Below are 121,896 nucleotides of genomic sequence, written 5' to 3'. Positions count from 1 at the left end.
TACCATTCTGCTGCCTATTGTTGTTTATCTGGCAGTCTGCAATATTCCAGCTACTGTACACTATCCTTACGTAATAAGGAATGATATCACACGTTCTCCTGGCACACTAGAAATAATAGAACAATCACTCCAGTTATTACATCAGTAATGCTCCACAGAGTCTGGACAAGTACATCAAATAATTTACTGACCATCAGCTTATTTGTCCCATACAACCATCAGTTTCTGGTGCACGCTTTTGCCAAACTTTCACCAACCCTCAAAGAATCACACCTTGCCAGGCAGATATCTGTGCAGTCTTCACAACAATGCAACTCTGTTATAAACCTGCTTCCCAGCAATCACACTCTTTTCCTTTGCTTTTTGACGTCAAGACGTGATGACGTTTTGACTACTATGGACATCATTAATGCTGCAGACTTTGAATGTTCATTTAACTCGAACCAAATGATAACACAACACTGGTGATGTTTCAAAAATATTATATACAACTTTTACATACATAGCTGAAAACAACTACATACATTTCTGGGTGACTTAATGTTTATGAAATGCAGAGCTCTCTACATGATGCAGTGAGGTTGTTGAAAGCACTAAAGTAAGTTTTGCTCTGGTGTCAATTGGTTGCTGCCAATGGCTTCTGAAGAGTTGTCCCCCTTGCTTCTGGCGAGTCATCTTTTGAAGGGGAGAAACATGGCACATCTGGTAGGTCGGGAACTGGAAGAAACAAGGTCAGTCAATGAGTGAGTGGGTTACTGAGCGAGTGAAGCAGAGCTGTAACACACTTATCCAAATGGCAGCCGAATATCTGTTGAAAATCTTTTTATACAGGAAAAACCTCGGTGAAATGTTTCAAAACACTAAAATCTAAACCCATCTACTATTATCCATAGTTGCATATGTTCTTTGCAATAGGACTTCATAGGCATTTGAAATTATCATAAATTCATACTTTTTGTGCAACTAACTATCGATAACACCATATATTTCAAGAGCAATGATGAAACAGTGTTAGTTGCAAGAGCAGATCCTGGGCAAAGATTGGAAAGTAATGAAAGGCTTGGGGTGAAAGCAGGATCTTGAGTTGCGAACAGAAAAACAACTATCACATGCATAACTTAAGCTGGCTGAGGTTAAGGAGAAACAATCTCTTATATTGGTGGTTTTGATGTTTCAGATAAATTGTCAAATGTACATATCCAAGAGCTTTCAAACTGTAACAAAAGATGACCATAGCCTAGTGCATGGTGGTAACACATTAAATTTTATTTTAACCTGGTTTTGATTGTCAGAATGATTACTTTCATGTACATTGCCTAAAATATTCAATTCCAGCCACTGAAGGATATATTTAACTTAAATGAAAAAAGACTTGGTTCTAGTGGACAAGTGGGCTATTATAACATTCCATCCCTTAATAGCCTCAAGATGAACAAGAAAAATGGATCCCAGCCAAACTTATCTTTTGATAAAAAAACTCAGACTTCTGAGGCTAATTAGAAGCTCCACAAACAGGTACTGACCGGCAGCAACCCTCCTTAACCAAACACACATGTAGCTTAAAGAATGCCTTTTTTAAACAAGACTGTTTACCTTTTCTAGTGTTTGAAAATGATGATTTTACATAAAATGTGTGTGTACATTTGTTACTCACAAGCAATGCCAACACCCTCTTGTGAAGCCTGAAGTTGCACAACCTTATTAAAACATAGGAGAATGTTCTTTCTAAGGGTTAAGATCTAAGAGAAACAATTTTGAATAATTGATCATTTGGTAGAAGGATGCATGGCCAGCAAGATGGCAGTTGAAACAATTAAAGCATATGGAAGACAGGGGTGTTAATGTGCAAAAGGAAATAAACATTGATAGTGAGTGGGGTTGGTTTTATGCCGCTCGTAGCAATATTCCATGAATGAATTTCATGTGTCTGTGGACACCAGAAATGAGCTTCACACATTGTACCCATGTAGGAAATCAAACCCTGGTCTCTGGTGTGAAAGTTTTAACCACTACAACATAAATTCATTATGACTAAACATCACTGAGAGGGTCATTCTCTAGCCTTGCACAGTTTGCTTCATTCACAAATGTACATGTAAAGCCTATTAATCGTGTTGCATATACACTCTCAAGACAATGCTACTTTGCTGACCAGAAGATCAAAAAGATCAGTCATTAAAACCAGGGAAATTTGGCAGCTATGCAAAAGTGAACCACTGGTGGTGCTTGAAAGAACTGAACAAAATCAAATCTCCAGGAAGGACCAAATGCTACTGAGACAGGAGACAATAAAGCTGATATTCTACTTGGATCATGGATGACTAGTCCTTCCAGTATGGATGCCAGGTTGTCACCTTCCTCTTTCATTGCCTGCTGGTCAGCTACCAGGAGGTCACTCAGCTCCTTCTCAAGGCCATCTTCAGAGATATCACTTGATGACAGATCTCGTGATATCAACTGAGTTATCTCCCCTTGATCTTCCAGGGCCTGTACAAAATGTCAAAGTAAGGACCATTTCAAAGTTTTGGATAAAGGATTTCTACAAAGAAACTAAGCTGACTTCTCAACGTTTCATTTTGTAATAAAATTAGGCAAACATTCTGATCCTAATCTACTTCATGAATTCTATTCCACAAGATTACCTTCATGACAACATTTAAACATTGTAATACAAGGAATTCAACAATCTCTGAGTAAAATTAGAAAGGTCTGTCAGCTAATGAAGTTTTGTATCCTACTCAAACGTTTAAACTGGTCTTTAAGTTAAATACACTGCAAACACCTCACAAAGTTGTCAACATAACTTTGTTTTTTGATCATATTAACATGTTTTAGTTAGAAGCATGAACTGACTTGAATATTCTTGGTATGTTCTAATGTCAACTGTAGTACAATACTACATCCAACTTCATACTGCATACTGAAGACAAATCTGTACGCTCCAAGTGAGATATAATAACTGCAACAGAATACAAATCTCACAGTAAAGACTCATTTACGTGAAAACTGAAACTCTAATAGGATGTGTGGTCTTACATCTTGCAGGTTGTCCACAACACTCTCCACTTTCTCCACAGGTGTCTCCTGGTTAAGTGACTTGATGGCAGACATCCCAGAATTGTAAGCCTTGAGTATCTGCGGAAGGGAGAAAAATGTTGATACTTAGTATAGACTGAGTCAAACACCATTACGCTGGCCACTTCATTAAGATCTTGTGATAGTTACAACTTTGTCTGTTGCTTTAGCTCATTGGTCACGTGCATAAAATCACCAGTATGCCCATACTTCCTTCGCGACACTGATGTATATAGTTCCCTACCATTTCATTGGTAGCAGCATCCTGTATTTTCGTCATCATGTTGTGCAGCTGGTCAATAGACGCCATCTTTTGATTGAGAGTCTGCTCCACCCTCTTCTTCCTGCGTAATGACTGCAGAGCCTGGGAAACAGAAACAACAGTGAACGATTCACCATACAGCACGACAGAGTGAGTGAGACTGGTTCACTATATATAACAGGTTATGTCAGCATCATCTGTTTTAGTCAGCTCAGTGATACAGAGGTCTACCATTCTTGATTCTTCCCACAGCTGCGGGATGTAATTCTGAGTGAGTGAGTGAGTGAGTGAGTGAGTGAGTGAGTGAGTGAGCGAGCAATCCAGCAATATAACAGCTGAAGATGCCAGAAATGGGCTCAATGGAAACAAGGTTTCATCACAATACAACAGAAATTACAAGTACATGATCATATCTCACTCATAAAAGAATATATAGATCTGTTATGGAACAGCTGCTGTCAACCAGTGTCTGAAAGAAATGAACTGGGTGTGCTTGTTTAAGCCATTTGTCAAAGGTTTGTACAGGGTATTTTGACTCTGAGATGATTTATGGAGTTACGTTCCAGTGTATATGTGATGACTTCTTATCATAATAGTCCAAAGTGTCTAGGAATTGTGTCTGTGCTTATAATTTGTGTGGCTGTTTCCTTAAAGCATGTACATAATTCAAAGTTTGGTAGCTCCCAGCTAAGAGAACCAGTCCCATAGAAAGCTGGTATGACTCATCAATCTACTCACCAGGGTCTTCTTGCCTTCCTTGACATGACACTTGGCTTCATTCCTCAGTCTGAAACAGGGGATCACATTGTCTACTCTGAATCAATCTATGCATACAGATCCTGGCATGTTTGAAGATATTGTACAACAGTGCAGTATATCTTAACATTGTTTCTGTTAAGATTCAGTGAGGCAAGTTGTGTGTTGGGTTCTGTCTTTAGACAGAGAGACAAGATTTGACCAAGAGAGTTATGGAAAGTCTAGGAAATTATGTTTCTGTACAAAAGGTACATCCTCTTGCCTCAAGCATCTTACATTACATCTCACATTACAAGGAAACCAGCAGTTGTGTGAAACAGTTGTTTTCACCCTGGACACTGAGCCTTGGCCTATTTTGGAAGCCTGGCCATTGTTGCATTGAAGGGACTGTTACCATCACTGTCCTTGCTGCTATGAGTATTATCACTGCTTTTATATGATATTCTCTGTTGAATCTGTACTGTTTCATACCAAGTTCTTTTACTGACTGATATCCACTCAAGCTACAGCTAACTTGGGAATCAACACGTCACAATACATGTGAGACTTAGCAATGGTTCCAGTCTGTGAGGATCTTTCCATGAGAGGGCAAAAAACGTAAGAAGTTAAATACTCAATATATTGATACATCTACAAACTATAAATATGACTGAGTGATCTGTTTGATTGGGATTTTAGAAGTTGATGGATGATAGAAAAGTAAATACTTTATGGATAACAACTTCTTTATCTCTATGATGCAATAAAGAAATTGCTATCAAATAAAGTATTATACTTTTCTGTGAATGAGTGAATTTAGTTTTATGCTGTACTCAGCAATATTCCAGCTATATCGCGGCGGTCTGTAAATCAGTCGAGTCTGGACCAGACAATCCAGTGATCAACCACATGAGTATCGATCTTAGCAATTGGAAACTGATGACATGTGTCAGTGAGTCTGACCATCCAATCCTGTAAGTCGCCTCTTACGACAAGCACAGTCGCCTTTTATGGCAAGCATGGGTTGCTGAAGGCCTATTCTACCCTGGACTTCACAGGTCCCATAAATATGAGATATACAAAACTGAAACCGAGGATTTGTACATCATGCCCATGATCTGAGGTTTAATAATTAGAGTATTTGTCAGAGTTTAGAAGGTGAAGGGAAACAAGACATTGACTGGCATTGGGGAAACAACTCTTATATAGATGGAAAACATTTCACTGCTGCTTGCCCTTTCATCACATGAAGACAATAGATAAAAGTGATGCAGTTCTCAGTTGTTTACCACCTTGGTGAAACTCACAGGCACTGGTATGGTGCTGACCAACCTACTGGCAAACAAGGACAAGTTAGGCCAGAGCAGAGAATGCGTTTACGAGAAGTGTTTACAAGAAAGGAGAGCAGTGCATATGTAGTGCATGATGATGGATTATATGCATAGCTGCACAAGCCTTGCTCATTAGACTCTCAGTGTTTCAGCCAGGATCTCTCCAAAAAGTGCCAATTGGCACACTGATCTTTGTGTGCCAACACTGAGTAAAAGTGTGCCAACTGTCAAGAAATAGTTACTAATAAATAACTAAGTTATTTATTAATGAATAATTACGGCAATTAACTTTTAAGCTTACCATAAGAATATCCCCCATCTGGACTGAATTTCAACTAATGCTTCGTTTTTCTGTGAAATAACATTATTTGTTGCAACAGTAAAACTCTTTCGCACGTAAAGTTCGTGAAGTGCATTTTGCAATCAACGTGTTGCTTTAATGTTGAAGTGCGAAAACAGTCTGTTCCAACAGTAAACGTGTTTCTCTTTTTTAATTCTGTGCACAATCTGCAATTCATTTTACCAGTGTCCTCATGATAATCAAGCCACGTGTAATCTCTGAGCCACGATATTTGGAAACGATATACGGATTTCTTTCGCTTGAAGTCGGGCACGTGTTCGTCTTCTTCCACCTGACCCAACTTATTGACCTCGTTATTGTCAGTAAATACATCCGATACGAAACATTCACTATTTGTACTATCAGTTGTATGAACCGTGTCAGGAACTTCACTTGCATCGGGCGGCACGCTAACACCACTTTGCTTTGAAAAGAAATCTGTTATACGTCGTTTCATTTTCACAAAGATCGATTAAAGTGGTGATGCACTAATGTCCACTTCCATTTCAATCGGATTGTTTCATTTTGCCAATTCCATATGTGCAGTTTTTTTTTTCCATAATGTCACGTGCCTTACTGACCAATAAATTACGAGTATTTAATTACGTCAGTTTCCGGACAAATCTGTGTTAGTAAAAGCGTAGTAGGACTTCCAAATATGGCACATGTTTCCAAGAAATTACAGTTTTGTCAATTCTAAGAATGCAGAAGTGTTGCTATCCTCTTTGCTTAATACTAGAAACTGATATGTTTGTTTTCCAAGCAAAGTATGATTTCTTTTTAGTTTAACATATTTTTCAAGCATGTTGTGACAGATTATAAATAATAAATGTATGCTTTTAATTTTATTGACTGAAAAGAGTGCCAAGACATACGTGTCAATGTCTATTTTTAGCGCCATTTTCTATGATTTTGTGGGAATGGCGCAAGGGCGCGGCCTGGCTGAAACACTGGACTCTCCCATTGCTTCACCCATCGTACTACACTTGATCGTGGGCAACAAGGGTCGCCTTCGTTCACAATGGCAAGTGCCAGTGGGCTGCACTCATACATGCTAACATGGTTAAATTGTGCTCAGCTTATCCAACTGTAATTGACATAAACAGTAAAATACAGGGGAAGACTGTGGTAGTACTTACTTGTCACACTGCTGAGACAGAACCTCCGTCTGCTTTTCCAGGTTCTTCTGCACCTTCTGGATTCTGCAACAACAACAACAGCAGCATCAACAAATGTAACAACACCACTGCAATGCCATTACCTATGGGAACAACAATTGGACCTTCAACCTAGAGTCTTGCAATAGCTGGTTCAATAACATGTAGTACTATTTCTACACTACTACTGTAGAAGGCAGAAAAATATCAGCTAAATACATTTGGAGTATCTGATAAAATCTCCTTTGGGTGATTGTATAGGAAATACAAATAATCTCACAACAATCATTCTTTGGTGTTTTTGTCATACTTCAATGAAGCATTATGGCAGGTGAATCAACTTTAGTACATCTGTTAGGCTGAAGTCTTCACTATTCACAAGCCTACACATATGTTACCTGAAGACATTGAGCTCCACTTCGCTCGCAGGGCCAACACGCTTATCTCCCGTCTTACAGAACTTCACAACCTGGAAAACAGTGAGTGGTGATGTAAAGATTGGGCTGAGTAAATCACTGCTTTGAACAACATTCAGTCACATCCTGGTTTATCAGTAGGAAGATCAAGGTGAGGCACATCTTAATTAATTACCATGCCATGAAACAAAGATGGAACTGTGCTGACTGACTGACTGGATGGCTGAAAGGATGGAATATGTTTTTCACTGAATCAATTCATCCTTGATAGAACATGTAGAAAATATATAGAACTTTTACATGCTGCCCTTCTCTGTCAGTGTCTGTCACTTTTATAATACTGGTAACAGTGACATTAAAAAACTTCTCCAACTGAGAAAAAGGATAATTTGTTTGTTGCTTACCATAGCATGAATGCAGAAATAAAATCTTTGTATGAATGTTCATGACTATCATGATTAATGATTAACTTGTCCATCTGGATTGCTGAGAGTAAACATTATGCCAGAAACTGATCATTAAGGTCTAATACTCACTGCTGGATACAGACAGTGGAGGGTTGTACACTCTTGAGAAAGACTGAGCGCACACTTCAATTTCACCTGTTTTCATTTAATAAACTTTCAGGACAAAAGGGTGTGTGCATCTCTGCACCCTCTTCTGGATCCACCTATGAATACTGTTCATCAGATTGTCCCAAATTCAGGACTAGCTTTACAATGTTTACCTGAATATTAGAGTAACTAGATTTCTCAATAGTGAACGCATGATATAAGTTATACATACTGTATCTCTCTCCTTGGTTTGTGTGACCACCACCTTCTTGTCTTGTGCCAGCTGTTGTACAACCAAGTCAAACTCCTGGTCAGATAAGCCCAGTGATGCATGCTGAGAACGGAGAGCTCCCAGCTCCACCAGGTTGTCAGTGGACTCGTGCTCCACAGTGTCGTAGTGGTGACACATCAGCTCATCACACTTCTCCTGAACAACATCAGACATACAGTCATATTGTTATCATGTTTGTATTTACACACGCAAGTAAACCATGATTACATGTTGCTTAAAAAGTTTCATGACTATTCAACAACTTCAAAAGCTAAAATATACTCATAGAAAAAATAAGAGGACACATATTTCATAGAGCAATGGGGAATTTCATTTTACTATGGTCACTTGTGTTTTGCCGTTATCATGAAAAACATTGCGCTGAAACTCACCAAACTGGTTTGCTTGCAAGAGCATTATATGTTCCTGAAGTCATTGGCATTTTGGATTAATGAATTACATGCATGTGTGCTGTCAAACATAAAGATGTGGTGAGACTTTGGGAAGCAATCGTCATGGTTAAGAGTGGAACGTCACTGCGACTGCTTCAGAAGTCTATAAGCATGATGTCCAGGCTTTGGAACCTGTATACACAGACTCAATCTCTTCCCACAGAGGTTACTCCTGTCATATCTTCCTACGTAACCTCTGTTCTAATACGGCCCTTTCATGGTGCGAATGTTCAAGACTCGCGATTGGAGGTATTCAGATTTAGTTGTGCAATCAGAGACGTTGTTTCAAGAGTGATCATTCACAAGATCTCGGTAATTTCCGAATGCATCGGGAAAACTTGCCACTACCAGGTTTTGATTCTACAAACACATCCTGGCGATTGATCCCTGCACTCTAACTGCCAGTTTCTGATTTTCAGTTAAACATGAAATACCAAATCTTTCCTTCAAACATTGCTGAACTCCATAGGGGCCGCCATATTGGAGCTAAGTCTATTTAACGCATGTTCTAATTGGATAGTAACAAGGGAGATAATTCCTGTTGCGATTTTTTGCCGCAAGGGGATTTCTCAATGACCAGGAAATATGGCCGTATTAAAACAGAGGAAGATATGACAGGAGTAACCTCTGTGGGAAGAGAATGACAGACTGGGTATGTCAAAATGAGATGTGGTAGAGGACAGAAATCCAAAACTACCCTTCAGGATGACCAGACAAGTCCAAATTTGCTTCCAAAATCAATGCAGAATTCAGGCTAAGGACAAACAGAATTTGTTCTGGTACTGTACAGAATCACCTTAAATCAGCTGGTCTGAAGAGTTGTCATGCTGTGGTTGGATTCAACATGACTGAGCAGCACTAAAGACTGCAGTAGACACACAGCCATGGAGGAAGAACCTTACACCAATGGAAACATACAACGTTTAGTGATGAAAGCAGGTACGCATTAGATCATGATGACGGACAAATCCGCATCTGGAGACGTGCTTGTGAACGTTTCAGCGCCTGCACATTAAACAGCGAGATAGTTATGGACGAGGTTCTGGTATGGGTGGGATCCTCTGACAAGAGAACAGATCTTTTTCTTGATGATAAGATGATGACAGGTGTGCATTATTGAGATGAAATTTTAAATCTGACCCTCATATTGCCAATATTTGTGGGGACAGACTTAAAGCTGCAAACATGCAAGTGTTGCCATGGCTGGCTAGGAGTCCAATGACTAATCAATGTGTTCCCTTATTTTTTTCCATGAGTATATTACAGCTCATATTTGCTTGGCTTATGACAAAAAATCTTGGCTCCTTGATGCAATATTTTGATGAAAAGGTGTTTTAATACCATAAGCAACTGATGCAGGACCCGAGGCTCCGAACTGTCTTCTGACTTCCTCCACACCATCCCGAGACCCCAGGACATGGGCTGCCACACAAATGTGTTGAAGCCCCACCCCAACCAGCTGGAGTTCCTGGATTTTTGATAGTAGGACAGCTTGTGTAACTTGCCACTTCTGAAAATTGTGGTAACAATTACACATTAAACATTATCAAAAAAGCAACGAGAAGACAAAGTCATCAATATCCCCTACACCATTGCCATATTCTTCATGAATATGTCTACAAGGTATGATTATGTCAAATGTTTTGATGTGTATATAGAAAAGTGGATGGAGAGAGTGAAAGGTTTTGAATTCTGTACCAGAAGGGAGCAATGCCATCAAAAAAGTCTGAGTTAAACTTGTTACCATGGAAATTCCAAAACTAGAATACCAAAACTACCAAAAGGCACCAGTACACCACCACAACAATCTATGTGCCAAGTTTGATGAAGAAATAGTGAACAGCTTTTGACTTCTGCTCCAGAAAAGAGCACTACCACCAAATTCAGTCTAAGTAAAATTTGTTGCCATGGAAGTGCAAAAAATATTTTATTTACAAATGCAAAAACTACCAAAAGGCACAGTTCATCACCAGACCTATCTATGCACCAACTCCAACTTTGCTTGTATTATGATCATGATGATGCCTTTCCAACATCAGGTCACATATGATTCAAAAGATGTCCACATTGCAGTCTGGATGATAAGAGAACTCTGGAGAGCTTAAAGTGATATCTGACTTTGTGCACAATTTTATGAACTATGACTAAGCTATGGGTAATAAGATATGATATGCACTAATCACACTGGTAGAGGCTGCATAGCTTCCATCATTTATCACTGCATGCTGAGAGACACAGTGTTCAAACAGTTCTCTATGGCCACAAAACCTATCATACTGCTGTATATTGGCCTTTATATCAGTATATTCACACATCCACACGGTGCACTTCGGCAGTTCTACACAGATGTAAATTTATACTATACAGATCAGTAATATCATCACATTTTTCGCCAAATCATCTGAGGCTTCTATTCATAACAATTGCGATAACAATTTTTTTTCACTCCTTTCTAGAAAGCATGCTCTTACTAGACAAAGTAAGCTTTGACTCTAGCAAGATGCAAAGGTGATGAGGGTCATACCAGTTTCAAAATGTTCTAGAACTTACTGCAAAGATAAATGTTTTAATATTTCTACCAGTACTGAAGACATTCCAATGACATAAATCACTTTTTCAAAGGTGATGAATTGTTTTTTACGTAATCTGCATGTATAAACAGCCGAACCTGGATGTGATGCTTCTGCTTTCCGGATTTTTTCATGTGACGCAAAAAGAGTCCCAGTCTACATGAACCTTGGATGACTTCGAACATGTTGTCCGACAAAAGATCAACTGAGTGATAAAATATTAGACAGAAATAAATAATCAACCATGTTCATCCCTGGTAATCTCTTCAGAGCAAATGATGAAAGCGTGAAATACGAAACTGAGAAACCTGTTTATTCAATACTATCAAGTAACCACCCTTGGCGGTTTTATGGGACACTTTAATTACTCTGTGCCATGTGCGCACCCAATCAAATTGGTTCCATGGTGACTGAATTAATTCCTGTGAAGCGCATCAGTTAGTACTGCACAGCGCATTGTCAATCATCATGAAAACTGTACTATTTTCCACACAAATCATGCAGCTTGTGTAGGTGCTGTTCATTCTGTATTACCAAGGGCTTCAGGCTAAAACGTCCAAAAAAGCAGAACGGCACCTGGCGAAAGCGGCACCATTTGGACATAACGGTACCTCGCCTTGGAATAAACGGCTTCAAATCTTATGGTGAAAATGGCACCAGTGATTGAAATAACGGCCTGCCCAACTGCCCGTGGCCAGTAAATTTTGAGTCAGGCTGCCTGGAAATTCTCTCCACCAGCCTGATTGTCTGGCTGAAATTCTTAAGGTTGACCTACTTTTAGTTTGCTCTCAGGACGATCATTCCATTTTAATTATCATGTCATATTTTGACTTAAGAGAGATGAATGAAAGCTACAAGTATATTCCATAATTATACATGGACAACTCTTCAGCCAGTGAAGATAGCAATAGGACACTAAAACTGGCTGGCTTAGTAAGCTACGCTATGATTGGATATCTGTAGTCACATGGTTCAATAAGAATCAATCAAAGAGAGGGTTACTTACTTGTTTGTACTTGTTACAGAATGGCGGCATTTTTGTAAGTTATTGCAAAAAAGTGAGTTAAAAAAGTGGGCAGGCAACTTTCAAGATGGACAGGCAACATTTATGGGCCACCAGCCCGGCTGTCAGGTTGAGTTGAAAAATTATTTCAATCACTGAACGGAACCAACTAAAATTTCATAGTTTTACTTTTGTGAAATAAAAAAAAATATCTTAGGTAAGTATGAAATTCAAACCTTACCTTAGGTAAGTATGATCAACTAAGCAGACCAGCCGAGACGTAGAAGTGGAGAAGAAGGAGAACGTGGGTCACAGACAAAGTAATTAACAAAACACTCACCAACAAAGATAATCTATACAAACAATTATGAAAAGTTTGTCCTGATAATCGGATTGCAGTATGGTTAGATAATATACGTGTCTACTTTGCTGCAGCGATTGGAAAGTGCACCCTATATTTCCATATGGCTTGCAGTATGTTTAGATAATAAATGCGTCTATTCTGCCGACAGTGATAGAAACCATTTACCCAACTTGAATCACTCAAACTCATTGTCAAAATGAAACTGTATTTAAAATCCAAAAATGGTGTCGTTTTCGCCAAACGATTTTGGTGCCTTTCTGCTGTGGTGCTGTTTCATAAGCTATTACTAATTGCCCATGTCAGAAGAAAATGAAATACTCCATAACTAGGTTCACTGTATCCTAGACATCATGGGTGCCATATCTCTCACGCGACTACCCTGATAGAAACTTAAGTTCATACAATGTATGGTAGGCCATTTTTCAGTTGACTTCATTCAATATCTGGTGGGCGTCCATAAAGTTCCTCCCTCTAGTAAAAAGCTAGCCCCATGTTAACTGTACATAGGGTCATCTCCTATTCTCGTGGGATTTTGTATTTGTCTTTTAGAGAGCAAAGGCTAGGGTAAAGAAACCATATGATAAGGACAATCTTGTAAAAGATACAAGGCTACCAGTACAGGAATGTCAGTCTATAGAGCTTCATGTGTCTATGACGTCCCCAATTCAACTTTGAGGGATCGAACACGATGTAATGTTGCTCTGGACGGGACACCTGGACCTGACAGACTCTTTACAACTGAAAACAGGAATCTCTGGTTAACCATGTGAAATACATGGCAGAAATTGGATATGATTACTTTAAGATCTCAAGTCAGTCAAGAAGCTGTCATGTTAAGGTTACCCAGTCCTTAAGTAACAAGTGGTTTTATGGGTTTTTTTAAATGCTGGCCAGACCTTACATTAGCCAAACCACAGAAACTAAACTTAGCCAGGGCAAAGGGTGCTTCTAAACAAGCAGTAAATAAGTACTTCAGTGAGCTGAAAGCAATTATGACGAGGCATAACTTCTCTGAGAGCATATTTAACATCTACGAAACTGGTGTGAGCACAGAACACAATCCATCAAAGGTTGTGTGTGGAAAAGAATCCAACCCCCAAGCCATCACATCACCTAAATCGGCAAATGTAACAATCATTGCAAGGGCGAAACACGCTCAGCAATTATGTTCCGCCATTTTACGTTTTACCAGGTAAACGTTGGTCAGACAATCTCTTGACATGTGCGCCAGTTGGATCCAACGGGAAGATCTCGCAAACAGGATGGTCGAATTCCCCCATTTTTGAGACCTATGTGATGGATTATCTTGCCAAACATGCTGGAATAGAGGAAGGGGTTGATGTCCCACCTACACTAATCCTTTATGACCGTCACAAATAACATATACCTCTGACGCTAAGTGACTGGGCAAGAAAAAGAAACACTGTTCTTTTTATACTTCCACCACACACAAGCCATTTGACTCAACCTCTTGATGTTGGAGCATTCGGTCTGTTCAAGAATCATTATTACCAGGAATGTCAGACATATCTTCACAACAACCCTGGGGTATCTATCACCAGATATGAAGTTGCCGCTTTGTCAGCTCAGCCATATATTAAAGCCAGCCAACATCTCCAACGCGTTTCATAAGTCGGGAATCAGACAGCACCAACGATTATTTATCCTACTGAAGTCTTGACTGAAATTCCGGACACTACTCATATTACGTCTACTGCAGCTGTTGGAACAGGATCGTCTGTGGTCTTCCCTCTGACTACAGCTGGCACCGGTGATACAAATGGCAATGTGAATGTTCCTCCTGTGACATTGTGCGAATCTCAGTTGACTGATACTTCTGCTCTTGCTGGCGACTTTCTCCAAACTAGGAAAATTAAAGCAGTTGTCGAGAAGAAATCCAGATGAAAGTTCGTTCCACCATTTAAGTCCATCACTGGAAATCTCATGAAAAAAATCAACACTGACTTCTTGAGGAACAGTGCAAAGAAGCAAAAATCAAAACGTATATCTTCATCTGGATTTGAAAAGGAGAAAATAATTCAAAGTGATCACATCATGTCATCACGCAAGAGGGAAGATGTGCGGCCTTCCACATCAGGGTTGTGTGCAAACAATGGTGCCATCCCCATACCTTCGCCGGAAATCAGTGATGACAGTGACAAGTCATCAATTGCAAAGGATGAAAAATGCTGTGTGTGGAACAAATTTCAACCTCAGGAACGTCGTAGATGTCCCCAAATTGTTGTTGTGAAGTGGGGGAAATGCGACTTTTGTCCCCATTGGACTCATCTGGTGTACTTCTCGGAAATTTGAGTGTTGAGACGTCACAGCATATTCCGATGCCCTTACTGTCCATGTGAAGAGTGATTGACTGACTTGACTTTCTTTGTAAATATTTTCACTTTGAGGACTTCTACTTTTGAATTATTCGTTTTCAAGTTATTTAGCATTTATATACCAACTTGGATATGTCACATGTTTCACCCAAGAAATCCGACAGGATTGCGTGTCCATACGCTCCATTATGTGACTTATCTGTTATACTGTGAGAATAGGAGCGTCTCATTCTGTCAATGGCGGACAGAATTGTTTCTCACTGGACTCATCACTGGTAATTCACCTCATGGATCTAGCATTTGACAGACGATGATGTTAGAAGAGAAGACCCATTATTTAAAAAAAAACAAGCATTCATTTGGTAAGAATTGTTTGTGTTATTTTTCAGCTGATATCCGTAGGTATCGCGAGAATAGGAGAGGCCAGTACAGAGAATACCACTGGAAAGGCGAATAAGGAGAGCATTGAGTGTATCCCAGCCTAACCCTAACACAACTAACCCTACCGATTGAAAACTTGCACTGGGTAAACTGCATTCTTACGAATAAGAATATCATCCGAAATCTTTCATTTCACTGATGGTGTTGACTTCAACTTGATTTGTAGACGCACATGAATCCTATCATTTGTTCTTTACCTTTGCATTTCTGCTCCAACAACTTCAAGACAGCCAGGTTTTTTCCCGTTTCTCATAAAACGACTTTGTAGTTCCTTCACATCAACAATTATACGGTTATTCTGTCGACAGTCTTCACTGATGACATGAGTCCAAAATTTCAACTTTCTGTCCCATGACTGTGGGTTGAGAGATCTGTCGCGGAAAGGCGCAAACAACACTGTCATCTTCTGATCGTCCTTCCATTCCGGAGGCAGGAATAACTTGTCAGTTGACATCATCAGGTTTTGTGGTTTATCTAACCATCTAATCGCATTAGGGATGGATTATGACCACAAGAACAGTGAATTATAATCCATCGTTCGAACGACCACATTGCAATGTTGTCATTTGCAATTTTCCCTTTGTACTATTAACCTAAACCAAACACATCTTACAATTTAATGTCGCAGAAATTGAGAGTGAGGCTATAGCAATCAGTTTAAGAATTTCCTTTAAAACTAGAAAAATGTGAAAAACATATATGTATAATAACATTTGGAAGCATGGTGAATTTGTGGTAGTATGTCTAATTACATATTTACAGTCATGTTATATGGTTTAAGGATAGTAGTATGTACGAAAACCGCGGAAGTCACGCGGACAACTGACGTAACGCGTGACGTTAGCGAGAATTTGTGATTTGGTCATATCTTACTAGACATTGTGATGTATGATAACCCCCTGTTTAGAGTTTTTTATTTAGAAAGTTCGTCTTTCTGGACTATACCTTTGTAACTACCATCTTCAGGATGAATTCTCTTCGAAGATGGCTTTACAGACCGAAGGTAAGCAAATGCGTGGCCTCAGTGACCGCTCAGTCTTGTTCTCTTGCGCACCTGTCTGTTTGGAAGTCCATTTTATTTGTTTACAGGAAAGATAATTGTTTGGAACTGATGTTATTTGATATCGTAAAGTCTTGATGCCATTAATAAAATCAGTCTGTGTTATGTTTAAGGGTTTGTTAGCCCTCTATGATGTTTTGATCTCATGATAATAAATAGGATTTCATTGTTTATTTGTTGGTGAAATGGCCTAGTTTTGGGATACTTTGGTTATGGATCAACAACTTTGGGCTTTGATGATTGTAGAGTGAAGCATGACTATGTCGATCGTCTGTACATTGTTAATGTAAGGGTCTGCTCCTTTAGACCACACCCAAATGATCTCAACCAAACTTGTTAGATGATTTAAATAATCAATATCACATATATATGATTTTCACCTCTGTTAATGTTCCAGTGTTAGAATTAGATGGATGGCATGAGGTGTGACTGACAGTGAATCACCATGACTTGTCATTGTTGGTTTTCAAATGTGTGTTAGTTTGTATCTGCTGCACTGGATACCTTCCAATATATTGCTTGTAATTTGTGTCATATACATATTTGTCATAAATTTGAAACTTTGCCATAATCATGACGCTGTTTTACTTGATATATTTCATCCTCACTTTGGAGGTTTTCATGCTGAAAGCTAATACTTTTTGATAGACATGACAAAACATGTTCAGCAGCATTGATCCATGGATAAGAAGGGCAGATTCTGTTAATAGGTATTGAATATCAAACATTATGAATATTTTCATCAGGACAGGTTTTTGACATTATGACAATCCAGTTTATAGTTTTTATGTTTAGTTTTGACCAAATACCTCATACCCATAAATTTGGGTAGGCATGTAGGGATTTTGTGTGTGTTCTTTAGTAATATATGTCTGTAGTTGAGTTAGTGAGTTAGCTTTATGCTGCATCGGCAACATTCTCTCTATATGGCAGCTACCTGCAAATAATCAAGGACCAGACAATTCAAGCAGCGTGTACACTGATCTGCACAGTTGGGATACAATGGCACATATTAACCAAGTCAGCGAGACTGACCACCCCATTTTGTTAGTTGCCTCTTCCGACATGCATTGGGTACTGAAGATCAATTCTAACAATTGATCTTCATGGGTTGTTAACATAACAAAAACTGTAAAACCGAATTCAAATACATGTGTAATTTCATTAAATACTGTAAATCATTAAATTTTTGCGAGCATGATAACTTTTGTGAAAATTGTGAATGACTTGAGCTTGCAAAAATATCATGACACAATTTGCTGGTAGAATGCAATGAATAATCAGCAAACAACTTTCGCTTTATTATTCACCTGTTCATATAATTAACAATAGATCTAGACAATACATATATTAAGCAATGACAACAGCGCGAAGAATGACTAATTACTAGCATTACTCGTACTCACGTGTCACATGTCAAACAATGGATACCTGAACAAAAGTCACTCAATCAGTATGTCCGATAGTCCAGACAGGCGCCAACCACGCAAAACACATTTCTTAGAGACTGTTTGAAAGGCTGAGACCATCCAGTGGCCGTGGATAGGTTTCATGACACTTACCTGGAGATCAACAGCTTCGCAGACACTGACTAAACTGGTCCTTCATCAGTGCCAATTTATTAGAGTCATTCCATTTGATTTAATCCCTTTGAACTGTTTTAGGCTCATCTGGCCTCTGCAGCAAATGGCCACTGATTGCATACATACGGAAGTACTCCACTGAATGGTGTTCAAGATTAGTGGCAAACTTTAATATGTGATTGGATTTACTTCAGATAAAAGTTTCAGATACAAGTAAGCTTTGAAAGTATGTTTTGAGAATAGGCAAGTCGCAAAAATATTGTGACGTAAAACATCTTTTGGTCGCCTCTTGCAAAAATATCATGGCGCAAAAATTTCGTGATTTACAGTACTGAATCTTTGTCGGATGTATGAACTTCTGAAAACAAAAAAATGCATTGAAAGAATGGTGGATGAATATTTTGTGTAATGTCTTCAAGCTTCATATAATAAGTTTGTATTTGCTGGTCATGTAGTCAACATTTCACATGATCAATGATGACCTGCAAGATAGCATAAACATTGCAAGTATGTACACATCCGTCTCTTTTTCTGTAAAGGTTGAAATATAAGGATATGTAAATGCAACAAAACTGATCAACTTGTTTTCTTTTTTCATCAATTCAGTAAGCAAAATCCAGGACCTTCAGACCCAATTTCTTTCTCTGATATACCGTTGTGCGTGAATTGTGTTCTGTGGCCTGTCACTTTTCAAAGTTGCGCCAAGCAGGCCTCTGACAGAAACCCATGTTTGAGTTTTGAAACATGACTGTGTCATATTTTTTCTGCTCTTGTCTCCATGCACGTTTGCTTTTCTCCCAAATGTAACTGACCAAGAATTCAGCACATCCAGCTCAAATCCAAATGTGGCACACCCTTCAATGTGGTCAAACAATTTGCTGTCCCATTGGAAATTTTGTCAGAACAGGATGAGCCTGTGATGGTCGAAAGAAATTGACATGTCACATTTGCTGAGTTTTGTTGATTTATGTTATTGTATCCCAATAGCTTATGATATAAATGATAGCTGATGATATAAATCACTGGATTGTTTGGTTTAGATTAGAATAATTGTAGGCAGCTCACATGTAGTTGGAGTATTAAGCAAAAAAACATAAGAGGTTGATGAATCTGGTGATCAGGCTAGGGGATGTGGATGAATGAGTGTTGTCTTTTGTCATACAGTATGAATGATCATTACTCATAACATAAGTCACTGGTTTGTTAGGTCCAAAATGTCCTATATTTATAGGCATTTACAATCATATTCCTACAGTGTTGCAGGGTGCAGTGTTACACAAACAGTAGGTCAGCCATTTTCTTCAGATGGTTGACTGACAAGCTCTTCTCTTTTGTTCCAGAGGACGGACACCTCTTTGCTGGCCCAGTTCTTCTATTCCGATGAGGATCTGAACATGGTGGCAGCTGAGCTGGACAGTTTTGATGGTCGCAAGGACCCGGAACGTTGCACAGCGCTAGTGAACCAGCTACGTGCCTGCCAGGACAAGGTGCTCACAGCCATACAGAACATCATGGAAGATGCTGTCCCAGGGCAGAGAGCCAGTCGCGACTTCCGTTGTAAATTCCCTGATGATGTTATCCAGGAAAACCTAGCTGGCCAGCTTTGGTTTGGTGCAGAGGTGAGAGATAAAGACATGTTTGTGCCTCCCATTTATCTCCATTTTCCGTTTTGTTGTGATTCCAAAGTAGCCTAAAGAATGAGAGTTAGTCTTGATGTTATTCAGTGAGTGTGTTAGTTTTGATGTTGTTCAATGGAATGTAAAACGTAATTTATCAAACTTTCATGTTGAACATCATCTTTTGGCATTTTAGGTGTTTCACTCATGGCCTCTGGTGTTATCTTTCCACTGGATATGCACAATGGTATCAGTTTTATCAGTCGTTCACCTTTTCATAACTATGGTCTTTCACAGGCATTTCTCCTCTCAGGTCTGTTATTGTCACTGTGTCACACATTGTTGACACCTTTTTATCCTGTTTGTAAAAGGAGCCATTAATCCTAAACATATGCAGGGAACTGGGATGTGCTGAACTCGTGTACCGTGTCTCATGTCTCATGTACTGGTAATTTTTCCATGTATGGCTGTGTATTTTGAAATTTGATTAAAATAATTGTGTCATATACTGTGGATGTTACAGCACTGGCTCAGCGTTTAGAAAAAGAAATGCTTTTGGGTGCAGTTTATCAGTACAAATCTGCTTGTCAATGATGGAAGGCAACTGGTTGGGAACAATGCATTGAGGAGTATGTGCACCTCAACTGCATGTTACTAAAGGCACAATGCATGCACATTTTGGGGAAGTTCTTATTTTCTGAAATTCTGAGGTAATTTGGTGAGGTATTTAGAGCTGTAAAGTAAAACTAAACATTGAGGGTGTGTCCTCTATGGTATATGGTCAGTCGACAGAAATTACCTCTACAAAGTAATATCATGATTTAGTACTAGATGCATGTAAACAGGGAAATTGTCATGTCATGGGGATGTCAGTGGTTATATATTGGTGTCATGCCACATGGATGTCAGTGACTACATATTGGTGTCTTGCCATGTAGATGTTTGCGGTTATATCCTGGTGTCATGTCCATGTAGATATCAGTGGCTCCAGCATGTCTACCTGATGTAGTGGCACAACAGCTTTTCTCTTTGGGGATTGCAGTATTTGCTATTGATTTATGTGATCTTTGTCTTTGCTTATCAGGTGGTGTTTTACTTTCTGTCATTGAGGATGATTAATGCAGCAAAAAGGTCAGCCATGCATTCAAACTGTCTTACTGGTCTTAGTTTCACCGGTGTCATAGGTTATATCTCTCTTACGTCCACTTGATCCATATTCCATGCCACAAGATTGGGTGGCACTTAGTCCTGTCTACTGTCAGCCTTCTAATGCCTCGGAGACTACATTCATTGTATACTCCTCAAGGAGATGAGGACTGATGGTGAATGACCTCAATAATGAGGTCGATCATGGTCTAAGCACACTTTTTTTTTTGTAAACTGGAAACTACACCCTACCTTTGATACAAAGCCATATTATGATTCAGGAATATATGAATTTCTCCTATTTTATGCTCATGGTAAATCTGCGATCACTTAATGGAAGTGGACCCAGAACTTTAGCTTGGATCTCCTAGATCAGCCATCATAGACTTTCCAGCTGTCATATTTCACACAGTCGGTGCATGTTATACTTACATGATATATACTTTACCTTTGAGTCAGAAATGGACCGATGAATTGCAAATTTTATCATTCTAAAAAAGTGTCACATAAATATAAATATAAATATAAATATAAATATAAATATAAATATAAATATAAATATAACTAAATATAGATATAAATATAAATATAAATATAAATATAGATATAAATATAAATATAAATATAAATATAAATAAATAGTACACGTTTATAATCTGCTAATACCCAACAGCTTTCGCATACTTGAAAACCACCAAAAAACATTGTTTAAGAAACTATCATCATTGAAAATGCAAAAGTTGTTATCTGTTGCAGCGGGGTGAAACCGCAGAAACAGAACAGCCACTATCTTGTCGTGCACAGGATGCACATGCCTGATGAAAAATAACGTTGAATGCTGACCTGAAACAGTTGATGGTTAAAGTGTATGATTTTTTCTGTGCTGAAGCCGAAAAGGGCAAACGATTTTATGCCATTAATAAATGCCATAAGCGAGCATCAAAAGCATTAGGAGTATCTGGAACACAAACATCGTGAGGGTGATATGAAGCAGGTATGGGTTATGTCAAAATCACACACATTAAAACATTTGGACAAGTCGCTGAAAATTTTAAAAAGCATTTGAATCAAGAACTGAACCTCAGAGTATCAAAGTACACACTCTGGCGACTCTTACACTCCTTCAGGTGTCGTTATAAGAAAATTTCTGGCGAGAATAGGTCTGTACTCTGTGAACGCCCTGATATTGTTCGCTTGAGAAATATTTTTCTCAAGGTAATAGCGTCAGGAAGGGTTTGAGCCAGTGTACTTGGAAAAGACTGGGGTCAATGCCATGCACACTACCAGCAGTCAGTGGGTACCCGATGGGGGTAATAAGGGGTCATGTAGAAAGCTGCCTTGAGGGAAAGGGAGAGAGATTAATCATTCTCCATGCTGATTGCTCCAGCAGAGGCTTTCTCTCAGGCTTATATATCATGGCTCGACAAATTTCATATCTCACAGCCTTCAAAGGCAACAAAGCCTCAACTATATGAGATCATAAAAACCCACAAAGGTGAATCTCTCTACAAAGCTGACAGTTTCATAAAAAGTAAGGGTCACAATATTCTGTGACTTCCACGATATCACTGTGACCTTAACCCCATTGAAATGATATGGGGTATTGTCAAAGGAGATGTTGCCAGATCAAACACAACTTTTAGATTAACCGGTGTAGAGGTACTGGTTAAGGAATCCCTTCACAAAATGACGACTGAAACTTGGCAAAACTGTGTCAACAAGGTAGCTAACTTCATTGAACAAGGTTACTGGTCTTGGGATGGCTTACAACAGGCAACTGTGGCACCACCTGTCATCTCTTTAAGTTATCACTACGACCCTATGACAAACGAAGAACCAACAGGCCTCCCGGAATAGATTTTGAGATGTCCCGCACCATGACTGGCTGTTTTGTTTCTGTGTTGTCACTCTGCTGCAACAGATAACAACTTTTGCGTTTTCAATGATGATAGTTTCTTAAACAACTTTTTTGGTGGAGTCCGGAAAATGTCCAAATATCAGAAAGCTGTTGCATGTTATGAAATGATAAGCATGTGTACTATTCACATTTATGTGGCTATTATGTACAGTGATACAATTAGCAATTCAACGGACTGTATATGGTATGTATATATATATGCATGGTCACTATCTTGGGGAACCTTAAGCAGATGAATGGCAAGAAGATCATGCTTCAAATTGCTGAAAAGCATGTGCAGATACCCTGCATCAGTGCATGTGAACAGCAGCGTTTTGGTGTAAAGGTTTGTTCAAAATTCGCCAATTTACACTAATTTTTATCATGTATTGAACTCATAACTAAAATCTCTTCAACATTTGAAATTTGTTTTTAATACATCAGTTCATGTGTAAAGTATCCAGTTTGTTGTGGAAGAGATCCTGGTAAGGAGTATCATCAGTTCTGATTTGATTTCTGGTCCGTTGTTAACCTTCCTTCATCACCCTTTCTTAATACCTTGGTCAAACTCTCTTCATCTTGTTATCCTGGCAGGTGCATGTCATTTTTACAAGGACTGTTCGACCCCAAGTCTGTTTACTTTGTCTCGTGAGATGTCCAGGTTGCACTGTGGCACAGCAACTCTGAGGGCAAGCATTATGTAATTAGCAATTGTCACAATGACACATCCAAGTGCACAGACACTTGTGCATGTGGCTTTGTAGGGGAAGTAATCATGGACGTAGCATTTTACCTCACCTCATCCATCTCTGTAACACAGGATGCCTTCTATGTGTATACGCCAAATCCCAATCCTTTTGTATGCATTGATCTGTATCCCAGATTTGACAGTGCTAGACTACTGTTTGTGACTTCAGCCTCTTGTCCGAAGCCTACGTCTAGTCAAGGTCTGTTCAGTTTTGTAAGCAGAGCTGACAATGGTCCATATCTGACATTTAACTTCCTGTAAAATGACGTTATTAGTGATGTTCAGGTCAGGTGACTCTGCAGTCTTTGGCAAAGGTGGTGAACTGTGATGCAAGACTATTGTAATCTGTATTCTTAACTGTAATGTATCCTAACGGTTATAGACTGTGGAGGAAGTTGACAAAATGGAGTGTGGTGCATGCTGGCTGGATGATTGTTGAGGAAATTGACTGCATGGACTGGGGTGGGTTTTGACTAGATGGACTGTGGTGGATGTTGACTAGATGCACTGTGGTTGATGTTGACTAGATGGACTTGGGTGGATGGTGACTGGATGGATAGTGGTGGATGTTGACTAGATGGACTCTGGTTGATGTTGACTAGATGGTCTGTGTTGAATGCAATTGCCAATGTTGAATGTTTCAGTGTCTGGCCGCTGGGTCAAGCATCATGAACCGAGAGGCAGAGAGTGCCAGCATGCGACCTCTGGCACGTGCACTAACCAAGATGCTGGACAGCCTCCGGACGATCCTGAGGGAGCAGTGTCTCAAGAATATACACGAGTACACAGACAGGGTATGTGATTGTTACCTATTCATGTTGAATAGAAGATATTTGGCCAAAAGCAGAAAAGGGTCTGGCCTTTGAGGAAAACAACTGCTGCAGTTTGAATGATAATTTGATGACAACCTAAATAAGATGTGACTGAAAAATGGATGATCCTTCAATATTATTGCATTGTTGTTGTAGAAATCAATGGATTTATGGGTATCACTAGACACTTCCCGTGTTGGAAAGAATTTCATCACCTGCACAACTGTAGTACAGTATTCCATGGATCAGTATTCTACTGTTTAGTCTTTTGATTGCCCTGTGCAGTTATTAATTTATCACCTGTAATGTTTTCTCAGTTATGTACATGTAATGTATTCAGTGACTTCAAACATCACTATGATTTGTTTCCCTACCTTATATTGATGGATCTTTTTTTCAGATCAAAGAGGCACTTATTATATTTGACAAACTGTTTGCAGAATTTGAGCTCAGGTTGGTATGAATTCTTCTTTTGATTGTGACTGAGGGAGTTTAGATTTACCCAGTATTTCTGTACACAGCACTATTCCAGCTATAAATATTTCCAGCAAACTGGAAATATTTGAGTCTGGACCAGACAATCTAGAGATCAACATTGTGAACCTGTTTCTTGGAATCAACTTCAATTTGAAACTTTCATAAGGACATTAACTATCATTCTTAATGACAACAAAAAGAAAACAAGGTAAGACATCACAGGTATTTAGTCAGCACTGAGCAGTTAAGTGGGAAACATTAACCTAAGTATTTATAAACAACAGCCAATAGTATGTACTCAAACTTAAGTATGGGCTTAGTAACTAAGTCATTGTGTCAACAATGATGCAAGCTTCAGTATTTTAGATATTTTTTCTGCATCATTACTGTCAAAATAATCTGTTAACTTATCTTCCTATGATAAATAAAACCCAAAGTCAAGTAAACCACTCCTCTAAAAAACAATTCATTATAATGCAATGCTTGTGATCCTAAATAGTGAATTGGATTCATGAACGTTTGTGAGTGTGATGCACTGAATACACATGTGAATAGTAAAACAATATTTGACACTTGCAGAAAGACACAGATAATGGTATTTCAAGCATAATTTTTCAAAGATATATGTTTTCTCATTAGTGAAAGTAAATCTATAGTGTAACCTGTAGATAAGCTGATTCCATTCTACACCCTGCTTTTATTTTGAACCTTAAATTCTTTCTCAGAAGAAGTCCTCCTTGGGGTACATATATAGTATTAAAATGTCCATTTTAAAATGCCTACGACAGTTGTAACAATATTTCAATAAATATTTTACAAAACAAAAAACCCGTTTTTTTCTTGTGAGATCACCCCTACAGGGCCCCTTCAGCAGGTAACTCTCACTGTGTACCTCGTACCTCACTTTTCATACTGTCATCGATTACAGTTGTCCATTCACAGCTCTCTTCATGAAGCTTACGAATTGAAGTAGAAAATGAGTGAGAAAGCACCCAACTCTGTATACATGGTTCCTTTTGAAAGCATGGGCGCTACCAGGAATTTATAAGTCACTCCTTTTCATTCATGAAATTTTGTAACTTTGCGTGGTGTCTGTTGCTTCCAGCCGTGGCAGTCGGCACGGTCCTCGTGGTTATTTTTTCCAGCCCTGTAAAAGTCTTCTATTTATCCATTGTAGGTATAATAGCTTTAATTATTTAACAGTTAAATACTGCCCATGCCCGTGTACCCCAAGGAGGACTTCTTCTGAAAAAGAATTATACAAACCTGCAGAGGTTATGAATTCTTTCAAGGCACGGCCACCCACCTCCCCACATTCTGTCTGACTAGTTCAGCATGAAAAGTAGGTACGAGGTAGACAGCGAGAGTTACCTGCTCTTGGATGTTGTGGGCCCAGGAAGGGGTCCTGTAGTGGTGGTCTCACAAGACAAAAACAAGTTTTATATTTTGTAAAATATTTATTGCAATCTTGTTACAACTGTCATAGGCATTTTAAAATGGACATTTTAGTGCCATATATGTGCGCCAAGGAGGACATTCTTCAAAGAATTCTTAACCTCTGCAGGTTTGTGTAAATTCAGCTTATCTACAGCAATATGCGATTAACAAACTAAACCAAGGGGAGTTGAGGTATATATACTATATATGCTGAAGGAGAAATCTGAACACAGTGTGAATGAGAAAATGTCAGTAATAATACACTCACCTGTACGCCCTTCATGAATACGGTTTGTTTTTCGTTACACCAGAACCGAATATAAATGAATGTTTACAATTTTTTATCTGAGCGTGTTTCACTTGAGTCCTTATTAAAGTGAGATATGCAAGAATGGAATATGTACTAGCATTGCAGTGGTGCAAGTCAAGTGAGTTTGCAATGGCTGCACATGGTACTGGGCCAGAACTATCACAGTGTCTATTCTAGGACACGCAATTCGCGCTAATAATGATCAAATCGCACCTCATAAAAACAACAGAGCACGAACTGTCGCACATAGTAATTTGCTCCCGAACTACCTTTCAAAAAACATAAGAAAAAAGCTTTATATCGACAAGGATTGACTTTAAATCGCAGTCGGCCTCAGGGTCAAGTTCGAGTGACAACATGTAAACATAACAGAGTAACCTCCTTTGGTTAAAACCACTATCGGCACTGGGGAAACGAAATTCCATTCATATCAGTATGAAAATAGATAACGTTTTTCGATGAAGTTATGTCTTGATTAATTAATTATTTGACAACATTAGACTATGAACGCTAAACATAGTGCTTGTGTACAGCACTTGCAAAACACAGTTTTGTCGATCTTCTTTAGAGCACCAGTTCATTTTCGCTTCTTTTTTTAAATCAGACAATATTATCACTTGAAGTTGCAGACGACAAATGAATATGAAATTCTTATTTACAACAGTTTGTGGTAATTTGGTGTGCATAATGCCACACAAAAGAATGAAAATAACTGACTTTTTTGCACAAAATACCACTGAGAAAGCAACAGTCTCCGCCATGTCTCCCCAGACCGATACGTCTGTTAAGGAGACATGTGAATTGAAAACACCTGAGACTGACCCTGGTCCCTCTGACTCTTAAAAAAACAAAACCAACTGTTTTTCAGAAAAAAATGGTTGCAGGAATGGCCATGGCTCTTTCAAAATGAGCTTGGTGCTATGATATGTGACTATTGTAGCCAAAATAAAATGAGCAATAGTTTCACTGGTGGTTTCTATAAGTTTTGTACATCCACACTATTTTGAAAGACGGTAATACAGGTATTCCCCCTACATTTTCCAAATCCCCCCTCCTTTTTTTGTAAGGGGCGACAAATCCCCAAGATTTTCAGTTCTAGAATAGACACTGCCATCAGTGTATTTGCATACTGAATTTGAGTGTCATGTCAGATCACTAGTTATTTCTAGATTAACAGTAAACATGGAGGTTCCATATTGTGTATGAGCCACTCAACTACAATATTATATTTATGAATAATTGTTACCCAATGTTCATGATACATATCATATTCATCACACAGTGTATTCATTGCAGCCTGAGTCAGTAAGTACTCATCAGTTAAAACATTTATGTGTTCAGACACAAAGATTCAGACAAGAAAGTAAGCAACATATCACTTGCCATGTTATGTTTGATGTGTGTGACGGCCTTCCTGGTGGTGTTTATTTTGAAGGAAGTGACCGTTGTCTCACCAGGAAGTTATGGCTCTCTGGAAGACCATCACACGTCACAGAGTTTGGCCAGAGGACATCCTGTTACATCACAAACTGCCACACAGTACCACTTGTTTATAGGGTCACACTGACCACACACGTCCTCAGGCTTTTCATACTGATAATAGCTTTAACATACCAACTCCATGAAAAACAAGCACTCTGTGTTTCACAGGGTTTTACATCACATAAAAATGTGTGTGCAGTACGCACAAGTGTAAACAGTAGTATCCGAAAATAACACTGGGTCATGAAAGATGCGCAGTATTATTCACTGTAACCAATTCTTTGGAAGAAAAGTAAGATCCATGTAATTAAAATAATTACAAAATTTTAGGTTCAGGTCCAGTACACCATTTCATTCCTTCAAAGAAACATTGTTTGCTCCTTGTCCCTAACCTTGAAATTAGTAATAGTTTGTCCTGTACGCCTCTTGATTTGTACATCACCTTGAATTTTGTTGAAAGTGGGTTCCAGTCTTCCACGCAGGAAGACCCATAATATTAATCTTCCTTTGTTAGCAACATTGGTCCTTGACCCTTATTTTACCGATAACATGTCTGTAATCTGAAGCTATGATACCTGGAACTAACTACTTTTGAAATATCTTTAGTGTGTTAAACATGAAGATGCTTCATAAGTTACAGTTCAAACTAGATGTGAAAATGTAAAATTGTGACTTAGAATGGAAAGATAAAAATAATTTCTGTTGACGTCAAACAAGTCAAGTCTGTATCAAACAATATGTCCAGTTCAAGATATTGTGACATGGTTAAAAATAGTCCTGTGGTGTAGTCAGTGCTTTAGACTGTCATGCACTCCTGACCTGTGAAACGTGCAGGTCAACATGCTCAGGTCAATGAGGTGCTGACAGTGGGTGAGAGTGTGGCCATTCATCATCCCTGTGACACACTGACGTTCAGCTTCTGTGCCTGCCGTATCTTACCACATAGTTGTGTCCACTCCACCACCTGTTGGGGAGAAACAGGTTGTGCTAACCTGTGTCACAGGGTTCAAACTATGAAGGACAAATTTCCAGTTAAAGTGAGAAAAAACATGTCATTCAATTCCTTTAGATCTAATATTATTGTAACACAAAAAACTATTGCTCAATATTTTGCTTTTGGACCGAGAATCACTAATATCATGCATACAGAACTATGTTACACATGTACAAGAAATTTATTGGTGGGTAAAATCAAGATCTTTGTGTTGTTTAAAAAAAATTCCATTCATGAGAATTATGATCTGTTCTGTGCTGGTATAATAGATATGTATTGTGAAATGGATCGTTGACCTTAAAATTGTTAATTTTCATTAGAAATTGACAGATATGTCAAAATTTATTCTGTTACTCGATATCAAAATATATGTTTTTAAAGAAAATTACTAAAGATAGCATATCATAATGTGGATCGAATTGTATCGCATCGTTCCAGTATATCATGGTACATATCGTATCATGAATTTTTTGTATCGTACCTGTACTAATTTAAGCAATGTTACCAGTGTAAATATAAACTCTGAGTTACTAATAACATGGCAGTGCAGAGCTGACTGTTCATATAAATCAGAACATTTTAGAATTGTTCAAACATATACATATGTATTTGGCAATCAAACAGATTTTCTTAATTATTGAAATTGCCCCACTCTTTCCCATCTTTCTGTTCTTGTCTGTCCATCTTGTATAAAGAATATACATAATTTTATGTAAATACAACAGAGAAGGTGTTCTAAGTTGTATCCTTTTCTCATGAACAAACAAAATATGTTTAAAACCGCACAAAGATCTTGATTTGACCCCACCAATAAATTTCTTGTCTAATTGCAAACATTGTTGATATCTTTCTAAAGCCATTTTTAACATAATGTATCAAATGACTATCTAAATCTATTGGTGATGATGATGAATATGACGTTGATGTAATAGTGTCTTCATACATGTGAAACTGAAGTTGTCAACATATTGCCGTAATTATGTACAACAGATGTCAACACATCACTCATGTAGTCTACATAATGTTCACATTGTCAACTTGATACTGGCATCATTGCTGACACTTGCTGTTATACTTACAACATTGTTGGTACCAGGAAATTATCTTATTCATTATTGAATCTTTACACAAGTACAATGTTTGAAGTCCATTTCTGTTGTTTCCCACCATGATATTGCTGGAACATTGCTGGAATATTGCTGGAATATTGCTAAAGACAGCATAAAATGAAACTTAATCACACTTCTTGTACAAGAGAGACAAATGTATCAGTGTTTGAAGACAGTAGCTATCTCAGATGTGTTTCTCTTTGAACAAGCGAGTCTGACCACCCGATCCCGTTAGCGCCTCTTACGACAAGCAGACTCATCTTTTACAGCCAGCATGTTCTGCTGAAGGCCTATTCTACCCTGAACCTTCTTTGGTCAGACTGAGTAGAAGGCCATAGGTTTAGGTGTGTGTGTGGCAGGGGTGGGGGTGTCAGTGTGTGTCCGTCCCTAACAAATGAGTTACATTCATTATTGAATGTTTGGATGTTATTCTGTGAAAACATTCCCAAAGCCAGTACAAAGCCCTTTTCTGTGCGTCAGTTTTAGCATCTACTCTTGAAGATCGGGGCTAGAAGTCGCCCTCAGTAACCAGTTTAGTAATTAACGAGATCATTTGGTTAGGTTTGCTGACTTGGTTGACATGTCATTTTATCCCAGCTGCTTAGGTCGATGCTCATAGTGTTGATCTGTGGATTGTATGGTCCAGACACGATTAGTTACACACCGCGGTCCAGTGTTTGCCTAGACATGAAAATATAGGAGTCATCATGACTCCCTGGTAACATGGAAGGAGACATGGTCATGTTTTAGGGAGCCAACTTTGGTATGGAACTTTCATCAAGACATCAACTGTGATTGTTTAATAATGACAAGAAACAAGGTAAAGCAGGTCGGGTATTTAATCAAGACTGAGCAGTTAACTTGCAATCAATAAATTAAGTAGTTTTAAACAAGAGCAAATTACAGATTTTTCCATATCCTGACTCACGCTCATTATGCTTATCTCATCCCTTTAGACGAAAATACGGGAAACACTTGAAATCCCTTGAAGTTCTCTTCGTTTGAAGTGGACGTACAGTACACTCACCCACAGAAAGCGTCCCTGTTTCCTGCCACATCAATCACATGACTAGCCCTGTTTGTCACTCTCTCCTCTATCGCTCGATGAGACCATTGGAGTCAACTTGACTCCCTATACTGTGTTTATATTTCAGTTCTTACACAAAATTTAGCATCTGTATTAATTATCATAATGATATGAAATAGTTTTTCAATGTTGTTGATCATGTATTTCATCATGTGAGATTGTGTTTTCACTGATGAAATCATGATCCTGGTGAAGGTTACAGCTGTCTGCGGATGATCCATATTATTATATCCTACTTGCATGGTTATTTGTTCTTCCACTGTTCACTGTGAACTTGGTAAGAAATTTGTTTGTATTTCTTTACTCTTCAAATACATGCTGAAAATTATTTACGTAGGCTCTCTCAAGTCATGTCTGGCAATTTGATTCTTATTACGTCTGGTAGCCATGTGCTAACTACTGCTGATATTCCAGTTTATAGTGAATAGCCAGACCGTACCCAAGGGGTAGCCGTAAGGATAGCATGGAAACTAGGTCCTAATCCCAGAAGAGGTCTTCAGAATTGAAGTCATCTCAATCAAAGCAGTTGAAGTCATCTACATCCTCCTAGACTAGTCTTCAGCTACTAGATCACTAGATCACTGAAACAACGGACCAGCTCTTCTTCAAAGGTCCTTCAGGGATGATACCGTCCCTACGACGAATCTGGACACCTGCTACCTGAGGTACAGGGAATGAGCGCAACATGCAGCATCTATTAGACCTTCATCTACTGCTTGTACAACAAAACTGTAACCTTCAGAGAGTGTACTTTCAATGCAGACATCGTCAACATCTACACTCGACACGTCATATGCTTCTGCGAATCTACAGCCACCACAGCATTTGGACATCATCAACAACTACTACAATCACCTTGCGTGACGTGACAGCTGCAGCTGGTGCGTCAGATGGAGAAGATGCATGGGAACACTCCTGTTCACGAAGACCTTCACCATCAGCTCTATCATCTCCATGCAGTTAAAAGGATGAACACTCCTATTCATGAAAATCTTCACCATTAGCTGTATCATCTTGAAGCAGTTTAGAGGATGCACCCTGCATCAACTCAGTGAGTGCATGCACACACGTATCCTGCTACAGCTGAAAAGGATTCACCAACTGAGTGATTATGATGTTCTGATTACGATCAGTGTTTCATTGAGTATGTTATGTTTATTAGTTTTCGACCTAGACTGCAATTCGTCGGTCCGCTTTGAGCCAAACGGATTATAGTCAGTCATTTATACACATGCTCACTTGTGTATTTGCGAGACAAGCCTGAAAGCTAGCGAGGGAATCACTGACTGCACAAGATTTCATGATGATCATTTGGTTGCAACACCAGTGACGTCACATCTGGAATCCAATTGGTCTTTGAAGGACGCCCTGCGCAGAATGCTGTTAGTGTTCTCGTGTCAGGAAGTCGTCTGCAGATGTAAACAATCCTTCCATCATTGGAAAGATGTTAATTTTAACCCAGATAGCAGTGTAAAGCTGCATTTGATTGTCTACACAAGGCAGGAGGTCTTCTAACAGCAGATTCTGAAGGATGGCAGCAACAGATGGCAGTTTTTTGCCAAGACGGCCAGCCATGGATGTGACGCAAGTTCTACATCCTGGGAAGTAGAATCTTTGTAGCGTGATAGTGTTGAGACAAGATTCAAGCCATGATACCGCAAGTTCTACTCTTTCCGTTACCACTACAACAGTAGCAGTGAGGTCTCGGTCTACTCACCACAGCGCTGCGTTTGATCTGAAGGGGAAGACTACAACTACGCCCATTACAACATTGCACAGACACTTTTTTGACAGAGCTGAGCTGCAACAGTCACCTCTACTTAGATGTGTCGTTGCCCACCTGGACAACAAGGTCACTGCAGGAATTTGGGCGAGCAACAAACAGCACTCTACATATCAACCACCTTGAGATGAAAATTGGCAACACAGTACAACACTGGTCGACAGCATTGAGGAACAAACTACTGATGGTCAACACCGACATATCCACAGTAGTGTTCTACGTAAACAAGCAAGGTTCAATATGATCTTGTATGATGATATAGCTAACTTTCAACTCTTCAACATCGTTGACAACTTGAATCTCTACTTAAAAGCATGCAACATCATGGCATTTGGATCACCACAAATAGATCTATTTGCCACCAGGTTCAACAGATACCAACATTTGTATCTCAAGTACCGGATCCATTTGCATGGGCAACAGTCACTCTCAGCATCTCATGGGAAGCAATGAAAGTTTACATGTTCCCGCCTCCAGTCTTACTACCGAAAGTCAATGGAAAGATGAAACAGACGATGATGACTTTGGTCATGCTTACTGGGCAGCGAGAGAATGGTTCCCAGTACTCATCGAGGAACTAGGACAACCATCAATGAGTCTCCAAGGGTGGAAGAACCTACTGGAAGAAACTAGTGTATCTAAAATCTGACACTTTATCCCATGGCTTGAGACCATGAAGCTCTGCAAAGCAAAATGTACTCGTAATGAAGATACTTATACATGAATAAGAGCCATGACTGGGTTTTAGTGGAAATCTTAACATACGGTTGCATTAGACACTAGCAGGACGTTAGCTTATCTATATATCATCATATTCCAATCAGTGAATGCTTTAAGAGAAGACAAGTTTGACGGGATGTACTCCCCCCATCTCACAGATGAATATTGGAAGAACAGGACTGAACTATCACCATTATGGTTCCTGAAAAAGGGGCAAGTACTGGACGTACTTACATGGCAGTCAACAGAGTGTGGCCTGACCCACCGCTGTTTCCGTCAGATTCTGAAAGCATAATAAGCATGAGTCAGCATAAGGAAACATATGTAATTTTCTGAATAAAATTGATATGGTATGCTTATCCTGACTCATGACATCAAGCCCTCCCAACCACCCCTCTTTTGCATGCTGAATTCCCAGTACTTCTTGTGCTGGGCATATGGAGTTATGGAGAGAGTGACAAACAGTGCTGGTCATGTGACCAATTTGGCGGGAACAGGGAGGCTTCCTGTAGGTGAGTGTATTGTACATCCACTTCAAAAGAAGGGAAGAAGGATTTCAAGTGCTCCACTATCTTCACATAAAGGAGATAAGCATAATAAGCATGTGTTAGGTTAAGTATGAAATATCAATTTTATTCAGAAAATTAAATGCTTAGAACTTAAAACCTGTTAGCATTGCATCAATAATGATGCAAGCTTTTATATTCAATCTGTATTTTAGGTAAGATGTGCGTCAAATATACAAGTTTTTTGTGTCAGGGCAAACACTGGGCGTCATATAGCCGGAATATTGCTGAGTCACTAGATTTAAACAACACACTAACCAACTAACATCAAGGTTATTGTGTTTGCATAATGTAACAGACTTAACAATCATCTTAGTGTCAAGGTCACATTGTGAAACGCGGCCCACAATTAACCAATTATATGATAGCAGAAATTATTATAACGTCATGTATATGCGAGCCTACCCAGTAATAAATGTTTTTGTTCCCTATTTATGAGAAACTGTACGTTTTGTGTTGTTTACCACAGCTATGTGAGCGCAATGGTACCAGTCAAGACAATGAAGGAGTATGACACGATACAGGAAATCACAGTGCTCTTCTCTGAAACGGTACACAGGTAGGTTGCCCTCAGCTGACACTGGGATCAGAGGGGTTTGTACCCTATCATCAGAGTTGGGAGCGAATCACGCACATCTACAAGGGAAACTTGAGAATAGCAATTAAACATTAAAATGTAGTTAATAGTTTAGGAATCATTGATTGTATTGATTTTCCCTGTTTTGAAATGTTATAGAAATTAGAATGCCTTGTGGCTTACATTCTGTGTCCTGAGAAGAATACTTATACTACTCAACCTTTGACAAGGATAACATGAAAGAATCAGGTATAATGTTAGTTATATAGTGTTTTGAAAGGGTGTAAGGGGCTGTAAGACCCTTGTAAATTCGGTATTTGCTGAGTCCCCATTCATCCTTTGGCAGAATGAGATGCAAAATGTTTCACCATGATTTTCTAGAAGTCATAAAGGGAGATAACCCAGGCAGGCTTAGTTTATCATAAAAATGATTGAATTTAAGGTTTTGTGAAAGGCCCCCCCAAAAGTAATGCAGAAATATTTATTTGAAAGAAATGTAAATAGATAAATAATTTATTAATGGAAATTTAAATTCGTAACTGTGCTTGTTAATGGCTGTATCCTCAAAGGAGGTTGAAGTACTGTAAAACTATTGTCCTCCTGAGAGGGTATGTAAGTCCACAAACATTCAAAGTGAATTCAAACTTTCCACGTTTTTAATCGTAGAATAAGTGTTTTTTTACTGTACAGCTAGATTTCCCAAATTGCTGACAGGGCTGAAGGGATGATGTAAATCCAGCTAGGGTCCATGCTGGTAGAAAAAGGATTGTAAGTCCCCATGGTCCCTAGTATGGTGATCTACCTGCAGTTGTTAGCAATCCAGAGCCCATTTTTATATTGTATTGTCCTGTATAGATAAACTAGTTTTACATTCTATTCTGTGATATTCTAGTTGTTTTACTGTCCTTTGTCGACAGGTTTTTATAATATACATATATTTCATTTCAGTGTTGTGTTCCCGTCACAATATGGCTGAAATATTGCCGATGTGACATTAAGTATTAACTCAATCACTCATTAATTGTTTAGTTTACCAGACCCAGAAATATACTCTTAAAAAAAAGTAGGGGAACCTGAACTTTGAAGTCTTTGAAGAAAGAACCCCATTTGGGAACGTTACAATGGCATTCATCTTGTGTATGCAGGATCATTTCACGTTATCACTACATGCAAACACAATGCATGGGAAGCATGTGCACAACATGGGAGCCTCCTACACGTGTATGGGGTGTCATTGTGAATCTTGACATTTTTCAGGGAGGACAAGAAATCACTAAGACCATTTTTTCCGATAATTTTCATGCATCTATGCATGGTCACGGTTTTCAAGCTCAAATCACACAACTACTGGCTGAAAACTTTAAACCTCAAATTTTCCTGTCATACTCCAATCACCTAACAAGTGGGATAACTGAACAAACAGCTTTGCTTTGAAAGAAATCCATGTGGTGATGCATCTTCAAAAACATCCATTATTATTGTATTAACCTTGATTCAATCCCATAGATCTCCCAATTGGACAATCGTACATTGAAAGTGCAGTTCCCCTATATTTTTTTTTTAAGAGTATATTTTAATGGTCAATATTCAATATTTACGTGAGAACAGAAACATTGTGTACAAAACTACGTGATGACAGTTTAAAGCTCATGAAACACAATCCAACAAATCACAAATGATGAAGTCCGAATTATGCTAGTTACCTGTTCAGTCCCAGGTTTTTTAATTTACATGTGTTGTTTCAGGGCACTAAAAGTTGGGCTTCTGACCCAGGATATGATTGATGAGTATGACCCCGCGCTCATGTTTACAATCCCTCGTCTTGCTATTGTCAGGTGAGCACAAATGAACGATCTTGTGTAACTAGTGTTAGATGAACTTCCATTGCTGAATATTTTAGTAGAGAATTGTCATGCAGGTAAATGTCATTGTTTTGCTGATATTTTCTGTCATTTTGTTCATAATTCTGTTCATAATGACACTTGAAGATCCAAGTTAACATTTTGCATCAGCAAACCAGGCTGTCATATATGAGGTCATCCTTTGAGTTTGTTTATTGTTGCAGTGGACTGGTTGTGTTCCGAGAAGGACCGCTGAATCCAGACAACGATCCATGGAATATGTCTGACATGTTCCGCCCATTCCAAACCCTCCTTTTCAAGATCAGGTATGTTTCAGAAATTGTTACGAAAAGCCTTGGTTACAACCACAAGTTTTTATTCATGAACCAGCCAACCTGTTCTGTGAATCCTTGCTGTAGTCCAGTGACTTGACAGAGAAACTATCTTGCGGCCAGTCCCCTTACAGTTGGAACCTACAAAGATCCGAGTTCATTGGTATTCATCATCATCCAATGATTGTTGTAACAGGCTACTATGTGATTGGACAGACTTGGTTGGTTGGTTGGTTGTGTTCTAATTATGTTAGTCCATGCTCTTGATGTCAATCACTAGATTTTCTGTCCAGATTTGTTTGTGTACATTCTAGACAACAGTTGAGTTTGGCGGATACACACCGACAAGATTCTGTGAATGATGTCATTCCTGCTAACACTGTTTTCAAGCAAGTGATGGTAGTTCCTCTCATCACTTGCTTGAGTCTTGTGTCAGTACCTACACCGAAATGTCACACTCATTGCAATGAAAAAAAGTTAACATCCATAGAAGTTGATTTACCTTGACCTACACAACTTCTAGAATGCCCCTCAAAGAAGATCTCATTCCCTGACTTTTGTTTTCCAGAGAACTGCTGTATACCTTATCATCTGAGGAGATGGTGACGTTGGAACGCGCACTGTGCTCCGCAGAAGAGCCAACATTCCTAGCCACACTCCAGCCAACCATAGAATCAGTGGAGGGCTTTTCTCAAACAGAATTTGTGAAGCTTCACACTGACAAGAGCCAGGATGCACCGGGTGGACTGCTGTATGAGGACACATTGGGAGGACCGATACTTGTACACACGCCAAATTCTGGTAGTCCTGTCACTCCTGTTGCACAGACTGAGTTTCCTGTTGGGACAATGTCTGCCTCGACGTCATGTGCAACTGTAATTGCTGCATCGCGAGTTAACAGCTTGGATGTTGAGGATCAGCAAGAGCAGGAGTGTTTGTTGAACAAGAGTGAGAGCAACGACTCTGGGCTGCATAGTGAGAATGTCAGCACTTCAGATAGCATTACAACAGTGTCATCTGCAGAATCCCAACCATTACTGAACGATACTCTCACCGCAACCAATTCTGAAGGGGAGAGAACTCTGGCAGAGTTAACAAGGGATGAGAGTTGTGCCTCCCTTGATGATTCTTTGAGTTTGGAAGCAATGGAGACTGGTGAAAGTAATAGGACAGTATCAGTTGCTGATGTATCACATAGTATTAGGCTAATGTGCGCAGATATTGTGAATGATATTGTTGAGACAACTGTAGTTGATGCTGCAAGTCAGTCCATCTGTCTGTCTGTTAGTCCTCCTCTGTCTCCTTCACAGTCTTCTGTGTCTTCCAATCTTTTGAAGCCAGGTGAGGAAAGTAGCTCGGACTCGATCAGCATGTTAAGTGACTCTGTGAATCCGAAACCAAATGAAGAAAGTGGCTCAGATTCTGTCAGCATGTTGAGTGATTGTGTGAACCAGTTAGAGGCTGCCTGTGATCTTGGAGCTCATGACACGGACAATGTTGTGGGTGATAGTGCAATAGTCACCAGTTCCACCTCTCATGAAACACCTCCATGCCAACCTGGCTGTTCTGTGATAGTAGATAGTAACGACAGACTGGACAATTCTGACGAAACCCACAAAATGTCCAAACATGGTCACTCTTCAAGCTCAAACCCATCACTTCAAGCCACTGGGTCTAAGAAATCACAAAGAGACAAGAAAAGCTGCAGAACTTCAAAAAAAGGCAGTAACCAAGGCAACACATTAGATAAACTCAACAGTAAAGTTGGTGCTCCCAGTGGGGAGACAGGGGAAGGAACTCCAGAGCGACTCCCAGTACGGAATGTACAACGACTTCGCTATGCAGAGAGTATTAGTTCAAGCTGCTCAAGTTGCAGAAGCGTTGGTTCCAGTGTCCATGGAGATGGAGAATGGGAGAAGGAGAGGTATGTCAGGCTGGAGTGGTTGGAGTAGTTACATCAGTTCTTAATGGTCACTTCTGATCACTTTGTTTGATGAAGATGTTGAAACTTGTCGTGACTAGCCAGAGCCATATCACTTAACCTTGTGTCCATATATATCCCAACAAGGGTGCAGGCTTTGTCCGAGGAACTTTTCCAACCTTTAAGTTACAAGGCTAATGGCCAGCTTTGCATATGTGTTATATTTAGCTTCCTGATTTGGTCAGGTGTTAGGTTGGGGGTTGGGGGTTGGGGGTTTAATCTGTGGAGATTGAATATTCAGCATTCACTAGAAATTGAATATTGAGCATTCACGAAATATATGTCCAAAACTCTGAAAACTCTCAAACAACTGACCTAATTTCAGTCATATATACTGGACAAAGATAGTTGGGGATATTTGTAAATTATAAAATTATGAATAATGATGTATATTAATCACTGACATACTTGTAAAATATCAGTCATAAAAATACTAATATCCCTAACTTATTTGTCTAGGATATATGTCCTTGAAATGCATGTAAGTATAATGTAAGTTTCCAAAAATTGTTAGCTGTCACAAAATGTCATAAAGGTGAGGTTTAATAATCTGATCCAGACTTGATTATTCATGCACCACTGTTATGTATATAGAGAAATTATGGCAGACAACAGACAAAAAAAAATGAATGTTTTTGAAAATTGACATGTATGATGTGGCTGCTGTCAGCTATAACTGCCCCTTTCTGTCCAGCTGTGCAAGCAGTGAGACCAGCTCCTACAACTCGGAGTGCCATGACGATGAGGAAATAGCCCTGGCAATACAAGCTGCAGAGCTGGCTTCACGAAATGAGGCCCGGTCTCGTTTCCGTAGCAGCAGCGACATGATTCATCGCCTCTTCGTCTGTATATCAGGTAACCCACCAACTAACCGGCTGCCTATGTTTGTTGCCTATGAGTATATAATCCGGAGACCCACATCAGAGACACAGCCCTTAGAGATCTGACATTATAGTATAATGCAGCTGATTGAAGATGATCGTCAGTAACTTAGGTTATTGCAAGATTGTAAGAATGATTGGTTTGCCTTGGCCTGACATAAGTATATACAGATAGACAGACATTTTTTGTTTAGTATTTATCATTAATGGCCACTAGCTCATTCCGTTTATGTAAAAGTATTATAAGGAAGCACAGCAATAATTGTAAATTTCTCTTTACTTGGTGTACTTCCAGCCCCACAGATGCGCCCACACAGCACATCCATGTTCATGTCAGTAATGGACCAATTATACTTTCCCAAGTATACATCCTGCGAGTCACATCACCATGTGCCTACTCACTTCACAAACATACCTTCCCAATCTCAAAACTAACACAACCACCCCCCTCCCTCCCACACTCCCTCACTCACTCGCTCATGATGACATACTCTTCCAGGTGTAGCGGACCAACTTCAGACCAACTTCGCCAGTGATCTTCGAAACATTTTGCGAGCGGTGTTTGACATGAACTGTGCAGAGCCTCTCCTTACTGATGACAATATTGATGTGGATGTAGATGATGAGGAGGCAGCTGCCAGTTCATCCAATGAAAACTCCCCTACAAGGAGCAGGAGTAACGTCGAAAATCGAGAGGATCTGTCTCAAGGTCACAGCAGTGAAACCCAGGAACACACACAACCACCCCAAGGTCAGATTTGAAACTTCATTTATATTAGTCCAATTTTCTCCAAAAGTTTTCTTGTTCATTATGTCAAAATGATGCAAAATGAAGACAAATTGTAATCAGGTTACTACTAATTCCTTAAAATACAAATTAGAACGTGCCAACTGGTGATGCATTATGTTGCAAACTCACATAAAATCTCCAAAGCTTCATATCATTGTATGTTAATCTTGTTCAGTCATTATAATACTACAGGCATCAGAACAATTCTGTATACCTGATTTGGCTGTTTCAGATCCACCCCACTGGGTGCCAGATGAGGTGTCACCATTGTGCATGGCATGTAGAGTACCATTCACCTTTGTGAGGCGACGACACCACTGCAGGAACTGTGGCAAGGTATGCGTCAAATAATGGAAATGAAAAGGGTCTAGATTTTCAAAGTTCTCTTAGCACTGAGAATGTTGTGAGTGCCATACATTACCATTAACTTACGACTATCATAGCGCTAAGAGAGCTGCTAAACAATGGGCCCAGCATTCTAAATGAAGTGGCTAGAAACATTGAGCTGTTTGCGTGAGACCTTCACCACATCGTTGTAATATATTAGACAACCTACAGGGGTACTCACATTGGGTTAGAGTACATAGTGACCTATCAGAATAAAACAAAATGAGTGAGAATATACGACCTGATTGACCAAACAGAATAAAATGATATGAGTGAGAATAAAATAATATGAGTGAGAATAGAACAACCTGACTGACCAAGATGAATAAAATGGTATTGGAGAGAGTAAAACGTGATTGACCAAACAGAATAAAACAAAATGAGTGAGAGTAAAACAACATGGGGGACCAAACAGAATAGAGCGAAATGAGTGAGAATAAAACAACATGAGTGACCAAACAGGATATAATGACATGCGTGATCAAACAGAATATAACAAAATGAGTGAGAACATACGACATGGGTTACCAAACAGAATAAAATGATATGAGTGAGATTAAAACAACCTGACTCACCAAGATGAGGGAGAAAAAAACATGAGTGACAAAACAGAATAAAACGAAATGAGCAAGAATAAAACGACATAAGTGTCCAAACGAAGAAAAATGACATGAGTGATCAAACAGAATAAAACAGTATGAGTGAGAATATATGACCTTAGTGATCTAGCAGAATATTATGACACCAGTGAGAACAATGGGACATATTTACATAAAATGTATCGAAGCATTACGTTGAAGGTTGCAGTAAGACTGCTTTTCTTTTTCCCCTCTAGTGTAGTCTTTAGTAGCTACTGTTAATCTCTAGGCTGCTCCTTATTTTAATTGTTTGAAAGGTAGATTGTGTGTCAAAATCTTTTTGGAAGCATCAGTAGAGTGTATGTGGCATTATCAAGACAGATAAATTGTGATAGCTTTCTATGTACTCTTGCCAACAACAGCCTAGTGGTTAAAGTGTTCGCTCATCAAGCTGAAGACCTAGGTTCGATTCCACACATGGGTACGTGTGAAGCCCATTTTCTGGTGTCACCCGCTGTGATATTGCTAAAAAGTGGCGTAAAACTAAACTCATTCTTGCCTACAAATACAGATACTGATATCTTAGATCATTAACCTTGTCAACAAGGATCAAGTTTGTGATCAGTTTTCAAACCTGATGAATTGTGTGATTAAAAATGCATGTGCTCCTATTTGAAGGCAAATGTGTAAGGAAGTGAACAGTGTTGCAGTTTCATGGGATTATGCAGGGTAGTGGTGGGTTTGTTTTTAAGCTGCTTTTAGCAATATTCCAGCAGTATGCCAGTGGGGGACCAGAAATGGACTTCACACATTGTACCCATGTGGGAAATCGAACCTGTGTATTTGGCATGACGAGCAAACACTCTAACCATTTGGCTAACCCACTACCACCATTTGCAGGAAGCAGCACATGGAATCTGTTATTGTTGCTAATTATTGGTTCATCATGATTTACATGTATTGATGCAAACATTAAGACCAATGAGGATGAACAGTTCAACTTGATAGTGACTTTTCTTTCTCTCTGACAACTTTGTCTTCTGCTTCAGATCTTCTGTGGGCGCTGTTCCTCCAATTCTGTTCCGCTGCCTCACTATGGACACGCAAAGCCTGTCAGGGTGTGCAACCGTTGTTTCATGTTCCAAGTTACACCATTCACCGTCGCTGGAGCGTCCTAGTTGTCCAGCTATATCATCACAGGATTGTCCCTGATCTACTCCTTAGCATGTAGGATGGGCATCTGTGTTGTCATCTTGCAACTTCCCCAAGGGTGTCCTTGGGGTCCAGCTGCATTGTCAATAGATCAATCAGTATAATTTTCCAGTCACACCTTCAGAAAGAAAAGAACTTTTGGTCCATCTGGGACTTCAACACATAGGATCCACAAGGTGTCCTGGTTCCCCAGCTACGTCATCTCCAGAGTGTCCAAGTGTCAAAGGTACATCATGACTGGATGGTCCTAATCACCTATCTACTCCTTCATCTGGGACCACCTTTTTCTTCATCTCTATATTCAACAAGTAGCGTCCTTCCACTGTAGGAGATGTCTGTGTTATGGCATTATACCATTCCTCCATGAATTGAAGTGTATCCGCCATAGCAATAACTTTCCATGGATGAAGATGCTATGTCGTTAAACCATTCCTCATTGCACGGACGTCAGAAGTCCTCACTGGGTCACACCTAACTAAATGGCTTCATCATTCCTTGTGGCAACTCATTAACAGCGCTACGTCATTCTTGCAATACATAACCAGCTGTAGCAGCCACTCATCTTAATGTCCTATGCTTTAACACGTGTATTCCTCATGTACCAACCAATAACCTCCATGTTGATAAGAGAGTTATCCAGGCAGTATGAACAAGCTTATACAGTCATACTTTATCCATGATATACCACCTGATTGGTTTCCTACTTAGCAATATTGTCACATGGCACATTATGACTGAACTACAGTGAGGAGCCTGCAGCACCAGTGTCGAATCAATGGCTCCATTGCCATGAATTACACAGAGCCTTTTGCTCTCAGTTATTGCACCTTATGGCCAGGGTCAGGGTCGCAGCTGTTGCAGCTTCAGGGGATCACCTGCCAATCAAAATGAACCTGTTTATACTCACACCTATCCAAGATATTTTACAAAGAAGTGATTGATGTAATTATGAAATGAGGACTACTTTGATGGAACTTCCTCTTTCATTTGTACTTCTGTTGAGTGCATGGCATGCTAGATGTATCCTTTTGTATTTATTTCTATAGGACGTTTTGATTTACTTCATGGTGTTAAGTGGGCCTGAGGCATATGTGGCCCAGTGGTGTAAGTCACTTCGGTTTGCTCACAGTTCACTAGTCGTGAAATGATTCACTGAGACTTTGTCTGCATCAATCCTGTGCTCATGGCTTTCACCTACCTGGTAACTTGTTAACGTGTGGCAAGACATTGATGAACTCTGGTCCAGTTTCATTTTAACCAAGCATAATCATATAAAGTCAACCATAACCTTTTGAAATTGATGATAGAAATTTTAAACCTGTAGATGAGCTATGAAGACGTGGTATGATGGAGAATGTCTGATGACTTATGGCACCTTGTTTATCATGTGCTTATGCCCCACAGTCACACTCCACAAAAACAACTCTCACAATTGAGGTTTAGGAAAGTGAAACAATGGTATCAAATATGGCACTGTCCGCTGTGTTTGTTTTAAAATTCTGACAAGTAAAATACATTGACGATTGCAGAAGTTGAGGGTCCATGTATTGTTAAGCAGATTTCACACGTAGCTTCTTGCAATACCAAAATACTGAAAAATAACGTAAATGTCTCACTAGAACTCTTCTTGCAGTCAGCTTTTGAAGGAATTCCGAAACCATGTGATACTAAAAAATACCATGCTGATGTAAGTCTCTTAGCACTAGTGTGTTGGCTGCATGTTGTGGGGGTCTAGCTTGTATGCTGAAGCCATTGCACAACACTGTACAACACTGTACTGACAGTATGCACGTGAGAGACTAGGTTGTTGCCCTCATCCACTTCATTTATTACATCTTATTTAGAAGACCAAAATGGAATGTATTCTGTTGAATAGAACAAAAAGGGAAATGTTCTTTTTTAGTAGAACAAAACAGGAAATGTCCTTCAGTATACTTCATTTGGATCTGTTCTTGCTTAATATTATGCTTTACAATGTTTGGACGCATTTTTCTTCAGTAGACCAAAAGAAGGAACATAGTCTTTTAGTAGGCTAGAAGTGGGAACCATACCTGTTTTCAGTAGGCGTTTAGAGGACGTTTTCTTTTGAGTGGGCTGAAATAGATCTTTTTCTGAGCTGAACTGGAATTTTAGACTAAAATCGAAAATGTTCTTGTTTCCAAAACTAGAATTAGAAGTGTAGATAACATGCATGAGAAGTGTATGTTTGTTGAAGAATGGGAAGAATTCTTGTTTAAGAAGAATACAATTGTGTGTACCTCTGCCTTGTTGGTTCTAAAGGCAGAGGGTAATAACGTTTGAAGTTAATTTCGTATTCTCATGCCTGACAAACAGGAGTGGGACAGAAATGTTAAGATGCTGGATGGGGAATTGTTAGTGGATCAGAGGAACAGTTAAGGGTGGGGGCAGGGCAGCTATTATGTGCAAGGGGTACAGTTGTTGTAGAAGAGGAGGTTACGCTTGGTTACGTTTTTGTAGATCATACGTAACTGGGAGTGTTTCTTTGATATGACACTGCTACTGTGTCGACACTGTCTTTCTAACACTGCTGTGGTGGGTGAGAGTATTTCACCTACTGAACATGTTGAACTAACTGTGATAAATGTTCAATTGTATATACATATATTAACTTTCTCCTCTCTGGGTTACAGAGATTTGTATAAAGAGAATATTTTCATATACAGACATAGTCAAGATGTAAACAGCTTCTAATGGTATTGATAACTTGTATGGTTTTTAGAGACTGTCTGTAATCATATACAGTGCTGATATGCTTTTTGCCTGAATGTTTTTGTACTGTAAGATTTCATGTGAGTAAGATGGCGTTGTCATTCAGAGCAGTTAATGAAATGTGTGCTGTTGCTTTGAGTACAACTGATAGACCATATAAAGCATATATTCTGTACATGGCATATGTAATTTTATATTGTTTCAATGTCATGCTTTTAGAACATGTTTTATTGTGACTGTGCTGATATTGGCATATTATTTTAACTAATATACAAATCCAAAAAACACTGAAAAAGGCATGAAATATGATATATTTTAGTCCAGAATGAATTGTATTTCACAATCACATAGAGAATTTGTCCATGGAAACTTCCATATTAAATGTGTTCAAGAGTTAGGTCCAGATGATTAGCTTTAGAAATATGGTTGGTCATATAAAGGGAGCTAACTCCTACAGCCATATTTGCCTATTATCCTTGTAAGATCTCATTTAGTTGTAGATCCTAACAATCACAGATCTGTTTTGTTAATTTTATTGTAACTCTTGTCATTGAAGTATATAACTTCTTGACATTGATTTTACTCCCTTATAGTGCTTGTTTCTTGTTTATCTGGTACTCAGTGAATATAGACTACACACTTCAATCTCCAATTGAACTGAGACATATACAACTAAAACGAAAGTTCAGATTACCCAATTCTTTCATACTGGCGACAGTCATTTGATTTCTTGAGGCCTTAAAAAATACATCAAGACTAGAACATTTTTCATTGCAAAACCAGAAGGGTTTTTTTAACTAGACTATTTGGCTCCATACATATTGTAAAATAGCTCTCTTGCACCAGCCTATTCAGGCAGCTAATTTATTTTTGCAAGTGTGAAACATAAATATTTTTCAAGTATTTTCTTGGACAGTCTATTTGATTGGCTTAAGCCCCAACAATATATCCAAATAGTTGTCCCGTACTAGAGTAATATGAAAGTACTGGGTCATCTCTAACTTCGTGTGAGGAGTATTTTACCTACTACTCAAAGTGATGCTACTGCTGCTGCTACATGTTGTTTTTGTTTTATGTTTGAGCTTGCCCTGTTACTGGAAACACTGTATATATTCAGATGTTAATGACAAGCAATGTCCAGTGATCTCATTTCATTGTCGATCCCCAACTCACTTTTTCTAAAGCATTACTGAGATGTCTGGAACATGATGTTGAAAATATGTGATTACAAGATGATTTCCCCTTGTTCTAAAAAGTCAAGAACTGGAAATACTGTTTTAGATGCCCAAAGATATTCTGTTAGTACATGGATTACTATGAGCATACTTATTTTTAATTTTGAGTACCAAATACATCCCTGTCTGTGGGGAAAATTTCATTGGGTACCATTCCTTTCAGTAATGCATGTCAGAGTTGTATATTTAAACATGATCTTGAAGCAGCTGTTATGACAGAAATTTATAGGTGCCAGCATTTGATAAACAGTATACATATTCCTTATTATATCATGTTGACACAATTTTGATATTGAAACTTGCTGTAGACCAAGATAAGGCCAGACCAGTTTTTTCTTGTTTTATTGATCTTCTGGTCATATTTTTCCATGGATCCAAATTTGTAGTTTTTCCCTGCTCCAACAATAACATTGTAATGTTTTATTGGCCAAAAAATGTCTTTAGCTTTTTTTTCTTTTCCCTGTATTCACCTCATTAACTGCCAGAAGTAAAATGCTTTTAGAATTTAAAAGGAACATTAATTTGACTGATTTTTTTCTGAGGACAAAAATCTATAAAACAAGAATTGAATTGAGTCTGGTTTAAGTATTTAGTATTTTCATCTTGGCATATTGGTGTAAGTAATCAGCAGAACAGCCCCGTGCAAGCAATATAAAGCAACTGTTGGTACCTTGGGCAACACTTGTTAACGGTCATTAATGTGCCCCTGTACTCCATCATTTGCATGTTAATCATTCAATGAAACAATTACCGGTACAATATTTTCCTTACTTAAAGTATTGTATGAAGCTTTAAGGATACTACCACCACATGCAACATGTATTCTCAGTATTCCATGATGTACTTGTCTGTATATTGTATTCATTTGTAACATTTTCTGTTATATCTTTGTAACTTACACCAATTTTTGCCAGGAAGAAATTCATTACAATTAGTAGCTATTGCAGTGAGGTTTTATAATGGATACTTATTGCCTTTTCTACAAGCTTGGGATTAAGCGATTTTCTGTGTGGAATCTGTGAATGAGTGAGGCTGTCATTCCACTTGTACAATCTGTGTAGGTTGTGTGCAGCATTTAGCAGGCTCATGTACAGCATGGGGTTTCTGTCAATAAACATTTTTTATATACAGAAATATCAGCGTTAGTGTTTGAAATGAAGGAGTAAGCTATACTGAACAGCAACAGAAACACAATGGCTTGACTTGTCAAGTTCTTAAATGGAAGACATAAACTTGATCGCTTACTTTTATGAGATTTCATTTTATTGAAACTTGCCTTTCTTTTGATATTCAGTATATTTTGCTGACACTGATAACACAGCCGAAATAATGCTGACTGTAGTGTTAATGAACATAGACCATAAGGAGAATAATAGATCACTGGAGTTATGAATGTGAATATGTGTGTAACTAGGGGTAGCCTAGTGGTTAAAGAGTTCCCTCACCACACTCCTGCCCCAGATTCAATTCTCCACATGGGTACATTGTGTGAAGCTCATTCCTTTTGTCCATTAGCTTTGAGGTTGCTGGATTATTATTGCTAAAGGCAACATAAAACAACTCACCCACTCAGCGTGTGTGGACCTCCTTGACATGACATCAGCTTTAGTTCAGTGGGTATTAAACTGGAGGTGTTCCCAGGCATAGATAGGAAACATTTGGTTAAAGAAAACCATGAAGTCCAGCTTCGGTGAAGGGTTGACATGGGGAAATCCTTTATGGACAAACTATTGACTTTAGGTAAATCCTGCTTCAGTGAAAGGTTGCCATAGGGACATCCTCCATGAACAAATTATTGACTTGAGGTAAATCCTGTTTCAGTGAAAGGTTACTATGGGTAAATCCAGCTTCAGCTAAAGGTTACCATGGAGAAATGCCCCACGAACAAACTATTGAGGGGGTAAATCCTACTTTAGTGAAAGGTTACCATGGGGAAATCCGACATGAACAAATTGTTGACGAGGTAAATCCTGCTTCAATGGAGGACACACCACAGGGAAATCCTACATCAAAGAAAGCTTGTGCATGCTTAAAACAGGCGCAGTGGAAGCTGACTGACTCCTAGTCTACAAAAGACAGACTGCCCACAAAACATAAGGCCATGCGGGAAAGGGGTTGACTGATGATGAAGGTCAAGTACTTCACCATTGCCTTGCCGCAGGATGCCTTGCTTGGTGACCTAGCGTATTAGAATGAAGAAGAGTTTGCAACGCGTTAACATTTATCTCTGCTAGTTTTAATCTTATCTTCTTTTTTCATAGAAGGCACAGATGGTCTTATGTCCAAATGTGCAGAAATTCACAGTTGTGTACTTTGGGCTTGAGAGGAACCTTTGATCTTGAGTTTGAATCCGGGTTGCCTGGATTGTTTTTCGGCATCATACAAGTACTCATGTCTTTCGGCGAAGTGACACTCTTCTTGTGGTTTTCCATAAACAAGAAGCCATTGCACCATGATAGAACAGTGTCACTGTTCAAAACAGCGTTAAAACCCAGTTCGGTTTCTGTCATCAAACTTTCTAAAGCCTCCGACAATACAGGTCGGATACCCACTCCTTCTCAAACACACATCCAAAATTATTAACACAACTATCTGTCTCGGATTAGGATGTTCTTGGTGAGGAATTATTATACCTCACGAGATGAGTTGAGTTTTACGTCCCATCAGCCATCTGTTCCGGAAACATGCCGCCCAGGCGGACTGTCGGTTTTAATACCACCTTATCCCGAGGGAATGCGGTAAGCATGGTCGACGTTTTAGGAGCAAACCTCGAAAACTGTACACTATTTCTTCTTGATTAAAGTTGGTACAAAGACTGAGCGAGTGCGGAACTGGTGTCTTTTGACAGTTTAACATGTTACTTTTTGTACCCTCATTTCTTGAGCTGATCTTGAGAACTGTGCACTATTTCTTTTTTAAATTTCCACTTATTCGTTACACCTCCACCCATTTCGAAACAATACATACATGTACATATATATGTGTATATAGATGAACTCAGAATCGATTCATTTAAATGCATAAATGTCATATACAAGACATTACACTGTGGTGCTGAAAAGCATGTCTAGAGACGACCAAAAGCGTTACAAATGTACACAGGCTTGTGTTTCATTTACTAGGGCACTACACACAATTGCTGAAGAGCATATGTAGAGACGACCAGAGGCGTCATGGGCATACACAAGACTGATTCATTTAAATATCATATCTAGGACATTACACAGGATTGCCGAAAAGCATATGCACACATGACAAAAGTATGGAATCCGAGAAGGGACATTGTCGCGTTGTCGCCCTCTCAAAAACAAGCAAAAATGAGGCAAAAATTAACCAAAGCGCGACAATGCGACGACGCGACATTTAGCCCATTTGTCGCGATGTCGCGTGTCGCGTTTTAAATAACATTTTCTCTGTTCCTCCAAAGTGCGACACGCGACATAGCAACAATTTTCAAGGTCAAAATATGTCGCGTTGTCGCATTGTCCCCCTATGTAAGATATGTGAAACAAAATCACTAAAACGCGACACGAGACAATGCGACAGCGCAACAATGTCCCTTCTCGGATTCCATTATAAAAGGATATCACAGATGTACACAGGCGTGTCATTCATTCAAACGCTAGGACATTACATTATTTCTTCGTTGGCACATATATGTGCCTAGTGGGATGCTGGATGCGTTTAGTAGTTGAATACATTTTGGAAAAATACATATTGCAAGCTTTTATGAAAAAAAACCCCAACAATCTTACGTCTGTACTCAGTAGCTCCACGTCTTTTTTTTTCTAAACTAGGTACAGTTAGTTTAGCGTCTTCCGAGTTTACATGGCAATGATGCAACTGAGTCTCACCAAACAAGATTGATTCCATACTGATAGATATATCATTTTGTTTTCTAATGCTCATCAACGACAAGCAAGTTTCTTCTCAGAAGAAATTGATGATGTGCCTCTCACATCGAACGCACTTTGAAGTAAATCTACAAACCACGAACGTGTGGCCTAGAGTGAGGAAGTTTAAATGTAACGCCAGCTCGGCACTCCAGCAATAAAAACAAGAACCATTTTTTATCTGAATGTTTTCTATCTAAAAGCTAAGCTATTTCTGAAAGAAAGTACACTTAAAGTGGAACAAAAGAGAAATGCTAACCATTCATGTGTGTAGTATATGAGATAATTGTTTAGACAAAAGAACTGAAAACAGATGTCTATGTGAAGGGAAATCAACCTTTTCATTTATTAGTTATGAGACGAATCAGCAATGAAACCTGATGGGGTTTATGTGTAGTGAAACCGAGAAGTGATAGTATATATTGACAGAGAAGTAACACAACTTATGATATCTAAAACCTGTACGTTAATTGAATACATTCGTCATGAAGATTGAAAATACTGTTAAGAAATAGTGAATTTTGTAACTAAATAATACTTTTTGCAATTTTTTCCCTTTCTCTGCACTCCTCCCTCGTAACAAACAGTGAACTCTGTCACTATCTTAACGATAGTTTGTTAAACAACTTCATCATTCTTGGGAGAAAAATTCTGCAAAAGTCTCGAAGAGTTGGTGTGATGCTTTGATTATGATCATCTTTTCATTGAGTGTTTTATGTTTAGTAGTTTTCGACTTAGATTGCAATCCATCTGTCTGCGTTCGAGCGGAACGGACTACAAGGGACACCGGTCATTACTTTGACCTCTATCGGAATCTCCAGCACGTCTGTACAACAAACATTCACCACACATTGAAACAGAACACTTGTTGTCTGAACATGACAGAGGAGTGCCATCTCACTGCACACATCTTACAGGTAAGAAGCACTGGCCATGTCACTGTACAGACTTCAGCCCGCAGGTCTTACTGTGAGAAGCACTGGACACCCCATGCACAGATCTTACAGGAAGAAGATGACACCTCTATGCACAGATCATACTGTAAAAAGCAAAGGACACATATGCACCGACCTTACAGTAAGAAGCACAACACACCTCTGTGTGTAGATTGTACAGCAAGAAGCACAGGGCACCTCTATGCACATATCTTACAGTTAGAAGCTATCCGTGAAGGTCCGGGGTAGAATAGGCCTTCAGCAACCCATGCTTGCCATAAAAGGCGAATATGCTTGTCGTAAGGGGCAACCACGGGATCGGGTGGTTAGGGCCGCTGACTTGGTTGATACATGTCATCGGTTCCCAGTTGAGCAGATCGATGCTTGTGATTTTGATCACTGGATTGTCTGGTCCAGACTCGACTATTTACAGACCGCCGCCATACAGCTGGAACATTGCTGATTGCGGCGTAAAACTAAACTCACTCACTCAGTTCGAAGCACAGGACACTTCTGTTCACAGATCTTACAGTTAGAAGCACACGACACCTCTATCTACAGATCTTACAGTTAGAAGAACAAGCCACCTCTATACACAGATCTTACAATAAGAAGCACAGGGCACCCCTCTGTACAGATCTTACAGTAAGCAATACAGGGCACCTCTGCGTACAGATCTTACAGTAAAAGGAAGGGACCAGTTGTGCGTACAGGTCTTAAAGTCAGAAGCACAGGACGCCTCGCCGCAGATGGTATCTATAATCCCCTCAGAACAAAAAGAAAAGCATTGTGTATTTTAGGTTGAGAATCAATGTTAATTTAATTTATTTTAAGACAACCGCCAAACGAATTGTTTCAGGCGTCACACTTTCAAGGTCGTTTAGCAGTAACCATTTCTATCGACAACTGCCAATGTGCGTCCACGAAGTTTTCATTTATAACCATAACAAAGGTAGCGTGTTAGATAAATAATTTAAGGTAACAGCCACAGCGGCGCTGTGAACGTTCTATTCTTACAAGCTATACCCCTTGAGTGGACTGTAACTTGCGTAGTTCCCCCTCGCTAGGTCTGTAATTGAAACAAACAGCACCGGGAGGGTCAACCCCCATGATTGACGCTACTGATTGACTCAAGGATATGCCAGGATTAATTAGCCGATATTAGATCAACTGTATGTCCTCGCGCCGCATTCCTGTACCTCATTGATGTAAGCGACTTCATCGGCCCAACGTGTTAATTTCATTACTTTAGCGTTGTCTTACCCAAGGCTGGCACAGTGAAGCTACTTTCGTGACGCATAAGGAAGCTGTTTGATTCTAAAGACTGTATTCTGAGGAAGTATTAGCGGCGTGGATTTTTTTACAAGCATTTCCGTAAAAAATAGACGTGTTGATTTCAGTGTGGCCACGCGTTCCATATTTGTTTTCTAGTGAAATATAACAGAAGAAGGCTTTTTTAGATCTTATTGTCAAATACAATAAAAAGTCCCAAAAGAAAATAAACAGACAAAACCATTTCTACTTTAATAATTCATATTTGCAAGCAAAAACAAGTTCAGAAAACATGAGCAGAGCCTTTATTTCATACACTCAGCGCCCAGCAGGTCTCAAGTTGTTGCAGGTGTGGAACGTATTTTTTAACTTTTCGCATTAATTCTCCGTACTCTGCACCAAACTGAACCTTCACTTCCTTCTTTTGCTTGAAACATATCTAAAAAACAACAGTACCCCGCATTTTGCTCTCCAGCCATCGCTTTGTCCTCCATTTACGACAGTCTACACTTTGTCCTGCAGCTGTGAAAGTCTACACATTGTACCCTCGGTGTGACAGTTGTACACTTAGTTCTTCAACTGTGACAGTCTACACTTAGTCCTTCCACTGTGTCAGTCTACACTTAGTCCTCCAACTGTGACAGTCTACGCTTAGTCCTCCTTCTGTGACAGTCTTACACTTAGCCCAACCGTTGTGACAGTCTTACACTTAGTGCTACCGTTGTGACAGTCTTACACTTAGTCCTCCTTCTATGACAGTCTTACACTTAGTCCTCCAACTGTGACAGTCTTACACTTAGTCCTACCGCTGTGACAGTCTACACTTAGTCCTCTAACTGTGGCAGTCTACACTGATACGGAGTTTCTTACGGGATGTTAATGTTTAGAATGCCTGTCGCTACAAGAGGGAAAGTTAACTCCTGAACACTGTTCTTTAATCATGAAATGCTGAATTTTCTGGATAGATTTTCCTATTTCTCTCACCTTAATGGGGACCTATGGTATGTGTAGAAGGACGGCTAAAATGAATAACATTTATTTCCTCATGAAATGCGATGGGCAGCCACAAATCCAAATACATACAACCTCGTTTGTGCCTCTTTGATTGGCATTCTAGAAGTTGAGGAGATGAAGATTAAGGGCAGATTTTACGGATATATTATACGGATTCATTATTCGACACAGGCGACATTTCGACATAGATTCTGATGTCGTTGATAAGGCGACCAAGGGCGGCCATAAAATTATTTGTCCCCCACAAACAATAAGTGAATAGAAACAGTGACTGTAATTAAGAAAATCTAAATAATTTGCACATTTTTAACAAACTACATGTGCTTCTGAACACACTGTCCCCATTACCGATTGAGACCTGTGAAGCCAGGCTTTTCCTTGTACCATTTATTTTAATGCATGCAAAAATGATCATTTATCTAAGTCACATGTACAATACGACGGCTGTAAGTCATCCCCTGCGGATTCTATGGCGCCAGGAGTAATGCCAATAGTACTGGGTGTATTAATGTGTGCAGTGTGTCATGAATATATCACGATGAGGCTCCCTGTGTGAAATAGTCCACGGTGGTTCCACTCTATTAGACATTACCAGAGAGCAGTTTGTGACGGGTATTGCTTTTTGTCTCTCTGTTCTGTGTAAAGACTGAAGACGTCATTCATTTTGATCATTGCTACATATACAGAACAAAATAGTATGGAATCAAGTTGTTTTAAATGATATTTCTAGGAATCTGGGAGTCCAGTCCTCACAACAAAATACATGTATATCCCCGGAATATTCAAGATGGTATTTTTGGGTCAATGTCTTATAGCTGTATGTTCTGTGTTACTGTCATGATGTCCCAGGATATACTTTCCGTCGGATTAAATTGAAGGGTCGAATTGATTGCCATTCCGTTTGTTTGTGTGTCATATTCAATGCAATTTCCATGACCAGCAGATTGGATGTGAAGGTCGATGAGGGAGATGGTAACGCCAGTAACGCCATGTTTACGTGATTGCTACATCTACCCATTTGTTCCACGAATAGGTCTTGGCGCTACGGTGTCGTAAGTCAATGTTAATGTTTGACACACAACCAGACATACCCAACTGGGGATACATTGACATGCATCAACCAAGTCAGTGAGCCTGACCACCCGACCTCGTAAGATGCCTGTTATGACAAACATGTGTTACAAATAACTAAATCCTCCCTGAATAAAGTGTTTCTGAGGGATTTAGACCCAAAGTAATAGAGGTGTTTAACCTTTGTTCACCACTTGTGAAACCCACAAAAATATTCATGTACCTGGCGCAACTGGGCCAGTCCAAGTCGTGGGTGTTATGCCATTATGAACAAGGCTTCTGTCATGTGTATGTTGATTATGAAAGGAAACTCTCGTCCTGTGTTGTACCATTCCACCCCATTGATTTCTCTTAACTGTGAGTTGTTTGCGTTTCAAGATGGCACAAAATGACACGTAATGTAATTTCCAGAAAGTTTCCTTGCAACGTTTCTCTGTTCCACAAACTGGGTTATGAAAGTGCCCACCAAAGTGGATGGTGTTATACAGCGTAAGCATCAGAGATCATCGTTGACTATTCCCCGTGATTGAAGCTGGTTTGCTGAATAATAAGTCTTGAGCGACCTATATAATTCACATATTACCTTGACCTTCCGTCTGACTGCACGCAATGTTATAAAGTGCGCAGCGTGTTTTAAAGCGGACGTCCCCGTATTGTCATGCCATGACGGAGATGTCGCCAATGCCAGTCACAAGCGTTAATGGGTACGTAGACAGTTGAAACAAGCTACAGCAAACAGATCGCCCATTGTGATCTGTTAGTGTGTGCGTTACTTTCTGATTTGAGCACAGTTCTTTCCCTGAATGACGGACTGAGATGTTTGCTTCAGATGCCCACCGTCTGGGATAAAGTTTTGGAAACATTGCATATGTGTTTCCTATAAGACATAACGACCCAGCGATTACTCCCTCAAGTTTATTCACCATGAAGTAAACACTCTACTTCCGATGATGACGTAAGTGTGGCCCATTACAGACAATGCCTGTAAGAAAAACAGGAGAGTATTACTGTTTAATATTACTGTACAAATTCTTAGATATTCGCCTATGCGGAGTCAATCAACCCATCATTTGTAAGTTCAAGGCATGTACTCTATGGTGTTGTCATCAAACTATAAGGATTATTCCTGCTTGGAGATTTTCACCAACATTATGCCATGTGATGGCTGCCTGAAATACCATGCATTTCAGTGATTGATATTATTAGCAACACTCCACTCCATCAGAGTACGATTACGTGCAATAGAACCTATCGAGTTTGACTTCCGGATAAGATTGCCGCCTATGATAGAGATATGGTGGTTTAATCCCTTTTCAGTTACCATCAAACATGGATACAAGACTGATTCTATGATGGACGTTAAAAATAGTATTGTTCTACCCTTGTGTTCGCCTAAGGCTTGACAACAAGCACTGTCCGCATGTGTAATGGCAACTGAGTTGGCTGGCACTATAAGACCGAGTAGTTCAGGCTAGTACAAGCAGTAATTATACGTGCGCTAGTGACTAGTACCCCAAATCGCCACACAGATCGGCGTTCGTAGGCTAGAAGCATGTACACCTGTGCTCATGGGTTTCAGCCAAAGGTTTGGAAGCTTCCGTCTTTCTTTCCACCTGAAGCAGGCATGTGGCGTTATGTAGTGAGTGAGTGAGTCAGCAACATTCCAGCTATTTGACCTCGATCTGCAAAGAATCGAGTCTGGAACAAAAAATCCAGTGATCCACAGCAGACGCAATTATGATACGTGACATGAGTCAAGCAAGTAAGCTAGCTTGACCACCCGACACCGTCAGTCGCCTCTGACGACTCTGAGTCACTGAAGATCAATTCTACCCATGATCTTCACAGGTCGTGACATAACTGCTATTAACGACGGCGTTAAACCAGCTGCAACATTCGCTCCCTCATAACACGATATCAAATGGCACACCTGGATGTGATATGTTGCGACTGACAGTCGTCTGACCAAATGGCCAGGTGCAGTTAGGGTCACCGAGTTCATCACCGTTGCTTCTTCCGTCGCCGTCAGAATCCCTCCTACAGAGGGCAACTGTCCACGTATACCCCTCCGCACGGAAATCCTGAAATAATGAAAACCAAATGTGTATAATAAAAAGGTCTAAAACCTGTATCCTCTGATATATGGTGGAAACTATTAGAAACACACTACAATGCATTCTCTTCCTACAGAGGTTACTCCTGTCATATCTCCCTACGTAGGAAGATACGACAGGAGTAACCTCTGTGGGAAGAGAATGTTGTAAACTTTGAAGGATCGAATCTGGAGCTGTGACAGCATGTACATCGGCGATGCAGTGACAAACAACCATAGGTGATACACAAGGGGGTCTATATATACTCATGGAAACAAATAAGGGAACACATGTAAGTACTTGTATTTTTTCCGGTTTTTCACAAGGCATGTATTGAGCGAAACTCTGGAAATATATATAAAATAATACATGTCCTTTCATGTGAACTGCCTGAACAGCAAAGATTCGAAAAAAATGAAATCTCATAAAAAGTAAGCGTTCATGTTTATGTCTTCTATTTACAATCTTTAAAAACAGCGCTGTGTTTCTTTTGCTGTTCAGTAATATAGAATTTCACCTGATCGAAGATGAACAGTTTACACATGTATTTTTGCCATGAACAACGGACTGATGAAGAGAATAATTATTGGTTTTCAGGGGGTTTACTTGTAAGAAGAAACGAGCAGGATCGTGTACTTGGTTCATTACTTGTTGATGCATGTTATCGTATCCCAGTTGCGTTAATCGATGCTCCTAGAGTCAATAACTTGATTGATTGGTCCAGACTATTTACTGACTGTCGTCATATACCTGGAATATTGCTGAGCGTGGCGTTAAACAGCAAGCTAACACTAAGAACCGCACCTACAGCGTGACCACCTGTCTTTGTTGCTTGTACAACTTGTCATGGCAACAGGAATTCAACACATGATATACTGGTACGTTTTGCATATATAGTTACATCGTAGCGCCGTTGCGGAAGGGTGGTCGGGGTTGAGAAGACGGTGGAGTATATATATTTTAGTCACAGGTGATTCGATCTTGACCCTTTGGAGCTACAAGCGAGCACATTACCCGCTGTACTACCGACTAAAGATACACGTGTTCTCCGTGGGAGCTTCAGACCATAGCGCCGTATGTGACTGCATACACACTGTTTTGCAGACCAAATTTTGCAGTTGTTATGCAAGTCAAATAATCAGTCTTTTGAACCAGATTACAGATGTGGGTTTGTTTTGTCTTACAACAATTGAAAATCTGCTGTGGACCTGTTTGTGTTTGTCAAACCATTAAGCATTTACAGCACTCCAACTGTTCGAGGAATAATAGATTTGTGTCCTTGACGTGAGACAAGCTTCATCTTTACCTACGTCATCACACTTTGGAAGTAGAGATCAATACAGTCTAAATGTTTAACATCTAGCTTTGGGTAAGTTTGGGTAATGAAACCGCTTTTCAAACTTAAGTTTTGAGTTAATGAAATAATAAAAGCGGATATTGTAGAGAGGTACGCAGGACACTCAAGTGGTTTTTCCACCCCCAGCCTCAACATGAGTTGGTGTGTTTTAGTATGTGCTAGTATGTTTCAATATTTGACACCAGGTGTTACTGTTTCCAGCCCTGGTAGAGCTATGATTATAACAAGCTCAGTCGGGAACAACGAGGCTCCATTTTGCTTCATACACCGTCATAGTAATTTGTTTTAATAATATATAACAGCCAATGGGTTTTCCGTGTTTTGGGAGGCGTATGGTGGGTAACAGAGCCAGACGCACATAGTCCACCCTGAGGTGTGGTTGGAAGGAGGTGTTCCTTCCAGCGCTGTTCTGCGTAAGAACTACTTTCCTTGACACGTCAAACATTTACAGCTGTACCAGCGTTTTGGTTACGGCAATGTCTCATCACACAGAATCCATACCACCTGCTGATTACTTACTTACAGAACGGGGATATTTAGACTTAAACTTCAACCTTTAACTTAGGTTTGTTCCCCTTTCTTCTTAACCGAGTCGACCACCTAGCCATGTGCCCGCGGCCCCCATACTGTTCTCTCCAATGTGTTTCTTTATATTCTCTTTCCCAATTCGAATTTTGCCCAGTCCTTGTAGATCTTTGACAAACATTTGCAGATTACATCCAGTGTATATACTGAGATGTAGTTTCCATGTCTTTACCCCACTCCCTCTCACACCGTCTTATTGGGCTAGCCCCTGAACAAGTGTGTTTCGGCTTTGCCTTTTACTGACAAACGCGCCATCTTTGCGACCTTGCTCAACTATTGCTGGAAGGCTACGTGAGCGTTACGATCGCTGAAGGAAAACACTGCTTAGACAAAGGTCATATCATAGCCAAGTAACATAGGTGGTCACCGCAACAAAAATCAACAGTTCCATGTGTGGGAGATTTCCACATAGAACGCAGGGTTCACGAGTATATCAAGCATACAACTACAACCGTCGGAGTGTTGTCACAAGCTCCGAAGGATGAAGGATGATTTGGGTGCAAATCACAGACGTTTAATACTTTGCTAAATCCCGTAGTTGCGGATGTGGTGCTTTCAAGTCTGCAACCATTAGCAAGCAAATGTGGGATTCGAACCCACGGTGGCCAGAAATCTAGTCTTATAAGAATGAAGATGATGCCTGTCACAAGACAGAAAGATTGATGCCGGAAAGTTTGGCCAAAGACGTTCTTCTAATATAAACAAGAACAAGATAAATCAAACGTCATATTAAACCCTTCCCATACAGGTGTGACACCTATAATTAAACCTTAATTACAACACCTCATGTGTCAGGTACAACGTGTACTACCCACCTTCCCAAACGCATTCAGAGCATGTTTACCGCCCATCATGTTGCTATGACCCACCGTCCTCCAGGGAACCTCCGGGTTGCAGGGGTGTTTCACGTGTTGGCCGTTAGGGATCCTGTCCAGGAAGCTGGGGATGGCCTGGACACCAGCGGCACACAAACATAGCACACAGGCCAAGAACATCATGAACATACTCCACCTGCTGGGGGTCATACATAACACTTCCGGTGTGTCAGCAAGGCGTGACTTGCACGTGGGTCGTATATGTGCCAAACAGTGTCATTTGATAACCCGAGGCGATACACTGTAATTGCACAGGTTAAACAATGGAGTCCCACTCGTTGAAGAATATGATACGTGAGTGCATTACAAAGAGCTTTAATTGAGTTCATTTAGTCTACTTCCTGGTGCCTTCTGTCGTTCTTAAGGTGGTTACAGCGTCCGCCCATAAAGCGAAAGACCACAGATTCGATCCTCGTCAAACAGAAAGGGAAAAAATGGTATTTACTGATCCCTGGCGCTCGTCAGTTTTCAGTTACAAGAAGTATGGGTTGTCTCGGAGTCATTATAATGTGTCTGAGTGGGGTATGTATAATTGTGACATGGTATCTCAGTTAGCTTGCACTATAAATACAGCTCAATTCATTTCTAGTACGAGCAGCCACGCATACTTACGCATGCACGTCGTCAGGTGAGCGAAATATCCTTAAGTACGACGTTGAACCCCATTTCACGTCATCTGTTGTTCCAAATTAAAATCTCCGAGACAATATACGTATAGGCCAAACTGAAATTAAACAGGAAACCCGTAACGATAAAACCATAAGTAACTGGTTCCCATATAAGAACCCATGAACTGTTCTCATACACGCATGACCTGTGAAGGTCCCGGGTAAGAATAGGCCTTCAGCAGCCCATGCTTGCCATAAAAGACGACTATGCTTGTCGTAAGAGGCGACTAACGGGATCGGGTGGTCAGGCTCGCTGACTTGGTTGTCATATGTCATCGCTTCCCAATTGCGCAGACTGATGCTCATGTTGTTGATCACTGGATTGTCTGGTCCATACTCGATTATTTACAGACCGCCGCCATATGGCTGGAATATTGATGAGTGCGACGTAAAACTAAACTCACCCACCCACTCATACACACATTTTTCCTAAACTTCAATACCGATGTGATTAATATAAACATGGGACTGGGGAAAGTCACAACAAATTTGAGACTTGGGTATGCACTAAAAGTCTGCTGTTTCGAGTCCTATTTTTGACAGTAGTGTTTCTTCTGGTTTCGTTCTTTATTGTAAATTGTAACGTTTACGTTGTTAATTAAGATAACTTTAAATACCAATTGAAGTGGGATGTTTACTCTGCAAAGTCACTTAAATCCTTTAAAGGGAAAAACGTCATGATTAATTATTTTATCTCCGCCACCCGTTTGCATATACAACTCATATAATCATACACAGGTGCACTCACTCACTCACTCACTCACTCACTCACCCACTCACTCACTCACTCACTCAGACAGGAGTGAACTTGCTGGTTGTCAGTGTAGTTGTTCTCTGTGAGGTACTTTTCACAGCTATAAGATAACATATAGTACACTCCCGATCTGTAGTAACGTTCAGCGCCTAGCCTGAATATTTACTGGTGGAAGTAGCTTGCTGGGGCAACCATTTGTCTACTACAAGAAGTAACCAGTCATCTGCAGTTCACAATCTGATTAGATTGCTTCATGCAGTGGCTAGTGTATGTCAGATGCAAATTATGTAATATCCCTCATCAAGTTTGAAACGTCGTGAAAAAAGTACATGTAAAGCTTCCAGTGGTGGAATTACAGATAATATAATCAAGACGTCATTTTGTGGACGGTCACTGATAACGGACAGAAGGATTTTCCCACCAAACAACTAGGTTTCACATTTCCACGAAACCACCGGATCTCACCGAAACCGAAAATTCTCCAACATGCTTCCCTACTTCGGTCTGCTGATTATTTCCTTTGCCGTGGCAATGGAACAGGACCAAGCCAATATACCCCACGGGTACCTGGTGCCGAATCCCTGCTATCCTACAGTGCACTGGTCGGCAGTAGGACATACTCACCAGTTTTCGGGCTCCAAGAATGACCTCAACCAATTCGGCAAGGTGAGATAACGCTGTGACGTGGTAAAATAGCCTTTCTTGAGGAGGTATGAATACGTCATTTGAAATATAAGTGTTGAAAATCACCTAAACAGCCAACAAAATAATGTTAGGTTTCTTTTATTCCGTTAGAGCTAAACACATACTTATCTGTTGATTTTCCAATATATAATGTCCATACAACTCCTTTCTGTGTTGTTGATTCATCTGAAACTATGTTGACGGTTTGTTGGCATGTCAGTCTATGTTTCGAAACACAGAGCATGTTCGGGGCAGCCTTCCCTTCATGGGTCTTTTTAGCGTCATGCCCGGTAACATTCTAACCACATGATTGTAAATAATCCTCCTGTGTAATCTGTAAGTGGTCCAATGTTTTCCACACCCTCAAGACGACTGACGGACAATTACAATTATCAGAGATGCAAAAGAAACATTTGCCACCCAGACCAGTTTCACCCACTAAATATACTACAAGACAAATACCCTCTAGACAATACCTACTTTCTAACCACCATGGTAAATATGGGGTGTTCTTAAACGATTTCATCTCAAGCGTGGCAAACACGGGATGAGACTTCTGAAGTTGGAGATATCAGAATGTGACTTGGACAGGCGACCCTCATGCTGGGGTATCAGGATGAGGCATGGACAGTGGGGACTGTAGGGGTTGGGAATATTAGGATGTGGCATGGACAGGGACTTCTGATGTTGGGAATATTAGGATGTGGCATGGACAGTGGGGACTGTAGGTGTTGGGAATATTAGGATGTGGCATGGACAGGGACTTCTGATGTTGGGAATATTAGGATGTGGCATGGACAGGGACTTCTGATGTTGGGAATATTAGGATGTGGCATGGACAGTGGGGACTGTAGGGGTTGGGAATATTAGGATGTGGCATGGACAGGGACTTCTGATGTTGGGAATATTAGGATGTGGCATGGACAGGGACTTCTGATGTTGGGAATATTAGGATGTGGCATGGACAGGGACTTCAGATGTTGGGAATATTAGGATGTGGCATGGACAGGGACTTCAGATGTTGGGAATATTAGGGTGTGGCATGGACAGGGACTTCAGATGTTGGGAATATTAGGGTGTGGCATGGACAGGGACTTCAGATGTTGGGAATATTAGGATGTGGCATGGACAGGGACTTCAGATGTTGGGAATATTAGGATGTGGCATGGACAGGGACTTCAGATGTTGGGAATATTAGGATATGACGTGGACAGGGACTTCAGATGCTGGGAATATTAGGATATGACGTGGACAGGGACTTCAGATGTTGGGAATATTAGGATATGACGTGGACAGGGACTTCAGATGCTGGGAATATTAGGATGTGGCATGGACAGGGACTTCAGATGTTGGGAATATTAGGATGTGGCATGGACAGGGACTTCAGATGTTGGGAATATTAGGATATGACGTGGACAGGGACTTCAGATGCTGGGAATATTAGGATGTGGCATGGACAGGGACTTCAGATGTTGGGAATATTAGGATGTGGCATGGACAGGGACTTCAGATGTTGGGAATATTAGGATGTGGCATGGACAGGGACTTCAGATGTTGGGAATATTAGGATGTGGCATGGACAGGGACTTCAGATGTTGGGAATATTAGGATATGACGTGGACAGGGACTTCAGATGCTGGGAATATTAGGATGTGGCATGGACAGGGACTTCAGATGTTGGGAATATTAGGATATGACGTGGACAGGGACTTCAGATGCTGGGAATATTAGGATGTGGCATGGACAGGGACTTCTGATGTTGGGAATATTAGGATGTGGCATGGACAGTGGGGACTTCAGATGTTGGGAATATTAGGGTGTAACATGGATAGGGGACTTCTGATGTTGGGAATATTAGGGTGTGACATGGACAGTGGGGACTTCTGATGTTGGGAATATTAGGGTGTGACATGGACAGTGGGGACTTCTGATGTTGGGAATATTAGGGTGTAACATGGATAGGGGACTTCTGATGTTGGGATTCTCGATGTGAGAATGTGAATTGCTGTTCCAGGACTTCAAGGAGGCCGGGTTCCAATGGACGACAGACCTTTGTTTTAAGGATTCAGACGGAGATGGCTGGACAAACGGACATGAGCTTGGGGACTCACGCTGTGTGTGGAAGCGGGGTCAGCCAGAGGAAGAACCAATCAGAAGTCACCCAGGTCATATACCTCGCCATGCCTTTCCCTTACATTCCTTCCTTCCTCGCCCTCCCTTTCTCCTTCTCTCTCGCTTCCTCAAATACTTCAAGTACTCACTTACCCACTCGTTTAATTACTCACTTTCAATTTTGTTTCAGGTATCAACGAACGTACACACGTATGCACTTGAGACACGTTTCTAAAACCGACAACAGGCAGTGAAGTCACAATCTGAATTAAAACCAGTTTTCAGAACTTTACTCTTTTTTTCTGAAGTGTACACCACGCGCAAAATGTTTGTTTTCCAACGGATGAAATGAATTAACTTCATTTGAACAAATAGCAGTGGACAAAAGCAGCGTCGGCATCTAAAGTAAAAAAGACACAGTTATATCTCGTGCCAGTTCAAAAAAGAGTTTGGGTTTGTTGCTCCACTTCTTCTCATATCGTTTGTGTTTTTATTGTAAATTCGAAAATCTTTCTAATGATGCCAGCATTTTCACAATTAACCAGTTACATATAGTATCGTACACGATCTTCTATTTTATCAGGTCGACAGTTGTATCAGTTGGCATTAGTTGTAACTTATCTCAGCCTAGTAACAACTAACATTCTGTGAGGTCATGCACAGCGCTAACTTGGTGCCGCCAAGGGCCATCAATCTGCATGATTGGAAAAGGGTATTGGACAACCTGTGATTGACACGACTTTAGGGTACGTGAGAGCTCATCCCGAGATTGGTGGCCCTCACCACTAACGAAGGGGTGGAGTATCCCCTGTCCAGCCGATTCTGTAATGCGAGGTCAAAGTGGAGCAAGTCTAGATTTTCCTCCCACTGTCCTATCATACCTGGGCTCCAGCATATTTTGGTTGTTTTTGTTTCTGTCAAAATCAGCGACTATAGTCGTCACTGAAGTTAGTCTAACCTGCCACAACTGATCTCGATGAGATCTGAGTGATCCGTCGTTACCCGGCGCCAGGGTTTTTTCATCGTAGTCGCTGTCATTTCACAGCACTCCGCGTGATTCCATTCAAGGAATCTCCTGCCTGCAGACAACCCTGAAATCCTAAATATACATTTGCTTATTCTCATCAAGCAGAATAACGCTTTACAATAAGCTTCACGTGGAGTCTCTTTTCGTAACACAGGGTTTTACCTTGACATGCTAAAATGAGGCCAAACGACCCCCATTTGTCAATGTTACCGTTCCTTATGGGAGATGAGTAACTCCAGTAATGTAATGGAGCAGTTCGGTGTGGTGTGGGATGGCATGCCATGGCGTGGTGTGGCGTGATGTGTTGAGGTGTTGTTCAGGTGCGGTACGGTGTGGAGTGCAGTGCGGTGCGATGCGGTGCGGTGCGGTGCGGTGCGGTGCGGTGCGGTGCGGTGCGGTGCGGTGCGGTGCGGTGCGGTGCGGTGCGGTGTTAATAGTCACATGACTTATCCCACCGGGTATCTGTGAGGATTACATTATGGTAAACCAGGGGAACTTGTGCCGCAAGTACTTACTCTCTTAACGGAGGTTAGTTCAGGTCATATACTCTGTGTAACCTTTTGAAATTCTTCAAGTTTCGTTTGTTTTTATTAATAATTCGATAACTGTTTCACGTCAATGAGCCGTCTATTGGCTGTGTAGCGTTAACTGTAAAAGCCTTGAACCAGATTCACTCAGTCATCTTTCAAATGATACACCCACTGTGGCAAGGATGAATTTCAAAAGAGCTTTTATGTTATAGTCTTGGAAGAAAGTATTATTGTTTGTTGTTTAACGCCGCACTTAGCAATATTCAGTCTATGTGAGGGTAATCTGTAAATAACCAAATCTGGACCAGACAATCTAGGCATCAACCGCACGAACGTTGATCTACCTAACTGGTATCCCATGACATGTCAACCAAATCAGCGAGACTGACGACCCGATCCCGTGAGTTGCCTTTTACGAAAAGCATGGGTTGCTGAAGACCAATTCTAACCAGATGTTTGGTGAAATCGGTGAGCTGTGCGTGACAGTGTCCTGGAGGAACACACATGATAAGCGTTATATACGGCAGTTACTACACGTAAACATTGCTTACGCTATCTGTAAGGCAATATGTGCGTCTCGGTGAACTTGTCGCCGGGGAGGTATGTGCAGGCGAATGGGACTGGATGATAAACGACATCACGATAGTGTCTGAATATACCTGTCTCCAGGTGAGTCGACTCCTCATGTCTAATTCATCTCAAACTAGCGGCGTTTCTTCTCACCGCGCACAGTCGTCCATAGGCGACAAGGAAGTGATGGCAGGTTGTAGAATAACTTTGAAATGTGATGCTGTGACGTCGGGGAGATGCTGGTGGAGAATCATTTCAACTTTAATAATTGATGCTGAAGCAAGCAAATTCAATTGCATCTGGGAAAAAATCAGCTATAACATTTTTCTATTCAGTCATGAGATGACAGAATTTTTTCTTACGATCTTGCTGGCTTTGTTGTTAACTGGAGTGACAGGACATTCGAAGGCGCCCCGCAAACGTCTTTGAAGTGCACGGCCTATGCTTGAATGTTAAAATCTTTAATTTGACACATACAATAATACATTTAGGTGTTCTGTTTTGTTTGTAGAACAATTTGAGAGATTAGATTGGCACTTTCTGCTCTAAGACAACTGCAACTAATAAATATTATTGTTTCCTTAACTATATTTCAGGAATGGAGTGGTATAAAGTGGCATATGTATGTTATAAGTGCTGACTGAAAAAGACTGAACCAACAATTAGCTACAATAGCTTAATCGCAGAGACTCATCCACATGCTAGTTCAAGTCTTGGCATCTCTGTCTGGTTTTGTGCTCCTGCCGGAATTACAAGCATCGATCACTCTTGTATTGCTTAAGACGACACAATTCGCCTTGCCGAGTAGTGTTCTAGGGACTGAGTGAAACCTTTGATTCTATTTCGAATCCCAGATTCATAGAGGCGATGTGGTAGCTTTGCGGTTAAGGCGCCGACCAGCCATGCCGAAGATCTGGCTATCACTAAAGCCAAGGTAAACCTAAACTCACTCACTCACTCACTCACTCACTCACTCACTCACCCTTGTAAATCCCAGTGCATCTTCAATAAATATTTTCTGGTGTTCACAGTGTTGAGTCCCCGTGAACATATGAAAGGTAAGATAGCCCAGCGGTTCAGCCGTTGTCATGTCATAGATGGGGCTATACTTCAAAAACATGAATACACTACAAGATGCCTTTTGGGATAACCTCCGTCCTGACGTGATCGAATCACTAGATAATAAAGTTTGAATACAATTTTGTGTTGAAACCATCAAAAGAATATGTTTGAGAAAAGGGAACTGCTTTTAAAGTCAACAAATAATAGAGAGTATGTGTGTCAGCTGGAAATCGCCCCTCTATTGTGTCAGTACCCGGAAGTGTCGGCTCTATGTGGAGATGGTAGGGTGGTTATATCTACTTAGGGCCTTCAGGTGACTCCTGGTCATGCGAGAGAGAATGAACAGACGTATTGAGGTAACGCGGAGTTTCTGCCGGGCCACTGGTCTTATGATCCGTGTATACAGACCTGTTCGTGTCGCACGTTTCATCCCCATTCCGATATTACACATTAAAGAAAAATGCCAGATATCAAACCAAAATGATAATGGTTTGAAATTATCCCATGAAATCCTAAATTACGATAATAATGCAAATAAAAATACCATTTACACGCCCTGAACGCATCGCACTGGAGAGATAAATCCAGTTTGGTAAAGGGTTTTAAAATACAGTCACCTCGCCTCGAGGCTTCCGCCGCGTAGTAATACAAGGAAAACAGTGCCTTTCATGCTCGATTGTTCGCTAGCACTGAACATATCAAGCCGAGGAAGGGGGATTTAATTACAGTCAGCGTGCTCTTGCTAAGTGACGGCACAAACTAACACCAAAGAGATCTAGACGTTTATAGGCCAGCGCCGGAACTTTTTTTCAATCTCAGTGTCTGTTAAGCAGTAGAGCTAACTTCATTATTCTGGCTTACATTTTCCGATTTAATAAAGTCGACAGGAATTAAAGAACTTTCTACTCTGTAATGTTTCGGTTAACTTAAAGGAAGTCTAATTTAAAATGTTTGTTGAATAGTATGACGTCACTTCGGTATTTTGAAGATTAGCGTGTCAGATTCAACTGGTTCTCTCTTGCCATTGTGAAAGACAATTGCTGCCAGGAAGTTAGGTGCTGATCTTCGCTTAATGGAACTCTATTACACAACATTTCTTTAAATGTTTAAATTGTATCATGCGTAATCACCAGCATTATTTTATAGAATTTGAAAGGATGCTTCATCGATGTGCCAATGGCGCCAAGCGAACCAGGGAGGGTGTTCCACCTTCTTTGATCCCCACCTGCGGAAGGAGAATTCCGCTTATTGTAAGTGAAGAGATAAGGCACCGAAACTGCCTGCAAGTCGTAAACAAATAAGGTGGATCTTAGATTAGAGAGGTTAGGCAGACAGAAAGATTACTTTTTCAATTATCGTCCTAATTACATTTATATAATGCTAGACAGAAAATGTAAAAAGATGCACAGGGGCTTGTATCGCTTTGAAACGGCGTTCGAAAGACATATAGGTGACTAGGGTAGGGTCAATACATCTATATGTCTTTCGAACGCCGTTTCAAAGCGATACAAGCCCCTGTGGAGTCAGTGCGATTCAGTATGTGATCTGTTGATATTGTCTGCCCCTCTGCCAGTAAGACAAATGACGGTTTATCATTGTGAAACAGAATCTCCTTATTACATAACTTTCATTTGTGATTATTCCAAACAAAAATGAGTCAGTTTGAACGTCTCGTCATCATTTATAACTCACCACACCTGTATCAAGCTGATTAATCACGTGGCATTCCACCGATGCATTGTGGGATTGTGGAAATGTCTTGTAAACGAACAATGTCGTGCAGCTGTTTTACTGACTCAAGCTGCTGAGGCCTTTTGTTCGTCGAAAAAGTGAAACATAATGTTTCCACCAGTGATGTTAGCCAACAGAAGCTACTCTAGTGCAAATCATGAAGAGTGTGCTAACCGAGTTAGTTTTGCTGTAGAGCCTGTACTAGGCAATAGCTACTGACGTGAATAGTGACGTCGGTTACCAAGGTAACGCTTGATTACTGGGGGAAGGGTAGAATCGCGTAGAGACGACAATTCAGTGTGACGTAATTCAAAAGTGTACTTTATCGCCTAATAAAGTATTCTCCATGCCTTTGATCTTTTAACAAAGCATCTTAGAACAGCCAATCAAATCGCGGTTCTCTTGCGTCAGGCTGCCAGAGTTCGCATTACTGACCACACGATAAGAAATCGTCTGCACGAAGCTAATTTCATGCTTCGAGAATACGTGTTGTACCATTGTTAACAAAACAACAGCACCCTGATGTCAATGGTTTATAGAGCGAGGAAAGACTAAGAACCCTTTGGTATCGTGTACTCCTCCTTGAATGTGCGTGAACGAGTCTGAAGTTGTCCTAATGAAAACAATGCGAGAGTCAGCTGTATGGCAACATGACATATTTGGGAGTACATCTGTTATATGAGGCGGGGTGATTGCCATAAATCGTCCATGGAACAGACACTGAAAGGCACCGCCTCAACACCAGTCCTCGTATTGTCTGACGATTGTGGCCGCTGTCCATACATTGTAAATGAATTTCTCCAATAGCATGATATGACCACAACAAAAATGGTGTCCAATGCCCAAGTGCTTCTTTTACGAAGCAACCTTTACCAAGGTTAACCTTACCTCACGTTATTTATCATTGCACTAAGGTTACGTTAGTGACTTACGATCACCATAGTGTTTTGTGAAAGGATGCCCGATCTTCTCCCAGAGTACACCTGGAATATCATCAGCACACATGGATGTCGAGCTACGTGAAATAAATAAGCTAGGCTTTCAAGAAGAAGAAGAAGAAAAGTATTTTGTGCTTGCTTCAGTCCATGCCACAAACGTCTAGGTTTATGTGATTAATATTAGCTCGTTGTCAGCAAAAGTATGCATTATCACGTTACTGCGAACCGCTCTAAATAACTTTGCTGTCCGTTGATAATATTTCTGTGGATTTTAGCTGTGATGTAGGTAAAATATTACGACTCTGTTACTTTATAATAAGATACGACCATTGTAAAGGCGTGTAACCAACTACAGTGTATTTCACAAATGTGGATATGGTACTAATGTCATGAGTATGGTGAAATATTGGTGATTAAGATTACATGACGGATTACATGACTGATTACACGTTGATCTCGGATTATTTCCTGGTATTCTATGGCATACAAATTTAAATATTTATGATTGTCGTTCGTGATGTCATACACGCTAGCACGGCATTGCCGACAATGGTCGTATATAGCATTTGTGACTGTACTTGGAAATTCTGTTACTGACTTATGAGAGAGTGTACCGAGTTTAAAGTACGGCAGTTACACGTGTACAGTTTCAGTATGACTGTGCACTTTCATTCAAACCACAGGTGGATCTCCTGCTTTGAATTTTTTGCTTACAAACGTGGTGTGACATCTGTTACTTCAAAGACATTTAGAATAAACGCCTTCTTGTTTATATTTATTTCAAAATATTACAAATGTTATCAGTCAGTAGAAAGGAGGGTGTAGATGAATGCGACAATTCCAGCTGTGACCGCTGTCCCGCTAATGACCTACTTTCCACACTGGAAATCACGGAAATAGATCTACAGTCTCTGTAGGGAGATAAAAAGACGATTCCTATTTGGTAAAAAAATCTCATTATCTTATCTCACTTTTGAAAGTTCGTGGTCGGCGTACCTTTAAGCAACATAATTAAAAACATAACGAGAAAAAAGTGTTTTTACAATGGTAAATATCTTGTGTCTCGCGGCACGTCAGCAGTTGAAGCCTTGGTTGATTAAAGCTGCAGCTGATGAGCGATAGGCTGAAGTAATGTAACAAGTATGGAGGAATCGAGCTGTATCTTGTGTCTAGACGGACACCATTCTGGACAATGGTGCATAATTCATGTCACACGTCTAATGCTTTTAGTGCGGTATAGCTATCAGATCTACCGTGTTGACTCGGAGATGCTCAGACAACGCAATGTGTCAGCTCTTCAGCTACACCCGGGCTGAGACGTTGCTCAGTCCGTACATAGATACGTCCTCTTATACACATGGTAGGTTTACAGGTATATTTGATTGGTGTCGTGTGTGGAGACATATACTCTGTCTGGCCAGTTAGCTGAAATGAATGAATGTTGAATGAACGAATGGATGAAGGAATGAGTTTGGACTGACACCGTTTTTCGCAATATTCAAGCAACATCACCAGAAATGGGCTTTGTACATTATACCCATGTGGGGAATCGAACCTGCGACTAATGCTTTAACCACTGGGCTACCCCACTGCCCCGAATGAATGAATGAATGAATTGATTCGGCGTTGACTATGCTGCATAGTCGTATAGTCCAAGGGTCGTGTTACGACTGTAGCGACATAAGCGACAAAACCTATTGCATATTGATAAGAAATCTCCCTAAATCCCCTTTATATCGACCTGTGCGTATAAATCACTATCAAATACTGATGTCACGGGGGACCTTTTCACAAAGCTGCTGTATGTAAGATGACTGAACCTCCACACTTTATATAGACTTACGGCAGTAATAGTGTTACGTAGTGTCGCTATGTCAACCGGACACCTGGTGTTCTCGAAAACATATAAACGTATACTCTGTATAGGTCACCTCTACAAATTCATACAGAACGGAGAATGTGCCACCAACTAACCAGTAGTTTATGGTGTATACATGTCTACTTTTGACATATAAATATATGTTTGCGCGCGCGCGCACACAAACACATACTCACACACAAACACATACAAACTATTCCGACTTCTTGTACGGTAGTCGACAAACCTACATTGTTGCGACACCATCAGAGCAACTCCTTGTATTTATAATATTATATATATTGATATGATAGTGTCACAACAATATGTGTTTGCTGTCTACGGTACAACGTGAACCCTGGACGTGTAGAGAGATGACAGGTTATGGAATGGACAGTGGGTATGGTATTACATCGGTTTAGAAATATTCGCGCTATATCAATGGTCTTCAAACATTGTGAGTAAGTTTAGTTTCACACCACACTCCGCAATATTCCAGTCATATGGCGGTGGTCTGTAAATAATCGAAACGGGACCAGACAGTCCAGTGATCAACGGCATGAGCATCAATCTACTCGATTGAGATACGATGACATGCGTCAACTGAGTCATGGGGCCTGGCTACCCAATCCCGTTAATCGTCTCTTACAAGCACGGGTTACTGAAGATCAGTTCTAACCCGTCCCTTCACGGGTCTCCTAACATTGTACCATGGCGGTGTTCAACCCGTGCAAACGCTTTAATGACTACCCCATTCCCCTCTCCCTGGGGACTGTGAAGGTGTGGAGTCTATATATGTCTCCAATAGCGAAGCCTACACAGATCGATACTGCCATCCCTCTTGTCAATATTGTTTGATGAGCTAATATCTGACGGTATTTGGTTCTGCTTGATGTTGTACGATGGTGTGAAAATGCTCGAGGAGTCATAAAATCAAACACTTTGTCTAACATCAGAGAAACGTGACGAGAAAATCCGAGACAAGTAGCCAAAGAATTCTATCTTGGCCCATATCCTCAAACCGATCGTAACGCTACGACAGCCGTAAGTCAGTTGTAAGGTATGGGAGGTACGATTAACTTGGTGCTACGACAGCCGTAAGTCAGTTGTAAGGTATGGGAGGTACGATTAACTTAGTGCTACGACCGCTTTGACAACCGAGGCCCATGTTTGAGAAATACAACATTTAAATGCCTCCATATGCGTGTTGTTTTACGAATGTACATGTGTGAGTACATAAGTCAGACCCGCAACCCGCTCAGACATTCTTGAATGCAAAGCTGCGGTGGTTGAGCACATTAGCCGACTAACGTTGCGTGCTGGCGATTAGGTGCCTGATTCTGAGGTGTGGGTTCGAATCCCGGATGGGACTCAACACAACAAACGTACTAGAATCGGTACTAGAAGCAACGTATTTTTTCGAAAGTACTGGAAAGAGTGTATTTATTTGAAACAGTTATAGGGAATGTGGTAGAACACACTAATTGTTTATATATTACTATATACTTGCATGTGTATAGAGACTGTGTTTCTGAGAATGTTAGTAGATCTAAGTGTCTGTAGAAATACCTGAAATACCTTTGTGGGACTGTGTAAAGTCAGCCAAGTACCTCCAAAAGCGTGGTCACATTGAGATGATGCACATTTCATGGTAGAAGACCAACGTCTTGTATATCTGACACCCAGCTTTCATCTGTCACCCACAGATATTACCCCTACATGTCAGCATGATCCTGTATTCCTGAATAAAGAGGCAATATATCAAATATACATCCTTCAATGCCTTTCAGTATAAAAACCAAAACAAACGTTCCTAAGTGTACATGGAAACGCGGCGTCTCGAAGATCTTCTAATGATCTAAATGACCATCCAAACAAAGCAATATTGCTCTCACCACGGGGTAATGCTGCGATAACGATCTCTGTGCCCCTCCCTGGGGAAGCGCGTTCTGTCAAGCAGTAAGTCTCCCGCCACCTACTCCCGAAGCTGCTGAAATATTAACCGCCCAGCAACACTAGACAAAGACATTGTAATTTACTACTGCAGATGTATTTTGCTAAAGTGATTCTGTTCCATCGATGCTCAATGTGCCTAAAATGACCACGGAGAACTAAACATGTGGCATAACTGGAACTCGGACATTTAACAAAGCCTCGATATTCATATTAACATATGGCATTTGGCATTAAGCGCCAACCAACAACTTTGAAATGTACCCTCAAACACGCCTGTCATCAATGATGTCCTGACGTCACACGTTTCAGTCCCAGATGAGCAATACCAGATCGGCATTGTATTCGATGCTTCAAGATGCAGTCTTTTATGGGTGTTGTATTACCTGGGCTGTTCATCAAAGCAGTCAGCGCATTAAAAAATAGAAAAGTGTAATTGATTTTAGCGAATGAGGCGGAATTAGTTGAGACGTATCGTGAAAAGAACAGGACCATCAATGGGATGAAGTTATATTCAGAGACAAATGTGAAAAGGTATCTATGCTAATGACTGCTGTGTGTCATGTTGGCTCTCTTCGTGGAAAGGCGGACAGAGAATGTATTAGGCGCAGTAAAATGTGGTCAGATAATACCACAGATACGAGGATGAATATTTACGAGGATACCCAAAAGTATTCAGCAATAGTATAATAATAATGAAGTTTGTTTCTATCTTGAGACTAAAGTCAATATCTGGGTCACGCCCCGTGAATTTCTATGCAGGATATTCTGGTCATCAAAAGCAGGAATATCTCTTGTGTCACTGGTTTCTGTCTCGTGAAGACTGTCCAACATTTTGGAACGTTTTGGAACAATGAAGTCGATTGCGAACCTCATCTCCCAAATCATCCAGAGGTGCTCACTCGCTGGATTGTATGGAGATCTGTCCCACTTACTTCTACTGTGAAGGTCGACTGTAACATGAGTACCGTGTGTATGTGTAGAGTAGGCGGATCCAGCAGGGTGGTCGGGTGTGTGGTGTGTGTTGCAGGGGTGCGCCCGCCCCTCCCAGGTCCTTTTGCCCTAAACGTTTATTAAATGACCTCTGAAACCCTCGCGGAAACGGATGAAAATGGACCGTGCACTCTCCTCCTCACTCTATCAACTGGTGCAGTGTCATTCTGTTACTGACCCGTGAAGGTCCGGGTTAGAATATTGGCCTTCTTTAACCCATCCTTGTCATAAGAGGCGACAAACGGGATCGGGTGGCCAGGTTCGATGACTTGGTTGACACATGTCATCGTTTCCCAATTGCGCCGATCGATTATCATGTTGTTGATCACTTGATAGTCTGGTCCAGTGTCTATTATTTACTGACCTCCGCCACAGAGCTGGAATATTGCTGTGTGCGGCGTAAAACTATACTCACTCACTCATTCTGGAACTCGGCGTCTGACCTGTACAAGGATGGGCACTGGGTGTCATGTTTGTTCCATATCACGTTCATTGTTCATGGTTTTCTTGAACGATTACCAGATCGTTTTCGGACTCGCAATTCCGAATCTGCTTCCCATGGTTGACGTCCTAACGCCACCCGTTGAGGTATTATACTTCCAGGTTTGCCAAAGTTTCATTTAACAGCCTTTTGTGGTTGGTCAGATTCAATCATGCCTACTCCCTCCAAACGTTACTTTTGGAGATTGATTTACCTTCGTTTTACCCTAGTCAGTGAAGCATTTTGTTGTGACACGCTTTGACACATACAAGGAACCAACAAGAAATCATATTTTCCATAAACAATGTTTGAGTTAATTCGCTAAACGCTGTGACCTCTCAAAAATGAGTGCAATATCTGCTTAGCATTCAAATATTTTGAATTTATGAAATTGCATCAGCAAATGTCTTGTGTCGCGTCGCGTCGCGGTCAGTCATGGCAGTGGTTCAACTCCCTGGTGTAGTGGTAACATTCAGCTCTTCGACTCCACTTGATGACGGTGTGACGCTGGGTAATGCCAGGAAATAACCACAGCAAAGGACCTAAACAACTCGCAAGGAAACAACATGTAGGGCCATACAACCAACCAACAGCGGAACAACATGGGGGATATGTGCAATATTGGAACCACACCATCTGTGTGTGTGTGTGTGTGTGTGAGCGCGCGCGCGCGCGCGCGTGTGTGTGTAGTGTAGTGTCTATGTGTGGATAATGTAACAAGAACACATGGGGGTAATGGAACAACACGTGGGGTTCATGTAACAAGAACACGTTGGTTTAGTGGAACAACTTGTGGGAATTATGGAACAGCAAACAACATGTGGGGTAATTGAACAGCAATACTTTTGTTAATGGAGCAAGAACACGTGGGGGTAATCAAACCAGAAAAAGTGGGGGTAATTGGACAACAAACAACACGTGGGGTCATGTAACAAGAACACTGTGGGTTAGTGGAACAACTTGTGGGAGTTATGAAACAGCAAACAACATGTCAGGGTAATTGAACAGCAATAATTGGGTTAATGGAATAGGGAAAAAAACGTGTGGTGATAATGGAACAACAAACAACACGTGAGGATAATGGAACAACAACGTGGAGTGGTAATGGAATAACAGACTCGGTGAGTATGATAATGAATGAGATAATCAGGGACGAGACTCGTGAATTAATGAAGAGGCATGTATCCCTGATTTGAGAATACATACGTCACAACAAGCAATGCTAGTAAGTGCTCACCGTATATCTCCGGCCGTTAACCTGTGTCACGTCCTCACGGCAACGACAAACCTGCGTATGGTGGAGATCAAAAGACATAGGACTTTGGGGAGTTATATTTTCTGTCCTCTGTATAAGTTCATTCATCTCCAAACAAAACACGTACCAAGTAACTTAGCGTCTGGGAACTAGCACGATGCACAGTTTGGTCTACTCTTTTATTCCTTTCCTTCCACTGAAGTTGCCAGAAACAATCCATGGAGCTACCAAACCGTTTCTGAAAAACCAGGAATCTGTTTGATAAAATGGATAACTGAAAGAAAGCTCAACCACTTCATGCTCACGAAGATTGTTTAATTAAACCCATAGTTTAATTAAACCCAACATTAATCCTGACGCATTCACTCACTACTGCAAGGACATAATATGCAACTGCAATGTGTCGATGAACTACTGAAATGGAATTCATTGATGCATACATGCCCTATGCTACCATACGTCATTGGCGTGGTCCTTTCTGTTCAAATCACGTGCAGATGGAAGAGACTGAGACGAGGCTGGTGTCAGGGTAGAGACGGATATAAAACAGTCATTAAACACCTCAGGTTTCCCTGAAGTCAAGGGTGACGTTTGCACAGGTGACAATTCGCCATCGGGACCAGCCCCCTAATTGGATAGTTGTAAAATTGTATTATTAGGCTGATTGGCAGTTGAGTTGTATATACTATTGTTTTGATGGCCGACAAAGATTCTCCGTGCGTCCAATTACTGTTATAAGGTGAATTGTGATAGCGAGTCTTCAAGTCTTCACAGTCAGTGACGTATGTGCTCAGTTGTCAGACCAACAGCTCAGCTGTTAGACCAACACTTGTTGCAAGTTTCCCCTTGTGGTATTGACGAGTGTAGCTCGATCACACAACCGGCGTACGACAAACATGATCACTGACTCAAACGTCATTATACATTGTTGTTTAATCCAAGCGAGCACCACCTAGAACCTTCCACTCAGCGTTGATCAAATACACAGATTAACAGATTAATCGTAAGGATGGGCGTGTTATGGCATCATGACCTACAAGTCAAATACAAATACTGATACCCAGACATCGGGGTGTAAGACAGTTGTAGCGTTGGAGTGAACATCAAATATACTGTTGGATACCCTATATAGTACATGGGTGTCTGAGTCAGATACAACGTCAGATAGTCAGACACCAGGAAGCCAAATATAACGTCAGACACCTGTGCTTGTGTGTGTATGACAGACAAACACAGAACACATTGTAGACACGTTTCAAATGCATCACGTATAAACATATTCGTCATATCTTACAAATATCCCCAGTAGCGAGTTTGGTGATTGGTGATTACAGTGGAACGAATCAGAATATAATCTCCACATGACGTTTAACTCAAGCTTTGGGTATATCGACGATCTGACGTCATTCAGCGTTGGCCATATTTACAGTCCGCTGATTCCCTCAGCTGAACGTTACTGAAAGGCAAAATCTAAAGTTATTTTGAGACAAAACCACATATAAAATCTTAGTCAAACCTTTACTGCCAAGAATGAAATGTGAATACTAATGTTTCACTGTGTGGTAACTATCAACACCTCATGGCAATAGAGCTCCTGCAATATGGAGATGCGCCACAGCACAGTAGTAGCAAGAGTGTCAACCTTGTGCATTGATGCAGCCCATGGACCTTCGTCTCATCGAGGCATGGCATGGGGAAGATTATACCATATCCGAGTAAGGGGTTGGCGGAGTTGTACAGATTTGTTGGAGGATGCAATGACGTCGTGAATGTAGTTCAAAGCCATCGGCCTTGAGGTGGCATTGTTCCTTGAGGACGGCCACAACGGGGACAGTTTTGATTGTGTGACTGAAACGTCGACGTCAGTGCCAAAACAGTCCATGGATGATCAGCTTCAGGTGTTATTTTCCCTAGGCGTGGTATGCCGAACTTGTTCTAGAACGATGATGTTCAAGTTTTTACTTAATGCTGAACTTCTCCAGACTACACTGAGCGGAAATAATAAAGCATTTTAAAGTGAATACGGTAGGCCATTTCTTTCTGGATTATGCCACGCGTCTTGAAAATTACGAACTTTTCTTTCTTGCAGTTGGAACCCAAATGCGTGACTGCGTGACTGGGTAACTACGTTTCTTAGACCAATTAATGTACTGTTTTTTCGGTTTAAATCCACCCGTTCATGTCAAGATTACCAATTTAGTACGCATTCCATGTCAAGATAACTTTTTTCTGAGCACAGTATAGACCAATAGGTTGTCTAATCTCTTAACGTGATAGCATAACTTGGTATCCAAATGTGTATGATAGGATAGTTCCGAGATATAGCTGCACGATAACAGTGAAGTGACCGGGAACACGTTAACACCGGTGACAGGACAGCAGATGCTATGACTGCTAGCGCTCTAAAAGGACGACATTTGGAGGACAAGGAAATGTCAAAGTTGACGTTTATGGATTATGAGTGGAAATGATTTGTCAAATCTTCATTCACTGAATGAATCATACAGCGCATTAGTCTCCATTTAGGTGTCTTTTACATTCCCCTGCAGTGCCGGACCAAACACGGACAAACAGATCATGTGGTCTCTGTTTGACGCCATCACACAGGGTCATGCCTATCACGGTAATACAGAGAGAACTGGAACTGGAAACACCTGACATGTGACTACCGCTGTTGAATCCAGTTTCGAAGTTGCATACACTATGATTTGCTATATGACGGACAGAGTAGTATGCTGAGGCACAACGATATTGTCTAACCCTTAGCTCGTGCTTCAGTCGCCTGTTGAGATTAATCGGTTTAGCTAGTTGATGTTCTGTCGCTCCTGTAGAATCTTGGATAGGGTCAGATCGTCAACAATTGGGATTTGTGGGTACATGTGTCAGTTCAAATAGAAGCGACACAACGCTTCCTGTATTCATAAGGAATCTCTGTTAAAAGCAGAATCGATTTACATTTGTGACGATATCATGAATAGATATTTCTTGTAGGTGTATGACAGCTGTATGATGTTGTTAGTAACCTGATCGAGTCTCTATCAGACAATCCAGTGATTGACACCATGCGATACGATGTCATATGTTTATGAAATCACTATCAAATAGTCATGATAACAGATGTTCGCGATGTCTCAATGAATAACAGATTTATAACATGGCTAATTGTAAAAAAAGTTAACTATTCTATGGCCTAGATTTTCGAAGCTCTTTTAGCGCTAAGACAGTCTAAGATAATGTTAATGAATGGCACATACGACTATCTTAGCGCTAAGATGATTCACAAATAGCTGTTGAAAACAGTTAAGAGTTATAAAGGTCGAAATGCTTTTTGCCACATTTGCTCGCGAAAATTGCAGTCTTTAGTGGTTAATATGCAACATATAAATGTATTGCCACTCCTATGGGGTAAAATGAATGGTAATGTTTCGAAACCAAATAATGTGGCTCTGTGAAAAGTTCATGATTGGTCCCAGTGTACATTGTGATGCATAAAAGGCTGATTATAAAGCTGCAGGTCTCCATGAACGGCCACACCCATCAGTTGTTGAGTCACTGTGAACTTGAACACTACAGTGGTGACAGGACGAAGCGAGCATACTAGTCAACATTAAATATGAAAAGCATCTGAATATGAAATCTATTTGGATTTTGGAAATACGTAATATCTTACACTTCAATTGACGGCACCGTGAGGTTAATTTTTAACAAAATAATACAGAAACATACCTTCAGACCTAACTAAGATACGAAAGAATCTTCATGATGTAACGTTATATTTGCATTAGTTCAGTAACAAATCTATAAATGCATACATTCAATGTGCATGTAGGCAAGTTATTTCTTCAGGTGTATAAGCAATAAATATATATAAGATAGCGTCCCGATATGTGTGCGTTATAGAAATGTTTTCTAGAACTCTTTTCTAGCCACAAGATATTTGCACTAAGTGTTCATTAAATCCGAAGAGCCGCCGACCGTGCAAAGATCTTCTGTACACAGTATGAAAGATATATATGAAACTTCATTCTGCAAATGAGGCAAACCACTGCGTCTCGGTCCTCTAGTTCCAGGAATCCCCTGGGAATTCTACAACATGGAATATATCGACCAGTTGTTTATTATGACATTAATCCATGGTCACTTTAATCCGGTAATCGAGTTTACAGCACATACACTCCTCAAAGAAAGGAAACACATAATTTGTTCAGTAGTTTATGTCCATGTATATTCACAGCAATCGTTATTAGGACAATATCTATGTTTGAATCTCGTTATCGTCATGCGGCCGTTGTGTACTGCGCGAAAACACATCTCAGAATGTTTGTCAAGAAAAGAAAACGATACATGAAAGTGCATGCAGAAAAAGATTTCCATGTAAAGCACATGCAATGTGTTGGGAACATGAGTAGAGACATTGACTCAAAGAGGCCAAGTCAGATTCATTACGAAACGAAGATAAAAAACGCCATGATTGAATGCTACTGACCGTATTATCTCCATTGGACGTTTGGAGGCAGGGGACGCCCAGTCTATCGGTGCAATACACTTCAGTGTCCACCACAGCACCCTTTCTCGATTAGATCCGTGGACGTCCGGGGTAGAATAGGCCTTCAGCAACCCATGCTTGCCATAAAAGGCGACTATGCTTGTCGTAAGAGGTGACTAACGTGATCGGGTGGTTAGGCTCGCTGACTTGGTTGACACATGTCATCGGTTCCCAGTTGTGCAGATCGATGCTCATGTTGTTGATCACTGGATTGTCTGGTCCAGACTCGATTATTTACAGACCGCCGCCATATAGTTGGAATATTGCTGAGTGCGGCGTAAAACTAAACTCATTCACTCACTTCTTTATCGATTATGGCATCGACATACCCGCTTTATTTGGACCAAAGATCGTCCCAGATGTGGAAGACCAAGAGTAATTCAACCGGGTGTTTCACCTACGTCACCTATTTTCTACAGCCACGGACACTGCGGGACAGGTGCCTGGTCTTTGAAGCATTTCCGACAAAGCCTTCCTATATCGTCTGAGAGATGTGGGAATTCAAGCACATCGACCAAATGTTGGGTCTGTCCAGACATGACTACACTGATGACGAAGAGTCCAGTGGTGCAACACTGCTGGTGAAACAGGTAACTATCTCGTCAATTCATACGCCAATTCATACGTGTCCTTCCAAGGCCATCAAAATGGCCTGATCTGAACCCGATCAAGCATCTATGGAACGAACGAAGATCCGACGACTTGTACTGTCCCTTTCAAGGCGGTGTGACGGATGCAGGGTTGGTGTCACCTGAACGCCTCCATACATGTGCGGCAAGTGAACTGAATTAATGCTGACAATGACAAAAATACACATGTTCATCCGTTTCTCGGAATTCCTTAATCTACTTATGTACTCTTAAATGCGTTATACACGTTCCCTTATTGTTGGCCTGAGCTTTTCTTATTTTTAGGAGTCAGTATGTGAAACTTCACTCAAAAATGATGCAAAACGCTGCCTGCCTTGTTCCTCTTGTTCCGGGAAGCCCTTATAGGAAACCCTATAGCATGGAAAATATCGACCCCTTGTTTGTTACGACATTAATCTGGTATTCGGGATTGCAGCATTTTAAAAAAAATTGAGATTTTGACTGCTCCATCCGTGATGGAATCAGTACCACCCATCCTAGTGAGCGAAGGCAAGGTGACCATTTCATACCGTCATGACATAGATATTTTTCTTGTCGATTTCAATGATATCCTGAATAGATCTTAGTGATTATGGAATGAATTACACTGGTTTTCAATATAAATTTCCCCGTATCAGTTTGGTAATAGGGATGTTGTTATTGCGACTGATTCAGGACAGCCATTGTCCGATAAGAATTTACTTCCAAAGGCCAAATTCTACGTAGCCAAACCATGTATAACTTGATTACTGTTATTGATATGGCGCTAATGCCCTTACTTAATTCTCGTCATGTCTCCATTGTACATTGACTTATCAGCCAGCTCCTCCACTCTGCCACTTTCAACAATTACCGATATTTTTATTATGAGATTTATAAACTTATTTGGTTACTAGTATCTCCCTGGCCTTGTCTGTCATCCTATCAATATGAACAAGGAGTGAGTATTGTTTTACGCCGATTTTAACAATATTCCTGCAATGTCACGGCAGCGGTCACTAGATATGGGCTTCACACATTGTACACATGTGAGGAATCGAACCCTGGTCATCGGCTTGACGAACGAACGCTTTAACCACTTGGCTACCCCCCAAATGCTACCAGGAGACCTCGCAAGTACCCAGCTGATAATTTCCCGGTGTCACATGATTATGCTGTCGTTCTTACAGTGTTCTTGTCTGCGTGCGTGCGTGCGTGCGTGCGAGTATGTTTGAGCTGGAAAATCGGGTCCTTGCTGCCAGGCGTATTTGTTTGTTGCACATCCAGCCCAAGAAGTTTGAGACTCAGTGTATTGGTCATCTTGCTCCTAAGCTAGTTCCCTGTCGAACTATACCCGTTGACGCTATGAACCAGGGCCCGGCTTCACAAAGCAACCATAGCGCTAAGATGATCATTACTCACATAACCATTACCTAGGATCATAACTGCGAAGATAACATTGTCAAACTGTGTCCATCTGTAATTACATTACAATTTGTTATACAACGTCTTTGTCACTAAAATGTTAAAGATATGTTGCTTTGTAGGATAATGCCCCTGGTTTTACTCGTTGTGAACTATTCCAGCTGGTCGTTATATCCTGTCATCTATGTGCACATCTTACGTCATACAGAATGTAACTGTCGCCATCCTAAGACGTACGTCATATACATGTACACTCAGAAAGAAATGACAGGAAGGTTCATACTCAAACGATCATTCGAACAATCAAAATGGAAATTCTATGTCGGTCTCCGTTTGGGAAAATAGGAATATACAAGAGTCGTTCTAACACCAGGTACCTTATTTCTGCTGGTGTATATCGATCTCATAGTTACCGATTAGTGACTCAGTGACAATGTTCAATATTCTAAGTTATAAGTAAGTCCAATCTTGTACCCTTCCCCTTAAACAGAAATTCCCAATTTACAACAATTATTTCTTGAAAGCAAAGACAAAGTTAAGCGATTCGGACAATACACAGAATCATACGTTTATGAATAATCGTCAAATGATGAAGATGTTGGTAGAAAACGCCAACTCCTTCTAATCTAAGTTGTACCCATAATATTCATACTTATTAATATGCAATGACAATACAAACAAAACATTCACCTTAATATACATTACCTTGTGAATATATAATTACAATACCTTGTAAATATATAATTCACATTTTCTTCTCATTTATGTATAAGGTTGTACACCACACACCACGTGACGTCATTCACCAACGCGCGTGGGAAGTCGCGGGATGGGGGAGTTGCTCCTTATGATGAGAAAATTGGTTTTCCATAAAACTGTTCCTATTTCTGTCATCATAGAATCTTCACCAACAAAAACAACTCGCCAGGAAAATATCATACCCCCGTCAAATTACTTTTCACATAAATAGTTTCAGGTCATATTTCGTTGTTAATTAAACGGAAAAGAAACTACAGTTTGGCTAATTTCAGAAAATACGAACAGACCACTTTCAACATATTTGCAGCCAGTATAATTTCAAAGAAGCAGTCATTTCAGGTCAAAGCTACAAAGAATTAAAACAGGTAAAAAAACAGATATGAAAGGTTGGATAAAGTTGCGAATTTACAGATTGATCATTCAGACAGATCACTAAGTTCAATATACACAGATTGTCAAGCCGCAATCTAAACATCCAATATACCTCGGGGTCTCGGACTTGACCACCATAAAGTTCCGCCTGGGGAGAAATCCATAAGCCATATCACTCCGAAAATATTGGATTAAATATTCGTCTAGCTTCGTTGTAACTTTGCAAACTTTGCTTGAAGGAATCATTGTTATTCTGAATTTGGTAAATGGAACGAGGCGAAGATTGACACGTTGTGGGTGTATGGATACAGATAGGAGCTGGATGACCACTACAGAATAGCCACGCTTAATAGTAACCGCCCCGCATCGGACGCTCATCAATGCTGTGCTACTTCACATGATCGCAGTACCACACATCTCGCTAATACGATTTCTTCCGCGTGCAAGTATTGGAAGAGAGGCGACGCAAGCTGTCTCATCCAGCCACAGTTTTACACTTGGCCAAATATGTCTTAATGTTGTTTGTCGCTTAATGGTATTAGAATTAACAGTGAGCTTAGGGAAGGAATTGGAAGGACAGTTTTCGCAGAGATTTAGCCAGAGAAACACAGGAGTGAAATCCCCAAGTAGTCTGGAATCAAATTACCATCCTCTCTCTAACTAGCCCATTACTGCACAATACTCGGGTAGGGAGGCGTTGCGTCGTCATGGCGACCACCGCATCACTATCCCGCTTGAAGCGAGACAATGAGAGAGCGTGTGCACAAGGCACATGTTAACACGGGGACTACACATGCTGCCTGATTAGTGTATGTCCATGACGTCACATCCGCCCGAGGGATCTCGTGCTGTATAAGGCCGCACCACGCAGGCGCGAAGACTGAGGGGAAAGCGACGAGGATCTAACGGGGCGCCTAACTTACTGCTTGAAAACTTGAAACTACATAAACACAGGATACGAGAAGGGGGTCCATACTACGTGACTTGAGAGACGGTAAGCTGATCTACTTGTGCACTTTATTTTATCATACTTACTCGAAATGCAGATTAAAAATAACACTTTTTTCTTTCTCAACTATTTTAAAACAAACATGTATTCAATTACAAAACAAATTGAAAAAGACACAGAGAACTATGTTTCCACCGTTTCAAATCTGTGGGAAATTTAGGAACATTTTGTAATAAGCAACACCTGCCCTGTCTACAGATGTTACGTGTATGTCTTTTCCTTAACATGAACTATTCAATAGTAAAAGTCAAATCGTCTTTTCATGCGTTAACGGCATAATGAAAAGGTCACACGTACTTGAGAAACTTCACTGGAAATAGTTATTGATCTTTCTGTATTTTCAAAGTAATTACGAAGTAAGAGTATGTTTTTGCTGTGAGAAATGTGACGATTAGCAGGAAAAATGATGCCGTATATAGGTACATATTCCCCTGAGAGTCAGATGCGTTTCTTGACATATCAATGAACGTGTGTTTGCTCGGAGGAAATGACTCTAGTTAGTCGTACTGTGCCACATGTCAGTTAAAACACTCTTCAGGTGCAGTTCAGGTCACGCATCTTGGCAACCTTTTAAAGCTTGGCACTTATATGCAAACATATTGATGTTAAGATGAGACACATACTGGGGCTAATTGTGCATACTGTTTAACTGTCATCCTGAATACCCCTGTGCTATAACATGTAATATGTATACACGCACTTAAGAAGCTAATTGTCAACACTGTATGGCTGGTATGCCATCTGCCGCGGATGCCATCTTTACGATTACTGGATATGTACAACATTCGATGTATTATATTTAAATATACAAAGTATTTCCCATTTGAATTAACTAGCGTGAAATACCGCAGTAATTAGAGTAACGCCACCAAGATCGGTATGGAAATACAAAATAGATATCCGTTTATCTGTTGTGTGTGTCAAATTACATTAATATCTCATCGCGTAACTTGACAAAATTGGCATGTTCACTCGAGGCTGTTTTTGATTCAGTTATGCTATATGCCAAGAAATGAAGAGTCATCTATAATTCCTCTAATATTAATCACTTGGTGTCTGTAAATCACACCTGCGTCAAGAAAAACTAAGGCACAAGTTACAGGATGTTACATTTGACAGCTCTGACATTCACAGATGGTGGAATAATCACAAACAATGAAATGTCCCGAAATGAGAGGCTTGCAGTTGCGCAGAAGCAAGAAAATGTGTTAACTAATTTATTACGCTCGCTTCTTGGCCTTTTATACCTCTGTGCAGCTGCGTATGTCAATATGGACTATAAGTCTTCTATCCAAAGCTTTTATTGTTGTGAAGTGTTATAACACTTATTACGATTAACACCTTAAATGATATAAATGTACACAGTCATACTGGGGATCCATGTAACAGATATACAGCCAATTCATCTATATCTGACTTAGGAATGTGGTACATGAACGGCCGTATAGATAGATGTAGCTTGTAGTTATTGGGAATCCTCCGTCATAATAATACTAACTCGATAACCAAATATCTAATTTGTTTTTGTCAAACTGACAAGGCAGATATCAATGTGACCCACCAGTTACGCACACACAGGAACCTTTTATAGACAGCTACGAAGTATTATTTAGATTTCTTCATGAAGAATTATTCTAACTTAAACTACATGTGAGGCATTGTAATGGCATCTCAGAGAGAACGAGCAAAATAGTTACTGATAGATACCATCACAACCACCAGATCTCTCACGATAGGTAAAGTGTGTTCACGATATAATTAACTTCTATCAACGCTGAACAATCCATGCTGCCAAAGTGTAATTATGATCAATAGTGTGGCGACATACTACTGCCATCGACTAGAACCAGAGAGTATGATTTCCTTATCCTTTTCACTACTTACTGATGAACATGATGTGTATGTGTGTATGTGTGTGTGTGTGTGTGTGTGTGTGTGTGTGTGTGTGTGTGTGTGTGTGTGTGAGAGAGAGAGAGAGAGAGAGAGAGAGGCGTATGGGTGGGTGATGATATGCTGTGTTTGGTTCTCATGATGTTATAACTTACCTGACAAAATTAATTTTAATACGTTAGATATTAAAAGAGACATCACGAATATCCCCCCCGAGACTTAGTTCGTACCGCACATGTATCGAACAGTGAATATTGTTTACAGATGAACATTGTATGACATATTGTCAGTGTATGCACCCTACAGTGCAAACGATGTAAAGATGTAATACTGTTTGTCTTTGCTAAGATTAAACTATTGAAAATGAGGACATTTATTGTTTACTACAACATGAGATACCCAAAACCGGTAATACATTTAATTAGAGGTTTTTCTATGTTGTTTCGCACAGTCGTTTTAAATGTGTTAAACACGACCAGTAGCAGTGCTGAAGTGATTTTGTCTACCTATTGTTTACAAGAAATATCACAAATTATGATGTCATCAACAATGATGACGTAATAACTCTGTTCCAAACAAAGTAGCAACCTGAAGTCGTGTTGTGATCGATAATATTCATCAGAACCAGTCATTTGCATATAGATCAGATGCATTCAGTATGTGTGATAACTGTCACAAGTCGATTGCTTGGATAGTTGTTCGTGTCATGATTGTAGTGATTTAACCAAGTTTGGTTACCAGCAGCGGGGTAGAGGCCTAAAACAAACTTCACATGCTAACATAAACAATATATGTAATAATGATCTACACTCGGATTCCTGGAAGACACAAGTTATTCGCACTGAGGTGTTTCTGTGTTTCTACTCCTACTGTTAGACACCGGTACGGGTTTGTACTGTCATGTTCGAGGTTGATGGTTTCATCGTCCCGACTAAAAGTCGGGATATTTTGTGATGCATCGTCGTGAGTACAGGTTTACTGGTGATTTATGAGATGATAGCTATAAAACTACAAATGGTTGATATTTTATGATGGTATAGGGAAAATATATTGAAGATAATCCGAACTTTCGACAATACATATCTTTACATCCAACAGAATATATGGTTATAAACCGCAAGTTCACACATGGTGCCATACAGGGAATCGAACCCGGGTCTTCAGCGTGACGAGCGGACGTTTTAACCATTAGACTATTCAACTGTCCCCGTAACAATAATATTAAAGACTGATGTTAAAAGATTGTTGTTTAAACTATAGTGCACAATTACATCATTTCCCCTCAACCTTTCATGTTTGAAATAACATCTCATACTTTGTTATTGTTGATTTCATCTTCAGTTTTAACCCACAATAAAGATCCGGTTACAAATGGTCCTCAGCAACTTGTGCTTGTCCTTTGTTGTCAGGCTCGCTGACTGGGTGACGCATGTCATGGTAACCCAATTGCGTAGATCCATGCTCATGATGTCAATCACCGGATTGTTTGTCTAGATTCAGTCATATCACTAGAATGTTGCTGAGTGTGGCGTTCAACAACAAACAATCAAATATCTCAAGATTCAAAATGTGAGAATCTCAGGGAATATATGTAATCTAATAGTAAAAGTGATAGTAGGTAATATATTCCCTTCATGTACGCCATGTTATATAGGATATAAGTCCAAGTTACATAGATGGTATCGCCTGATGGTAGATTTTGGGGCCTCGTGGTTAAAGTGTTCGCCAAAGACGGGGGTTCGATTCCCTAGTCAGCCGATTTCTGATGTTCCCTTCCGTGATATTGCTAATGCATTGCTAAACTGAAAAACTGAACCTATTCACTCACCAATGGTAATATTTTGTCTATATGCTGTATACTTCAGCTCACGAGTATAGTTCCTAACAAATTATTTGTCAACGGCGTTTGTCACTCATCGACATTCCACGGTTGTAACCGAACACCGGTTGTCTCAAATTGGAGACAAACATCACATGAAAAATTTAAACGATTTGTTTAAGTCCATTACATCTTAAAGCCTGCAAATGAACACAAAGCTTTTAAACTTATTCTTATCGGGATTTCCATCTATTATACAAGACGACACAGGTCTCAGGTTCCGACCAACCATGAACAAACACACTGTGGAGGAGGAGAAAGCATATATAATTTGAGAAAACAGAATGATTGGTTCTAGATAAATCGGAATAACTACTGAACGCGCAGTCCGGTGTTTCCATATTGGATGTGATTGCTTGGTGGACACGGTTTAGACCTTATAGAAATATCCACAGAAGATTTATTATTGTAAAACTGTTTCAGTCTGCACAATCATGTTGGAAAGTCGCTTTGAATAAGGAAAATTAACTCGTTAGTCTGAACATCATGGTAATTAAAATATCAATAGCCGCCTTGATTATGTATGCATTAATTATAAGCAGGAAGTATGCGTAATGACCCACAGAAACATGCCAATTGTGAAACAGGACATAATGTAATAGTAGTGATATCACGATCTATGAAGCAGAAATGCCTCATCAGCTAAAACGCTTTGTTGTTGTGCATGAGAAAACATCTCCACAAGGGATCGTCTCAAAGGGAGTTCAAGAACCATTTGAACACTAAAAACAATATCTCATTAGATGAGAGTCTAAATACAGTAATGGGAGCATTGCTATCACAGTGAAAACTGCGGTACTAATTTTGGAAATCTGAACACTGACAAGATTCATAGAATATTCATGTTCGGGTGTAAAGAAGTCAGATATAATGTATAGATTGACACTTATAATACTTTAGGTGACGCGAAATGGGGTTTAACGTTGTACTTAAGAATATTTCGATCATATGACGACGTGCATGTGTGTGTGTGTGTGTGTGTGTGTGTGTGTGTGTGTGTGTGTGTGCGCGTGTGTGTGTTTACTTGTACTAACCCAGACTCAAGCCTGTTGTAACGTGCTAGTTCACTGAGGTACCATGCCGCCATCAATACCCCACTCAGACACATTACACTGACTCCAAGCCGACCAGTCCTTGTTGTACCCATTAATGCCGAGCACCAGCCAGGGAACAACAAGTACCATATTTTAACGTCTTTTGGTATGACGCGGCCTGGGATCTCAAATGATTAAGATAAACGTTGTGATGACAACAATCTGTAGTCTTCAACATATGTCATATTTGGGATTTCACTTTGTCAGTAACGTACAAATTCTAGTACTTTTTTCGGTTGAGTCCCATCCGGGATTCGAACCCGCACCCTCAGAGTCAGGCACACAATGCCTAGCCTGCTCAGCCACCGCGACTTCCACAAAAATGAAAGTCGGACAACTGGTAGTCTAGACTGCGTACTTTGTGTACCCCATCTGTAGTCTTTGTGATAACACTTTAACACTATTTTACTGCATCCTGAATGTAAAATGAAAACTTAATACTAACGTTTCGACGATATGATCCATTTAGTCGATGTTTATCCACACTTGTCCAGAGTTCGTGAAGGTCAGGCATCATGGCTTAAACCCGTATGGTGTAGACTTGCCTACTCATCCGCTATGATAAACTAAATTATTCATCATATCAACTCTTGGTATCGTCACATCTGGTGTATATACGTCATATCAATATTTCATATTATCACATATTACTGTATGATCATATATCGGAATATATTGTTATATCATTTATCTCAGATACAGCAAACCCTAGAGTATTCCTATCGCTACACCGACAGAACCCCTATCTGCGACTGTAGCGGCACCGGTGTCAGCGACGTTGGTAGCGGCACCGGTGTCAGGGACGTTGGTAGCGTCAATGGTGTCAGGCACGTTGGTAGCGACATCAGTGCCAGAGACATGGGTAGCGGCACTAGTGTCAGGGACGTTGGAATTAAACCCAGATGGAGCAAATGACTCCAGTCAGTACCACATCTGCTGGTCACTGCCAGCATATCCCTTAATCATACTACAGTGATAATGCTTTGTGACAGTCGGTTCTTAAAGAAGACAGTCACCTCCATAGCTTTTCTTGTTTATCATCATAAATCCCTTCATGCTCAGGCGTCATAAACTCATGATTGTATGCTTGGATTGTTTCAAATCCTGACTCAGTGGACTAGTTCTTAGTTAACACTTGTCGTTTTAATTCAACTTTCATCTCGTTTCGATAAACTATCTCAGAACAATGGTAAATGGAATCAGTTTTAAAGAGCACACGCTTCTTCAAGTTTTGTGGACACACTCAGAACACTAAACTATCGCTAGAAATGAGTATGTACACTTCCATAGCCCGCAAAAGTGACATGAAGATGACATGTATACACCAGGTTCAGTAGTGTATTTGAAAGTTTTAGACGCTTCACGTTAGATGCAAGGTTTACATTAGCATTCAGTTAAATCATGGTGTTATTGGAATATTGAAGCTTTATCGCCTACTAACACCGTATCCAGTGACCAGTCCAAGTTAGGTTACATCAAACTCAACGTTTCACGTGGTACTCATGACAGTATGCGGAACTATGAACAACACAGTACAGGACACGTACATCTGTGTACTCTTCGGCTGTAGTGTGTCAGTGTGTTCTTCTCACAAGCCTTCATCCTCCTGGAACCGTCTTAGACAGACACCAGTCTAGAAATGCTTTTATATCTTGTCCTTGTACTTATATAGGCGGATAGGAACGTGTAGGAAGAGATGAGGTATCTACGACTAGGAACCTTATGTTTTCAGAAACATAGACAAAATCCTTGGGACTGGCGCGAGTCATCGTGTGACCCACACTCGATTATGTACAGACTTTCGAGGATAACGTTTTATGTAAGGGACTGTCGCTTTCTCATTCAAAATCTACTCATGATTACTCTTTGCATGATTACTCTTTGCATGATTACTATTATTGCGGGCCTAGGTGGTTAGGATAGGTCAGCAGATTTGATTCACCATCGGTTCAACCTCATTATCCTAAGCGTTTCAACAGTGACATGGCCTATATTTTCGTGAGAGAGTTGCCCCATATTCAGGTAACAGACACGGTATCCCTATTTTGGGTCGGTTTCAGGTAGACAGTGGACGGGTCTTTCCATGTTTATGACAATTACCACTCATGGCCTTTTACCGAGGTCTTTATTCCTACAATCGACAGAATACGCCCACCTTTTCGCGAACACCGGGCATCATCACTGTTTTGAGGGATATGTGATTAATAAACATATGCTCTGTCCTTGTATCTCATGGTGTCAATCACTGGATCGTCAGGTCTAGACACGATTGTTTACATAGTACGCGTCGTACAGTTGTAATACTTCTGAAGGCAGGGTCAAACATACACATACTCAAGTTACAATCGGAGATTTCCATTGGATGTGGCAAGCTGTCGTTTCTTCTTCACAAACCAAGACAAAAAACCATGGAACTTCTCGACTTGGAACCCACGAACACTGAAATCAGTTGCGTCTTCCTGCGTCACACCTCCATACCACGTGTTGTTCGTTAGACCCTTGCAGCTTGAGAAATTACGTTAAAGTAGTGATGCTTTTGCTATAAACAAAATACTAAATACCAGATTTAGTGGCGAGTAATAGGAACATCGAAAAGAGAGAAAAGAAAGTTGCAACTGAAGATGACTTTTAAGCCCTCGCTGATCACATCCCTGATTCTATAATAACAAAGTAATCTATGGTAGCTGGTCTCATCTATACCCACAAATTAAATGATGATGCACCACAATTTAATTCCCTCAAAAATATTTTCATTTGTCTTGTACAGGTTTGTGGATGAAAAAAATGTCTTTATTCGTGATAGGAAGCTTGTGACGAGGCTTTAAGTGGCTGCAAAGGGTTTACTGGTTTTTAAACATCCCTGGCTTGTCTCCTCTCCAATTAAAGGCGCATCGTTTTCCTTTGTAGAAATACAATCGATTTCGATTAACTGAGATCTTTCCCGTCGATCTTTATTTTGCCCGCTCTGCTTGTCATGCGTCATTAGCTGTTTGGCATCTTTCGTTTTCTCTCGGACTTACAGAAACAACACAGATGTAAGTACTGCACCTCCGCCATATTAAACAGCAATATAAAGATTACACCATATTTTAGCAGCAAGATTTCATTTCTTGATTTCATTCACGTCTTGAAACAGTGATGTGGCCTTATTTGGTGTTAGCAGATAAATGGAAATCCACATTTAACTTATCTGAGATCATGTTTGTGGCTGGAAACTGATGCAAACATATGGCCAAACACCCACACATCCAGCCTTTTCTGGTGCATCATGGTCATGGTCAACACATTTGGTGTAGTAGTGAAAGCAGATTATTGAACAATGTGATATCCGATATGTATATTGGTGACAATAATACCCAATACAACAATAATATATTTCTTCTGCTTGAATGGATTCGCAATGATTTCATAAGTATTTGCTACTCATGTCATGATGGCAACGTGTAAACAAACCCTGTTTAGAAATATTATGCCGGAAGCAGCTACACATAATGAGAAATACCACCCAGATAAAACCAGATAAAGCGTTAAGTGTTTGAGGAATGCCAACACACACACACCAAGACAATGTTTTGAACCGTCACATGTCATGTATTTCACGTGGTTTAACCTGTAGCATTGATGCTGTGCACTGGACAATTTGACTACAGTTAACCTTTGAACACAGCCATTTACAGGTGCTTTTGTAATTTCCCCACGCGTTCATTAAGACATGCCTTAAATAAATATAGAATAGTCTTTAGAGAGAATTACACACTAATTACACACATAATTACAAGTTGTGTGAGGACAGCGTTGTGTTAAGTGTATGCCTTCCCAGTGCATATTGCTGTCCCGGGACGTGCTGTCTACTGTTATGTCTGTTGTCAATGTGTGCCAGACCTTGTGAAGATGCTCCTGTAGATGGTACGACTGCTGCAGCAACTGTAATGCTTGTTACGCTTACTCAGGCATTAACTTCCATTACGAATACCATCTAGTGCAAAGTCTCTTCAGGATTAAAATTTAATATCCACGCCTTTATGTGCAGATGAAAAGTATCCTCTGAGGAAGGATTACATGGTATGTTAATGCAAAACAATGTCTTGCTTCTCTGTGTCGGTGAAGCAGTAAGGCAAAAAGGAAATGAATTATGTGTCCTGGTAACCCAAAGGATTCATCACCTGCAGTTCTAAAATCATATCAGATGTAGCTTGCCATCAATATACCTCACCTAACTAATATTATAACATTAAACTGAAACAGAAGTATTGTTTATGTGCCTTAGATGAAATATTCATAGTTCACACACGCCACAACGTATTAGAAATGACGGTGTCGTCCATATAGATTCCTGTGGGAAAGACCTGATCTGAATTACAATTCGAAAGACATTGCGATGAATGGATGTAACCACAAGCTTGGACACGAATGTCCTTTTCTGGAACCTAAAGATAGAGGGCATATCTAAGATCAGCTTCTTTACAGTCTATATATATCATTATGTAAGGACACCCAGTGGTGCCATATATCAGAGATTTAAACCATGGCAGATTAAACAGAGTCGCTACTGATTCAGATGTAGTAGCGCCCTAGGTACGTGATGTGGAACTGACGTCCAATCTATATTGGTGACTTTAACAGCTAATAGTGTTCCATGCATCACATTAAAGCGAAGGCAGTTTTGTGTTTTTCAAACTGACCTTACGCAGATGGTCCACAGGGGATAGAAACAATTATACAAAGGTTAATATGCAGAAAATGCACTACTGTCTGCATGAATATTTCAAGCGAAAGGAAAACATCAAATGGATTTTAATTGTTAATGCCTGCATTTACACAAGTGTCTTTTCATGTGCATCAGATATATATCAATAACATTCGCTCCAGATCAACTGAAATGTGAATTATTTATTTTTATATGGCCATTTTTTTCATATCAGAAGATGGGCGGGGGGAGAGAGAGAGAGAGAGAGAGAGAGAGAGAGAGAGAGAGAGAGAGAGAGAGAGAGAGAGAGAAAGAGAGAGAAACGGGCGGACATACATCATAGAAACATACATAAATACATACATACATACATACATACATACATACGTACATACGTACATACGTACATACATACAAATGTACATACATACATACATACATACATACATACATGCATATTTACTAGGCATATTTCGTCTCACTTGATGAGTGTATATTTCACAAATACACAATGGTTAGGTATCCGCCGTATATCCACACGTGTCAAATCATATTGATTTATATCTGTACCATTATTGTAAGAAGAAAAGAAGTCCACCTTTCTGAGCACAAGTATAATATATTAATATTTTCATTGGGACGTGCGGTGTAATTGCTGTTGCGTTTCAGTCCTTCGCTGGCGGTTGCTGACAAGCGTCTCACAATAATTTCATTGTGTCACGTAAGATCGTTGTTAAGGGCCGTTATGTTACGTTCTTGCTAACTTTGTAGGTCACTGGGGGCAGAGTATACAGTGAAGTATTCCTCGCTCAAGACGCCAGGGACCTCGGTAGACACTGCGCGCATTCGATGTGAGACGATAACGGGAAGATTGAATGTGTCTTATCATTTATATATACACCACTGTGTTGTACAGCTCAGGTGTTTAGGAAAGGGGAGTTAATTACTGTTATCCGGCTTATATCGGGGAGCATCAGGTGTTATTCTAAAAAGCAGACAGACGCGTGAAAACAGACGAGATATCTTGTCACTTTTCAATTGAACACATATATCCTACAGTTGCTAGTGATTAATTGATGTTTAACTACACTGTATCTATGAGTATCAACGCATTTGCTTCTGTCTGCAAGTGGTAGTTTAGAAGAGATTAAAGTCGTTCGTTAATTTTCAGTTCTGACTTGTTTCCTAAATTCAGTAAGGTTGATCCCGTCTCGATAACTCGCTGTGTAGAGTTGCACCCCTCTAGTGTGACAATTTTTATATGCTTCGATTATGACCCTTGGTTTCTCAAAGCCATCCCCCGTGCTGGAAAAATATCCTGAAATAAAAGTGGTTCACGTTCACCCTTAGCGTTCCTCACGAACTTGGTCAATACAGTTTCAACGATATCACTAAAATGCAAATCTTATCAGCAATATCAATACATTTCATGCTTATCGACAAAAATGTTAGCGCAGAGTCGTACACAGCCATCACTGTGATAGAATGGTTATGAAACATTTGTCAACAATAAGAATGTGGAATAATATCCCGCTACCTCTACAGAAATTCAGAGTCTTGGATTATTGTTACAAAAGACGAAACATTCAATACAATTCATACCAAGCAAAGACATGTGACCAATCTATTACATTATGATTTATACGGAAGAAGTATTACTGGTGATTAAACGTGTTACCCCAGTGATCCAAGTCAAATCTTATTTATTATAGTTTAATATGATTTGTATGCTCACCAACCAAGTGTGTTCTTTATAAGCGTGGGTAATATATATTCCAATAAATTTCCGAAAACTAATATAAATTTGGTGTTGATCCCTCAGTGACAGAAAATCAATGTATGCACAATACAACCCAATTCTTTTCACTATTATGAATTGAAAACGTGTTTTAAAAATTGTTATGTTTTTGAATTATGCGTTTCTTAGCGAATATACAGGTAATAACACGCTGAACACGTGATTCTTGTAGCTTTATGGACTCCTCACTCATGTCCGATACATAGCTCATTAACTCGCTCGATCAAAGCATGTGTGCCACGTCTCATACATTGACGTGAATAGAGCATGTGTGCTTTGTCTCACCCAGTAACGCGAATAGAGCATGTGCGCTATATCTCACCACTGATGGGAATAAAGCATGTGCGCCTTGTCTCACCCAGTGACGGGAATGGAGCATGTGCGCATTTTCACACCCACTGACGGGAATAGAGCATGTGCACCTTGTCTCACCCAGTGATGGGAATAGAGCATGTGCACCTTGTCTCACACAGTGACGGAAATAGAGCATGTGTGCCTGATGTGAAACAGGGATGGTATCAGATCAAGCATGCATTGTCTCGGCAAGGCACTGTAATAGAGCATGTGTGCCTCTTGTGATCCCTTTGACGCAGCAGATCGAGCATGACTTGCCTCAGCAAGTCACGGTGATCAGCATGTGCTCCATGTAACATCTACGTAACATCTAGTGTGTCGTAGTAATGGTGCATGGAATGTCGTCAAGCCTCAGAACGTAATCCACACGACTCCACGTGCCCGATGTTGTCGCCTTTTGGACACAGTTTTAATTCATTTAGCGAGCCGGGTCAATATTTGTACATGCCTGTTAATTATCACCCTGTCCGCAACCTGTCATCGCAAAGGAAAACATAACCCAATCAGGACCCCTCTTTACCGTTCCTCCTTCGCCATCGTTATACAGAACATCAGCAGGTAGTGTCTGCATTGCGTTAGCAACAGTGTCTGTGGTATGTCGGCAGTAGTGTCTGTGTTACGTCAACAATGGTGAGTCTAACATGTCAGTAATAATGCATGTTTTGCATCAGAAAGTTTGTGCATCATGTGAACATTCCGATGTTTCGTAAAATAATGTTCATTCTCTGATCTGTACATGCTGAGTCAAAAGGGTAGAATATTGGGTAAGTAAATATGTTTTCCTGCTGCTTGTCATGATGAACAGAATGTTGCGGCATATTGAACCATGTCTCATAATACAACATGCTATGTAAGGTCACATACTTTAATTATGGGGGAGTAATATGGTGGGATGGGAGATATACGGATGTATGCTGCCAATCTGTCTAATCAAAGCCGGTCTAATCATATTAAGAAAAAGGTGGGGTACCTTGCTGCAAGAGACATAATGTCTTCCTTCAGAAAAATATAAAACAGCTGTTTCAAGATCTGATGTTTGTATTTGTGGTGATAGTAGCGGGAGGGGGTTGAACGATTTAAACACACGGTACACCTTTGCCACTTTCTGCTGATGTGCTGGCATCAACTTGAAACTGAATCATCTTGCTCCCTTGCTCCATCATGAAGGAGTGAAGTGTAAAGCGATAAACGTTTTCCTTCTCCGATAACTATACAGAAGCGCATAGTGCGTTTACAAGAATTTAATCTGCTAAAGTGAAATAGGACAAATGACATTTGATCGGTCGCAGTCACAGTTTAGAGTATACAAGATCAAATATCCGTGTATAGCCCTCCCCAGTAGGGTTTGTCTACAATATCTGTTGTGGTCAAAATGGCTGCTCTGCACCACCTCGTTCTGAATACGTCTTTAATTTCGACCTTTTAGATGTTTGGCTCATTCCTCCTGCAATGTCTGCGACAGTTGCTGTAACGTCTGGGGAGTTTGCTAAAGTCATCCAGCAAATGCGCGATGGGGTTGAGGACTGGGAAGTTCATGGAATACCAGTAATGTTCTCATTCTGAAGTTACTGATTAGTGACTGTTCTGTGTGGGGCCTGGCGTTATCTTGCTGAAACAAACCCCTTTGCCTGTCAATGGTCGAAACCATGGTCGGATAGGAATCACTTAGATTTCGACTCTGTACCGAGTAGCTGCTGAATTGCCCTGGAGGCGCGCTAGGTTAGTTTCCTGCAAGTAGGATATGATTCCACATATCATGACACTTTCGCCGCCATGTCAGTCAACCTGGGCGACACAATTCTGGGCAAACCGATCTTCTGGGCGTCAATAGAGACGTAGATTTCCGTCATGGCACTGGCGCAGAATTCACCATTAAACCATACACGTCGCTGGGTTTGTTGATTCCAGGCTTTACAGTTATTGCACAACTGGACCCGTCGATGTGGTCGTCGCAGCACAGGACCAAAGTAGGCTCTTCTGACTGGAAGTTTAAATTCTCGTTAACGGATAACAATGGTTTTCCCCAACGCTCTCCTCAAACCAGTAAGGTCACTTGCAGCTGCAGTTGCTGTGACAGTTCGATTCTGCAAATACACCCGGACGTACCCATCCTGCAGTTTTAATTAGAGATCTACCACTTCGAGGGCGTTCTAGTGTAGAATTGGTTTGTTGATATTGGTCCAATGAACAACTAATGCTACTCTGGTTAACATATGTGTCCCCAGCCTCCAGACGTTCAAAAGCTATGACTTGATTTACTTTTCAAATTTATTTTCAATTTCACACATCAGTATATGCGTTTTTGCTTTTTGTAAAAATTTTCTTTCTTTCTTCATTTTTTTTGAGGTTATAGAAATTGGGTCAATCACCAATAGCCTGTCAAGGTGAACATTTCTTCACCATCATAAAATCACGTCATTTTCTTTATCTCCTCAGCCCTCAGCCCGACTAAAAACATTTTGAAGGCACGAATATTTTGAAGGTGTGCAGGTGTTTCAAGACGTTCATTTTTACCATTGTGATAACGGCAGTGTGATGTCAAGCCTGGTGTGTGTGTGACGTCAAGCCTAGTGTGTGTGTGTGTGTGTGTGTGAGAGAGAGAGAGTGATGTCAAACCTAGTGTGTGTGTGTGTGTGTGTGTGTGTGTGTGTGTGTGATGTCACCACGTAAAAACACATTTAAAAGTGAAAAATATTGACATGATCTATAATAGGGTATAAATAGCAATGGGAAAAATGTTGATCTTGAAACAGGATTAACACAAATTATGTTTATCATGATCAGTATGGGAAATGTGGACATCCGGGTAAGAATGTATGAATGATTGAGTTAGTTTTGTGCCGCACTAAGCAATATCCCAGATAAATGGCTCCTGGCTGTAAATATTGTAGTCTGGACCAGACAGTCTAGTGAACAACAGCATGACCAACGATCTACGCAACTGGAATGTGTCAACTAAGTCAACGAGCCTGACCACCCCGATCCCGTAGAGTCGACTCTTACGACAAGCATGGGCTGCTGAAGATCAGCACTTACATACAATACATAAACACACACAGACACACGCACACACTCATACATACATACATACATACATACGTACATACGTACATACGTACATACGTACATACGTACATACGTAGGAACATATATGCATATTTACTAGGCATAAGTGCCTACGTGCACTTGCGCACTTGCATATGTGTGGGTGTACTTGCATACAGGTGTGTGTATGTGTGTACTTGCATATATGTGCATGTACTTGCATGGTTTGTGTGTGTATTTGCATACATGTGTGTGCTTATACTTACATGGAAATTTGTTTGTGTGTGTACTTGCAGGTGTATGTGTGTACTTGCAGGTGTATGTGTGTACTTGCAGGAGCACGTGTGAACTTTCATGTGTATGTGTGGACTTGCGGGTGCTTAAGTGTGCTTGCAATCGTGTGTTTGTGTGTGTGTTCATTTGCATACGTGTGTATTTGCCTACGTGTGTTGTGTATTTGCATACGTGTGTGTGTTTGATACGTGTGTGTGTACTTGCATACGCGTGTGTGTTTATATTTGAATGGAGGTATGTTTGTGTGTGTACTTGCATGCAGGCGTGTGTGTTTGTTTTCTGCAATAAGTGATAAGTGCTGTTCTGTTGCAGTCAGTGACTTATTCATACAGTAGTACATACAACACCTGAGAAACATACAGAAACACGTGCCCATAACCTTTTGCAGTAACAGCACCTTTAAGAAAGCCATGTCTTTAGAGGGTGCTGAATATCACAAGCCGGCAGAAGAAAAATAAAAAAACAAAAACAATAAACTTTCACAAACACGAAGGAAAAACTGGATAGAAAGTATGTTACTCAGCCAACATGATCGCTGTTACTGTTTGCTGACGATAGCTCTCAATGTAATAATGTTTATCCTCGTTTGAAGAGTGTGTACATATTTTAATAGTTTCACCCGGAAATTTCTGTGTTGATGCTACTCCGTTGTAACGCTAATACTCGCTACTATTATCCACGTCATTAGCTACCAACTGAACCAATATATTGCCAATCAGGAATCAACACATTCGAAAAACACCAGTTCTTATCATCTTGAGATAATCATTAAGCTAATTATAAAGACATGTTAAAGCCGTTATACCTATATAAATATTTAAAAAAAACGCTTTCAAATTGTGCTATAATGTACTTTATCGGGAATGTCTTTCTATTTTAAAAAGGCCTTGAACTTATGACTGTTAGAACTGGTGTCAGAATTCTTTGACTAAATGACCTTTTTATCCCTGTGAGATTTTACCGGTGAATGGGTTAAATAATGTGAAGTACTTAAATCCCGTGCTATATGTGTACGTATAGGAATGTAGCCTTATTTAAAGCCGGTGAATATGTTGTATGATAATATCAACAGGGGCGAGAGAATACATCTGTGACGGTGTTTGAGTACACTCTGAAAGAGAAATGGTGAACAAATTTAGCAACAATCACCTAAAAGTCCTAAACATCTTGAAACTTTGGTTACTTCCTAATGCCCTTTCTCTGTTCTTTAAAACCTTCAAGTCATTTGACCCTATTTATTTAATCGATTTAATTTATTTCCAGGCAAGAAATGTTTAAAATGAAAGTAAAATGAATCCCCTGGGTTGTGTTTTGGTCTCAGACGCTGTAGACGGGTCCTGCCTTAAGCTAGCGATGATCTATTCCTAAGTCACCGACAGAGTGCAAAAAACCTTCCTGTAGGAATGTTGATGTAAGCTTGGCATTTATAGACATTGAAAACCGCTAACGATGTTAGGGGGTACATTAGTACTAATGGTTCTATGAAGGGTTATGTGCAAATCCGGCACAATGGCTGAGCTTCTCTGGGCGAGCAGTGGAAGCCCAGGGCTCCGTCAATAACCTCGTTATGAAAACTCTCTTTATCTGATTGGTTAACTATGTCACGTGTCAATAGATGAGATACCCTACATCCTGTAACAATTTCGGTGGCTCACTGTGTAAATCCGTAGGTATTATTTGACGCGAAACACCCGACCACTCTTTGTTATAGGCAATTCAAAGACGATTTCGTCTAATTGCGTTACTTTTACTTCTGTGAGAAAGATTTATAAATCAACATTTCAGCATTCGATGGAGAATCCAGTTTAAGAGTCTTAAATCAGATATCGAAAAGAATGTTGATGTCATTGTGTTATACAGTAGAAATGTAGATGTTTTGTGTAAAGAATAGAGTGAGTTTTAGTTTATGTCGCTTTTAGCAACATTCCAGCGCTATCACGGGGTGGGGTCTCACACATTGTACCTGTGTGGTGAATCGGACCCGAGTTTTCGGCGTGGCGAGCAAACGCTTTAACCGCTGACTATCCACTATCCCTGTAAAGGAAAAGCATGCGTACCCTACCCTAGAACACCTAGTGTCTCCAGAACTGTAGTGACCCCTGTATATATTATTTACCGTTATCTGTGCTGTAGCGCTAAATGGGATCTGTGTCAGCCACACTTGATGCTCATTATTCTCTGTTATTGTCGTTTTCCTTTCCACTAAATATAGATTGTTCGGGGTAATAAATGTCTTGAGGAATATGTTTTTAAGCGAATACCGAGCACACAATGTCAGAACAATATTCACGATTCCTATTGTTTTGTTTGGTGTCATCAACAGATAACCCTTGTAATATACTACCGACAAGAAATAAGGGAACTAATGAAATAATAGCGAATTTGAAACTGCTTTAAATATCCACTAAATCAATTTTAGGCGTCAAGTTCAATCTCTGGTGTGTGCACCATGTTGGGCAACACATTCACGGCACCTTGATGGCATGCTGTTAATCACTTTCCGGATGGTTGCCCGTGGTATTGCCCGCCATTCCTCTTGGACAGCTGCACCAAGCTGGGCCAGGTTGGCGGGTCCTGGGTCCCTGACGTACACCCTTCGACCAAGAACGTCCCAGAGATGTTCAGTTGGGGACAGGTCTGGGGACTTAGAGGGCCAGTCCAATGTCTGGATACCTTCTTGTCGGAGATAAGCGGAGACAATTCGGGCCCGATGTGGTCTGGCATTATCATCTTGGAATACAAAATTTCGGCCGATAACTCTAGCCAATGGAGCCACAACAGGACGCAATATTTGGTCAACGTATCGCTGACCAGTCATGGCTCCGTTAATGATGACCAAATCTGATCGTCTGTCATGTGTAATCCCACCCCACACCATGACACTATCACCTCCATATCGATCATGGTCAAGAATTGCTGCTCTGGCATATCGCTCCCCGCTCCGACGCCAACAACGTTTTCTGCCATCTGTGAATCGTAGGCAAAACCTTGACTCATCAGAGAATGTACATGGTGTAACGCCAGTGGCGCATAGCCCGTCCCTAATGCTGCCTAGCCCATGCCAATCTTTGGCGCTTATGGTGAGCTGAAAGGGTGACACCCTTAAAAGGCCGTCTTGCTTTCAGACGAGCATGATAGAGTCGGTTTCTAACGGTTGAGGTTGAAATGCGTCTTCCAGTGAGTGTGCGGAATTCTCTATTGATGGCAGGGGCCGATTTAAACCTATCACGTAGAGCAATTAACGTAATGAGACGATCCTGTCGTGGTGTCGTTGATTTTGGTCTACCACGCCCTGGTCTCGTTGCAAGCCCACCCGTTTGACGGTACTTATCCCACAGGCGTGAAATTACACTTTTTGATTTACCCATCAGCCGGGCAACTTCACATAATGATGTCCCCCCCCCCACCTCTATCATCCCCACAACTCTCCATTTTGTTGCTTCACCGAGATACTGCCTCGGAGGCATTTCTGTCAGTAAGTGTCAATCTCTATTGCATTAGTGATTGCGACTTCTCCAGTACATTTACAGGAGTTAACTTCTGTATGCACGTGTAGCACGTGCTGGGCATGCATTATGCGAAATTCCATTGTCATTGGATGTTGCTTTTGGGAGATACGCCACGATAACGGACCCTGTCACAGTCAAAGTCATCTACATTCAATTTCTTGATTCCCATATTTTCTGTCGGTAGTATAGCTGTACACAGTACAACCATTTCAGTTGCTCGTTAATAGTGTATTGTTTAACTGACGACGGGAGGCCAAGCGATTCTCTCACATCTGGTGCAATATTATTTTTTATCATTCAATTGTCCAGGACAGGGTAATTTTAGAAACATTAACGATTGACAACTCACGTGAACGCCTGAAATGTCACATGTGACACACTTGGTAGAAGGACTCTTCAGAATGTCCCAGAATCTAATTTTACGAATCCTTCGATTTTCAAACCGTTCGTTCTAGGACCTCTTCCATAAAGAGCACCAGCTGATGACTGTCATAGTCTTCATCCAACAATTGTCACACTGATCTGGTACATATAGTAACCTATTTCTTATTATAACTGTTTATTATTGGTAAGGGGGCGGTGGAGTAGTAAAGTGGTTAAAGCGTTCGCTTGACACGCCGTAGACCTGGGTTCGATTCCCCACATGGGTACAATATGTGAAGCCCATTTTCTGGTGTCCCCCGCCGTGATATTGCTGGAATATTGCTAAAAGCGGCGTAAAACTAAACTCACTCACTCATTATCGATCAGATGATGTAACTGCTATATGGATCGCAAGCACTGAGTAAGGTTTGAAAAGCACCATGAAGAGAAAATTGGTTCTCGTGGCAGTTTCTTTTGTGCTGAAACATTTTAAACAATTTCATAGAAGATGTTAAGTCCTCTTCATGCCACTTTCCTCCCGTCATGAAATGTCTTCAGAGACAAAGTGGGTTTTCATTCGATGTCGGGATGCAGGTTGCTTCTGGTGTACTAGACAAGCAATGTTTGTGGCCACACTTCCCGACACCAAGGGAGACTAGCTATCATTCGGAAAAGCTAATGAATTAGGTATATATTGGTGTGGCCTTTAGACAACAATTGACTTAATCTTCAACAGTAAAATCGTTGAACATGCACCAGCCGCCTGGCATATTACCTGCACCTGCCGTCACAAGAAGGGGCTCAATTCTACTCGTTCTAATTAAATGTAGTTAAAACAAAACACCACGTCATTATCGCCTTAGCATACCACAACTTGTAGCAGGATAGCTATTTACGAGAAATTAAAATGAAATATCATTTTAATATGTTTCTTACTTGCTTACTCAATCAGATAATCAGTCAAACAATCATTTTGTCAATAAGAATATTGATCATTAAAACTACTTTGCTGTCAGACCCTGTTCTTTGTAATATGCTCATTATGAAAAAATCAACTGCTTCTAACAACACAACTGCAGGGTGTTTGTGAGAAAGTTATCTGCACACAACAGACATGCTATATCACGTGTGGTCATTGTTGTATACAATGTACATTATGGTATTGAGATTCCGCGTTGTATGAGATGCTGCATTCATATTATTGTTATATACAATGTCTATTCTGGCACTGAACTATAACATTCAGATGGCATATATTAAGTGTTATATATCATTGTTATGGACAAGGTATATCATGGTATTGAGGTCATATACACACGTGCGCAAAGGCACATTCCTTATCCTTTTATACCATTGTTACAGATGTGTGTTCGGTATATACAATTAAAAACAGTCCTGGTACTCTTTCATGAGTAATTCCTCCCAATGCAACAATGATCTGTTTTGAATCAGTTTTAAGTGTTGAATGTTATTTATCGTTTAACTTGTCTACACATTTAAGAGCTGCTTTGGCGCAAATTAATTGTAGTAATTTTAAAATAGCTGCAGAAACTGGGAGTACAGTTATATCAACAAAGACTATAATCAAAGATTCTGCTCATGTCTGTCTCTGTATATTCGGTTTTAAGATAGTATATACAGACGCGCAAACGGAACATGTTATGTCGTGTTATATCAATGTTATATACTGAGTCAAAAATGAAACTTCACATTCTTTCTTCAGGGCACTATTAAAGAACAAGAGATGGTTAAATTGTTATTATTTCATTGCTGAGATATGTGTGATGTGCTCGATACACTGACAGTGCCACAATCAGTTCCAGTAGTCTACACTGCCGTTCCAAAACATGGGTATACCGAATGTCAAGTCACAAGAATAAAGAATAAAAATTCGAAATTTCTCTGTTCAATATTGCATATGACCGAACCGCGCCTCCTCATCGACTGTCTGATGCTTGTGAACACGTGGTTGGGGATTCTGCGCTATTGTTCTTGCAAGGCAGCGCCAAGTTCCTGCAACTTTGGTTCCTAAGACCACGAAGCCTTCTCCCAAGTGCATCCCACACGTGTGCTCTGTTGGATTAAGGTCAGGGGAACTCGATGGCCAGTCCATGACGCCGATTCCAGCGTTTTGAAGGGAATTTCGTGTCAACATCGCGGTATGCTGGAACTGTAGACCCGGTAAGCAGCAGCTGTGAGGTTTTCGCGGTTGACCAGAAGTCGGGAACGGTTGTTCACACAGAAGGCACCCCATACCATGCAACTTCCGCCCCGGATCTGTCGACTTCCTGTACACAACATTGGGCACACCGTTCACGACGTCATCTCCTGCCGTCCTCGAATCTGAGGGTAAACCTGGATTCATCGCCAAAGACGACTCGATTCCAGTCTCTCTTGGTCCATCGAAGGTGACGTTGGGCTCACAGCAGACGCTGACCTTGATGAAACAGCGTCAATATTGGTCCACGATATGAATGGCGATTGGTAGACCGCAAAGGATTTCGAATGGTCTGTGAGGACAGTCGACCTCTAAACATCACAGCCCTTGTTCGTGTAGCCGGCCGAAATCTGTCATGTAGGTGACGTAGGACGATTTGACGGTCTTCTGCTCGTGACGTCACTGGGCGATCAGAAGTGGTGTCAGTTGGTTGTAGACGACCCAGCAAGTATTACACAGTACGACTGCTGCATCCCATTGCCCATTGCCAACGGCACATACACGTTGCACATTTGACAATTGTGACATTTGAATTAGCGTTAGAACTGTGGTTTAATTTTTTTTTTCAATTCTTGAGGCCAATGCAAAATCGTGCAAATGAAGAAAACTTTGATGCGAAGGTCACGTGATCGATTGCACGTGCAAAACCTGATTTGACACTAACGTCATTTGCAAAACGAATGATGGGTTTTGTTCACGTTTTTCTAGAGTCGAAAATAGGGATCCCATTTCGGATACATATATGTATCATCAGAGAAGAATTGTTCATTATTTTTAAAAATTACATTTTGTGAAGTTTAGTTTTTGACTAAGTGTATATCATGTATATCCTGGTATTGAGATCACATACACACATGTTCATGACACTTTTTATACCTCGTTGCATATAGTGTCATGTCATTGGACAAGCGAAGCACAATGTTCCTGTTACCGAGATATCGCCTTCTATGGTGCTAAGAATACCACGCCATATGCCTCATATGTGTGCTATATATATTCATTCAAGAAGTGATATGTGCATCGTATTACTCTAAAACTGTGTCCCTCTCCAAATGTCAGATACTTGTTTAAAAATATATTAGTTTCTTTCCGAAAAGTTAATTCCTTGAGAGAAACGATTGACGTTTACTGTGTACCAAAACTTGTATTGAAATGTATTTTACGAGACTTTTAGTACACCAGTGAAAGTCTATCTCTTAATTCTTTGCTTTTTCATTTTTTGGTAAGAACTGAATACAAAGAAATTAAGCTTGTTCAATTTGAAAATAGAGCTAAAATGTCACGACTAAGTCCCTGACAAAAAAGGTTCCATTTTCCTTTAAATATACGAATCTGATACAACATAGACATCAAGATTGCTGTTATGATGACTCACTTTTGTAAAGTACTTCCTTGTGAATCTTTTAAACGTGGAATGATAAACATCAGGCACTTCTTTGCATCAGGTCCAAGACTGTTTGTCTAGGATAGGAAGAAACACTGATTACACACATAAGTGATAAGAAGCGACTAGTTTGGTTGTTGTTATGACTGTGACTGTGACTGTGACTGTGACTGTGACTGTGACTGTAGAGGAATGGCGGCAGGAGCTCAGTTGGGAATATGAGGGTAGTAACAGCGTGGTTTGCGTGGGTTGAAATCAGTTTCCATTTTGTCTGTTGTGTCGAGTAGTGGTTAGTGTGTTCGCTCATCACCTGGGTTAGGTTTCCCACACAGGCCCGGTGTGTGGACTTCTTTCCTGTTATTGCTGGAATATTGCTAAAAGCATCATAAAGTCACATTCGTTCATTGCTTATTTCCCAACGTAGAAGATCTGTTTACGATTCATACCTAATATTAGCTACATTGCGTATGTGCTGAAAGCGTCAAAGTAGATGAACCGCTGTCGTCCAAACAAACATGTAGCCTTGTGGTTAGCGCTTTGGCCCATTCAAAAAAATCTACCCCAAACGAACTGTCCAAATGGATACGGCGATTGAAACACATTTCGAGATATTTCTGCCATATTGATAAAACTACCCACAACCTCTCCCAAACCCGCTCGACACAAAACAAAACAAAAATGCAAACAACAAACAAACACCTACACACACGCTCACTCATTATACTTTTGAGAATAATGATTTTCTTAAATAACCCATCCGGTAGTGTCTGTATTTGATGAATTTAGAAAGAAAGTATGAAAAGCTCTAAAATATTTAAAAGAATATACCAACAAACCGCGATGGCAAAGAAACTAAACAATAACATTAGAAAGTGTTCAGACCCATACCGCTTGGTTTCTTTGCACAATTGATACCTTCAATGAAGACAAGGCATCCAGAGATTTAATCAATAGTTGCAGCTCACAAAAAAAGTTTTGGACACCGTGTATGTTGAGATGGTTCTGACACTGATGTGCGCTGGCGCTGGGTTAATCAGTTTTAAACATATGAAAGCTTAGGAGAGTCCTTATGTCAATATGCAGAATATCCCTGACAAACTGGGTTGCTTGGTCGCATCAAACTAAGACAAGTGGACAGATGAGTTAACTTGATAAATTGTGATGGTATTTTCCACAGTTAGACTGACGAGGGCACGGCGTTATTCTCTGTTGTAATGACTACTGCGACTGCCCATAGTTTACACCGCTGTATCTGAAGCTGCCACTTGTCTTGGTCTTATCACATCGAGTTTAGTCAGCAAGTAGGATGAGGACACATGACAGTCTCCCTCACTGTCTGCCCGGAGCCACTTACCTCCAAGCAGGCTCGTAGTCTTTAATTTCATTTTGGTCCGATCTGATTCAATTCTGTTCTCAGGTTGAAGCTAGCTTACATTAACAGCCTCTATTTTAATGGCCATTTCAGTATCTCTCGTTGGGCCGTGTTTGAGGACAGGAAGAAGTGTAACGCAGTTTTCTACAAAATGCCATCGTGTCGTCTGCTCTGTCTTCTGCTTCTCCCGCTGTTGGCTGTCAGCGCGTCAGACGACCTAGAGGAAGACTATGTGCCACAGGTAACCTCCATCCTTCAACATCCTCGGACTTTTGCAACTCTTCACGCATTCGGACGCCTACATTGGAATCAGGACACTTCCTTTGATTTTGAAAATAATTTTGTTTAACCGTACGGCAAACCTCTTTGAGAATCGCAAATACAGCTTTGAAAACCGAATCAGCTATAGGTTGTTATGATCGTACATAGGATATTCTATGGAGTTGATACAAATGTATTATTGATCAGGACATGAGAATGCGTAAATGTGGCAGCCTAGTGGATGAAGTTTGGGCTTAGGTTTGGGAAAATATTGCCACCAATTTGAATATTTCTTCATTCTACAAATTTCTGCATATTTCAGAGCAAATCACCCGATTCCCACATTTTGTCGGAACCACTGTCTCTACCCCCCGATAGTCGCCTCATGGACGGGCGGTTAAACGTACCGCGAGAGTTGGCTAACATGTTCGAGAGACTGTCCAGCGAGTCCTCAAGTGAAGTTAGGACATCCGATGTTCCAACGAAACGCGTCTTCTGTAACGGCTTCACCGGATGTGGCGGGAGATCACGGGGCAGGAGGGCAGGTCCTGATGTAGGTGGACGCCTCTTGTGTATTTATTTTGTCTAAAATGACAAACTGTAATCTTCTTATAAATATTCATGTAACGTTGGAGGTTCATATTGCCACCCCTGTGTAAGTATGGCCTCCATGGTGTCTTGTGATAATATTTGTGTTTGTTTGTTGGTTAATGCCTCATTCGGGAATATTCCACCTCTATCACGGCGGATACCATACAATCCAATAACTGACACCATGAGCATTCATCAAAGCAACTGGACTATGCTGGCAGGCATCCACCAGGTCGGCTAGCCTGACCACCGTACCTCATTGGCCGCCGCCTTGTATTAAGCATGGTTGCTTGAGATCAGTTCAAGTCTGAATCTCCTAATCCAACACATCTGTTTCTGTTATTACACAGCAAATCATGTCTGTTTCTGTTTATTACAGAACAAATCACCCGAGTCACACATTTTGCCGGAACCACTGTCTGTACCTCCAGAGAACCGCCTCATGGATGCGCGGTTGAATGTGCCCCAAGCGTGGGCTAACCTGTTCGACAGACTCTCCAGCGACTCCTCAGAACAGGGCAGACCACTTGGGTCCGAAGCTCTAACAAAACGTGTCTTCTGCAACGGCTTCACTGGATGTGGCGGAAGGTTCCGGGGCAGAAGACGTCAGCATCCCCCCGTCCTCGGCAAGCGGCCATTTTGTAATTACTTCGGCTGCGGGAATGTTGGGAAACGTTCCGAGCTTCCGACGAAAGCTGTGGCCCAGCGCCTGATGAGGCTACCGGACGTCATCAGGAAGAGGCTCTTCTGTAATGGCTTCGACGGTTGTCGGGGCGGCAAGAGGGCGCTGTATTCCAACTGGTTGTCCAAGCTCCAGGGCATTGCCGATGACCTCTAGATCATGGAGAACCCTATAAGGTAACAATTTATCAAAGGATTCAACCATTTACCTATGACCACGGAAAATCCGAACTCACATATTTAATTATGGAACAAAGGATTCACGAATGATATATATTTGGCAAGTACACGAGTGCGTATTTAAATGAACTTCTAGATGATGGAGAACACTTTAAGTCAGTTACTATAAATAATCACCTTTTGCGTGAAAGGACCTAAACATTTAGCTCTCGGTTGAGGAGGAGACATTAAGGTAATGACCACCGTGACAAATCAAACGACCATTTACCTTCTTTTGTCTGAAGGGATCTACAGTCATAACAATTCCGTCTCTTACTTTGTGATATGGCACTTTGGGTGGTGAGGCCTACTTGCGTCCAGTCATGCCTGGGTGAACTGGTTGTGGGATCCCAGATTCTCACTGATCTTATTTTACTTATGATATGGCACTTTGGGTGGTGAGGCCTACTTGCGTCCAGTCATGCCTGGGTGAACTGGTTGTGGGATCCCAGATTCTCACTGATCTTATTTTACTTATGATATGGCACTTTGGGTGGTGAGGCCTACTTGCGTCCAGTCATGCCTGGGTGAACTGGTTGTGGGATCCCAGATTCTCACTGATCTTATTTTACTTATGATATGGCACTTTGGGTGGTGAGGCCTACTTGCGTCCAGTCATGCCTGGGTGAACTGGTTGTGGGATCCCAGATTCTCACTGATCTTATTTTGCACATCACTTTGCTCATGGAATTCACCAAAGTGACATGATACCTGACCTGAGCCTCCGTGAAGCTTTGGTATAACATTCTCTATAGAGATATTGCGACAAATCAAAGCTAGTCAGGTAAAGGCGTCATTCGCTCCGGCGAAAAGAGCTGTTACATAAACTAGACAAAACCAGCGGTAGCAATATGTATATATACTCAGTACACATGGAAACGCACCACTTGAAAAATGTCAATATTTAAGTTCAAATGAACTTCATTATAATTTTATACAACAACAACAACAACAACAACAACAACAACAACAACAACAACATCACTACAACATGCCAGGTGCAAGAAATGCGAGAATTTCATGTTAACTTTAACGCTAGGCAATTTTTCGCAAAAACGAAACATTTTGCACGCACACCATGGGAAAAATGACTTTCACTCTGAATTTGTGCACACATTGCCTTTGAAAACATGTGAATCCGAATAAAATTTCACTTCTTCACTGACACTTGTGAAACGCCAACATGATGCCGCAACTTACAGCCCCTGAACAGGAACATGCTATAGGCATGCTTCAAAATGGCGCCAGCACCAGGGAAATTGCCAGACGACTACACTGCGCACACACATCGATCGCAAGACTCCATCAAAGGTTTCTGCAAATGGGGAGCACTCGGGACCGTCCTCGACCGGGTCAACAACGTGTGACAACGGCACGTCAGGACCGTCAGATCCTACGGGATCATGTCCGAGACCGAACACTACCAAGAACGGCGTGGATTCATTCACCCCAACACCGTACGGAACCGTGCATGACGTCCTTATTTCGGCCGCATATTGACGCACCAGAATTGGCGACTACGACAATGGCACGGTGTCATCTATTCTGACGATCCACGATATCACTTAAGGAACGCAGATGGCCGCATACGTGTTTGGCGGAAACGTGGTGAACGTTATAACGCCGATTGTGTCGTTCAGACGGACCGTTGGGGTAGTGGCAGCGTGTGGGAGGGCATGAGCTACCGTCACAGAACCCCTCTCCATATCTGCAGAGGAAGGGTGAACGCAGTCTACTACCTTGACCAGGTGTTGCGGAACCATGTCGTGCCGTTCTTCAACCAACACTACGTTGTCCACACGTTCCAACAGGACAACGCTAGGGCACACGCTGCAAGGGTGTCCATGCAGTACCTTACACAGCAGAACATCCCCTGCCTCAGTGGCCAGCTCTGTCACCCGACCTCTCCCCTATCGAGCACTTAGGGGATGAAATTGGACGACGTCTTTCACGTCGACGCCAGACGGACAACATCCGAGAACTTGAGGTTGCCCTTGCTCATGAGTAGAACACTATCCAGAGACTGATCAACTCCATGCCACGACGAGGTACCGCATGTGTCAATGAAAATGGCGGTCACACCCGTTTTTGACCCCTACACCAGTTAAGCCTCTCTCACGCATTAACATTATCGTGAATAAAATTTAATGATGTTCACGTGTCTTCTTAAATTATTCATTTTCTCAAATGCATCATAAGTATATACTTCACATATCAATCTGCGGAGCTATTCCAGATTTCGTGAGTGGTGCGTTTTCATATGGACTGAGTATATATGGTACAACCAAAGACAGTCGTGTTGGGGTAGTATATACATTAGGAAAAACTAAAAGATGCGGTGTGAAAAGTGCAGCAGATGCATTTATCTATAAAAAAACCCCGAAGTCAGTCGCGAAGAAGTAGCATGCTGGGAAACACAATGACAACTGTATAGAATCTGTGGATAAGTTGCAGGAATTATTGATGAATATATGAATGTTCCTACAAACGCGCTATGAGTGAAAGAAGAGGAGAATGAGACATTATGGTCCCTTGTCCTCTAGTTGTTCTGGTGACTGAAATATTGGTGCCATCAACGACTAAATTGTCTGCTGAGCGCAGTGACTACACGGGAAGGGCCCACGATGGAAGGCGGTAGGGACGGGGTCGCTATGTCAAGGTGCTTGAAAGAATTTATGTGACAGGAGGTTTTATGCAACGAGGAGGTGTGACTTCAGTGACACCTGATGTATGTCTGACCAATTGGATTTGTCTGTTATTGTCTGTACGTGCTAACAACAACTCGCTAAGATAAAAGGATGCTTTTTGAGCCGGGAGGGGTGTTGGGAAATGCTTTCGAAATCGACCATTTATCAAAGTTAATGGGGTTTGGTCATTTGTGTATTTGGACATATTACGTTTGCGTTCTAGCCTTAATATATTTTCAGCACATATATTTTTCTGTTTCTTGTTGAAGGATTTAAGAACTGTATGTCCAGTGTATTTTGTATGAAAAATTGTTCAGGCCAAGTTTGAATACTGTCGTTAGGACAGTGTATTTGAAGCAAGGCGACCAAAATATTCCGTTCTAATACTAAATATACGTCTTTTCATGTAGTTTATTGTTTCCCAAACAGGTTTCTATGATTGGAATTAGTAGCATTAGTTCATAATCATTATTGTAAGAGGCGAGAAACGGAATAGGAACAATTCGGGATAGAACTGAACTTCAGTAACCCATGCTTGCCGTTGCTCGCTAATTTGATTGACATATGTCTTCGGTTCCAAACTGCGTACATCGATTCTCATGCTGTTGATCACGGGATTGTTGGTCGACACTCGATTATTTAAAGACTGACGCCATAAGCTGGAATATTGCTGAATGCGGTGGAAAACTAAACTCACTCACTCTTATCTTCATCGTCATATCAGGGTTGACTCAAATAGCGGAACCACGTGTTCGTTTGAAGACAGAGTTTCACAAATCTAACTTTTGTGATATATCAATGCTAGCTGTGCGTCCCATGTGAAATATTGTGAAAATGTGAAAATCTTTCTTGAAATGCACTCTAGTGACACTGCCTGATCACTGCAACCCACGATGTCATCATGAATATATGGAAGCTCATTTTGATATTTTACGCGTAATAATCAACATTGAACGTCGCTATTGATTGGCTGGGTGCAAAACCCTCATCGTCGGTGCATTAAACCAGCAGTGGTATATCAATCCCCGTATCAAGTCTTCAAAAAGACCATTTGCCTTGCTTTAAAGAAGCCATATATTGATTTAGATGTACAGCTGATTGGCATAAATTCTTTAAGTAAAAAATAGACGACTTTCCCATTAGCGAGAATCTACGTATATAACAGCACTGCTGAGAAAAATACGTTCACAGTCCAAAACTGGAAAAGGGGACCTTCAATAAATATATTTATTTCGTTTTTGATACGATAAATAATTACCGGTAACAAATAGAATATGCAGGTAATTCTGACAGGATGATTTATCAAACAACGCGGCTTTTAACCCGTGTTATTCTTGGCAATTATGAAACCTTTATCTACGCCGACGAATGTTTTCATAGCTCCGCTCATGTTGACAGTAAATAGCATAAAGAGCTTACGTGCCATGCAAATATTTTATTATATTTATATATCATGAGGGATTATATTGAACCATGGTAAAATTCCCACTGCGGCTTTAAGCAAATTTCACGCATTGATTATATGAATGTATGCCAGATGCGACTGCAAGTCTGAATATTTATTACATTTGTGAAAAAATCTACCTTGATTTCAAATACGTATCCCCTTACAAGACTTAACTTATTGGGCTACATGGCATGGGACATGTCATAGTCCATACTTGACGGACATCAATGACATTCTTATACTAAATTTCCTATCCTGTTCCCATGGTTTCCTGTCCCGTTCCATGGAGGAAGTGAGTGATATCCTTTACTCACCATGTAAAACGACACAGCACGTGGTTGCGTCCGAACTAGACAGTATAAAGAGTCTGATAAATAGATAGGGACGTGCAGAACAACGAAACACAGACCTCCCACATCTTTAACTTGATTGTTTACTCGTTGTTAGCGTGGTAACTTCGGCTGTATCAGTGTCAACGGGGGCACAAAAACAAACATCCCACAGGAAGTCAGATTATCCGTAAATCGCCTGCACATAATCTACGCTTATGGGATCTTGAAACCCTTATATAACTTGTTATTTAGACGGGTCATTCAATTCAATACGAACACTTGACTTCGCAGCACTTATCACCGCGTATCTAGCAGTTGGAGTGAGTGAGTGTGTTTTTACGCCGTATTTAGCAGTATTCCAACTATCTAGCCTTGTAGTCGACTAGGCAGAATGTGAAGAGGTGTGCAGTGCCCATTTCCAGAGTCATTGTGTTTAGTAAGGGCCCTTAAAAACATTTGTTTGACCTTTTATGTGTATTTCATATTTTCAAGAACATGCCGATATTTTACCTGTTCCTGTTTGGTTGCCGCGAATGAACACGTTTGAGGGTCTTAATTAAGAAGAAAGAAAAAAAAACTTGGATACAAAGCAAATTGATTTTTTTAATCATGCCAACTCGACCGGACTGGGGTATGAAACACATATATCCACACTTTCCCCCGTGCATCTGTCAACATCCCTACAGATGTGGTCGTTAGGCACCACAGCTACGTCCGTCACTGTGAGGATATCGACGGCTCGGAAAATGGTAGCATATCTCTCACATATACCACGGAAAATGGATATACTATAAATGATATATACCAGTCTACCTGGACGTATATATCAGTCTACCTGGACGCATATATCAGTCTACCTGGACGTATATATCAGTGTACCTGGACGTATATATCAGTCTACCTGGACGTATATATCAGTCTACCTGGACGTATATATCAGTGTCCCTGGACGTATATATCAGTCTACCTGGACGTATGTATCAGTCTATCTGGACGTATGTATCAGTCTATCTGGACGTATGTATGATGTTTTTGCAAGAAGAAATATCTGGAATCTCATTTTTTTATAATTATTACTCATACATCAGCGGAAATCACCTGTATATCACCCAGTCCGGTCGAGTTGGCATGCATTATATATATATCCCTTTATGTGGCTATTCCTCCAACTGCCCTCACACCTTGTGTCTCTTGTATCGCTTTCCAACTAGATCGTATCTTACTTTTACGGGTAATATTTACACCAATATTGAATGACATTATTGGCCTAATCGATTAAAATAATATCTGTTTCTCCCCTCAGTTTGGTGACAGCGAGTGACAAAATGTTGATCAAATATAAGATACCTGTATGCAAATATCAAACAGTAACAGGAGGCAGGTTTGGTGCGATCGCATGGCTCATTATTTCAACAGGTAACGTGGTCGCGGCACGATGACCACAGTCTGAGGTCCTAAATTGTGTAGTTTTTAATCAATCCAACTGAGACCCCGGGCTATGCATAACTAAAGTGAGATGAATAATTAATGATGGATAAATGTTATATTTGTCTAACTAGCACTGTATGGCGCGATGAATAAACGTCGTGATGTAGATAACGAGAATAAGTTATGCAGATGGAGGTTCTCACAATTAAAGGGAATTGGATTCAGAACATTTGGCGTCCATACCTAGTTTGATTCTTACCCTTCAGATACCAGTACGGTTGTCTTCCAGCTCTGTGATGTGGTGGATATTGATATGAAACGTAATTCTCAGCTCGTTATACGTGGACAAGGTGTCAATGTCCCTTAAGGCATGGTCGGCAATGTCTAACAGAAGATGAATAATGAGAGAGAGGGGAAAAAGCGGGACTAATACTTTCGAGTACTCTCGACTAGCCATGTTTAACTTGAACTTAAAAGTAGAACTTGAAAGTACGAAATTAAACATCATACAAGATGAAATATGGAGGGAGGTGGGGGCTTCTTTCCGTCTTAAAATTAAAGATATATAACGTACAGAAGAGTGGATAATACCAACACACGTAGTTTTTTATCTGTGTCCAAAACTTTCATTTCTACAATCAGCCTGGGCCAAAACGTGCTTCCGCATCATCTGTTAAGTGAAGGGTTTCGTCCCATATTTTGTCTACTTCTGCAGTCATCGTTATTGGTTTCAAATCACAACCATGAAAATAGTCTAGTTCTCACCGATCTGCACAAAGATTTGCTTCCTTTTTGTAAATGATGTCGATTCTTTGTGCCGGGTTAGGGATCCTGTGTCATGGAATAGGTTTAGGGAAAATATTTTTTACGTGTTCTCTTCAAATGCACCGATGTAATTTTGCAACACGTAGGATGAAATATATTCACGTTGCCAGAAAATTACAATTCACCAATCTCACTGAAGTCAGATAGGTAGATTCGCGAATTTAGGGTGAATCTAGAATTCTGGGATCACTGGTTCCTGGTACTCGCAAGGGATGCAACTGTGCACAGCCAGATGTAGTGCCTTGGATTGTGATTGAGTTTAGTTTTACGCCACACTCAGCATTATTATAGCTATGACCGGAGGGAAAATATACTGAGTGAAACTAATAAGAGAACATCACAGCATGGCACTGAGCTCCATTAAATCTCAGATTTCCTCCCACAGAGCTATACAAAGCAGATCACGAAAACTGGGAAGTACTAAAGGAAAGCTTGAATGTGTTACTTTATTGGCTTCTCTCTGTATAGATTAGGCCAAGTATAGCGCCTTATCCCTCTTCTATAATCCTAAAACGACCCTTCGTTTACCGACTCATCGCCTGTATGATTATTATTCACCCTCTACATCATCCTCCAGTATTGAGCGTCTCTGTTCTGGTTACGTCCCCTGAGAGTTTCTGCTTTTAGAACGGTAGTCGTCTTTACATCATATCTGAACTTATTAACTTCTTTACTATTGTGCTGGAACAACGCTATAGCAAACGTCACATGGCGGTACAGTGGACCGTGAATATGCAAGGACAGACTACCATTGTTAGGAAGATGGCGACCAAGGTGTGCGTTATGTCTGCTGGGAGTATGTATCTAAGCTTATCAATCAACAGAAGAACTCGCCTGGAGTTGTAATAATCTCTTCCAGGAGAAATCAATAATTCAACACATTAACATGCTTGTATTGATGCCTGGACGAGATTTGGACACCTTCCCCGTTTGAAAATCAATACTCCGTGGGGTAGCTGTTACCAGCAAATCAACGAAGTCGGAGGCATTTTGCCCGGTACTGTTGTGACCTCCGAAATATGGTGGCAATGTTCCTTTAAAGATCCGATGCGTGAATTATTCAGTCAAATGGAACATATCTCTCTGATGATAATGGCTTATTTACAAACTTATGTGTACGGCACCCAGCAACGTGTTCTCTGTCGTTCAACGTCCGGTAACAGTACATGACATTTGCTTGACCGAAACACCCTGGAATGAGAGACACACTTTAGTCCAGTAGTACTTGCCTCGGCTACTTCTACAAAACGGCTCTCGTCATCGTCTACTTGCTCATTATGCAGAGGATACACTGTTATTTTAGGTCTACATTCTTTGTGGTTGCACGGCGCCAATCGTAAATCCACTGTCTTACTATAGCCCCAATTGTAACGTTATGCTTTACACGAAGAGGTGAATGTAGATTTGTATGACCATTGTCGTGCCACACTGTAACCAAATTTCACCTTGGACTGCTGTGTGATGGTGTGGTGAGATGTAATGGAGTATAACGGGGTACATAAGAACATTTGGCACATATCACGATGTGCATGCCTGTGTATGTGTGACTGTTTGTACTAGCCCAGACTTTAGCTGGTTTTATAGCGCTTCTCACTGAGATACCATGCCGCAGTTAAGCTTGGAAACCCCACTCAGGCACATTGCACTAACTCGTGATTCTGATATTGCTTATTACATTTCAGGTGCTGTGTTAAACAAATATAGCGCTGAGAGAAAAGTGACGTCACCATCTAGAACAGAATTATCTCCCTTCCGCCTCAGCCTTCATCATCCTGTCAACGTCATTCTAGTTTTGTAGCACATGCCTCTTCTGTGAATCATAATGACGTCACCTCATTGTATACCGACCTGGATGACGTCACTTTTCGGGTCAAAGGTCAAAAAGTGCGCGATGTGAAGGGTACAATGGCATCAGACTGAAGCCAGAAGGAGTAACCTTTTGACCATTGACCTTTTTGATGACGTCATCCTGAAACATCTTCTGTCTGAACAGGAGCGCTTTAGGAACCGTTGGTGCCGGAAATTTATGACATAGGAAATAGTTTACCAAGGAAGTAAAGGACCCCTGATCAACTCGAAAAAAGAGTTGATAAGAGAATAAAGATGACGTCATTAGTTGCAGGAGATTGGCTCTTGCTGGACTTGCTGCATAGCGTACTCTCCTGGTATTCTCTCAATAATGTTCGTATCTGCATCTCCCTCAAAAAGAAGAAGGAAAGAGAGAGGTATCCCTCCGGCAAGGTATCCCTCCAGCAATAAGTCCTCCTGTGATGAAACGTGTCCTGTATCATGTCTGGTGTTGCCATTCTATCAAACTAGCATCTTTTACAGCCGAATTGCAAGGACTAACCCTTACTAATACTGGTGTTTAAGTAAGACAATAATAATTATTTAGTAACATATGAAATACGAAAAAGGTAATAATGCAATGTACAGTGTCTCGTTGTATGAGAACGTTGATTCACTTCGGAATATATACATATACACTGTATATATATTGTGATGAGCAAACCGTGTATAAAGATGAGAATAAATATCATTCCAAAAGACAGGATCATTTATTTGTTTATTGTCTGGGTGTTATCCGTGACCTCATGCTGCTACGATGGCTCACTGGAGAGCAGCGAAGCGAGCATCTCAGTCGACGTGGCAGACATGGTTCATGGGCCGTGCAGCTGCATAGGGAAAGGTTATGTGTGTTGCAGCTGTACGGGAGCGGTTTGTGTCTCACAACTGAACAGGATCACAAGTGCTTTACAGTGGCACATGTTTAGCCATGGGTCTTGTAAACATATGGTATGGGAGTATATGTCTTGAAGCTGCACAAGATCAGGTCAATTTGTGTCAGCGAGGTTTTCAGTTTCTGCAGTTTCTAATAGGCTGTACCCGAACGTCCTAGTTGTACCTCTTGGTGTACAAACAAACCCAATGATGATCACGTATGTGTTGTACAATACCAGCCTTAAAAACTGTATGTGTTGTACAATGCAAACCCACAAACCTTCACAAACTACACGTGTTGTACAACACAAACCTTGACCAATTTTATGTGTTGTGCAACACAAACCCACATGCTTTGGCCGACTGCATGCCTTGTATATTACAACAACGAAATTATGATCAACTGTACGTGTTTTACGATACGAACCCACAAACCTTGACCAGTTGTATTTGTTGTAAAATACAACCCCCGAAAACTGATTAATCGTACGTGTTGTACGATACAAACCCACAAACCTTGACCAACTGTATGCGTTGTAAAAGCGATGAAGTGTATTTCAGAACACACGGGGTTACTCTTAACATACACCAAGTCATCTCATCAGATGGAGATGTACAGATGGCTTGTTACAAGACGGCGGTATTCAGATAAACCTTCTTGTAGCAGACAGTGGTTACCCAGCAAGCTACTTCCACCAGTAAATAATCAGGCTAGGGGTTGAACGTTACTACAGGTCGGGAATGTACTCTACGGGGTCGTGCAAAAATATTCGGACACCTGACGTAATTTCCATAGACTTAGTTGCAAATTTAGTGTAGCATAAACAATATTCATGAATTTAGTTTTCGTAAGATGCAAGTCAAATTTTGCACATTTGTGAGAAATATTACCTTCAATCACATACTTTCTGCTTGATTTTCCGATGCTTATATATCAAATGGCAACAATTTAATCAAACTGTGTACAGTGTCGTGAACACCTTAATAATGCGGCCTGTGGGATTGTGCATTGTGCTGGCACCATACACTTTAGTTGATAAATGTGATGCCATGAGTTAAACAGTGGTAGAATTTTTAACTTGAATATGTGCATAGAGCAGAGATGATTCAGATTTGAGTGCGAAACTTTACAAATGTCCATAGAAAATTTATTTCATGAAAATGATTTTTGTTACACTGAAATATCATGTACGTCTATGGAAACGACGTTAAGCGTCCGGATATAAGCCTGCAGTTTATCCTACAGTTGTGAACAACTACATTGGCAGCCACGGACAGCGAAGGGAAACAGAAGTCAGGTTGAGTGAGTGAGTACGTTGCATTTAGAATTCTCACGATTGGGGACAGCTGAAATGACCTTCACATACTGTACCTATATGGGGAATCGATACCTGGACTTCGGTGTGACGAGCGAACACTTTACCACTAAGCAGCCCCAGCGCATCGGAATATGCATTACTGTCAGTGAGGAGTCATTTCAAGAAATAGGGTACATGGGTGAAACTTTAAAATAACTTTATAACATTACTTTACCATGTTGGTAGAGATAAAAATAATTTTTTGCGTAATGTCTATCACTATTTCTGCAAAACCTGTTATCACAACAAAGGTAGATGTCATGTTGATTTTCGAGTAATGCCTTCGTTCAATCGGGCTGTAATGGAATAGAATGCATAGTTGTGGATGCTGATTTTATCACGACAGAGACA

The 121,896-nt window shown here is 40.6% G+C and overlaps 5 protein-coding genes across 7 annotated transcripts; 3 read left to right on the top strand and 2 right to left on the bottom strand.

Moving 5' to 3' along the window:
- Positions 1–465: 465 nt before the first annotated feature.
- On the bottom strand, positions 466–15,897 carry LOC137265364 (charged multivesicular body protein 7-like). 2 transcript variants are annotated; one of them, XM_067800753.1, is made up of 10 exons: positions 15,505–15,897; positions 9,935–10,103; positions 8,103–8,297; positions 7,299–7,369; positions 6,883–6,945; positions 4,076–4,124; positions 3,320–3,439; positions 3,037–3,135; positions 2,307–2,487; positions 466–717 (listed from the first exon to the last, which is right to left on the bottom strand). In XM_067800753.1, exons 1-10 carry the CDS (start codon positions 15,762–15,764, stop codon positions 617–619), a joined length of 1,308 nt encoding a protein of 435 aa, XP_067656854.1. In that variant the 5' UTR covers positions 15,765–15,897; the 3' UTR covers positions 466–616. The 2 variants fall into 2 exon arrangements, with proteins under 2 accessions (XP_067656854.1, XP_067656855.1); XM_067800754.1 differs by having other exon boundaries at positions 2,355–2,487.
- Positions 15,898–16,146: 249 nt separating this feature from the next.
- LOC137265260 (lateral signaling target protein 2 homolog) lies at positions 16,147–42,845 on the top strand. The gene is made up of 12 exons (XM_067800615.1): positions 16,147–16,310; positions 19,291–19,569; positions 24,002–24,151; positions 24,570–24,622; positions 34,604–34,693; positions 36,457–36,546; positions 36,777–36,878; positions 37,453–38,808; positions 39,560–39,720; positions 40,246–40,497; positions 40,769–40,872; positions 42,551–42,845. The coding sequence occupies exons 1-12, from the start codon at positions 16,275–16,277 to the stop codon at positions 42,677–42,679; spliced, it is 2,802 nt and encodes a 933-aa protein (XP_067656716.1). The 5' UTR covers positions 16,147–16,274; the 3' UTR covers positions 42,680–42,845.
- Positions 42,846–55,764: 12,919 nt separating this feature from the next.
- LOC137266351 (temptin-like) lies at positions 55,765–59,947 on the bottom strand. Of its 2 annotated transcripts, none has more exons than XM_067801837.1 (3): positions 59,768–59,947; positions 56,794–56,944; positions 55,765–55,845 (listed from the first exon to the last, which is right to left on the bottom strand). In XM_067801837.1, the coding sequence occupies exons 1-3, from the start codon at positions 59,921–59,923 to the stop codon at positions 55,802–55,804; spliced, it is 351 nt and encodes a 116-aa protein (XP_067657938.1). In that variant the 5' UTR covers positions 59,924–59,947; the 3' UTR covers positions 55,765–55,801. The 2 variants fall into 2 exon arrangements, with proteins under 2 accessions (XP_067657938.1, XP_067657937.1); XM_067801836.1 differs by having other exon boundaries at positions 59,714–59,944.
- Positions 59,948–61,594: 1,647 nt separating this feature from the next.
- Positions 61,595–67,641, top strand: LOC137266377 (temptin-like). Its single transcript, XM_067801876.1, has 3 exons — positions 61,595–61,861; positions 63,894–64,044; positions 64,182–67,641. Exons 1-3 carry the CDS (start codon positions 61,682–61,684, stop codon positions 64,211–64,213), a joined length of 363 nt encoding a protein of 120 aa, XP_067657977.1. The 5' UTR covers positions 61,595–61,681; the 3' UTR covers positions 64,214–67,641.
- Positions 67,642–84,862: 17,221 nt separating this feature from the next.
- Positions 84,863–120,015, top strand: LOC137265347 (uncharacterized). The gene is made up of 5 exons (XM_067800732.1): positions 84,863–85,093; positions 109,089–109,236; positions 109,579–109,809; positions 110,227–110,705; positions 119,149–120,015. Exons 2-4 carry the CDS (start codon positions 109,147–109,149, stop codon positions 110,683–110,685), a joined length of 780 nt encoding a protein of 259 aa, XP_067656833.1. The 5' UTR covers positions 84,863–85,093; positions 109,089–109,146; the 3' UTR covers positions 110,686–110,705; positions 119,149–120,015.
- The last annotated feature ends 1,881 nt before the right edge of the window (positions 120,016–121,896 follow it).

Source organism: Haliotis asinina, chromosome 15 (assembly GCF_037392515.1).
Source record: "Haliotis asinina isolate JCU_RB_2024 chromosome 15, JCU_Hal_asi_v2, whole genome shotgun sequence".
Lineage (NCBI taxonomy): Eukaryota > Metazoa > Mollusca > Gastropoda > Lepetellida > Haliotidae > Haliotis > Haliotis asinina.
Note: the sequence above shows the minus strand (reverse complement) of the source record. Positions and strands in the feature narration are given on the sequence as shown.

What these genes read in the sequence shown, in the direction of transcription:
- LOC137265364 (XM_067800753.1), bottom strand. Translation starts at nt 15,764, where the DNA reads ATGATGTCAACTGACAAGTTATTCCTGCCTCCGGAATGGAAGGACGAT. An exon ending in GTGGAGCTCAATGTCTTCAG is followed by an intron (nt 6,946 to 7,298) that starts GTAACATATGTG and finishes TTGTTGTTGCAG; the next exon opens with AATCCAGAAGGTGCAGAAGA. An exon ending in ACTAGTCATCCATGATCCAA is followed by an intron (nt 718 to 2,306) that starts GTAGAATATCAG and finishes TGTTTCTTCCAG; the next exon opens with TTCCCGACCTACCAGATGTG.
- LOC137265347 (XM_067800732.1), top strand. Translation starts at nt 109,147, where the DNA reads ATGCCATCGTGTCGTCTGCTCTGTCTTCTGCTTCTCCCGCTGTTGGCT. An exon ending in AGGAAGACTATGTGCCACAG is followed by an intron (nt 109,237 to 109,578) that starts GTAACCTCCATC and finishes TGCATATTTCAG; the next exon opens with AGCAAATCACCCGATTCCCA. An exon ending in GCAGGAGGGCAGGTCCTGAT is followed by an intron (nt 109,810 to 110,226) that starts GTAGGTGGACGC and finishes TGTTTATTACAG; the next exon opens with AACAAATCACCCGAGTCACA.
- LOC137266377 (XM_067801876.1), top strand. Translation starts at nt 61,682, where the DNA reads ATGCTTCCCTACTTCGGTCTGCTGATTATTTCCTTTGCCGTGGCAATG. An exon ending in ACCTCAACCAATTCGGCAAG is followed by an intron (nt 61,862 to 63,893) that starts GTGAGATAACGC and finishes TTGCTGTTCCAG; the next exon opens with GACTTCAAGGAGGCCGGGTT. An exon ending in ACCAATCAGAAGTCACCCAG is followed by an intron (nt 64,045 to 64,181) that starts GTCATATACCTC and finishes ATTTTGTTTCAG; the next exon opens with GTATCAACGAACGTACACAC.
- LOC137266351 (XM_067801836.1), bottom strand. Translation starts at nt 59,923, where the DNA reads ATGACCCCCAGCAGGTGGAGTATGTTCATGATGTTCTTGGCCTGTGTG. An exon ending in CTCTGAATGCGTTTGGGAAG is followed by an intron (nt 56,945 to 59,713) that starts GTGGGTAGTACA and finishes TCATTATTTCAG; the next exon opens with GATTTCCGTGCGGAGGGGTA. An exon ending in TCGCAACATATCACATCCAG is followed by an intron (nt 55,846 to 56,793) that starts GTGTGCCATTTG and finishes TTTTTCTTACAG; the next exon opens with GCATTGTCTGTAATGGGCCA.
- LOC137265260 (XM_067800615.1), top strand. Translation starts at nt 16,275, where the DNA reads ATGAATTCTCTTCGAAGATGGCTTTACAGACCGAAG. An exon ending in AGCTTTGGTTTGGTGCAGAG is followed by an intron (nt 19,570 to 24,001) that starts GTGAGAGATAAA and finishes TGAATGTTTCAG; the next exon opens with TGTCTGGCCGCTGGGTCAAG. An exon ending in CCTCTTCGTCTGTATATCAG is followed by an intron (nt 39,721 to 40,245) that starts GTAACCCACCAA and finishes ATACTCTTCCAG; the next exon opens with GTGTAGCGGACCAACTTCAG.